Raw genomic sequence first — 144,179 nt, 5'->3', positions numbered from 1 at the left:
CAAGGATGATCTGCTGCTACCACAATGGGAGAGCGCCACCTCAACCGGTCATCCATGTTGGCCTGTTTTAGTAAAAAATGAGTGTTTGGTGGGTGAAGGGCCATAGCTAAAAAGATCTGAGCCTAGTCCCTTTCCACTGAAATATTGACTTACAATAATCAGTACTCCTAATAATCGGCTTTCTCTTTGGACGTAGGCATTGATAAAACATAATCCAGAGTTGCTGCTATTGTGACTTTAGTGGTGGTTAAGACTCAGCTGGAACTTGTCTGCAGTTAGTAAGCTCATTAATTACTAATGCTTTTAAGGTGTCTCGCAACAACTTGTTTGAGGTTTTGTGGCCACTCTTCAGTACTGTACACCTCAGAGCCTCTTTGTCTTATAGCAGCTAAAATGGTTTTGTTTTGCAGCAGTCACCAGACGTGGCAACTTAGATAAAACTCTGGCGCCGGGATCAGAGAAATCTGTTGAGAGAAATACTCCTGGTGTTGTAAGGCTGGGAGGGACCAGTAACCAACATTCAGTTCACTGGCCTTGGATCTCTCTGCCACAGTAAACAAAGCCTCCAACAGGGGTGCTCCCGAGGGAGCTAGAGACATCTAGACACTACAGGCAGGGCAGGCAACCCCCGAAATCAGCACTCTGTCAGCGGACCTTACCTAGGAATATATGATAACCTATGTCCCCAATGTAACAGACTTAGACTCATTAATTTTCCCTACACATGATTCTTCTATCCCTTTTATCCGAACCTATAATTAGCACTAAACCTATTAAATATGTCTCAAAGACTTAAATCTTTGGTCTGTTCACATGCCAGTTAGCCCATAATCTCAGCAAAGTTGTGGCCCAACCCCTACCCTCCAGTTCATTGGACTCACATGGGACAATGAACAAAATGATGATGATAGACACCCCCCATCCCAAAGAGTGAAGAGTATCTACAACTGCAAGCAAAACAGTTCCTTCCATCTGCCCCGTAAGATATAACCCCCCCCTCGGTGTGAAGCAGAGTGGGCATTACTATCCTCAAATCCTCGAGATTGAGGGATGAACAAACGTAAGGGGGGAATGCAAACATGGACCAAAGTAGACTTATTGTTGTTGTAGTAACGGAAGAACTTGTAACATTGATATAAAGACAGTGGTTACCAGAGGTTCTGAGAGGAGGTGGAGGGAAGATAGGGGAATATAGGGCATTTTTAGGGCATTGGAATTGCTCTGCATGATTACCTATAACAGATACAGGCCATTATAATTTTATCAAAACCCAGTGCAAAGTGTAAATCATAACATAAAGTATAGACCATAGCTAGTAGAATGCTTCAATATTTGTTCATCAGTTGTAATAAATGTACCATGCTAATATAAGATGTTATTAAGGGGAAGAAATGTGAGAGGGGGGAGAAGATGGGGTATATGGGAATCCCCTATATTTTCACTATAACTTTTCTGTAATTTAAAACCTCTTTAAAAAGTTACAAAGAAACCCAATTCACTGATCTTCCTGCAGACTGAGTTATATAAAATAGTAGTTCATGTTTTCCATCACAGGGTCTGCTAGGTCTCAGAGAAACTTCTCTTCCCCCACCCAAAATGAACCTTGAAACTCCCAGATCCCCAGGTATTTAGGGCCACCCTCTCTCCAGCATGGCAGCAAAGCCTCCAGAACAAGTACAGGAAAGATCCTGGGGGCTGAAGACGGGGCACTGCCTCATTCAAAGCACCTGAGTCCACCCAACCCTCTGGTCTCCACTGGATGTCCTTCCTTAGTAAGGAAACGCTGGCATAAATTACCCAAAAAATACATGAACCATGAAAATCTAACATCAAAACTGGCCCCATTATATGCGGTTATTTTTAGTTGCCTGTAAATACAGTATATGTATTTACAGCTCTTGATATTAAGAATTTCTTTTGAAGGGGATCATATTTGCATTTCTTATGTCTCTCACAGGGCAGACAAAATTAAATAGATATTAAATCGAACGAGGAGGACCTACAAAAGAGGCATTTATCAAAACATATCAGCATCTTATACCATTTTGATCTAATAAGATTTGTTCAACTTTAACCTTGTTTAGAAAGGAAACTATTAAAAATCTTTGTTTAAACCTACCAAGCAAGAAAACCAAACCATCACACAGAAGATTCCCCAGCTGGCCAGTTGTTTCAGACCCAAGACATTGTTTTGTTCATTCCTTTTATAAGAAATACTTGCTTGGAATGTCAGTTCCAAGTCAGAAGTAGCATCACGGTTCCTAAGGAGTAAATTTATACAGGATGGAAGGAAAAAAAACACACCAGCGAGATCAGCAACAATCCTTTGGACAATGATTTTGACCAATCATAATGAGCACTGAAAAATTGCATTTAAGATTAAAATACTTTCAAGCAGAATTTGAAATTAGAATTTTCTAACTCTCAAGTGGACTGATCAAGCACTTCAGTAAGGTCCGTTGCTCCGTGGTCTCCTGTCTTGGTTCTGCTGATTCTAGACCTGTGACTGCCACCTAGCGGCATACATTAAAATGACCTCAAGGGTCTTGGAATCTCTTGTCCAATGTTTAGGAAAACACCAGGGATAAATAAGCATTCTCTATGAGTGCTGACGTCAATTCAAATTCTCTTCCTTTTTCTCTTTTATTCTACCTTCGCTGATTCTGTATTTTGATTATTACAAAGTCACCCATTTACCCCCTTGAATATCAAATGTTTTCCTTCCCTTCTCCGTGTCACTTACCCAAGGAACCCCCAACAGCCACCTGCCAAACACCCTCCCCGTCTCTCGTCCCATTTCCTCCTTTTATCATGGTTGTTTTATGAATAAAATGAAGCATTCCCTCCCCCTTTGTCTCCACCCAACTGTTTTTACTCTTTCCCTTCTATTTCACGCAATAGGTTACAAGGGAAATTCCTGAAAAGAAAGCCTGGTAAGGGCAGCGGAAGAGCTGAGGACAGCTGCACACCCACTACTTAACTAAGGGCTTAATTAAATAAACACATCTATTCTTGCCAAGATTTCCAAGCCTCAAAATTAGCAATGCAGATAATAGCAGCTGTTTGTGGTGAAAATATATGGGAAAAATATTTTTCATCTTTTAAGGTAAAATACATATCTATCCTTGCGTCATGAAGCAAGACAAGCCAATATATAGTTTGACACAGAACTGAGCAAATAACAAGGACACAAAATGATGAGGCAGTGGGCGAAGAAGCCTAACACATATCAAGTTTAGCTGAGCCCTCTTGTTGATCGTGCCCTCTTTCCTGCCCTGCTCTGTGCCCAGCCGCTGTCACAGGGCCCCAGTTACATTCAACCAAGGGAGGGCACCGTCAGGAGACTGGAGGGTGGGGGAAAGACAGCAGTGGGAAGGGTGCTTCAGCCGCCGGCTCCCTCCAGGCTTTGAATGACTCTCCCTCTTTGACCCCTGTTGCTGCTGGGAGGCCTCTCCTCTCCTCGTGGCTTTGGCCTCACTAGGCTATTTCCTCCCCTTGCTTCTTTCCGACAGTTTCCTGCTCTTGCTACTCTGTGGGGGTTTCCTTATCCCCTCCATTTCCTTAACCCTACCCACAGCTCTGTGGGCATAAAATCCTCTTCTTCTAAACCACTGGAAGCTAATGTTTGTATTCTGCTGGGATCCTGATGCAGCCTCATTGTCTGTTTTCCTTTTTTAAACATTTTTATCCCCCTTCCCTTGCAGCGTTTTGCGTGCTGTCTGCTCTCTGTGTCCATTTGCTGCGGGCTCTTGTCTCCCTTCTTTTTGTTGGGTCACCTTGCTGAGTCAGCTCTCCACGGTGTCTGCGGGCTGGATGGCGCCCCGCAGCATGCAGACGAGCCTGCCTTCACAGGGAGGCCCTGGGGCGCGAACCTGGGTCCTCCCACATGGTAGACGGGAGCTCATCTGATTGAGCCACAGCCGTACCCTGTCTGTTTTCCTTTTGACCCAGTCTGCTTTTCCTCTCAAGGATCATACACCGTATGAAGTGGAAGCTATCATCTGCGCTCTGGGTGGGCTGCTTTGACTGGTTTCATTATATAACCAGGTGTGTGTACATCCTAATCTGCTGTCCGAGGAGTGACCTAAATTTTCCAAATTAAAAGTGGGTCTGGAAGGAAATTTTCTGACTTGCTGAATCACTTCTATGAAAAACTTTATACAAAAAATATAAATTATTTTGCAATTATTGGTACACTGAAAAAAAAATCTCATTTTTATTTTAAAAATTCCAACAAGTTAGGAGAATCCCTGGAAATCCTAGTTGTATGTTGCAATAAATTAGAAAGTGGGAGAAGATTATAACTAAAGACACAGAGGATAGGGTAAAGCAGCTGGGGTTTGACCAGGGAAACAGAAACGCTAAGAATGATATGGAACAAGGGATTTATTAAGGGGGTGGCCCTTACACAATATGGTGGGGCAGACCGTGCTCTGCTTTCGGTGTTGAGCCTGACATGGTTATAGAGGTCACTTACACCAGTAATCAGTTAAGAAGGCTAGGCATGGAAGACGGCAAGGACAAATTGGAACTGCGAGGACATCCATGAGGTCAACTGGAATCCATGAGGATAGTCTGTCTCTACCAAATCCTGTGAGAATTTTTCTTGTGGCTAATGCTAACTTGGTGCCATACACAGAAGTCTGGGAAGCACAGTTCCGACTTAGGCAAGTCGACACAGCACAAAGCCACCACAGTTACTTGTGTACAATTGAAGGCTATTTGAGGAAACGATGCCTTTAACAGCCAGAGTTAATTAGGAAGAAACATTTGAGAGAGTGAGCATGGCAGGAGTATCTAAGCAACGTGTTCACCATGAGTTCTGGAGCACTGGGAGGAGGGCGGGGCCCCCATGGGTGCCTCATGGGGAGACAAATGATGAGTCTCCATCCTTTCTACCATGAAGACACTATGGCGTCAGCCAAGTAGGACCACCTCTTCATTCCTCAGGTGGAATGCCTGGAAGAATTCAACCTGAGAGGAGATACTTGTGCTCTCGCATTGAAGACAGAGATTAGGGTCAGAGGGCAAAGGGTAGTTTTAATCATCTGTAAGATCTGTGTCATTGGAATCATCTCCAGGAAAGCTCCAGGAACTTTGTCAGAATCTCTGGAGAGCAGATGTAAAAATGAGTCAGAATCCGTAGTCTCTACAGGACACATCGCAAGGCTACTCCGCTGGCCTCCAGCAGAGGGCGGCCCAGGGCGGGCAGGGCCCCTTGAACTCCAGCTAAATGACTGGAATGGAGGGCTGGTTGGAGTGACTTCAGACCCAGTGATGTGCTATAGGACTATCTTTGGGTGTGCAATTTGAATTGTTCTGGGCCTTAGTGCAGAATAAGTTTCTTATTCTTAAGAATAAACTTAGTCAATTAAGTTTCTTATTTCATTTTGATTATCAAAATAAGATATGTTCATTATAGAGATCCGGAAGGATTATACCAACGTTCTCTCTATCCAGCCAGTTAAGTGACTGTCTCTTGTAACATACCCTCATCAACATTCGACAATAACAGATTTTTGAGCCTTGATGTGTGAAAAATGACAACTCTGATTAATTGGCATTTATTTCATGACTATTAGAGTTAAATAATTTTTATGTTTATTTTTTCTGTTCGTAATTTATCTTTTGTAAGTTATTTATGTCGCTTTCACTTATTAATTGAATTAAAATCTTTCTTATTGATGTGTTGACAGCTGATAGAGGAAGGAAATTAACCCTTTATATGTCATATAAAGTTTCAAGTTTGTATTGATCTAGGTTTCTTACTGATCCTTTAATTTTGTTTGTGATATTTTTGATGTATAAAAAATTCTACATTTTATATGATCAGGAAGATGTTCCCTTTGAGATTTCTTCCATGGCTAGACTATTTGGAAAACCCTTTTCCATACATAGATAAATAAACATACCCTTTTATTGTGTGTATATGCATGAGGTTTGACTTTTAAAAAAAAAAGATTTATTTATTTATTTACTTCTCTCTCCCCCCCACCCCGGTTGTCTGTTCTCTGTGTCTATTTGCTGCATCATCTTCTTTGTCTGCTTCTGTTGTTGTCAGTGGCATGGGAATCTGTGGTTTTTTTTTTTTTCGTTGCGTCATCTTGTTGTGTCAGCTCTCCGTGTGAGTGGCACCATTCCTGGGCAGGCTGCACTTTCTTTCGCGCTGGGCGGCTCTCCTTACGGGGTGCACTCCTTGCGCGTGGGGCTCCCCTACGCGGGGGACACCCCTGTGTGGGAGGGCACTCCTTGTGCGCATCAGCACTGCACATGGGCCAGCTCCACACGGATCAAAGAGACCCGGGGTTTCAACCGCAGACCTCGCATGTGGTAAACGGACGCCCTAACCACTGGACCAAGTCCACCGCCAGGGTGACTTTTTAATATATGTAGCTCTTCAATCTATCTCTGATTTTTCATGGTATGTGGTAATGGATAGAGGTCTAATTGAAATTTTTTTTTTCAAAATAGCTAATCAATTGTACTATTAACATTGCAAAAAAATCTATTTAGTCCCCTTTATTCATTATGAATGGTTTTGGGGCTATCTATTTTACATTATTTATTCCTCTGCCTATTCCTTGCCCCAATATAATATTTATTGTGCACCGTGTGCAGGGCATTGCACTAGATTCTGGGCAATAAAATGATCAGCAAAACAGACAATGTGGCACACTCAGGAAGATTTTAGTGTAGGAGTCACAACAGACATTCATCTAGTAATGATTCAAAAATATAATCTGTGACTGTGATATGAAAGGAACTGTGAGAATATAATTCTCTAACCTCATTTTTTTTAGGGGGGCAGTTCTTTTTGGAGGGGGAAGATTCCTAAGGAAATAGTCACAAATAAAAAAAAAATTTTTTAAAGAGATTTATACATAAGGATGTTCACCAAAGTGCTATTTATAATAGAAAGAATTAGAATATCTTAAATACCTAATGACAGGCTGTGGAAGAAAACTATTAAAAATCTAAACTATGAGTATGATATAAAAGGCAGTATGTTTGATCAAGGAGAAAGTGTTGGAAACAAGCCTGTATTTGCAGGTATGGTATATACATATAGGTAAATCAAATACCCCTATACATAGAAAAATATCTGAACACAGCAAGTCAAATTATTAGAGTGACTTTATTTGGGCAATGAGAGTATAGGCAGTTTCCCCCCTGCTTTAATCTATTTTCTAAATTTTCTTAATGAATGTTTCTTTTAAATGAAGATGTTCTTCTTGTCCTCCCAACTCCAAAAAAGTCCATGAAATAAACAACATACTGTAATCATGGATTAGGTTGTGGATTAAAGGTCATTTGCAAATGGGGAATATTTTAAAAACATATATCATTATATATAAATATTGCTAAATCTATAGACCTGAATGGAACCTAAATATTATTGGACCTAAATTATCACCAAATTCAGATATGAGTTTGCATTTCAAAAACCCCAAAATGCTGGCAGAATACAAGGCGATCAGATGCCTTGGAATAATTTCTAGGAAAGTTCTAACATTGATAAAGGACATTTCAGAAACCCAGTCATGCCGCTAAAATGACATCTTTGTTAATGGAGACCCCACAGGGCACCAAGATTTATAACCTCATACTGCTTGCTGGCTGAGAACTTCCATAGTGTGGGGTGCCCGTTTCCCAGCCTGGGAGCACTGCTGCTGAGTGTCCCTTCAAAGTGGTGTCATGTGTGTGCCTGTGGAGGCAGGAGTCCATGGCACACACGAGAGGGACCTACCCAACATGTTTAGACCAGGGCATCAGGAAAGTTGCAATTACAGAGAATGGAAGACATACAAAAATTCAAGCCCTAAAACCTTAGTAAGTTTTTCTTGTTAAAGTGATTCGTCAGGCTCCTGTCTGCTTCTCTCTGTGTTCACCTAAAACAGAAATTCACAAGATTTTATAAAAGCTCACTAAAACTAGTTTTGGTCTGTGGGTCTGTTTTCAAAGACAAAACATCACCTCCTCCACCCATAGCCTGTTGTCACTGCAAAAAAATATACTCATCAAAATGGAGAAGAATGACAGCATCATTTTGCATGGGACCAATAACTCCTTGTTAAAGAAACAATATACTATCTTCATCAACAAGACTGGGAGAGACAGCTCAACTATGAATGCTAAAGGAGATGCTCAAGGTCTATACTTTGAGCATCACTACCCAGGTTTCAGTCCTGAATTTGGCTGCTCTATCATTTAATATTCTAGCAAGAAAGAGCTGGCATAACTCAAACTGGGTCATTGGAGGAAAGTTTTATAAAGGGACAACAGATAGTGTGGTGGGTGAGTCACTTTACCACACCTAGAGGGATGAAAGGAAGGAGCATTCCAGAAGAGGGGGGGTGGGGGAGGAGAGAGAGAGAGAGAAGCAAGAACATGAGCTGTGTTGAGAGGGAAGCTTGAGAGGAGCTGGGACCCTGGGTAGAGGGATGTAGCCCACCTAGGTGACATCTCAGAGAGGTAGTCAGGGGAACAAATACCTCTACTGCTCTTTGCCCAAGCCCAACTGGGAAGCCAGAGAGCAAGGGGCCCTGGTGATGCAGCCAATTCTTGTAACACAGAGAAGTGTGGAGAGTGGTTTGAGGGTTAACCAGAGATAAACAGCTGTTTTCCTTTCCTAGCTGCTGAGATAAATTCTATACAATGGGTTGGCTTAAATAATGGGAATTTATTGACTCACAGTTTTGAGGTTAAAAGAAGCCCCAAATTGAGTCATCAGCATGGCAGTGCTTTCTCTCTGATGACAGTGGCTGTTCTGGGGCCGATGGCCATTGATCCTTGCCCTGTGGCTTTTCTGGGTTCCATGGATTTCCACTCTTTAGTGGTTTCTTTCAATGGTCAATTTCCTTTGCTCATAAAAGACTTCAGCCATATTGGGCTAACCACCCACATACAGTTTGGGCCACCTTAAATAAAAACATCTGCAAAGGTCCTATTTACAAATAGATTCACACCCAAAGGACCAGGAGTTGGAGCCTGAACATGTCTTTTGTGGGGCATATGGTCAATCCCCAATACAGGCCAATACTTTTAGAGATAAAGAACAGAAATTGGTAGGCTCTGTCTTCTGGGAAGTAATGACTACTTAAGCCATGACTCCTAAAAACGTAAAACAGGAAGGGAAAGACTCCGTAAATGTGAAAATTATGTGCTTGTCTATAAAAATCTGCTCTCGTCTGTTGACACACACGCACACACAGGCACATACAGCTAGTCCATACAAGTGACTCTGATAGAGAATCACATGGGACAGTGATTAATACACTCGGGAAACAGGCTGTCAGACAATGGGTGGCTACATCTAGGCTCATTTCCTTCCCCTGAATCATTTTCATGATAACCCAAGAGCTATTGGAAAACACAAAGGAGACTTTTCACTTAAACAGTTTATCATTGACTGCCTTAAAAATTATGCCAAAATGTAGTCATCCAAACTAACTCTAAGCTTTTTCTCTAATCTAGAATCACCCAAGTGAGCCAGGGGATCCTTGTAAAATCTTTCAAGTCCAGACACTTTAAAAAGTCAATAATACAAGGAAGTGGCTGTGGCTCAATCCGCTGGGCTCCCGTCTACCATATGGGCGAAGGCAGGCTCGCCCGCACACCGCGGAGCACTGCTCAGCCTGCGGGCACCTCGGAGAGCCAACTCAGCAAGGTGACACAACAACAACAAAAAAGGGAGACAAGTAAAGACACAGAAGAGCTCAGCGAATGGACACAGAGAGCAGAGAGCAAGCAAGCCGAAAGGGGGGCGGGGAAATTAAATAAATAAATACAGACACAGAAGAATGCACAGTGAAAGGACACGGAAAGCAGACAGCACGCAAAAAAAGCCATGGGGGCGGGGGAGTGGGGTGATGAATTAAAAAAAAAGTCAATAGTACCTTCTCAGGCATCTGCAATACCAGTCGGATAAAAATTCACACTAATGCCTTGAATTTCTTTTAGCACATTAAAGTTTTCAAAGAGTGTTAACAGGACATGGCTACCCAGTTGTATTCCTTTGCCATTTTAGGAGATAGCAACATCATCATCTAATTTCTCTAATCTATTGCTCAATACAAGTGCCCTGTTTATAGATAACACTGAGTAAATATTTTATAAGGTAAACTGACCTAAAATGAGGAAACTGACCTAAAATGGGAATTTTAGGTAAACTGACCTAAAATGGGAAAACTGGAAAACTGAGCAAGTGAAGCTTTAGTTTCTTCTCTATGATGAAAGAGCTTTAAAAAGAGAAGTGGGAACTACTGGTTTCCTGAGCTAGATCCATAAATAAAAATTCAATAAGAACTGTTGTTCTGTGGAGTATAGAATAGTGGGCTGTGGAGAGTGATTATGCCTGGGGTGGGGTAATGACTGGAAGGGGACAGGAAGAGGGTTTCTGGGGTGCTGATCATATTCTTTTCTTAATCTGGGGGCTGGTTATATAGATATATTTGGTTAGTGAAAATTTATTGAACTGTACACTTCTGAGTAATTTTCTGTATGTATATTAGATGTCAAAGAAGTTTATAGAAGAGCAAATCTTTATAGGCAATAATAGCGTCTGATGCAAATAGTCTGAAATTATGTTAATCTGCAAACATTAATTAAGAACCGAGGCTTTGGGTCAAATAGCTTGGTTTGGAATCTTGGTCCTGCCACTTACTAGCTGGGAGATCTTGGCTATTTTCCTTAACTTCTCTGAGATTTCATATTCTTATCCAAAAAATGGAACAAATAATGATACCAACATAATTGAGGTGTTGAGAAGATAGCCATGCAATGTGCTTAGCACTGGTCTGGCACATAGTCAGTTCTCAGTGCATGATGGCTAGGTATTGTCATTATTGCCATGGATACAAAATCTCAGCTGTAAAATTCAGGTATGCAAGAAATTCAACTTTATGTTTCTTTATCTGACCTTAATTTTTTTTAAGTCCTTATTCCTTTGGGTACCAGAAACTTAATTTCTCTCATTTCAAAGTTCTCATCCTTGCCCTAGGATGATGTGTAAATTTCAGGTGACTCATATACATGTCACCATGCTGCATCTGCTGAACTGTTCTTATTCCCATCTGATCTCGGGTGGTTGTACAAACAGCTGCCCACAGCCAGGCTTCTTGCATTCCCTTGGCTCCTCTTGGACCCTGGGGGACATGGAATTGTGGAACTGCTCCTGTTCCTTGCTGGGTGAGGCTGTCTCTGTAAAGCTGTTCCAAATCTGTCTGTCTAGTTGTGTACACACTTGCTACTCTGCCATCTTGAGGTCCACCAATACTCCATCGAAAAAGTGGTTTGTCATCTCCCCAGCCCTGCCCCTTGTCCATCCTGCTTCAACCAACAGAAGGAGAGGACATGGTGACCCTGTATTATTTAGCAGAATGACCAATCAATATAACAAAGAAACCCCCAAAATACAGAGAGAGGTTTATTTCTCTCTCATGAAATTGATTCACCTGTCTGGGTTGGTAGACAACTTGCTTCATGAGGTCATTCAGGGAACTGTTTTACTGTCCTACCCTTAAGGGCCTAGGCTATTTCTTCTCCATGGTCAAAGCCAGGTTCAGGCATATTTGTGGTCCAGATAATGGGTAGGAGAAAAGGAAAATATTTCCAGCAAGTCACTTCCTTTTAGCAGGTGAGGCAGAGACTGTGTGAACCATTTCTACCGGCAATCCTCTGATGAGACCTTGCCACATGACCACATTCTTTCCACCTAAGTTTAGTATTCTGCTTCTGGTGAATGCTTCCTCCTTCATCATGCTAATGTTCCCTACAGAAGTTACCTTCCATTTCAGCTGATGTTCTAGGGGAACATCCTCCTGGCTCACCCCTTAACTGGCTCTGAGAGGGACAACATAAGGGCGACTATGGATGTAGACCAAGAGGACTTGATCGCTGATCACAAATAAGATGGTGAAATAGAAAGAGGAATTAAAGATTTTTTTTTTAACTTTTGAGCCTGGGGTGGCTTAGAGGATAGTCATGACATGAATTGATATGGGAAATACTGGAAAATAAACAGATTTAACAAGAATATGAAAATAATAATGAAAATATTAACAATAGTTAGCATATATTATGTATTGCTAACTTTGAATATATTGCTCCAGTCAATCTTCCAAACATAAAACTATCTGTTGCTACATTCTGAGAATGGGTCCGTGGTTTTCACCTGACTGGCAAAGGGGCCCATGGAACAAAAAAGGTTAAGAACCCCTAATTTAAATGGTCAGAAGAATTCCAGTTTAATGTATCCATAAAATATAAATGGGGAGATGGTCTGCAAAAAGCTAGAAATCTAAGTTCTTTGCAGCACAATAACAATAGCAATTAAATTAGCATTTGTGCAATTTCTTGTTAAATTTATTTTATTAGACTGTGGATTCAATGACAGGTGGCTTTGCATCTGCTTTTTTCATCATATATCCTCAGATCCTTGCACAGTGCTCAGTAGATAGTACATAAAAGTTGTAGCTGTCGAATAAATGCATGTAAAAACTTTAGGAGATCAGAACTCTGTGAACACATCTGGCACTGGAAATTTTCTATTTTTTATATTTTGAGTTTCTATTCCCAAATGAAACTCCTCAATTATGTTTTAAAATATAACTCAACATTTACATTTACATAGGATCTTCTACTGTTTATTGTGTTCGGATTGTCCTAGTTTATTGTTTCTCAAAGGATAGTATGTAAGATGATTTTAGGAACTGTATGAGTTAAAATTTTAAAAAAATTTTAGTAGTTATGTGATTTCGTAATAGTACATTAAAAGGATAAAATGTATTAAACATATTATTTAAAGGAAAATATTAGGTAAATAGTAGTCTAGGTAATATACAAATATAACAAAATACGCAAAGATAGTACTTGGATGACTAAAGTTGGGTAAATACCATTAGGCAGATTTTCTACAGTAAGATGTGGCACTGGGGATGGGGATATTTTCAACTCTGTTTTACAGAAGGTGAAACTGAAGTTTAGAGATATTAACATGGTGCTCTTCCCACCTCACAAAGCTTCACGCAATTCATCCAACCTGTTTTAAACTCTGCTCTGCAGTTCTTCTTAAACATATAAATCTAAGTCAGGGGTTCATAACAAGGGATCAGTGAGCTTGACTTGAAATTCAAAAAAACATTTTTCTTGTGGGGATGTGTTGGTGAGGGTGTGATATATTTATTAAATAATACACAGTATAGTGTGGACTTAGCAAGAGGTCCGCGGTTTTTACCTGACTGGCAAAGGCATCTGTGGAACAAAAAAGGTTAAGAATCCCTGATCGAAGGGTTGTACACAGTCCTGCCTATTAACATATTTTACCTCCATTCTATCCCCCAAATCTGGAGACTTCGTAGTTCTCAAATGATGGCAGTGGAAAGCTTCACTGCAGAGGATGAGTCCAGAATTGTGACTTATTCAATGTTTCTTGAATCTCTCCACTTGCTGCTATGTAGGGCTATGGTTGCAAAATCTCATCTTTCTTTACCTGAACCTTGTAGATCTATAGCCTTTTGAGTGAAAGAGGCAAGTTGTTAGACCTAGAGATTCTTGAGGCTCATTTATGAGAGATGGACGGCCTCTTGTTTTCTATTGCTGCCATAACAAATTAGCACAAATTTAATCACTTAAAAATACCAATTTATTAACCCACAGCTCTGTGTGTTCGAAGCCCACATACAGCATGGTTCTGATGGGTCTACTGCTCAGGCTCACAAGGCTGAAATCAGCGTGTTGGCAGGGCTGTGCTCCTTTCTGGAGGCTCTGAAGATGAATCCACTTCCAAGCTCACTCGGTTGTTGGCAGAATTCAGTTCCATGTAGTTGTAGGACTGAAGTCCCTGTTTCCTAGCTGACTGTTCACTAAGGACCATCAGCTTCTAGAGCAGACCTGAACTCCTCAGTCTGCACAGCCAGAAATGGCAGGCCACGTCCCCTCAGGTTCTGCCTCATCTTTGCTTCCAGTAGAGAAAGTTCTCTGCTTTTCAGGGCTTGTGTGCTTAGGTTGGGCCCACCTGGATAATCCAGGATACACTTCTTATGTTAAAGCCAGCTGATTTGTTAAAGCCAGCTGACTAGTATATTAATTGCATTGTAAACTCCCTTCACAGCAGCAACTAGATTAGGGTTTGATCAAACAACCAGAACATGGGAATCTTGAGGATACATCTTTAGACTTCTGTCTAACCTTCTGCTACTGGGAGTATCTTAAACAGCAGGTCTGGATACAGAGACCTAAGATTAAAAAAGCTAATTAATTGCTCCATGGACACCCAACATTCAGTGGTGAACCATGGACAGGATAGCTTGAATAAATATTCCCCTTCTAAAAAGGGAAGGCATATGGGGTTACTGGTTCACAGCAATTCTGAAACCCCCTGGACAATTGTTGCTAGGTCTCTTTACTCTGGAAATAAGTAATGTCCATCTCCCGTGCCCACTTCTGAAGAAAGAAGACACTGGAAAATAATACATTTTTGGTGGCTGAGCAATTTTTGATGCCTATTTACTGCTTGCAGAAAGTTGGGGGACCAGCAGTCTTTTTATGGGACAAATAACCTCAGTTTCTTTTAGATCAGGCCATAATGACATTTTCCAATATAATAATAATAAGAAGAAAAAACTATGTGTGGGAAACAGACTTTGGCCCAGTGGTTAGGGCGTCCGTCTACCACATGGGGGGTCCGCGGTTCAAACCCCGGGCCTCCTTGACCCGTGTGGAGCTGGCCCAAGTGCAGCGCTGATGCGCGCAAGGAGTGCCCTGCCACGTAGGGGTGTCCCCCGGGGTGTCCCCCGCATAGGGGAGCCCCACGCGCAAGGAGTGCACCCGTAAGGAGAGCCACCCAGCGCGAAAGAAAGTGCAGCCTGCCCAGGAATGGCGCCGCCCACACTTCCCGTGCTGCTGACGACAACAGAAGCGGACAAAGAAACAAGACACAGCAAAAAGACACAGAAAACAGACAACCGGGGGAGGGGGGGTTAAATAAATAAATAAATAAAAATTAAAAAAAAAAAAAGAAAAAACTATGTGAATTTTCACTGTGGTTTTTCAAAAGCTACGGCCATCTATATTTGATTTAACTCTATTCCCTGGGCCACAAATTACACCCATAAATCTTTTTAAGCCGTGCTTCTCCCTCTAGACATAATGACTGCTAATTGGGGCATAACAGGCTGCTGTGGGAACATGCCCTTAAGCTTTTGCCTAACTGTGTGAATTGTTTAGGTGGGCATACTGCTTGAAGGCAGAGGATGAACTTGACCTCTCCAATGCTCTATTAGGGATAAAGCCCTTATGGAGGAAACTGCTGCCTTCCATTACGCTGTTCTGATCTTCTGCCCTAGGTGTAGATGTAGTCAACAATAATGATCACTTAGAGTAGATTGGGAGTTCCAGGGAGGTCCTGTATTTGCCAGCCATCAGAATCATTACTCATAATCCTTTGTCACAGGACAAAGCCACTTAGCCAGGTCCTGCCTTTACCTTCACCCTCTCTTCCAGGCTGCCATTTGCTTCTCTTCAGTTGACTTGGGAACCAAAGCCTGTGGGAGACCACTTGGGGAAGAGGCCTGTTGCCAAGTACATACCTTAATTACTACTGTCACCTGAACACAGTCATGAGCATTAAAGCAAGTGCATGAATCTCAGAGAGCATGAAAATCTGTGCAAGAGTTGGAAGGAGCCCCAGCCATTGCCCCTCAGTGTGTAAATCAGTCCAGAGTCTGCCACATACTTGGCAAAGGAACTAGTTTTCAGGGGCTGCCAATGCTGGCAGGCAATCAGTACATCGGAATGCCCTTTCCTGTTGGGAATGGCAAATGCTTCTACAGTTCACTTACACCAGTCTCCCCTGAATTGAGTCCATTAGGGACATCTCTATCATAAAGAACAGTTAAAATGTATAAAGTTGGTTCTGGGGATATGGATTAACTCCTTCAAAGTCGCATACCTATGCTTTGGGAGACGTTACCTGGTCAATGCTAATGATGACTCTTTAGGGTAGTTTAGGTTATAGCTCCAAGACTAGGTTCTATAACATGTTAAAAGCATAGATTACCAGGTGCAGTGCTAGAAGATGCTGCTTTTATAGATTTGGACAGAGTCCAAAGCATGGACTTTAAAAACCTCTTTAAGGATAACAAGTACTGTTAATTTGTAAATAAAAAAACACAAAAACTCCTGTATTTTAGTGACTTCACACAGTAAAGTATATTTCTTGCTCATATAACAGCTTGGCGAATGTGTTCTTGGGGATTCAGGGACTTAGATTCATTCTGTCTTGCAACAACAACAACAACAACAACAAAAGAGAACACAGAGTAAGCATGGCAATAGTAATGCAGGGAAAAACAACAACAACAACCACAACATTTTCCCTATGGATTGGGAAACAAAGGAAGAGGTAGAAGAGATAGAAATAATTAAAACATAAGGGAAACGGACTTTGGCCCAGTGGTTAGGGCGTCCGTCTACCATATGGGAGGTCCGCAGTTCAAACCCCGGGCCTCCTTGACCCGTGTGGAGTTGGCCAGGCGCAGTGCTGATGCGCGCAAGGAGTGCCCTGCCACGCAAGGGTGTCCCCTGCGTGGGGGAGCCCCACGCGCAAAGAGTGCGCCCATGAGGAAACCTGCCCAGCGTGAAAAGAAAGAGTAGCCTACCCAGAAATGGCGCTGCCCACACTTCCCGTGCCTCTGACAACAACGGAAGCGGACAAAGAAACAAGATGCAGCAAATAGACACCAAGAACAGACAACCAGGGGAGGGGGGGAAATTAAATAAATAAATAAATCTTTAAAAAAAAAAAACAAAAAAAAAACATAGAAGCTTGGAGGAGGGTCTCAGGCAAAGAAACTTGGACATCTGGGAAGGGATTGTTGCTCAGTTGCTTGATATCATCAAGCATAAGAGGAGGGTTCCCCCAAGAGCTGGTACTCAGACCTCTGAGAACAGGATGCTAGCTAGCTGTTGTCTCCCAGTGGGCACAATGTGACTAGCTCTGAGAGTTTTGGGAAAACTGCAAATTGGATTTAACTGCTACTACTGGCATGAGCTGTCTGCTGGGATGGAGAAGCAAGGCTGAGGGGATATTGGCAGGGACTGGAGGCAAACAGGAAAGCGCCAGGAGGCAAATAGGAAACAGCAAGTCTCTTCTTCCTTCTCAGACTTTCAATTTTCCTCTAGTGCCCCTATTGGCAGAACCTAAGAGGGAGCCAGCTGGCCAAACAGAAGCCTTGGCGCCAGCATTACAAAGCAGAGAACAGCAGAGAAGTTTTGAAGCTGAGAGGCAATAACTCAATAACTAGCACCAAGGTGTCCTGGGCTTAGGCACAGGGGGCAGCCATCACCACCCCATGCCGGAGCCCTTCCTTTTGTCCCTTCTCCAACTCTCCAACCTTCTCCCCCTATGCAGTGCTCCAGGCTGTTGGCCCATGTGACACATCAACAGTTTGCCTTGCTTTCTAGCTTCTTAGGAGATGGAACATAAGAGGTAAGCGAGGTTGAGGCATCACCTCCTCCCTGACTGTGATGGTATAATTTCATGTGTCAACCTGGCCAGGTTGGTCAAGCAAAGACTGGACTGATTATGACTGTGAGGACATTTCATGGACTTAAATTATCAGTACATTAATTGCACCTAAGGCTTATTACATCTCCAATCAACTAGGAGCTTACCTTCAACAATGAGAAGTCTCATCCAATCAGTTGAAGGTTTTAAAAGGAGCAGTGATGATTTCAGCAGTTAGAAGACAGAATTTCTATCTCTACCTCAGCCAGCCAGATTCTTCAGGGGGAATTCACCAAAATCTTCATCAGAGTTCTCAGCTTGCACCCTGCCCTATGGAATTCGCACTTACCAATCCTGAGAGTCATATGAACCAATTCCTATAATAAATCTTCAATACTGTAATATTTACACACATATATTCTACCCGTCTGTCAGTCCTGTTTCTCTCCGCCTAATATGCTATGGGTTTTTCTGTCCCTCTTCAGAGCTCGCTCTTATTGCCCCTTCAGGTCATGGAGGTGGCAACAGAAGCTTGCTATTTTTAACCCGAGAATAGTGCACTATCCTTTGTTTGTTCTCAATATCCTGCCTCATATCTTTGTAAAGAGCTCCTTTGTTAGATTCTCCTCACATTGTCCACTGTTTTATGGGTCACTGCCTGATACACAGTCTAGGCCTAAGAGAAAAAGGGGTGAGTTCCTTTACAGGGACCTGGAAAGGGCCATTGTGGGGAGACAGCCACCTAACAGAGCTGGGGCCATCTGATGAGTGTCATGGCCAATGGGGTGACTTGGCAGGGAGGCAGATGGTGGAATAAATACCTCAACACCATCTCCCACCTCCTGATTTCCTATCAGAGTTCTCCATTGGCCAAACCCAACAGGAAGCAGCAGACAAGGCTGCTGTTAGCGAGGTTCTTACAAGGCAGCCTCCCAGGCTACAGAGTAGGTTGAAAAAGGCTGGAGGGTGGAGCAGGAGGGATGAGCACTAGATATCCAGCTCTCAGAGCTCTGGGGGCATCTGACACGCAGATCTAATTGTACAGACCCCTTCTTCTGTATGATGAGCTTATTTTCAGTAATAATCAGAAATAATTATTTTAATCTTGGTTGATTCTTTCATCTTACAAGTGAGAACATTTTTCAATTTAGAATATAATAAAAAAATTAAGATAATTTACAATTTAGAAGGAATACATTTCAATGTAAACATATTCAAATTTTGTAAAACATTACATGAATGAACTTTATTTTGTATGCACCGAATGAAGGTATTTAGATTTTAAGCACAGATTTAACACTCCAACTATTCACTGCAATGACAGAATTGAAGTAACTTGTTTCTTCCTCTTTGCAATCATTGTGCTACCATGTTTTACTTTGCATTTACTGTTTAAATGGAGACCTGTGCCATATCACAGGATTTTGAAGAAAGTAACTCTACCCCAAGGAAGCCTGAATTGTTCCAAACTGAAACAACTTATACTTGAAACAATATGACAAATTGAGTGCATGTGTGTTGGGACTGACTGCTAACTAGAAGTCCTCTGGATGAACTTCTATGTTGAAAGCTGTGTTTCTTAGAACTAATTTGAAGCCTACTTATATATTATTAAAACTCAACAATAACCACGGTCTACTTATATATTATTAAAAGTCAATAATAGCAATAACAATAAGGTTGGAATTGAGACCAACAGAAACCATCTTTACTGACATTGTTGAGAATTCTTGGTGCATAGTAATAATAAAAAGCAGATACATTTGGGATGGGCATCACTGTGGCCTTTAAATACTTTCAGGTAATGCCTGAACCTATGGGGGTTGCTCCCACTGCCCCAGGCTTGTCCAAATCTTCATCTAGCCCATCATTTTTGCTTTACAGGTATTTTCTCTGCACTGTCACTTCTGCTTTTCCATAGTTTCTACTTCCTTGTAACTTTGGCTCACAAAATCTCTCAAGTTGCTCTTGCTGTCTTGACCTTACTCCTTGAGCTCCACTGCTTTCTTTTTCAATGTCCTGGAGCTACCTCATTCAAATTCCTACAAGAGTTTTTTTTTTCAAGATTTATTTTTTATTTATTTCTCTCCCCTTACACTCCCCCTCCTCCCCTCCCCCCCAGTTGTCTGCTCTCTGTGTCCATTCACTGTGGGTTCTTCTGTGACCGCTTCTATCCTTATCAGCGGCACTGGGAATCTGTGTTTCTTTTTGTTGCATTGTCTTGTTGTATCAGCTCTCTGTGTGTGCGGCACCATTCTTGGGCAGGCTGCACTTTCTTTTGCACTGGGCCGCTCTCCTTATGGTGCACATTCCTTGTGCATGGGGCTCCCCTACAGGGGAACACCCCGGCGAAGCACGGCACTCCTTGCGTGCTTCAGCGCTGTGCATGGGCCAGCTCCACATGGGTCAAGGAGGCCCGGGGTTTGAACCGCAGACCTCCCATGTGGTAGGCGGATGCCCTATCCATTGGGCCAAGTCTGCTTCCCAAGAGATATTTTATTTGATCAAATATTCTTTTGTTTTTCAAGAGTTAGTTTCTGTTTTGGAAATTAAGATCCTGGACACATTCTTTTATAAAAAAACTTTACTCAAGCAACTTGCATGGTAGGCAGCGCTAGGTAACAGACATAGAAAAATATAAAACATAGCCCCTAGAAAAACAGATAACAGGCCAAGAAAGAGTAAGTGGGGTGTCAAGAGAATCCATGTGACAGGCATCCAGTTGAAGGGCCTCACTAAATGGTAGTCCAAGGTAGTTGCATGACATCTGCAGTCATTGTTACCAAACAACCCTGGCTTCATACTTACACCATTGTCTTTTTAAAATTAAATTTTTATCTACACATACTCTATACCCATAAAGCAAAAACTCCCTCTTACCCCTCGCTCTATCCCCTGTTAACCTCTAATCTAATTTCTGTCTCTGTGAATTTGTTGCTTAAGATCACTCAAGGGACATCATACAACATATGCCCTTAATGTGCCTTGCCTATTTCATTCAGCATAGTGTTTTCAAGGTTCATCCACATTGTAGCACATCTCAGAACTTCATTCCTTCTTATGGCTGAATAATATTCCATTTTGTATATGTACCCACAGTTTGTTTACCCATTCATTTGTTTATGGACACTTAGGTTGTTTCCAGCTTTTGGCTGTTATGAATGATGCTTCTTTGAATATTGGTGCCTAAGTATCTGATATCCTGTTTTCATTTTCTTTGGATATATGCCTAGGATTGGAATTGCTGGGTGTGGTGGTTTGAGATGTATGTACTCTAAAAGAACATGGTCTTGAATTTAATTCATTCCTGTAGGTGTGAATCCTCTGTAAGTAGGCCCTTTTGATGAGGTTACTTCAGTTAACGTATGGCTCACCTCAATTAGTATGGGTCTTAATCCTATTACTGGAGTCCTTTATAAGACAAATGAAATTCACAGAGAGAAAGCCACAGGAAGAAAGAGACTAGACATCGACAGAACCTGGAAGGTAAGGGAGAGCCCAGGAGATGCTGCCATGTGCTTTGCACATGTGACAGAGGAGCCAAGGATTGCCTGCAGCCAGCCTAGAATGTCAGTCCTTGGGAAGAAAGCATTGCCTTGATGATGCCTTGATTTGGACATTATTCCAGCTCCATAACCATGAGTGAATAAATTCCCATTGTTTAACTTAACCCATTACATGGTGTTTGCTTGAGCAGCTTAGGAAACTAAAACACAAGGTCCTATGGTAATTGCATATTTAATTTTTTGAGGAGCCACCATATTGCTTTTCCACAACGGCAGGACCATTTAAATTCCCACCAATAGAACAGTAAAGTTCCAATTTCTCCTTATCCTCTCCAAAACTTTATTTTCTTTCTTTTTCAGTTATAGCCATCTTTGTGAGTATGACGTATTATCTCATTGTGGTTTTGATTTGTATTCCCTAATGTTAATGATGTTGAACATCTTTTCAATGCTTATTTGTATATCCTTTTTGGGGAAATGTATGTTTGAGTCCTTTGCCCATTTTTTAACCAGGTTAATTTCTCTTTTTGTTGTTGTATAGTACATCTCTTTATATATTCTGGATATTAAGCCATTCTCTTATATAGGGTTTGTAACTATTTTCTCCCATTCTGCAGGCTGTCTTTTCATTTTGATAATGCCCTTTGATGCACAGAAGATTTTAAGTTTGGTGAAGTCAAATTTATCTATTATTTCTTTTGTTGTTTGTATGTGTGGTGTTATATCTAACAATGCACTGCCAAATTCCAGTTCATAAAGATTTGTCTCTATGTTATCTTCTAAGAGTTTTATGATTTTAGCTCTTATGTATAGGTCCTTGTGGCAGTTTGATATTTATGAATTCCAAAAAAGATATTATGTTTGTAAACTGATCTTTCCCTCTGGGCATGATACTCTTTGATTGTATTAAATTCAAAGGTTTTATATTTACTTGATTATCTTAAGATTAGGGCTTTGATTCGATCATGTCACTAGGGCATGCAGGATTGAGTCCCTGCCCCCTTGGTGGGCTATATAAACACACACTCACTCAAGGAGAACAAAAGAAGATAAAGGGGAATAGGGAGCACTCCACAGACATGGCAGAGAAGAGAACTTGATCCTGGGGCCCCAGAGAGGAATGAATCATTTGCCTGATAGTTTGCAACTGAAGACACCAGAGCCCTGGCAACTGAGAAAGCCCAGAAGGAAACAAGCCTTCTAGCCTACAGCTGAGTCTGGAAGATGGGCCCATGGAGCCATAAGAGAGAAAGGAAGGCTGAACCCTTGCAGACATTGCCCACCGTCTTGCTTCAACACATGGCAACAGCTTTTGGTGAGAAAAATAACATTGAGTTGGATTGTTTAGGGCCTTGTAACTGTAAGCGTTTACCCCAAATAAATACTCTTTATAAAAACCAATAGAGTTCTAGTACTTTGTATTAGCACCTCTTTGGCTAATACAGTACTTGATCCATTTTGAGTTAATTTTGTATATTAATTGCATTAATTGTATATATTGTGTAAGATAGAGGTCCAACTTCATTCTTTTTGCATGTGGATATCTAGTTTTCCCAACACCATTTATTGAAGAGACTATTTTTCCCCATTGCATCTACTTGGCACCCTTGTTGAAAATCAGTTGGCCATAGATATGTGGGTCTTTTTCTGAACTTTCAATTCTATTCCACAGGTCTATTTGTCTATCCTATGCCAGTAGCATGCTGTCTGGATTACTATAGCTTTGTCATACATTTTGAAATAGGGACATGTGAGTCCTCCAATTTTATTATCCTTTCTCAAGATTGTTTTGGCTCTTTGGCACTCCTGGCCACTCTGTATGAATTTGAGGATCAGATTTTCAATTTCCACAAAAAAGGCTGCTGGAATTTTGATAGGGTTTGTGTTGAATATGCAGATCACTTTGGGTAGTTTTGGTACCTTAAAAATAGTAAGTTTTCTAGGCCATGAACATAGGATGTCTAGCCAACAGTGTTTTGCAGTTTTCAGGGTCTAAGTATTTCTCATCCTTAGCTAAATTTATTCCTAGATTTTAAAATTCTTGTAGATGCCATTGTAAATGGAATTGGTTTTTTAATTTCCTCTTTTGGATTGTTCATTGATAGTGTATAGAAACACAATTGATTTTTGTTTGTTGATCTTGTATCCTGCACTTTGCTGAATTCATTTAATAGCTCTACTAGTTTTCTTGTGAATTCCTTTGGATTTTTTATATATAAGATCATGTAATTTTCAAATGGAGATAGTTTTAATTCTTCCTTTCTAGTTTGTATACCTTTTAGTTCTTTTTCTTCCCTAATTGCTCTGGTTAGAACTTCTAGTATAATATTAAGAAGCAGTGGTGAAATCTTGTTCCTGATCTATTCGTGAAAGCTTTCAATCTTTCCCCATTGAGCATGATGCTAGTTGTGGGTTTTTATAAATGGTCTTTATTACCTTGAGAAAGCTCCCTTCTTTCCCTAGTTTTCTGAGTGTTTTTATCAAGAAAGGATACTGGGTTCTGTCAAATGCCTTTTCTGAATCTTTTGAGATTATCATGTAGTGTTTTACCTTTGTTCTATTTATGAGGTATAATATATTAATTGATTTTTGTATATCAAATCACGCTTTCATTCCTGAGATAAATCCTACTTGGTCATGAGGTATAATCTTTTTGATGCTTTTGGATTCAGTTTGCTAGTATGGTAATGATTTTCATATCTATATTCATAAGGGAAATGGGTTTGTAATTCCCTTTTCTTGTGATGTCTTTATCAGGCTTTAGTATCAGGGTAATGGTGGCCTCATAGAATGAATTAGGAAGTGTTTTCCTCCTCTTGAAGTCTTTAGAAGAGTTTGAGAAGGATTGGTGTTAACAATCTTTAAATGTTTAGTAAATTACCAGTGAAGCTATATGGTCCCAGACTTTGATGGAAAGTTTTTGATTATTCATTCAACAGCTATACTTGTTATAGGTTTATTTTAAATTTTTTAAAAAGCTTTTGTTTTCTTCCCCACTCCTACCCTGCTGTTTTTGTTGTCTGTGTCCATTCGCTACATGATCTTCTGTATCTATTTCTCTTTTTGTCTTCTCTTGTCTTTTTTCTCTAGGATTTACTGGGATTTGATCCCGGGAACCTCTGATGTGGAGAGAGGTTCCTTGTCAATTGTACCTCCTCAGGTCCTGGACTCTGCTGCACTTCACCTTGACTGTCCCCTTCATCTCTCTTTTGTTGCATCATCATCTTGCTGCATGACTCATTTGTGTGGGCACTGGTTTACTGTGCGGGCACTTGGCTTGCTGAGTGGGCACTCGGCTCGCCACACAGGCACTGGCTCACCACGTGAGCAATCACGCAGGCACTCAGCTCAATATGTGGGCACTTGGCTTACCACACAGGCACTGGCTAACCACATGAGCACTCATGCAGGCACTCGGCTCAACATGTGGGCACTCGGCTAGCCATGTGTGGGCACTCGGCTCACTGCATGGGCACTGGCTTGCCGCACGCGTACTGGCTCACCACACGGGCACTCATGTGGTCACTCGGCTCACCATGCAGGCACTTGACTTGCCATGTGGGCACTTGGCTCGCCACATGACTTTCATGGGGAACTGACTCATCACGTGGGCACTTGGCTTGCCGCACAGGCACCGACAGGGGTACTCAGCTCACCACGTGGGCAGTTGGCTCACCATGTAGGCACTCAGCTTTGCCGTGCCCACACTGGCTTGCTGCACAGGTATGCTTTCTCTTCTTTTTCACAAGGAAGCCCTAGGGATCAAACCCAGGTCCTCCCGTATGGTAGGCAGAGGCCTTATAACTTGAGCTACATCCTCTTCCCTGCTATAGGTTTATTGAGGTTTTTCTATTTCTTTTTTTTTTTTTTCTGGGGTGATTTTAAGTTTCAAATATAAATGAAAATGTGCTAGGGGACCCTTTTCACAATGAAAACATGTAACATCCCTGCATGATCATTCTATTGTAAACATGTGCTTTCATGAAGAAAGACCATGTTTTCCCATGAATTCTGAGATTCTTGGGAAGACAAAACTAATATGATCTGACCCTGACCATCCCTCCTCACCTTCTCCCTCCCACTGCCCTCTTTGCTGCTCATCACCTCCTTCTAAGAGCACTGACCTCCTTCCAAGTTCCTTGAATTCACTAAGATTTTTCTCATCTGAAGGCCTTTGCTTTTACAATTTTCCCTGCTTGGAACAATCTTCCTCCTTTCTGTCCTCGCCACCCTGACATCCCAATGGATAGGAACAATTGTCCTGTTGTTCTTTCCCATCTCTTCTTTCAGAGCACCAAGCATGCTCCTCATTCCTGTACTTATCTGCCTGACAGGCAGCCTAGTGTGCAAGTTAAGGGCATGAGTGTTAGAGCCACACAGCTTGGATTAAGCCCTTCTGACCTGTGTCATCCTGGGCAAGTTATTATAACATTTTGGTGCCTCAGTTTTCCTTATCTGTAAAATGGGGATAATAGTATTACCTATTCATGGGGTTGTGAAGAGGATTAAATGAATTAATATTTGCAAATTGCTGAGAACAGTGCCCTATGCAGAGTAGGGACTATGTGAGACTTAAATAAATAAAAGAAGTAATATACAGTTCCTCCATTATATTGTATGCTGTAAGGAGCTGTTGAGCATACCTTTTCTTTCACTATAGTGACTAGCACAGTGCTAGGTCATGGTATTTTGTTTGGTTTTTGGCACCTAGTGGGAATTAAAGATTTGCTGAATGAATGTATAAATAAATGAATATCAGAGTGATGTTCTAAATGTGCGGTAGGGGTAGAACAACTCAGTTACCAAAACTAGCACATTACAATATCATGGCCTTTCTGAAAATAATATTTAAGTAGAAGTCTCTGGCTCAACTGGGAATCAAATTTTGAACCTGCCTCTGAGGTCTGTTGGAGCTAAATCCTCCATGACAAAGTGTGACCTGCACAGATTACCATTCCTGAATTGTCCTTCTCTTTCTTCCCAGCTAATAACCAATAGCAATCCCCTCTTTTTGGAGTACTGCTAGGTCTTCAGACCACCTAGGGAATGGAAACAAGGCATGGCAGAGGCCAAGGCCCTCACTCCCACCCGTTTGGAAGGCTGCGGTGTTGAATAGGTGTTTGCTCACTGGCCGCATCACCTTAGTGGCAGCTGTTTCCACCAGTAGCCCAAGCTCCAGTCCCTCTCATGACTCAGGGTTGTTCCAGCTCTGAGGAGAATCTTCCAAACCCAAACAATAGCAGCTTTATGTGCCAGCTGTAATACGTTCCCTTGCAGAGGCAACCAAGGCTTTTAAATCATTTGAAAAGCACAGCCAAGTTGCACTGTGGGGCCTCACATCAGGCAACTGGCTGCTCTACTAATTCTTGTCCAGTGCTGGGTCCCAGAGGACCTATTAGAAACCCAGTAAAATCACCTCAGTCACCCGGCTGGCCTCCAGAGCCTAATATTCCCCTCCCTCCTGGAGCATTTGCAGAGCCCCTGAGCATTTCCTGTGGCCTCTGGGCTCCTGCAACAAACAAGTTAGTGTTCTACCTCCTTGTCTGCTGGGTACCACTTGCTTTTCTATTTCTGTTTGGCCAGTGGCCTTGGGAGTCCCCTTTCCTGCTCCAGCCCAGCTGGAAGGCTCTTTCTTAGCTTGTTTACAAGCTCCTGGTGGTCTATGAACTTGTCTGAAATGTCCTGAAAAGGAAACAACTTCTGCATCCAGAACTTGAGACCCACTGGAACCTGTCAGTGTCTCCTCAGGCAGTTCCTGCCCTGGTCTCCAGCATCCCTCTCACCCCCACATACACACACCCCTGGAAAATACCCTCCCAATTATAACTTTCCAGGGGTCCTGAAAAGAGGGAAAAGATTTTATTTTACCCCCAAAAGATTGTACTATACCATGGTAGCTACTTATGTGGGGGCTGTCACTTTCCACAAAGCTCTAAAAGAGATGGTTTAAGGGAAAATCCCAAGTTCAACCTTGCAAGGAGATATTTGCTATTTGCCTACTTATTTAAGAGATTGCGTGGCTTCACTGAGGTCTAATTGTGAGAATCAAGTCATTAGCTGGGGAGGAGGAGTGGCTTAAGATTTGCTTTGGCACAAATGCTTCTTATGATGCTATATTCCTGACCATTGGGACTAGCAGTCACTCAGAGCCAGGCAGCCAGCTCCTGGAATTCATTCCCGTTCAGCTGCTTTGGTCCCCTGTGTCCTCAGCAGTAGCATCCATTCTCCATGGGAAACTTGGCACTGAGAGAGAAGGAGCCTGGCTTGCTGGTTCCATGTCGGGTCTCAGATAGGAGCATGGGTGGTAGAACCCCAATTTTCAGACAAATCCCATTGAAGTTATCAACATGACCTTGCGTTTTCTCAAGGTTAATATGATGAAGCCAGCCTTAAACAGGTTAATAGCTTTTAGACTTGGAAGGGAGCTTGGAAATGATCCATTCATGGGTGCTGAGGCTTTCTTTAGTCACAGCAACCTCCCCTCAAATGAAATCTTAGTGAGAAGCCCATGGAACTGCCTGCGTGGGTCTTAAGGCTGCCATGACAAATGCCACAAATTTGGTGGCTTCAAACAACAGAATTGTTTCCCAGCTCTGGAGGGTAGAAGCCAGAGATCAGGGTGTGTCAGCAGAGCCACGTGCCTTCTGAAACTTGTAGGGGATAATACTACCTTGTCTCTTCCTAGCTACTGGTGGATTGCTGGCCATGCTTGGTGGTCCCTGGCTTGCACCTGTAATATTTCGATCTCTGCCTCCATTGTCACATGGCTGCCTTCTCTGTGTCTGTGTCTCTTCTTCCCTTCTTATAAGGACAGTTGTCATTGTATTAAGGGCCCCCACCCTACTCCAGGACCACCTCATTTTAACTTAATTAATTCCATCTGCAATGACGCTATTTCCAAGTCAAGTCATCTTCACAGGTACTGAGGGTTAGAACTTCACCATATCTTTTTGGGACACACAATTCAACCCATAACATTGTCCATGAAGGAGAGAAGGGTTGCAACCCTACAGACTCATCTCAGCCTCTTGGTTGTCCCTGAGGCTCTCGGTCTGAATGCTGAGAGCTCTCTAGAGCTGAAAGCATGGCCCAGAGAACCCAAATGACTCGACGAAGGTTGTGGTTACGTAGAGGCTGGAGCACACCTGGAACCCAGATATCTTAAAGTCAGGTTTATACACTTACATAAATGCTCTCTCAGTGCATAACCATATTATCCACATTTGTTTTAGACATAGTCCTATAGTAAAATGGTTTAATGCACATCACTAGTCTTTTTTTCATTAATGTCAGTAATTTCTCTTGGTTGGCTAAACTTCATCTTTTAGTGGTTATTTCAAAGAAAAGGTATAGCAGGTAATTCCCTGATTCTTTCACATTCAAAAGCATTTTCCTGTAGTCTTATTTTTAGGTCATTTTTTTCCTCCTGAAACTTGGAAGGCAAGACTTCTTGTCTTACAAGTTGTTATGGAGATATTTGAGGCCAGCTGGATTTCTTTTCCCAGCTGTAACTGCTAGATACTCAAGTAAGGCTATCTTGGGCCATCCAACTCCAGTCAAAGGACAGAAAGACTGCAGCCTCATGTGCAACCCCAGGTGATACCATCTGAAGAACTGCCCACCTGGACCCAGCCCAAAATGCTGACCCACAGAATCTTTAGCAAACAAAATGGTTCTTCTTATAAGCTACTATGTTGGTGATGTGGGCTATGGGTGGAAGGCAGTTCGTCCCTTTGTATCCTGACTTGTGATTATGGGACAGTGAGAGGCTGCAGTCCTGCCCTTGGTGACCATGGCAATGACTCCAGTCCTGGGAGTCAATTTTGCAATGCAAACTCTATATACATACCAGTTAGTCCAGGGAAACTCTGATAGTGGTGATGCTGAAGCTTAAGGGAACTTGGACTTGGCCTTGAATGGGAAATATAATATAGCCTGTGCATAAATTGAAAATCTTGTTCGAGGCTTGGGTTTGAAACAGAAAGCTCCCGAGTCCGGACGGCCGTCAATAAATCATTTTTCCTTCTCAAAATCATTCCTGAGTCCTGACCTTTCTATATGCAAATAATTGAACCTCTCTCAACTTCCACAACATTGGGAGTAGTTTGTTACACAGCAATTGATATCTGATACAAAGAGCTAGCAGGGATTCCTCTTGGATCATAGTGCAGTTTCTTAACATTCAGGGTTATTGGGGCGGGTGAGTAGTTTAGGCTTTGTTTCTTTCCAGTCAACCCAATCAGCAGCCATGAGGCTGTTCACAGCGCAATGCAGAAACTCTCCCACTTCACCCTGTTTTATCAACAGATTGCTGCCTGCAAATACCGTGAGCCTGCCTGAATCCTCTCCAGAACCACATTCTCAACTTCTGGGCTCTGCTGACTTTGGTACCCACTGTCTCTTGCAGCACCTCCCCGCACGATGGTTTTACTTGAAGTAAATTTGGTAGTTTTTCTACAAATACTGTAGCTGGGGTCATAGATATTTCCTAGTTTCATCAGAGATGGAGTTACATTTCTGTTTCTTGATTTTTATTTTTATTTTAGTGGTTTCCTATAGGAGAAGGAGGTAGTTCCATCATTACTCTGACATTTAAGAATATTGGAGCAATAAAATTTTAAAAACAAATTTGGGGGGGCTAATATAGGACAGTCCACTTTTTATTTGTTAGATAAGGATAGAAAAAAAGAGAAACTATTGTTTATTGTCACCTTCAAAAAGAAAGCATCATCACACCTAAATAATGCAAGCACAATAAACTCAGGAAAAGGATAATTCTTAAGAGGGAATTGATAGACATCTTAACATTTATATTTATGGGAAAGACTAATATTTGGAGATGCAGAAAAATACAAATTAAAATTAGATTTTACAACATTTCCTTCGGTAACCTGCAAACAAGAAAGTCAGACTATAAACTGTAAATAAATATTAATATTTATGTTTAGGGATAAACTATTCACTCTCCCCTCCCACGCAAAGTAAAATAGTGGTAATTATTTGGATGCCTTACCAGGTGGTCTCACTTCCTTATCTTAAAATAGTCAACCTCACCTCCTCGGGTTCAAACCATTTCTGACTTCAGGCTCCAGATAAACTCTGTTGTTTTTGGGGGGCATCCAACATAGTGGGGAGTCACTTTGAAGGTAAGGAAAGGCTCACGCTGCAGAGTGAAGTTCACCGGCACCCCACCGTCTTTCTGCGTCCGCTCTCCCTCCAGCGCTGACTGGCACCATCCGCAGCCTTGCTGCTCTGACATACTGGCTAAGCTTCGGTCAGGTCACAGACTCTCAGAGCTTTACCTCAGAATCCAGTCAAGCCACCAGAGTGCTCTGGAGGTCGCGTCCCATCCCTCTCTAGCGCTGAATCGCTCCCGAGTAAATGCTTGTGTCATAATGAATGAGCGGCTCGTCCCGGGATCCCCTCGTCTCCCTGGCCCTGTCCTGAGACCCAGAGCTGGCTGCACCAAGCTCCCCTGGGCATCCCCCGCAGGGTCTGGTTACTGAAGGCCTGTCATACAGGGCTGGTGTGTGGATTTAAATTTAGAACAAGAGAAGCTCCCGGGGGTGGGTAGACACTGATAGGAGCAATTAAGGAGACTTTTCAACATCTTTTCAGACAAAAGGCCTGAAGAGTCATTTAGAAACCCAAGGAGAAGGGCTGGGGGTGGGGAGGGGGGTAGAAGAATAGCAGGTGGGGGGTGGGGGTGGGGCTGGCTTTGTAAAGACTCTGCCATTTCTTGGGGGCCCTGGGAAACTCTGACCTATCCTGTGTGGGCTTGGAACTCCATCAACCCGGCCCCCCCGCCCCAACCAAGTCCAGAGGAAGTAAGCCTTCTCCCTCTGGGGGGGCCTCCAGACTGTCCTGGCCAGTGGCTCACCAGGAAGGGCAATATAGACTAAAAAAAATGTTTGCACCCAAGAGTGCAAACAGTGAATTCTCCTTGTGGGAAAATGGGTCAGGCTCCTTTTTGGAGCTCCTCCAAAGAGCCCAGCGCGGGGCGTGGGGGAAGCCGCTGCTTTTGCTTCTGCAACCATTTCTTGCTGGTTCTCTTCCCTATTCGAAATCAGACACCGTGCAAACCGATGCTTGCAACAGCGCCACAGGAAAAGTGGGCTTTGAAGGCTCTGCTTCAATTCTGGCCCTGTCAGAATTACTCTGTAATGGTGAGCAACCACGAAATCTCCTCAAATATTAAATTTCCTCACCTCTTCTGCAAGGCAGCCTTGACATGCAAGTGAATCAACCCAGTTAAGGAAATATAAATAGTAACCATGGGATAACCCGACTGCTGATTACACCTTTCCTCCTCTCAAATGAACTACCCTTAATTACCGCAGTAAAAAGGGGATGTGCAGGGAAGGAAAGAAAAAGGCAAAAAAGTGACAGTACCATTCTAAGATCCTTTACAAAGTTTCAACTACTGTAAGAAACCACTCCTTAATTTCAACTACTGTTAAAAATATAGAGGAAAACAAAGAAGACTGGGAGGAAATATATTAGCTATTAGGCAGTAATGGTTATTCCTGAGTGAGAGGATTGCAAAGTTTGTTTTCTACCTTTATAATAAAATTTTAAAAAGAAACCCTCCCCCTCCGCTGCCAGTGCCAAGTGTGCCAACCATACTTAAATTCACAGTATCAGGGAGCCTGCGTCTGGGCACTGGGAGTCCTGGAACCTCAATGTCATAGGCAGTCAGGGAAGGAGGAGAAAACTCAGAGAAAGATCAAACGATGGCAGGAAGACGGGTCAGAGAGGCAGGGAGCTCAGACAAGGAGGACCTCAAGGGACAGACGCTAGTGGGCTCTGATTGACCTTGGGGAACCCAGGAAGGGTGTGGAGGTGGGAGAGGAGAGGGGAGCGTCGAAGCAGTCTCTGGAAGACAAACTGACGGCCCCAAGCTCTAATCTTTGTATGGAAGTGAAGGGCTAGTGGCAGGGCAACAGGCAGGAACTGTTCCTTCCACCAGCCAGGGTTCATGACGGGCATACCGTACCTAGGAGTGGGCCTAAGGCATAATTTCAGGTCCCACCCAGTCCGAGGCTGTGGTGCTGATGTTCTTTCTGTGACTCCCATGATCAACTCAGAAAACAGGTAAAAGCTCAGCATGTAAATGCACGGCCTTCCCTCCAGTGTGGGGCATGACTCCTGGGGATGCGTCTCCCTGGCATCAAGGGATTACTACCAAGCCCCAACCAGCAAGGCATGGGGAGAAAGACCTTGACCCAAAGGGGGAAATATTAAATACAAATGAGGTTTTATGGCTAAGAGATTTCAAAGTGAGGCAGGAGGACATTCCAGAGGTCATGCTTATGCTTGTCTCAGCAGGATCTCATTGACTGCCACAGTAAACAATGCCTCAAACAGCAGGGCTCCTGAGGGCTCTAGGGACATCCAGACACTATAGGCAGGGCAGGCAAGCTCAGGAATTCGTCACCCTGTCAGTGTGCATTACTTTGGAATTTATTTTTCACAGTGTACTAGAGACTCATTTATAGTTTCCTTGCACGTGCTCTTCTGCCCCTTTTATTTGGACCTGTAATTTGCGCTGTATTTGTTAAATATATGTCCCAGAGACGTAAATCTTTGGTCTGTTTATATGCCAGTTGAATCCTGAATCTCAGCAGAGTTGAAACACCTACTTTCCAGTTCATTGGACTCACCCAGGACAACTAACAAGGAGGTGATGATGGACAACACCCATCCCAAGGAACAGAGGGTGTCTGCAAATGCAAGCAAGATAGTTTATCCATCTGCCACATGGGATCTAAGTCCCCTCTCAATTAGAAACAGAGCAAGCATAACTATCCCCAAATCCTCAAGATTGGGGAATGGACAATGGACTTAAGTATTATTCTAGTAATGGAATAAATGTTATCGCTGATATAAAGTCAGTGGCCACCAGAAGTTCTGAGGGGACGGAGAGGGAAGAATAGGTGTTATAGGGGCATTTTTGGGACATTGGAATCGTCCTGCATGACATTACAATGACAGATACAGGCCATTACATGTTTTGTTATAACCTACAAAATTGTGCAGGATAGAGTGTAAACTATAATGTAACCAATAGTCCATGGTAAGTAGCAATGCTTCAATATGTGTTTATCAATTTTAACAAATGTACCATACTAATGAAAGACGTTGTTAATATGTAAAAGTGTGGGAGGGGGTGGAGGTGGGGCATATGGGAATCTTCTATATTTTTTATGTAACATTTATGTAATCTACAGCTTCTTTAGGAAAAAAAAGGAAAACAGGGAAGCTGAGCCTGCAGGTTGAGGACAATGATCCCAAGAACTCTGAGGAGCTGATGACAGCAAATTTCCTAGTTTCAGATGATGCCCATTTGATATAGAGGAGAGTAGTGAGATCATGGTTCAGAGATCTCCTCCCCGAGAACGGGGCGGGAGGGGCCTTGTGGGCCAGATTAACTCAACATGAAGCTCCAGTTATCGCACTTGGGGTGGTTCCTTCTGTGTGTCCAGCTTAGATAATGTGTGTGTGTTTTGGGGGAAGGGGTGGTGTTTGAAGGAAAACCTGTGACTTGTGACAACTTAAAAGAGTACAAATTTCTCAAAAGTAAAAAGGCAAAGAAATTTATCAACAGTAAGGAACTATGAATGATTAAGAAATGAAATTTCTTCTTTTTTTAAAGATTTATTTTACTTATTTCTCTGCCCCCCCCCCCATTGTCTGCTCTCTGTGTCCATTTGCTGTATGTTCTTCTGTGTCTGCTTGCATTCTTGTCAGACATCACTGGAAATCTGTGTCTCTTTTCATTGCATCATCTTGCTGCGTCAGCTCTCAGTGTGTGCGGCACCACTCCTGGGCAGGCTGCGCTTTTTTCACACGGGGCGGCTCTCCTTGCGGGGCGCACTCCTTGTGCATGGGACACCCCTACACAGGGGACACCCTTCTGTGGCATGGCACTCTTTGTGCACAGCAGCACTGCACGTGGGCCAGCTCACCACATGGGCCAGGAGACACTGGATATTGAACCCTGGACCTTCTATATGGTAGGTGGACGCTCTAGCAGTTGAGCCACATCTGCTTCCCGAAATTTCTTTTTTAAAAGACTTTCTATTAGAGGGAAAAAACGCATGTCCATTATAAAAGTGAAAAAATATGGTATAGAGAAACATAAAGATGAAAATATCATCCCAACTCTGGAACCCAGAAAGTCCACAGTTAACATTTTGGAATTTTTCTTTCAGTCTATTTTCTATTAAAAAGAAAAAGAAAAGTAAAGAAAAATCAACACATTATTGAGAGCACTTAAATTTCTGCTAAATTTATATAAACTATGTATGCATTACTTAATACCTATTTCCCAAGTCTTAAAGAACTCTGTAAAACATTTTTGTTGGCGGCCAAATTTTCATTGAATGAATATATCAAAGTTTTATTGTTTTTTCTTCTGCCTGCCCTTCTACATACTCTTTCCAGGTAGGTGAATTTGTTCCCACAAGAAGGTCTGAACTGCATCTCATGTAGGGACAGTCCTATTACACTAGTCCCTTATCTTGTTTGTGCTCATGGAAATAGGACAGTGCCACCTACTGGACTAGGTGTCTTCGGCTTATCTTTTATTTTCTGGTTCCTGAACTCGGGAATAACCTCATTGTTCAGATGTCAAACGGCATCACAGGAATCCCAACTGTTAACCTCTGAGAATCTGGAAGAATGAAATATCCAAACATCATCTGGATTAGGCATTTGATGGTCATTTCTCGAGGGACAGAAGACTTTTAACAAATTGTAGCAGCTTGATATGGTTATGAATTCCAAAAATAGATATTGGATTATGTTTGTAATCTGGTCTGTACCTGGGCATGATTAAGTTATGTTTAGGGCTTTGACTGGGCCACGTCATTAAGGCATTGAGTCCCCACCCCTTGGTGGGTGGGAACTCACAGATAAAAGGCATGGCAAAAGACAGAGTTGAGGGTTTTCTAAATATTGGAGTTTTGGTGTTGGAGTTGATGCTGAAGTGTTAAGCTGGAGCCCTGGGGAAAGAGACAGAATCGTTTGCCTGATAGTCTACAGGTGACCTTGTAGAGAGAGGCAAAGCCTAGGGAGCCTCATAGACTCCAGCTGACCTTATGGAGAAAACAGGGGAGCTGAGCCCAGAGGAACCCAGGAAGTCTGAACCCTCACAGACAGCAGCAGCCGTCTTGCTCCAACTCGTGAAAATAGACTTTGGTGAGGCAAGTAACTTATCCTTTATGGCCTGGTATCTGTAAGCTCCTACCCCAAATAAGTACCCTTTATAAAAACCAACCAATTTCTAGTATTTTGCATCAGCACCCCTTTGGCTGACGAATACATAAATCAAGCTTCTTTGGGAAGCAGATGTGCCTCAAGTGATTGAGCTCCTACCTACCATATGGGAGGTCTGGGTTCAGTTCCCAGTGCCTAAAGAAGACGAGTAAGACAGCAAGCTGACATGAAGGATTGGTGCTGTGAGCTGATGCAACAAGAGCCACATGGAGGAAAAACATAATGAGAGACACATCAAAGCAGGGAGCAGAGATGGCTCGAGCAATTAGGTGCTTCCCTCCCACATGGGAGGTCTCAGGTTTAGTTCTGGTGCCTCCTGAAAAAAGACGTCCATTGCACGACAAACAGATATAGCAAAGGCAAACAATGGGGGTGCGGGGTGAGGAAAATAAATAAAAATAAATATATTTTTTAAAAAGCTTCTTTGTCAATACATTATTCTTCAGCTGGTCAGACTTTGGGGGATTTTGAGGGGCCTGAGTTTTTCTGAATAGGACACCATATTTCTTAAAAATCTACAACTTCATTTAAAGCATCTTGAAGAAATACAAAATGGACCAAATACTAGTGGCTTCGCTTAACCCAAAAGCCTTCCTCCAAGAAGGAGATTTTGGATCTGGCAGGAACCTTGCTCAGCTTAACAGTTGCACCCTAAATTGAGCCAACAAATGAAAGGGGGGGGGCAGGTACAGATAGATCTCTTGTCTTTAGCAGTGGCCTATTAGCAGGTTGATGGGTTATTTAGTCTTCAGGTAAAGCCCAGCAACTGGTAACTAACAGAGTGGGAAACTCGGCCACTTAGAAAATAACTGGACTATATCCAATATAGTATAAATTATAACTGTTTTCAAAGCTATAAACTAAACAAACTTTCAAGTATTTTTACACTTTTCAAGTAAAAAGTGCTGTCAAAATGTATACTCAAATGTAGTAACACACTCAAATGCATGAATTTATGCTGCCTGGTTAGCTAGCATAAATTTTGATTTTGATGATAGATTGAAACATGCTCTGCCCCAGTTAATGAATACCCTAAGTCTGTAAGGGGGAAGAAAAGAGAACTGAATAAAGAAAAAGACCGTTAGTATTTGCAAATACTTAGTTGTATCAGTCAGGATTTTTGTGATACAGTACAACCAAAATAAGATATTCAAATAAGACTTGTTTCACTAGTTCATAATAATCCAATATGCATAATGATCCAATATGCGATACGCTAAAACAGATATTTATACTTGCTTTTTATATTAGAGTTTTGGGAAAAATAGGCTGTTGCTAATAAATAATTATAAACCCACTTAGTTCAACCCCATTTTGCAGATGAGGAAACTGAGTCCCAGAGCAGTGATGAACCCCCTCAACTTCACACAACAGATTAGTAGCAAAAGCCCAGAACTTGAACCTAAGTTTTAGTTCTTTTTTCCTTGCAAATTGTCCTTTTTATTTTCCTCCTAAATGTAATCTATTTTATATTTGTCCTCATGCTGGCAAATTAATTGTGTATCAACATTCAATCATATAACATGAATTGTCTTTTGTTTGAGAGCACAATGTTAGAGAACATTAAAATTAATGTTATTAGATGTTTTTTTGAATTAACCCATAGAGACTCAAAGGACAAGGACTGTAAACAAAGTCACAGTCTCCTTACATGCCTGGGAGAGAGGTTTATAGTTGCAGTAAAAGGACAGGTCCATTGTGTGGCCTTTGAGGTCCTGAGAGGAAACACCTGTGTGTGTGTGTGTGTGTGTGTGTTTTACCAGTCATTATGCTGAAAGCCCTTTTGCAATTTCTGAGTTGCACATGATGTTGCTTTGGTTTCTTGTCAGATTCTCTCTGGAAGCAATTTTTTAATAAAAATTATAGAAATTGTGGATTTACAGAGCAATCCTGAAAAAAATGTAAGATTATCATACATCACCCTATCATTAATACCTTGCATCGGTGTGGAACATTTGTTACAATTGATGATAGCAGAGTTTTATAATTGTACTGTTAACTATAGTCCATGGTTTAACTTAGGGTTCATTGTTTGTACTGTGCACTTCCATGGTTGTTTCTTAAAAAAATTTTTTTTCCATTACCATATGTTTTAGTTTCCTAAGCTGCTCAAAGAAATACCATGAAGTGGGTTGGGTTAGACAAGGGGAATTTGTTTGGTCACAGTTCTGAGGCTGGGAAAATGTTCAAAACAAGGCATCATCAAAGTGATACTTTTATCCTGAAGACCAGCTGCTGGTGATCCGAGCTCCTCGGTCACATGGCAAGGCACGTGGTGGCATCTGCTGTTTTCTCCCTTCTCTTCTCGGTTTTGTTACTTTCAGCTTCTTGCTTCTGCAGCTTTTTCTCATACCTGAATTCATTCCGTTTGTGGAGGATGCCAGGAATAGGATTAAAACCCACCTGGATTGGGGTGGGTCATACCTTAACTGTAGAAGCTTCATGAAAAGTTCCTATTTACAATGGGTTCATGCCCACAGGAAAGGAGCAAATTTGAGAATGTTTTTCTGGGATACATACAGCTTCAAACCACCACACCATACATACAACTTAACTTTTCTCCTTTTAACCACATTCAGATATGTATTTCAGTGCTCTGGCCACAACTTGAAGGACATTATAAGAAGAGGTACCTAATCCTCTCCTGGCAAAAATTTGCACCCTTCTCCTCTCTCTTGGATGCCATGGTGCCTGCTCTTTCCTTCCTGCAGAATCATCCATAGGCTACGACTATAGATGTGGAAACAGAGGGTGTGAGATGCTGGGTGGGTTTTTTTTCAGCTCACAGAGGTAATCAGTATGAAGACAGGGCTTAGGGCAGTGGTCTGGACTCCTTCAGGCAGTATCCATCTCGAAATGGGCCTCAAACAGATGATCAAATGTGACTTTTTTCAGAAGTGAAGTAAGTCGACTTTAGACAACCTACAAGGGTCCTCTTAGTTCCCAAATGGGCTAAACCTGAGTTTCGGTAGGAACCAACTACATGCTTGTAATTGAGAGGTGCCTGTAAGTTGGACTTTCCTTTGTGTTCTGCCACCATTGGTTTGATGGGTTATTGTTGTGGCTCGGCTACCCTGTGGACCCCCATCCTTTCCCCTTAATGACCTCTGGCCCTGCCCATATCACAGGATCCTAAACTTGAAAGGGGACAGTAGAAGTTGTTTTGGAAACTCTTTACCTTATAGAGGGTCAGTGACCATATTCAACCAGTTATTAGTAGAACTTCAGAATCAGAACTCATGTCTCCCCAATCCTGTATTTCTTCTTCACTTTCCATCTTAGTGTGACCAGGCCTAAGCCACAGTGAAACTCCTTGTTCTTATGGTTACACTCTTGTATCAGATTGTGCTCTCAATTTCTCTGACCTTTTTCCTTCCACTTCTGTGATGGTAAACAACTGTGAAGTTACGGAACACAGACCATGCAGAACATCCCCACTTCTGACACAATGGCAAGTTTGGGGACTTCTCCAAATGACCCTTAGATTGATAATTCACTAGAAGAGCTCACAGAACTCACTGAAAGCTGTTATATTCACGGTTATGATTTATTACACTGAGAGGGTACAGATGAAAGTCAGCCAAGGGAAGAGCACATAGTGCAGAGTCCAGAAAAGTTCCAAAGGTGGAACTTCTGGTGTCATCTCCCTGTAGGGTCATGGACAGTGTGACTTTCCTGGTAATGATATGTGGCAATACGCATGGAGCATTGCCAACCCAGGGAGCTCACCTGAACTTTGGTGTCCAGTGTCTTCATTTGTGCTTCATCAGTTAGGCACAGTTGGTTGTCTGTATGACTGATCTCAGTTTCCAGCCCCTCCTGAGATGAAGTTGATATAGCATGACCCAAGGTCCCCATCCTACATCATTACTGTGTTACTCTCTGGTTGGCCCAAGGCCCCCAGGCAAAGACCCTGTCACAGGCATGTCATTCTAAAGGTTTAGAGATCAACTGCCAGAAGCCAAGGACAAGGACCAGACTTCTCGCTGGGTAAGGTTAATTTCTTTACCACAAAACTCCCCACCAGGTTCAGTCCTTCCTTGGCTCTTACTTGACTGACTGCCCTGACCTCCCACCTCATCTTACAGTTGCCAGCCAGTCCTATTTGGGGGTCACTGACTGCAATCCTAAGTTGTGGTTATGAGGGGCATCTGTGCACAAGCAGAAAAAACCCACAGGCTCATTGCGGGGATGAAGAAAAGAAACCAATGTGCATTGGTGCCATCCTGCTACTTCCCTGCTCCTAGATTTGGTGTTCGAGTCTTTCATAACTTGGTCCCCATCTTTCTCCATTTACCTCACTAGATTCTCTTCTTCTTTGCTCCTCACTGAATGTTATTGGAAAAAGCCTTGCTCTTTTCCACCTTCAGTTCTTTGCTTCAATCTGTTCTTTAAACATGGAAGGATATTCTTCCACATATCTGAAAGCCAAATTTATTCTTTTACCTCTAGACTCACCTTCTCTTAGGGTTTAAGAAGAAAGCATTTATTATTTATCTGACTGACCCTAAAAGCCCACTCTGATGACTCATGCTTCCCTGTACTCTGATGAAATATCAGACATTTCCCATAATTTTTCTGGTTAATTTAAAATAACCCAAAGTCCAGCCTAGTCTAATAATCATATAACTCTTCTTCTAAAAGCATAATAATTAGCTCATCAATTTGAAGTGTCTCCCTTGCCCTACCTCATTTTGGCTGGGACACTTGGAATGGGGGAAGGGTGTGCCTGACTTTTCATTTTTATTAACGCTCATCCCCTTCCAGAGCTGTGTACATTGGCAGTAAGGAGATATAGTGGGACAAGAAAGATCTTTTGGGAATGGGCAGTTGAACGTGGCTTTGGTGCTCTTTGGGCATGGCAGATGTCCAATTTCTTACGATTCTTGCAGATTCCCCAGGGGGACCTTTGCCTGAAGACCCCTGAAGCAGCCATACCTTTCCTGGCTGGCTGCTTTGACATTCCTTCAGGCCCTGGGCTTTGGTTTTGGACCCAGTTGTTAGGGTCATGGTCCCTCTCCCAGGCACTCTTCTTGGAGGGGCTCTGTTTTGTGGGAAGGAAGGAGTTTCCAAGAAGTGCACACATTTTTTCTGTCATGGGTGGTGGTACAGCTTGCTCTCAACTCAACCATTTCTCTCTCTTTGGTGATTCCCAACCAGACCCCAATGATAGATGTCTCAGGTGGGTATAACAGAGGCCCTCTGTATTCTAAACCTCCAAGGACATGTGTGACGGACATACCCTCTTGTGGCCTTCCCTCTCAATTCTCCATGTAAATACTCAACCTAGACTCTTCAGCCTCACCTCTTTCATATCCTTAAGATGAGTGAAAAGGCCATGATGGCGACCTCCAGGGCAAGCCCAGGGTGAATGTTCTCAGCCTTGCTCTAGAAGGGGATGGGGAATACTTGGCACTTACTGGTTTGTTTTCACCTTTGGGGGCCTCTGATGAAACACCAAGATCACAGGACCCATTACATTTAACTTCCTATGTAGCATAAGCCTTCATCTTGGAACTGTGGAGCACACAGTGTGGCCCTTCTCATAATTATGGACCTGTGTTATCAGTCTTTTGAAAACATAAGCTCCTGTGGATCAGAGATTAGTCCTATAATCATAAGCATGGTTTATATTTATGTGTTTGTTCAACATATGGTAAATTTCAGTGGAAATTTGCTAAGGTGAGTTGAGGCAGTGTGTGAAAGGTTTCATTTTATCACTTTTGCAGAGGCCATGGGGTCAGTTACCTTTCAAAATGTGCAGTCTGTGGTATTGACACTTGTGATGATAAACTTCATGCGCAACTTGGCTAGGTTATGATTTTCAGTTGTTTGTTCAACTACATGTTAATGTGAGGGTATTTTGAGATGGGACTTGAATCTGTAATCAATTGATTTTCATCTACAATTAATAAAGGAGCATTATGGGGAGTCTTATCATCCAATCACTTGGAAGTCTTAATAGCCAGAACTGAGGACTTCAGTGGTTAGAAGAGGAATTTGGACTGAAATTCAATTCAGCATTTGTTCTTGCTGGAATTTCCAACCAGCCAGCTTCCCCTAGGAAATTCAGACTATGGACTTTCATAGAGTTTCTAGTTTGCACCTGCCCTATGGAGGTTGGACTTGCTAGCTCCCATTTTTGTATGATCCAATTCCAACCCCATCCCTCCAATTAACAGGCAAGAATTGTTATATAACTTTTGTGGAGTGGGCAATGAGGGCTTGTGCAATAAACATTGTGCTAATAGTCCAGGCTTATGTTCTAGTGTCCCCAAATATCCATTATCCATTTCTTTAGAAATATAACATCTAATTTTTAGCTGTCACACGGCACCCAAGAATAAAGATTTCATTTTCCAGCCTCCCTTGCTTATAGGACCCTGTGACTTAATTCTGCCCCGATTTGCAACTTCCTTCTTCTCACTAGCAGGAATGTGGGTATGATGGTCCGAACTCAAGGACACAGTTTGAGCTAAAAGGTGGACGATGTTGGCAGAGCATCAAAATAGAAGTTTCCTGGGTCCTTGTTAATTGATGAGGTTTCATGCCATTTCTAGACTGTTTCTTTCCAGGCTTAATTAATTTATATGAAAGGATACAGTGTATTAGTCGGTGAAAGGGGTGCTGATACAAGCACCAGATATCTGTTGGCATTCATAAAGGGTTTTTATTTGGGGTAGAAGCTTCCAGTCACAAGACCATAAAGAGTAAGTTACTTCCCTCACTAAGGTCTGTTGCCCTGTGTTGGAGCAAGATGGCTGCCGGTCTCTGCGAGGGTTCAGCCTTCCTCTTCCTCCTAAGGCTCCGTGGTCCCAGCTTCTTCCAATCTCAGGTGTAGGCTAGCATAAGACTTGTCTCTCTCCCCAGGGCTTCTTTCTTTCCAGACTTTCTCAGCTGTTCAGGGCTCTGGTCTCTTCAGCTACAAACTATCAGGCTTGGCTCTCTCCCTGGGGTTTTAGCATCCAAAACTGAACTCTGTTCTCTTTCTCTGTATATTTACTTCCCTGTCTTTGAGTATCTATTTATATAGCCCACAAAGAGGACCCAAATGGGGCATCAAGTTGTCCTAATGACAGGTCAAATAAAAGCCCTAATCTTGATTTAGTAAAGTAAAAGCCCTAATCTTGATTTAGTGAAGTAAAAGTGAAACCTCTGAATTTAATTAAATCTGATATATCCAGAGGAACAGACCACTTTACAAACATAATCCAATATCTATTTTTGGAATTCATAAACAATACTAAACTGCCACACTCAGAAAGCTAAATATAGAGTCACTGTCAGATCTAGCAATCCTCCTACTAGGAACATATTCAGAAGAACTGAAAGCAAGGACATGAACAGATATTTACACACCAATGTCTGTAGCAGCATTATTCACCATTGTTAAAAGATGGAAGCAATCTAAATGCCCATCACTGCTGAAGAGATAAATAAAATGTGGTATAAACCTACAATGGAATATTAGTCAGCTGTAAAAAGAAATGAACTGGGGAAGCACATGACAACGTGGATAAACCTTGAGGATATTATATTGAGTGAAATAAACCAGATACAAAAGGACAAATATTGCATGGTCTCACTAAATACGAACTAAATATGATGGGTAAACTTATGGAGTTGAACTATTGAAACAGGTTAGTAGGAGACAATGTGAGTTAAGAAGGAGGAGCAATATGTGGCAATGGATAGAGTTGATGGTAGTGTATTATAATGAGTATATAACTGTTGATTTATAAATGTGATTGTGATTGAAAGGGGTAGTCTAGGGAGGTTAATGTTAATTAAAAGACAACTAGAGGATAATCTAGGGATTGCATCACACAGTAATTTGAGTGGTAGATGAGCATTGTGGTTAATAATAGAAAAACAAGAATATTCTTCTACTATAAGATATAAAGAATATGGTCTTGTTTGTAGCCATTAGTTCCTTAGCACATATTAATTTTCTCAGTGATCTCACAGAAGTTCAAGGACCCTTCCCACGGTTCTGAGAAGGTGAGGGACAAGTAGGCTTTGATGGGGAGAAAAGTAGTGATATGGATGGGGGTAGAACAGCGAAGCAGCCCTAGCAAGTGGAGGAGACTCTGGAGGCTGATGCTTGTTCTGAGCAGCCTGAGAATCACACACATGAAAGGCAAGCTCTGAGTGATGATGAGGCTGTCACTGGTATTAGGGTAAAGAAAAGGGCACTATGGAGACAAACACTGTGACAAATGTCCCCAAACAAACTCCTGGTACATTCCCCTCTTCCCCCTTGAGTGCCAGTTCTGAATGAAACTGCCTTTAGTCTTTGAGCACTCAATGAAAACATTGTCTGTTGTCTTTAAAAGAACAAACAGAGGGCGCTGTTGACCAAGAAAACTACACTACGGTACTGCTAAAACTTCCTTTTCCAGTTGGGTCTTTCCTTCCCCACCCCAATCTATGGAGGCAATCCCAGACTCTTTCAGCTTCTGAACAGCTGTGGCTGAGATGTTTGTTTATAGTAAGTGTCTCTCCTGAACAGATGAGGTATGGATAGGGTAATTTAACTATTTAGTTGGGTCCAAAGACACACATTTTTGGCACCATTAGTTTGTGACACAGAGTGAGTGTGGTTCTCTTTTCTAGGAGGCCAAATATGCAAACACTTTCAAGGATGTACAGGGAATTAAAAGGATGTATGAGAAGTAAAACAGGGAAGGCTGCACATTCTAAGATAGGGTTCTCTTTCTCCCTCTCTCTTTGGCGCATGTGTTTACACATGTGCACACACACACAGTGGATTTTTAGGTTGGTTTAAATGGACGGGGACTTTGGTTTACCATGCATCACCAGACCCTGGCAAACACACTGACAAATGCCTACCACATAGTAGGTGCCTATAAACATCTTTGAATCATAACTGATATGTACAATATCAAAATATATTGAACAATGAGAGATCCAATCAAATGGCCATTTTGTTTACACAGCACTAAATAATGTTTAAGAATTTTAACTAATTAAAAAAAAAATTTGGCTACCTGAATTGTTTAAAGATCATATAAATATAGGAATTAAGTCAATAAATATATTGGCTAAACTGTCTGTTTTACCTCGGCTTTCCTGAAAACCTGCCCTTCTCCCTATACAACTTACTTCCTTATACACTCAGGACTCTTGGAGGTCGGTTTACGGGAGTCTTGTCTAGCTGAGCCCAAAGCCGCCTTTCTCCCAGGGCTGCAGGTGGGAACACCCTTGCAGGGTCCTGCCCACTGAGGTAGCTTGATCTGCTTCCTAGATTCCTCCTGGTGTCTCCCCTCCAGGGTGGATCCCAAAGAAGCAGCAGAGTGAACCACCCAATATCTACCCCCCACCTCCCCTGCCTGGAGACCCTCACTTCTTTTTGTTATATGGCTCGGAATTGCAGAGGTGACCACCAGTCACTTAGCGTGTCCAGATCTGGGTTTCCTCCCCGTGAAATGAGATGGTGCCCCAGGAACTCTGTGCTCCCTTTCAGCTCCAGCTCTCTGCCTCCTAGACTCATGCCTCCTGGGGAAAACCAAGAACTTTCAGCTACCCTGCTTAATGTGGGGCAATGGTTCTCAAAGTGTGGCCCTGACTAGCAGTCAAAATCACCTGGTATCACCCCAGCGTGGGACATGACTTCCGGGGATGAGCCTCCCTGGCACCAAGGGATTACTAACAAGTACCAGCTGATGATGTAACTAGAAAATGACCTTGAATAAAAGGGTCAACTCAGACCAACAGAATATCTCAGCCTACATATAATATCAGGAGTTAAAAATGCTTTTTGATCTGAATAAAAGGGGGAAATGGAAAGGACAAATGAGTTTATATGACTATGAGTCTCCAAAAAAGAGCTGGGAGGTTATCAGAGGGGTCGCCCTTATGCACACCTCAGCAGAGTCCCAGAGACAGATAAAGTAGATACAACCCCAGGTATTGGTTCTGCTGAGGGCTACAGAAACCCACAGGTTCTATAGTCATGGCAGATGGAGTTCAGTGCATGTCAGTTGGCCCTACCTTGGAGTTTGTCTTTCTGTGTGATGGACCTGGACTCAGATGTGATCTTTGTTCACAAGCCTCTCCTGTCATTTTACCAGACCTGTGGTTGGTGCTGGGGTTTAGTATATACCCAGGAGACCTGAATCGCTGGACTGTCCATGTGATAGCCAGGCCCTGAACCTCAACAGACTTGCCACTCGTACACTCTGATTTATTGGACTTACCCACTCAGCTAACATGGAAGTGATGAAGGTCAACCACCACACCAGGGAGCCAAGAGTGCCTACAACTGAAAGCAGGAGAATTACATCTATCATCCATGTGGAATCTAAGCCCCCTCTTGATATAGATGTGGAGTGGACACAACCATTTCAGGGTTCACAGGATGGAGGAATAGAGTATGGATTAGAGTGGACTTATTGATATTCTATTCATGAACTATTGTGATTAGTAATCAAAGAAAATGTAGCATTGATGTGGAGAAAGTGGCCATGATAGCTGCTGAGGGTAGGGAGTGGGAAGAAGAGATGTGATGTGGGGGCGTTTTCAGGACTTGGAGTTGTCCTGGGTGGTGCTGCAGGGACAGTTACTGGACATTGTATGTCCTCCCATGGCCCACTGGGTGGACTGGGGGAGAGTGTAAACTATAATGTGGACCATTGATCATGTGGTGCAGCAGTGTTCAGAGATGTATTCACCAAGTGTAATAAATGTCCCATGATGATGGAGGAGGTTGTTGTTATGGGAGGAGTGGGGTGAGGGGGATGGGGGGTATATGGGGACCTCATATTTTTTTAATGTAACATTAAAAATAAATAAATAAATAAAGACAAAAAAGAAAAAAACACCCTGGTTTGAGAAATGCAAATTCTTGGGCTCCACCCTAGGCCCACGCATCAGAGATTCTAGGGACAGGGTCCTTCATCTGCAATTTAGGAAGCTGGTAAGATGGCAGCACTGGTGTAGCACACATGGGCAGTTGTCTGGGGCCAATCAACAGAGGAGTCTGCGAAGCTTGGGTCACTGAGGCCCCGGGGAGTGAGGAGGGAGGGGCTAGAGGGTGGGAAACACTGGGGCTTTGGAAGGGGCAGCACAAGTGGTGAAGAGATGGGAGGCAGTGACCAAAACCGCAAGCTCTAGATCTCACAGCTTCAATGGCTCAATCACTGAGTATCTGTGTGACCTTGAGCAAGAGACTTAAACTCTCTGTGTCTCAGGTTCCTTATCCATATGGACTAATACGAGTAACGGAAACGAACACTGTCAGCACCTGCACCATCCCTGTGCCTTAATCACTTCAGTGCACTCCTACTGGTGTACAAAATCCTAGCTTTCTTGCCCCTTTGGGGAGTAAATCAGAGGGATGTGTTACACACTGGGTCTCCGTTTCCTCAGCAGGAATAAGCTCCTGTTGCCACAGTGGTAACGGGTTGGATAATGCACCATTTATCAGCTCCCTCCCTTCCCCCATCTCACTTCCCCAGGCCCCTGCGCATGCTTCCTAAGATAGCCGTCCAAATAAATACCTTGTGCTTGAATTTTCGTCGCAGGGTCTTCCCCTGGGAAAGCCAAACTAACCCCAGGATTTATTTCCTAGGGTTGATGTGAGTATCAATGGCTCTAATGCTGAGAGCTGAGCTTGGCATGTAAAAAATGCCCAGTAAATCAGTCACAATTTTTATTACCTGAGTGCTGAGTTTGGCGTCAGAAGCTGGACTCCAATCTTGCTTTGCCACATGCCAGCTATTGGGAACATGAATAAGGTAGTTAACCTCTCTTGCTGCACCTTAGTTTCACTCCTCACAGGCTTGTTTTGAGAATAAAATGCCCGCACTTTGTAAACTGTAAAAGGCCATACCAAAGTGAAAGATAAGAAGAACCAAAATCTGAAAAAACAAGAGCAGATAAACTCTGGTTATTTGAAATTTACCCTGAACTCAAGCGAGGGAGGTACCCTCTTTTCCTTGGGTCAGTGCCACGGACTTGGTCATCCACCCACAGAGGCAGAGCCACCTTAGATCTAGCTGGAACCGTCCCATGCCCACGCCCGAACCAGAGAGCTGTTGGCTGACCCAGGAGCGCTGGCTGGGAGGCTGGTGGGAGTGTTTCTAAGGCTTGTTAATGGCACAAAGCAGTCTTAAGCACCTCTGAAAACCAGGGCTTTTTAGCTAACTGATGCTGAACATTTGGGGACAGAGAGCTTAGAAGTTACTAGGCTTCTTGTTTTGAGCTATTTTAAAAAATGATGCCAAAGCGGGGGTACAAATGCAGTGCCATCATTTAAATATTTACTTTAAAAAATTAAATCCATATGACACAGAAAAGTGCTGGGCAACATAACTGTGCTATTTACATCATAATCAGCTACTCAAAAATCACTATTAATTCATCGTGCATAATAGGTGGAGTGGTCCCAAGCGAGATTAGGATAGAGTCTTCTCCCTTGAACCCCATGAGTTTACGTGGAGGAATACTTACGGAGACGATGTCAGAAGTCTAAATCCTAGGCCTTCATCTTCAACCCACATAGGGAAGGACATTTTAAAAGTGGAAGTGTAGGAAGGGTTTTTTGGTGACCATGTCCAATGTTGTGTAATGGGGAGAGACTTGGAACAGAGAATTTAATTGGAGACAGTGGCAGCCATCTGGAATGAAGACAAGAAAAATTGAAATAAAGCCACAAAAATGACAATGAAGGGGTGTAAAGGACTAACAGGTATATTTTGAAGGAGGTCTCATATTTTTGCTTCTTTGTTCACCTATCTGAAGAAGCAGAAACACAAGTAACATTAACAAGGACTTAATGTTGTTACATAAGTGAATAGCCTGTGTGATGGTTGAGCTAATGTGTCAACTCAGTCAGGTAATTGTACCCAATTGTTTGGTCAAGCAAGCCCTGGGTTAATGTAATACAAGGACATTTATGGACGTTAGTCACCAGTGACTTTACTGCATAGATAGCTGATTACAGCTACATGAATCTGGGAGATTGTCAAATGGGTGCTGCTTCATCCAATCAGTTGAATGCCTTAAAAGGGGAAGCGATTCCAGCATTCAGAGAGAATTTCCCAGCTCTTCTTTGGACAGCCAACATCTCCCAGAAACTCATCAAGGACCTTCATTGGACTTTCATCGGAGCCCCTGCTTTGCAGCCTGTCTGTGGAACCTGGACTTGTGCATCCCCATGGTCATGTGACAGCATCTTATAAAATCTCTTAGACTATTGACAGATACCTTGTGTTGATTCTGTTTCTCTATGGAACCCTGACTAATACAGCCTGTTTCCTAGGAAAGGTACATGGAAATATAGTGTTCAAGGTACATGATGCATGCAACTCAACTGTTCAGAAAAGAGATAGAAAAATAGATATACAGACACAGATAGATAGATAAAATGATATTGCAAAAGCAGCAAAATGTGAAAATCAGTGTATCTGAGTATATCGGGATGCATATGTTGGAGCTTCTCCGTATGGGTTTTTTTTTTTTAAAGATTTATTTATTTATTTAATTCCCCCCCCCCCCCCCCCCCCCGGTTGTCTGTTTTCGGTGTCTATTTGCTGCGTCTTGTTTCTTTGTCCGCTTCTGTTGTCGTCAGCGGGATGGGAAGTGTGAACAGCGCCATTCCTGGGCAGGCTGCACTTTCTTTTGCGCTGGGCGGCTCTCCTTATGGGGCGCACTCCTTGCTCGTGGGGCTCCCCTACGCGGGGGACACCCCTGCGTGGCAGGGGACACCCCTGCGTGTCAGGGCACTCCTTGCACGCATCAGCACTGCTCATGGGCCAGCTCCACACGGGTCAAGGAGGCCCGGGGTTTGAACCGTGGACCTCCCATGTGGTAGACGGACGCCCTAACCACTGGGCCAAGTCCGTTTCTCTCCGTATGGGTTTTGTATTATTTGTGGCCTTGGGTACTGAAAACAAAACATCTCTACTTCCCTGCTTGGCTCAGAGGAAATGAAGCCACCTGACTTCCCTGGTTCAAATGGATAACAGGTGGTGCATCTCACTTGTGTCTAAGAAGGAATGAAGTCTAGAGATTCTGTTTTCCAGACATAAGATGAGCTCTTTGGATTCTTGTGTGATCCTGGAGGAGGGAGGAGCACCTCAACCTAGGACTGAGGTTGCATTTCCCATCACCTTTAAAGGAGATCACCAACATATGGCTGAAGTTGCATCTCCCACCACCTTTAAATAAATAAAGAATCGATACTGAATTTCACCTGGTGCTGTGGGACTAAATTCGTATCTGAAATATTAACAAGACCCTACCACTTTGTAATAGTAACTTCATTTACTGAGAACTCTAGAACTGAACTAAGGGCTTTATAAGCTTTGCCTCATTCCCTATAGAAACTTGTGCAACTTGGAAAGTCCTTTTTAAGAAAAAGACCACATGGCTATAAATGCAGAATCACGCATGAGCGTGAATATTTATAATGAGAGGAGAAAGCACAACAAATTACTAAATTCTAAAAACCAGCTAATAGATTCCTGTGGCTGCTGAAACAAATCACCACAAACTTGGTGGCTTAAAACAGCAGATATTTGTTTTATTATCTTCTAGAGGCCAGAAGTCCAAAATCAGGGTGTTGGCAGGGTCATGGTCCCTCCCGGAGCTGGAAGTGGAATGGGGGTAGAATTCCTTCCTGGCTTCTTCCAGCTTCTGACGGCTGCCCCTTGCTTGTGGCCCCTTACTCGGCCTCAGTGCTCACAACCCTCAACACTGATAAACACCACAAACATCATACATGTCAGGAAAGTAACAATATATTTTTTTAATTAATTAGATGTCTGACATACCTCTGAAAAGTTTTTCCTATAATTTTTGACTGCATAGTTGGATATTCTTTGATTGTCTCTTCATAGCACCATAATTTTATAATTTCTTTTTCTATAGAGATAATAAAAAATGTTTCCTCTGCAGTGGGAAAATAGCTTGAATTTGAACATGGGGGCCTGGCTTGAAGTTAAAATGTTTCCCTAACACGAATAAGAAGTGTGACCTTAGGAACACTGGGCCTTGACTAGTTGGAACACTGTCTTGTCAGCACAAAAATTGTTTGCACGAGGAGGTGTTTGAACTTTGCATGGCCTGTTCCCTATTATTGTAAATGTTACAGCTCTAATAAGAAACAGCCTTGAAAGTAAAGATAGATAACTACTGCTTTGTAATTTCTAATAAATTCGATGTGGAAACTAGGGTCGAGGCTCTCAGTTCCAGAGGCTGTGAGTCCCTGATCCTATCTTTATTTACTCTCTTGTGTCTTTCTTTCTGTCCTTTTATTTCTTTTTTTTTTTTTAAGATTTATTTATTTCTCTCCCCTACCTCCCCCCTATCCTGGTTGTCTGTTCTCTGTGTCTATTTGCTGCATCTTCTTTTTTGTCCATTTCTCTTGTCAGCAGCACGTGAATCTGTGCTTTTTTTTGTTGCGTCATCTTGTTGTGTCAGCTCTCCGTGTGTATGGCACCATTCCTGGACAGGCTGCACTTTCTTTCGCGCTGGATGACTCTCGTTATGGGGTGCACTCCTTGCACGTGGGGCTCCCCTACGTGGGGGACACCCCTGCATGGCATGGCACTCCTTGCGCACATCAGCACTGTGCATGGGCCAGCTGCACACGGGTCAAGGAGGCCCTGGGTTTGAAACGTGGACCTCCCATATGGTAGACGGATGCCCTAACCACTGGGCCAAGTCCGCCACCATCCTTTTATTTCTTAAGTTCTGCATCGCCTTCCCTTCCAGCCAACCTATTACTGAGTTCGTCTCAGCACTCTACCATGATTGATTTAAATATATTATCATTGATAGATGGAATGCATAAAATACGTAATTCCACATATTCATTTACTGTACTACATTCATTCTTACAAACACAGGAATTCTATAGTTCTGTTTTATATGATTCCTGTCAAAAAAAGAGAAATGTAGGCATTTGTAATTGTAAATGATACATTATTGAGTATATTGAGTATATGCCAGAAGAGAGCCTCCATTTTAACTATGCATCAGAGTACTAAATCCTCCAACTGAAATTTTAGACATCGGATAACTGGGATAATATCCTATAGACTAGCTTCCAGCTCTGAACATTTCAAACCTGGTGTGGCAGTTTGGCATTGTTTATGGATTCCAAAAATAGATATTGGATTATGTTTGTAAACTGGTCTGTCCCTATTATATTAGATTATATTGGATTCAGAGGTTTCATTTTTACTTGATTAAATAATGATTAGGACTTTGACTAGGCCCCATCAGTAGGATGTTGCATCCCCACCCTCTTGGTGGGCAGGGACTTACAGAGAAACAGTACCACAGAGAAGGGAGGTTGGGGTTTTGAGCTGGAGCCTGGGAAGTAAGCACACAGAGAGGCAGAGTAGCTGAGCCTGGAGAGAATCAAGCCCTGAGGAAAGACACAGAGCTGGTCGCCTGATAGTCTATAGCTGGCCTTGTGGAAAGAGCAGGGCAGCTGAGTCCAGAAAGAAATAAGCCCTGGGAAGAGAGGAGCCTGGAAGCCTGAACTCTGGGCAGACATTGGCAGCCATCTTGCTTCAACATATGGCAACAGACTTTGGTGAGGGAAGTAATTTATGCTTTTTGGCCTGGTAACTGTAAGCTTCTACCCCAAATAAATACCCTTTTAAAAAGCCAACAGATCTCTGTTATTTTGCATCACACCCCTTTGGTTGACTAATATACCTGGTTTATTGTGTTGTTAAAATTTTCTGGAGGGATGGGTGTGTATAATAAAATTCAGAAAACCTAAGTGGAATCCTCCTAGAGTAGGACCAGAAAAGAAGGCTGCGATGTAGGAAAGTCTTAGGTGGACTAGCCCTGCCTCTCCATGAAGGACAAAGCAAGGACCCTTTATTCATTTTTTTTTAAAGATTTATTTTATTTATTTCTTTCCCCTTCCCTCACCCCCTGCCCCAGTTGACTGCTTTCTGTGTCCATTTGCTGCGTGTTCTTCTTTTTGTCCACTTCTGTTGTTGTCAGTGGCATGGGAATCTGTGTCTCTTTTTGTTGTGTCATCTTGCTGTGTCAGCTCTCTCTGTGTGCAGTGCCATTCCTGGAAGGGCTGCACTTTCTTTCGCACTGGGCGGCTCTCCTTATGGGGTGCACTCCTTGCGCGTGGGGCTCCCCTATGCAGAGGACACCCCTGCATGGCACGGCACTCCTTGCGTGCATCAGCACTGCGTATGGGCCAGTCTACATGGGTCAAGGAGGCCTGGGGCTTGAATCGCAGACCTCCCATGTGGTAGATGGACGCACAATCCACTGGGCCAAGTCCACTTCCCCCTTTATTCTTGAAGATGTCAAGGGGCATGCTCTTAATAATCTTCCTAACTTTTGCCACCCATTCCAAAGACTTACAATGCTTTCAGTCTAGAAACTCTTCTTCATATCCCTATCTTCCCTGCTTTACTTTAATCCTACTTTCTTGTGTTTACAGATTTTGGAACGGTGTTGCTAACCCTTAAATCCTTCCATCTGCCAAGATGAGACCAGGACAGGGAGAGACTGGTATCTGGGGCTGAGCTACTGGCAACCAGGGCTCCAGCTGCAGAATGACTTCATTTACATTGCTATTCAGTAGCAAACTGGCTCGGCTCAATGGAAAGTCTTTCATTTCTAACAAGCAAGCCAGTATGTGACTTTTTTCCCCCCTTACTCTGCAGGGTAAATTGAACCTTGCTGATGTCCCTATAATATCAGGAGAATAAGATTCACAGATGAGCTGCTGAGAGTGGCTTGGCTCAGCTACTGGGCTAGCTAGTTATCATGTGGCCTGTGGCAAGTCAGAGGGAGCAGCTGTGATTCACATTTGGAACTGATTTCATGGCTCTGGTCTGCATTCCAGAAAGCCCATTCCTATAGACCTTCCCTAATAAACTGCAATGAGTGCCTCCCTCATAAGTTGGAATGGAGGGACTTCAATAAGAGCTTGTCCTAGGAGAGTTGTGGGGAGCTCAGCACTCTTTGATCAAGGTACTAGCTGTCTGGAGGCGCTTGCTGGGGAAACAATATGTGGAAAGAACTGAGCTACATGCTGAGAGATGAAGACCTGACCTTTCAGGACCCAGCTGAGGCAACCAGACAAAGAGAAAAACTGATATACAAAAATTGGTCTCTGGTGACGCCATAGTCCTCACCCCAGTAAGTAGGGACAGACAGATGCTGGGGTTGTATACTTAGTGGTAGGCCCATTTTACAAAGCTACTGTCAAAAAAACTTTCAAGCCAACCAATCAGCTACTACTTCTTTGCACAGCTGTGTGGTCAGACCAAGCCCAGGCTTCAGAATCCATGTAGTCCACAAGTTTAGCCAGCATCAACGGGATACATTTTTCACCCTTTGTAACTGTTCCACAGTTCTTGGGTATTCCGTTCCCCTTCTTTTCAGTCTTTTATCTCTTTGCTTTTAAGTTTGGAAAATTTCTAATGACATACCCTGAAGCTTTTCCATTCTTTCCTTGGTTGGGTCTAGTCTACTGATGAGCCCATCCAAAGCATTCTTCATTTCTGTTTCAGTGATTTTGATTTTCAGCATGTCCTTTTGATACTTTCTTAGAGTTTCCATTTCTGTATATCTTACCCATCTGCTCTTGCATGTTGTCCACTTTTTCCAATAGAATCTTTAGCATATTATTCATAGTTATTTTAAATTCCTGGGCTGATAATTCCAAAATCTTTGCCATATCGGAGTGTGGTTCTATTGCTTGTTCTGCCCCACCACATTGTGCATTTTGCCTTTCAGCCTACACTGTGTTTTTCGTTGAAAGATGGGTATAATGTACTGGGAAAAAGGAGTGGAGTAAATAGGCCTTTAGTGTGAGGTTTTACGTTTCCCTGGCTAGGAGTTAGGCTGTGCTTATTGTTTGCTGTTGCTCTAAGTGTCAGAGGCTAAAATTTCCTCTGGTGACCTTGTTTTTGACCCTCCTGTTTTCTTTGGGTTTTCCCAGATACTTATTCTTAAGTATGATGTCTGCTTTGCAATTCTTTCAGCAGTAACCCCTGTTATTATACAGGAGCTCCACTTGTGTGGTGATAAGAGGTTGGGGGAGAGCAAAGTGTTCTATAATCCTATGATTAGGTCTCAGTCTTTTAGGGAACCGCTGTCCCTTGGCTATGACCTTCACAAGTGCTTCTTAGCATTCTTTTTTTCTCCTCAGGGAAACACAAAAGCTAGACAGGGATGAAGTTGGGCATTTCCCTTCTTGGTATTGGTTAGGCGATGGTCAAATTGGCAGTGCACTAATTGTGGTTTAAGTGTTTCTACCAATACTGGCTCCAGCAGGGATCTTCTGTTCCAGGTAGCTCTGATTCTCTGTATGTGCCTCTTTCCAGTTTTTTGGGACAGTGGCTTGCCCTGTGACCTCAGTTATCTGATAGATCTAAGAAGAGTTATTGGGTTTTTTGGTTTGTTCAGGTTTTTTTTTTTTTTCTCATTGTTAGGGCAGTAATGACAACTTCCAACCTTTTTTCCTATCAAAGGGAAAAGTAGAAGTCAGATCAAGAGCATATGTTTCAGGATGTTGATTCCTACATTAGTTTGCTAGTCTGCTATGACAAATACCCCATAATGGGCTGGCTTAAACAACGAGAATTTATTGGCTCACGGTTTTGAAGCTAGAAGAGGTGAAAAATCAAAATATTAGCAAGGGTAGCTCTCTCCTGGAGTCGTTAGAGTTCTTGGGCTGGTTGTCAGCAATCCTTGGGGTTTCTTGGCTTATATTTCTGCCTGTCACATGGCAATCACTCTCTTCTTGTGTCTACTCTTCCAATTTCTACTGACTTCCAGCTTTGTCCTGTTATGGCCGTCTCCAGTTTATTCTCTCTGTAAGGCCTCCAGTAATATGGATTAAACCCATATTGGGTTGGGCCACAACTTAACTAAAAATATCATCTTAAAGAGGTCTTATTTACAGTTTGCACACACCATGACTTGGATTAAGATGAAGAACATGGCCAGTCAAGTAACATGACTCCAGGGAGCTGAGCTACCACAGAATCTTTGAATGACTAGCAAAAACTGGCAGAGCTATCTTATTCAAAACTCTGGAAGACAGTTAACAGGTTGCAGTAAATGGTTGAGGGCTGAATCAAGAAAATGCAGATTTAAAAACTGTAGAAATTCATGGCACCCTTGTTGGCCTTCCTATCCCCTTTCTCACCCCACTGCTTGGCACGGTATGGAGCCAGTCTTTGTTCCCTTGTGAGTCCCTGTTCCAGAAGGACCATTGTAATTCCTATGCACATACGGGGATGCCTGTATTAGCGCCGATCTATCAAGTGGCAGCCTAAAACACTGAACCAGAACACTTGTCACTGTTTGCCCTTCCAGAACTTGCCCTGCATGCTGAAGCAGCTTGAGGAGTGAAAAATCTGTGTAAGAAACGATTAAGTCAAAGCCAGCTGAGGCAAGCATTATTGGCTTTAAGACATACAATAGAGCATCCTTGGGAAGGGGAGAATTTTTAAAAAGGGATAGAGGGGACATACATATTCCTGTAAACAGAAGAATTAATAAGGCCACAAGTGGGCGGAAAGTCAGGACAAGAGGCAGACTCAGAAAATACAGTGAGTCTCTTAAATCCAAAGACAAAAGTAGGTTGAAAATGGAAAGATGGAAAATAATGTACCACACAAATAGTAACTAAAAGAGAGCTGGGGTAGCTATGCTAAAAGGAGATAACATAGTCTTTAAAAAAACTGTTACAAGGGACAAAGATGGCCACTATATACTGATAAAGGGGTCAATTCAACAAGATGACATAATAATTATAAATCTATATGCATTTACTGGAAAAGCCCTAAAATATATGAAGGAAATATTGATAGATTTGAAGGGAGAAATAGACGGTTCTACATGAATAGTAAGGGACTTCAATACACTACTCAAAATAATGGATAGAATATCTAAACAGATGATAATAAGGAAATAGAAGACTTGAACCATGCTCTAAACCAATTAGATTTAGCAGGCATCTATGAACACTTCATCGAAGAGCAGTGGAACTAAAACTTCTCTATGCACATGGCTTATTCTCCAAGATAGACCATATGTTAGGTCACAAAAAAGTTTCAATAAATTTTAAAATGTTGAAAATATACAATATATCTTCTCTGATTACAAAGGGAGAACTGAAAATTTTACAAATAAGTGGAAATTAAATAACACTCTCTTAAGCAACCAATGGGTCAAAGAAGAAAATACAAGAGAAATGAGGAAATATCTTGAGGTGAATGAGAATGAAAACACAACAAATCAAAACTTGTAGGACACAGCAAAGGCATGCTGAGAGGGAAATTTATACCTTTAAATCCTTATATTAAAAAAAGTATGTAGATCTCAAATCAGAGACATGAACTTACAACTGGAGGATCTAGAAAAAAGATAAGTAAACTAAATTCAAAAAAGGAGAAGGAAGGAAATAACAAGATTAGTGCAGATATAAATGGAACAGAGAATAAAGAAACAATAGAGAGAAGCAACAAAGCCAAAAGTTGATCCTTTGAAAAAAATCAATAAAATTGACAAAACTTTAGTTTGACTGACAAATTAAAAAGGAGAGAGGATGCAAAAAACTAAAATCAGAAATGAAAGGGGGGATATTACTATTGATCACATAAAAAGGAAAAGGGTTATAAGAAGATACTATGAATAACTAACTGTATGTCAACAAATTAGATAACCTACATGAAATAGACAAATTCCTAGAAACACAGAAACTGCCTACCTTGATTCTTCTAAAGAGGAAATCAAGAAAAATTCCATTTGCAGTAACAACTAAAAGAACCAAATATCTAGGAATAAATTTAACCAAGAATGTAAAGGACTTGTACACAGAAAACTGTTACTTAAAAGAAATAAAAAAAGAGTTAAATAAAAGCAGGCCATTCCATTTTCATAGATTGGAAAACTAAATATTGTTAAGATGTCAAGTCTACTATATGCAATTTAGAGATTGAACACAGTCACAATCAAAATCCTAACAGCCTTCTTTGCAGAAATGGAAAGGCCAAATATCAAATTTATATGGAAGAGTAAGGGACTTCAAATAGTCAAAGTCACCTTGAAAAAAAAAAGAACAAAGTTGGAAGACACACTCTTAAACTTAAAACTTATTACAAAACCTTGTAATAAAAACAGCATGGTTCAAGTATTGACATATAAACCAATGGAACTGAATGGTGAATTCAGAAATCAACCCTCATGTTTTTGGCCAGCTGATATTTAACAAGGGTGACAAGTCCACTCAATTGATAAAGAAGAGTCTCTTTAATAAATGGTGCTGAGAAAACTGGGTGTTCATATGCAAAGGATTAAAGGTAGACCCTTACCACACACCATATAGAAAATCAACCCAAAATGGATTGAAGACCTAAATATAAGAACTAGAACTATAAAATTACTAGAAGAAAACATAGGGAAGAATCTTCAGGACCTTGTATTAAGACTTTACACCCAAACCACAAGTAACAGAAGAAAAAATAGAAAAATGGGACCTCATCAAAATTATAAACTTCAGTGCATCAAAGGAATTTATCATGAAAATAAAAAGACAACCTACTTAATGAGAGAAAATATCTGGAAACCACATATCCAATAAGGGTTTAATATCCAGATTATATTAGATTGGTGCAAATATAATTGTGGTTTTGCATTATTGAAATTTGCCATTTGATATTGGCATATATTCTTAAATAACTGTGGTTATGTTATACATCATTTTAATGTGCATTTCTCACTTTATGTTTTTTTGCTAATGACTTATTACCTGCTTTTATTTTATATCTATTTTAGACTGTGGAAATGATATTAGACAAAAAGCAAATTTGAGCGATTTTCTGAGTTCAAAATGGGTCGTAAAGCAGCAGAGACAACTTGCAACATCAACAATGCATTTGAAGAACTGCTAACAAATGAACAATGCAATGGTGGTTCAAGAAGTTTTGCAAAGGAGACAAGAACCTTAAAGATGAGGAGCATAGTGGTCGGCCATCGTAAGTTGACAATGACCAATTGAGAGCAATCATCGAAGCTGATCCACTTAAACTACATGAGAAGTTGCCAAAGAACTCGATGTCAAATATTGTATAGTTGTTCAGCATTTGAAGCAAATTGGAAAGCTGAAAAGGCTTGATAAATGGGTGCTTTATGAGCTGACAGAAAATTTTAAAAATCATTTTGAAGTCTTTTCTTATTCTATGCAACAACAATAATAACAATGAACCATTTCTCGATCAGATTGTGATGTGCAACAAAAAGTGTATTTTATACAACCAGCAATGACCACCTCAGTGATTGGACAGAGAAAAAACTCCAAAGCCCTTCCCAAAGCAAAACTTGGGAAGCAGATGTGGCTCAAGTGATAAGGCCTCTGCCTACCATCTGGGTTCAATCCCTGAGGCCCCCTGGTGAAAAAGAAGAAGAGAAAGCATGTCCACATGGCAAGCCAAGTGCCCATGTGGTGAGCCGAGTGCCCACATGAGTGCCCACACAGCAAGCCAGTGCCCATGTGAGTGCCTGTGTGGTGAGCCGGGTGCCCATGAGAGTGCCATCCTGGTGAGCCGTGCAGCAAGCCAGCGCCCACACAGTGAGCCGAGTACTCATTCAGCAAGCCTCGTACCCACGTGGTGAGCCAGTGCCTGTGCATGTGAATCACGCAGCAATATGAGGATGTAACAAAAGAGAGGCGAAGGGGACAGTCAAAAGGAAGCACAGCAGAGACCAGGAACTAGGGTGGCACCATTGGAGATCCCCAGGGTCGAATCCTGTGAATCCTAGAGGAGAAAGATGAGAAGAAAAGACAAAAAGAGAAACAGATACAGAAGATCACCAAGTGAATGGACATAGACAGCAAAAACAGCAGGGTAGGGAAGAAAAAAAAAGCCAAAAAGTTGCCCTCCAAAAAGTTTATAGTCAATGTTTGACAGTCTGCTGACAGTCTGATCCACTACAGCTTTCTGAATCCCAGCGAAACCATGACATCTGACAAGTATGCTCAGCAAATCAATGGCAAACTGATGGTATGCACCGAAAATTGCAGTGCCTACAGCCAGCATCGGTCAACAGAATGCACCCAATTCTTCTCCACAACAACATCTGACTGTACGTTGCACAACCAACACTTCAAAAGTTGAACAAATTGGACTATGAAATTTTGGCTCATCTTCCATATCCACCTGACCTCTCACCAAACAACTACTTCAAATATCTCTACAACTTTTTGCAGGGAAAACACTTCCACAACCAGCAGGGTGCAGAAAATGCTTTCCAAGAGTTCATCAAATCCCAAAGCATGGATTTTTATGCTACAGGAATAAGCAAACTTATTTCTTGTTGGCAAAAATGTGTTGACTGTAATGATCTCTATTTTGATAAATAAAGATGTGTTTGAGCCTAGTTATGATGATTTAAAATTCATGGTCCGAAACTGAAATTCCTTTTGCACTAATCTAATAAAAGGAAATCTCACAATTCAACAACAAAAAAGACAAACAACCCAATTAAAAAATGGACACAACATTTGAATAGACATTTCTCCAAAGAAGACATATAAATGACCAAAAAGCAAACAAAAAGACACTCACCATAATCATCTATTAGGGAAATGCAAATTAAAAAAACTAGATACCATTTCACATTCACTAAAAGAGCTATGAAAAATGGAAGTTTACAGGTGTTGGAGAGGATATGGAAAAATAGAAACATTCTTTGTTGGTAGGAATGTAAAATGGTACAGCTGCTGTGGAGGACAATTTGGCAGTTCCTCAAAAAATTAATTACAGAGTTACCATATAATCTGGCAATCCGACTTCTATGTATATACCCGAAAGAATTGAAAGCAGGGATTTAAGCAGGTATTTGCACACATTCATAGCAACATTATTCACAATTGCCAAAAGATGGAAGCAACCCAAGTGTTCATTAACCAATGAATGGATAAATAATATGTGGTATATACATATAATGGAATATTATTCAACCATTAGAAGGAATGACATTCTGATTCATGTGAGAACATGGTTGAACCTTGAAGCTATCATGTTTAATGAAATAAAGCAGACATAAGGTACAAATATTGTATGAGAACACTGATATGAAATAATTAGTGTAATCAAATTTAGAGTCAGAAATTAGAATACAGGTTACCAGAGGCAGGGCTGGAGTTAGGGAATAGAGAGTTAATTCTTAACTGGTAAAGAATTTCTATTTAGTATGATGGGAAATTTTGGCAATGAATGGTGGTGATGATTGCACAATATTGTGAATATAATGAACACCACCACGTTATATACTTGAATATGGTTAAATGGGGAAATTTTAGGTTGTATATATGTTACCAGAATAAAAGTTAAAAAAAACACATTGGACTTTACAATACAGTGAACCTAATGTAAACTAATGATTATATTATTCTTATAATAATGCTATTTTATAAAATGTAACAAAGATATCATACTAATGCCACATGTTACTAATAGAGGAAACTGTGTGTGAAAGGGATAATATGGAAACTCTATTTTCTGCATGATTTCTGTAAACATCCAACTTCTCTAATTTAAAAAAAAAAGTTGTACGAAGATTAAGATCATGTCCAACTTGGGGAATATAAATCAATCTACCACAGGGTCCCTTAAGAAAGTGGAACTTGCAAATTATATCTCTGTGATCGCAATTCTTGTTGCAGGTGATATGGATGTCAATGAGTAGCACTCCCTTTCATAGAGTTAGCCTACCTTTTGCTGATTCCATGCTGACTTTTCACCCTTATTTAGCAATTACGGAACTCAGCCATGTATATTTATAGGTGGGCATCACAAGAAAGCCAATATCTGTGCTTTGCATTAAGTATATTTTAGTTTCCATTGCTACAGAAGCATTTGATTGTCATCATTGCCAGAATTCTTAATCGTGGAGACAAAGTCCACTAACTTTTAAAGAATTAAATAAGAAAATGTATAGAAACTGACAAATGTCCCACATCGATATCTTAAAAATGTGTATGTATACATTTATAATTACAAATATATTTGTGATTAGACATTTGTTAATTAATACCTGTCTACCCACTAAAGCATAAACTTCTTGCATGCTGGCTAATGGAAAATAAGAATGACTTTCTGACCAAATGAACATGTGAAAAATTTCCACCAACCAGATATGTTATATTTCCATCTCTTTACCTTGCCTTAGCTATAAATGCACAGCCTCTCTTTAAAAATCTGCCTTTTCCTTCAATCTAGATGATGCAATGCTTTGGAAATATTTTGGGTTTTGTTATTTACTTCATAAGGGACCGATGGTTGCAGCACGGTACTCAGAAAACCGTCATTGCGTCCATTTCCACTGGCTGCTCGTGGCAGATGACTGAACGTGACAGGGAAACTAGGCAGGCCCACTCTCGGGTTGGCTGACTTTAGTTTGAAGAATCCTTATCTTTAGAACTTACTGCAGTCTAAAACTCTCCTTCCCACCTGTTCCTCCTTCCCTCTATTGTTCTGAACCAGAGAGATCCTTTGCCTAACTTCCAGGGTGAAACACCTGAAGCAGCAAACTCAAACTGAAGAAGCCTGTAGCAGTAAGCAGAAATGGCTGCTGGGTATGCTCAGGCAGTGAAAGCCTGAGTCTCCTGAGCCTCCCCTGTCCCTAGGGGGCACAAGACCACCTGAGTGTTGCCAGTGTTCCCTTAGAGTACATCTTAGTAGTAAACTTCTTGTATTAACTTCCTCCCAAGAACCTAGCTGCCCCCCAGGAAAAAAGAGGCAGAAAGGCAGGATTCCTGATGTTGAAGTAATTCGTACTTAAAAGGATTGTATTATTATTAAATTAACCTTACATATCTTGTATTGGCAATATCGTTTCCACTTCCAAGTAGAATGGCAGCTCGAGATACAAATTTCATATAGGTGTGGAAAAATTATGTGTGAAGTTTTACACATCAGTTTTCTGATGTGTAAAGCTTTACATGGTAGCTTTACATGGTAGATACACAGCTTTACATGGTAGATACACAGACATACGTACGCATGTTTATTATGTAAGTTCCTTCCTCAGTTGATACTTAATATAGTGGGAACATCTTATCATGTTAATAAAGTGGTTCTCGTATTTAATGGGTTGGTACTATTCTGTTGAATAGCTGTACATCATTTACTCAAACACAACCTTTCCTTGCTGGCTGCCAGCTGGAGACCTCTCTTGCTTGTTAATTTCACTCTTCTTTAAGTCCATGCACATTCCTTGTCACATTGCTCCTTCAGTCTTCAAACCAGCAATAGTGCCTTAAATCCTTCTCTTCGAAGATCTCTGATTTCCCCTTCCACCTCCTGCCAGCTTAAGAGTTGTCTTAAGGACCATAGCCTAAAGCACATTGCAAAGTCCCTTTTCTTTTCATGCAACAGAACATCTTCACAGATTTCAGGAATTCAGCGTGGAGATCATTTCATTCTATGTGGCACTGTTTTAGTTTCCTTGGCTGCTCAAGTAAATACCATGCACTTGATTGATTTAAACAATGGGATTTTTTTTGTTATTAGTTCAAGATTTGGAGGCTAGAAAAAAGTCCAAACCAAGGCATCATTAAGGGGATGCTTTCTTCCCAAAGACTGGCATTCTGGGTTGTCTGCTGGTAATCCTTGGTCCCGGGCTGCCGTGGCGAGGCATATGGCAGCCTCTCCTGGTTTCTCCCTGCTCTTCTGGGTTGTGTTTTCTTTTTCTTTTATTTTGTTCTTCTGGGTTTTATTGACCTTTCTTCTCGTGGTTTTCTATCTGTCTGAATTTCATTCTGCTTACAATGGACTTCAGTAGTAGGATTAAGAGCCCTCCTGATTGAATTGGGCCACACCTTAAATGAAATAACTTCATCAAAAGGTCCTACTTACAATGAGTTCACACTCACAGGCATGGATTGAGTTTCAGGACATGTTTTTTGGAGTACATAGCTCCACGCTATCACAGGCACATTGGTGCTTGATAAATGTCTTGGTCTTCTGGTTATTCAGTTTCATGCTGGTTCTTACTTTAACTGTAGATAACATTGCAGTAAGTCTGTATGTTTTGGTCTATCTGGGTCATATCTTAATTGACCCAGATTCCTTCTATCCAGTGATTAACTCTTGAGGATAGAATATGGGTAATAGCTTTAATTCTCACTTTGAAAATGACACTTACTTATTCCTGTGTACCAGAATGTAGAATTGAGGGCCAAGGGAATAGTGCATCTGCAAAGAGCTTGCATTGGTTAGGACTAGCTTTGACTCCAGGTGACAGAAAATTCAGAGTAATCTTTAGAGAGGTAAAGAGACTTAAACAAGATTTAAATTTATTTCTGTAATAAAAATGAAGTTCAGAGTTATGTGCTCCAAATCTGGTTTGGTAGTTGCACAATAGTCACTGACTTAGGATCTGTGTACTTAATTGCTTCACTTTCCCCATGTTGTTGTCACGTCATGGTATAAGACATCTGCTGGTGCTCCAGCCATCACATCAACATTCCAGACAGCAGAAAGGAGAAAGGATAAAGACATCACACATAAGACTTCCTTTTATATCCTATTGGCCACAACTTAATTATAAGGCCACCGTAAGAACAAGGCAAGCTGGAAAATAAGATTTTTATTCTAGGTGGCTGGTATATCTAGGGTGTGCTCTTATTACTAAAGAAGTAGGGTAGAGAAGAGGTTGGGAGAAAACTAGCCATCTGTCATAAATCTAAATTTAAAATTATTTTCAGTTTTTCTTCTGAGTCATTCTGGTTGACATATGAAATTCTCCTACTTTATTTGATCTCCCTAACTTAAAAGTTTTGATTCCTGGTAAGCTGCATATATGCCTAAGAAGGCATGAAGGAACTGCAGTGTTCATTATTATCCAATATTCATTATGAAAATCTCTGAACAGGGAAATAAAGATTACTAATGACTGTATATAAAATTCACCCCCACCTGTTTCTTCTTACTAGCCTAATGCTAGCCTCTGTTACTGCCCAGTTCCTGACAACCTAGTCCTTCAGCCTCTCCCAGAGTTTTTGGTAATACATCAGAAGACAAATGCCATGCAAATTGATTGCAAATATTGCAATAGCTCCAGGGTTTCACAAAGCCTTGAAATTATATTAGGGAACCGCTTGAATTGCCACAAGTCTTTGACAAATGAAGACATATGATGAGTGAAGCTAGTTTGCAATTAAAGGAGGGAAAATTGTTAAGCACTTCAAAAAGAAATCGTTTGATTGTTAAAGCATTAGGAGAAGCACTTGGGGAAATTTGTGGAAATCCTCTTTTGAACTGTTTTGTTGCAAAAACATAAAGTGAAGGTTATTGTATTATGCAGTATTTTTAGAAAAATACACCAAAAGTCAAACTCCAACATTAATCATTATTTATTCATTTAAAGAATAACACAGTCACAATTATAACCTAAATTTAGTTACACCGGAGATAATGTGAACTTAACTTTCATACTACATTTTTAAGATAAAATCTTAAATCATTTAACATCATCTACTATGAAAATTTGGTCCCAGTTTTAAGTGGAATCACTTTACGTGACATTTTTTCCAGTACAATTGGCTAATGAATATTCTGAATATTTTGCTCTAAATATATGCTATTTTTTAAGGCTCAACGAGAAAATAATTAGTCACTTTCACTTTAGCTTGCAATGGAAAGTATGTGGACTAAGGGATAGAGAGAGACTATGAGGGGTGGGAGGAGATGGGAAGAGATCATCCAACCACTGCCTGTGATGGGAGAAGTCAGGGTGGAGAGAGTGACGGGGCTGGTTTGCTGTGGTTCAAGGGGACAGACTTTCACTTCTCTGGTCAGAGACTGCGCTAGGTGCAACATAGGATACAGGCAGATACCCAGGGTCTCTCTGGGAAGGGAGACACATACATGCTGAGAATTTCAACCTGATGTAGCAAGCGCAGCAATAGTTCTTGACGTAAGGTCTCTGAGAAGAGGGTTCACGTCTTGTGTCACTTTGGGGTTCCCAGTGCCTCAGTGAGTGTCTGGGGTATTGGAGGTGCTCAGGAAGGATCAGCGAATTTCTTGCATGAATGGAGACTGCAAAAAGGGACCTCTTTACCAGAATGCAGGATGTGAGGTGAAGGCAGTGAACACAGGCAGATCAATAGTTCATGGAATGGGAAGCAGTTAAGAAGGGAAGCTTAGGTTTTAGACAGAGCAGATCCCGCTGGCACTGTGGAGGATTATAGCTATCTGCAGGGCCAGGCTGGGGACATCAGAAAGGCCGCCATCAGTCACAGGAACAGAACAGGCAAGAACACATTCCTTCACTCAGCTGCTATTTATGGACATTTAAGGTATGATAGGCATTGATGGATAAAATTCTACCAGAAGCTATTTATTCTTTTGAGTTTTAAAAAAATCTCCCCGTCCTTTCCTCTTCCAAAATGTAACCACCATGGGAAAGGTACTCTCAGTCTCTGGCTTATCAGTGAACATAACGGCTCTTTCCTCTCAAATTGAGGAAGGGGCTTCATGGAGACACCGGAACTTTGTGGGACAGGGAGGGAAGAAGCAAGAGTTTTGATAACTATGAAGTTAGAGGGAACCCAGTCCTCCGCCAGACTGTTCTCACTTCAGACACCAACTGCCTGCCGGGCCAGGATTGCTAGAAGGACTCACAGAATTCCCTGAAAACGGCTATGCTCCTGCTACTGTTTATTGCGGATAAAGGATACAGATTAAAATCAGTCAAGGGAACAAGTGCCTAGGGCACAATTTATCAAATGTGGAGTCTGTTTTCCTTCTCCTGTGGAATCAGGAAGACGTTACTTTGATGGAATCTGTGTTTGACAACATGCCAACCAGGGAAGCTCACCCGAGACTCAGTGTCCAGAGTTTTTACTGGGCCTCCATCCCATAGGCAAATAAAGACATTCTTATCAGGCATGGCATCCTGGGGACCTAGAGACCACCTTGTAGTAAATGAGGGCAAAGTCAGACCTCTCTTTGGGTAAAGTTAATTCTTTACTACACTGAAATTTTCTTCTGAAGTGATAAAAGCGTCCAACAAAAGACAATGCAAATGTGAAGGAGCACATTGTTTTATCATTTTGCTCAAGGCCAGTCCCACAGGGCCAGATAGTGAGGTCATTTAAATTAGGAAGCATCTTCTTGAGAGCCGTCTGTGGGAAAGCAAGCATAAATAGTCACAATCTACACTTGAATCATGTCTTGAAACACGTATTATTTAATGGTATGGCAAACCTTCCAATCAGGCATTGAGGAAGGTGGCCACTTTCCATCATGTAATAATACCCCTCAGAGTTGCTCCTTGTTCTGGGAATGATGGAGGGACCAGAGCCCAGAGGCTGTGGTGGTTGTGGTCGATGTGGCACGTGTGGAGTTCAGGCTGGAGCCTGTCGAGACATGTTCCTGGCTCTTCTTGAGCGGTAGCTGACTACTTGGAGGGAGGGAGGCCTGCTGGCCTCTCCAGCTTCCCCTTTGCTCTCTAGAACCTAGTCCAACTTTACCTAACTTTTCATGGGACTGTAATTCTTTGTTCTTCTGTTGACCTCCTCCTCTTGACCATGTGCCCTGGGAGGCAGGGACTATGTTCTAGTCACCTTGTATTTTCAGAGTCTAGCACTATGATTCCCTTGTGAAGGAGATGGGTAGAATGGGCGTCTTGGAGGAGGCATCGTTGGGTACCTTTATGGCCATCTTGCTGAAGACTAGATCATTTATTTATGATTTCAGTCATTCAAAGTAAATTTATTGAAAACCTGCTTTGTGCTGGGTGCAGTGTTAGAAACAAAATATATAACATGGGGCTCCTGACTTAAATGAACTTGTGGATCTGATGTGGGCTATGAGTGGGAGGCTCTTTGTCTCTTCAAAGATAACCTAAGCTCTCTGACTTGTGGGTGTGATGGTAAGAGGCTGCAGTCCTGCCCTAGGTAACAATGGCAAGGACTCCAGTCCCAAGAAACAATTTAACAATGCAAGGTCTATAAACTGGAAGTATTTAGGAGAAATGCAAACCAAATATGCTAAAAGTTTATCTAGAATGTATGAAGTCCTTGCTAAAAGCTTACCTAAAATGTGGAAGATATATATGCTAATTCAAGCCTATTGAGAACTGAAACAAAGGGACCATTTGGCCTTTCCTCTCCATATAAAAGGGATTCAAAAATCTTGTTCGGGGCTTGGGATTGAACCAGAAAGCTCCCGAGTTTGGCTGGCCGTCAATAAACCATTTTTCCTTCTCAAAATCATTCCTGAGTCCTGGCCTCTCTATATGCAAATAATTGAACCTCCCCCAAATTCTACAACATTTTTGGCGACTCCGCCGGGACAGCAAACGAAGACCAGAGACGGTAGCATTTTGCTGCCCCTTCCAAATCCCTGAGGAAGCCGGGAGGACTCGGGTGAACCTCAAATCTGGGTGCCCCTGAATTAAATTTGATCCAGAAAAGATGTGGGCTCCACCAGAATCTTCCCTACAAAAATCGAGGGTAATGGAAGGTCTGAAGGGAAGGATTCTGGGAACGAAAAAGAACTCTGAACATGGAAGAAAGTAAGACTCCCCGGGTGAGCATAGTCTGGGAAGCTCTAGCTTTAATTGCTAGGAAGGGGAGGCTGATCACCTCCTGAGAGAACCCTAGTAGCCCCAGAAAATTGGGAGGAAGCCGTTCTCTCTAGGCCTAGGAAAAGGAGAAAAACCATGGAAAAGCTCTGGTGTTTTAGGTTTGTCTAACTGCATGTTAAAAGCTGGTACTGGTCTCACATCCACTGAAGGAGTGGAGGCTTAATTTTAATAGGAAGGGTTGTTTATAGGTTTGAGTCCTAACGTCCTGGAAATTGGTCTGGATTAAAAAAAAAAAAATTGGTTACAAGAAAATGGATCGGCTTTTTAGTGGAGCTTGGTCTGGGTGTAAAGTTAAACAGTGAAAAGATAATAACTGAAATAGCTGAGTGAATTTAGCCTGAAACTATTTAAGTGCAACCTTTCCCTTGTTTATGGTTACTTCAAGCCTAACCTCACTCCTTGCCTTTGCCTATGGTTATTTCATAATAGCTTCTGCCCCTACAGGCCAGAGAAGAGCTGGGACATCACTGTCTCCTGTCCTGGTATTAGTAACCCTTTCTCTCATGAATTCAAGTGTAAACTAAATAAATTGCTGCCTGATAGAATAAGGTTAAATGACCACTGGAGTTTTATTATCTCCAAAATCAAAAAGGGGGGTGGAGGGGGAGAAGTCTCCTGCCCTGACGGTCAGTGTTCCTAAGAGTGGCAATTCATGAGAGAAACCAGTCTGTCTCCCTGAGGCTTCAAATAGCCTCAGTAAATATATATAAAATTAATCTGGTTGTTTACCCAAAATTCTGCTAATTTCAAAGTAAAATATAAAGTTCTAAAACAAAATGGTGTGAAAGCATTGAGAACATTTTGGTTATTACAATCCATTAATTAAGAAAGAAAATTTTTGTGTAAAACTGCATGGTCATAGTGTAAAACTGCACAGTCATAGTGCAAATTAAGAAAAGTTTCAGGAGTCTTTGAAATGTTTTGCAGTCACACTTGTTTTGTAAAGATTAGAAGTTTAAAGTAACTGAAGTTATGTTTGTGTGTCAAACTATTTATATCTGCCTAGTTGCTCAAATTGTTGAGGTTAAATATGCAGTTATATAAGTAATATATATTTCTGGACCCCAAATTAAGCTAAACAGTATATAAAATAATGCAAATTGGGAAGCAGACTTGGCCCAGTGGTTAGGGCATCCGTCTACCACATGGGAGGTTTGCGGTTCAAACCCCAGGCCTCCCTGACCCGTGTGAAGCTGGCCCACGTGCAGTGCTGATGCATGCAAGGAGTGCCGTGCCACATAGGGGTGTCCCTGCGTAGGGGAGCCCCACGCACAAAGAGTGTGCCCCATACGGAGAGCCACCCAATGCAAAAGAAAGTTCAGCCTGCCCAGGAATGGTGCCACACACACAGAGAACTGACACAACAAATGATGCAACAAAAAGAAACACAGATTCCTGTGCCACTGACAACAACAGAAGCAGACAAAGAAGAACATGCAGCGGGGGAAGGGGAGAGAAATAAATAAAATAAATCTTTAAAAAATCAAATAAAATAATGCAAATTATAAGTAATATCAATGAGTTGTGTTTCTGTGTCTAACTCTTTGTGTCTGCCCATTTGCTCAGTGTATGTCTTCATACATCAGGATAATATCAAATTAACAAATGAAAATTCTTAAAAGAGCTCTATTCAAATTGTTAAAAATTAAATATGCAGTTATATATGTAAATATTTTTAAAGCCCAAATTAAACTAAGCAGGATGAAAAGTCATATAGAAATCTGATTATAGAAACAATTGGGAAAGGGCCTCCTCTTTGCAAGAGCTTTAAAGGCAAGACTAGGTGTGGCAGATTAAACTTATCTACTAGGCTAGGGAATTAAGAATCAGTTTGCCCAGTCATTTCCCACTTTAAACCTTTTGTCAGCCATAAAATGTAAAAAAAAACAAAGATTAGGCTAGTTTTCACATAAAAAAAATGTTGATTGGTGTAACCTGACAACCTGCTGCCTCAGTCTTCCACTCCCAGGTTGGACAGCAGTGGAGGAGACCAGCTTAGGCCAGTCTATGGGCAGTGGAAGGATGCCCAAGAAGGAGCTAAGTCGGTGCCATTTCAGCACTAAATTCTATTCCTTATTTGACAAAGGGGAACAGGTAAAAACTAAAATGGTTGGAATGTGATAGAGGAAGCAGTTAAATCACAAACTTTTGCGTGGGAAAGTTAGATCTTCTCAGATAAGCTGTAACTTCTGAAGTATCCAATCTATGGAGAAACAGAGGAAGAGCTTGCGTACTAGGCTAGGGGTATAAATTGTGTCATTTTTCTTTGTTCGGGGCACCAGCCATATCTGACTCTGCGCCCCTTCTTGCAAGACTGAGAATAAATTATTTTCTTCTTCTCCACAATCTGGTGAGCCTTATTTTCTTCCAGAAGATTTCTTTCCAACAAAATAAAGGTAATTAGTGGCTCTATTAACAAATTTCAGTAAGTAAAGAAAAGTCCATAAAAACTATGGAGAAATCTTTCCTGGATTATGATTAAACAAATTAAGTAATTGTGTAATGTGTTTTAAAACCTGGTAGTGTTGTAGAATTTGAGAGAGGTTCAATTATTTGCGTATAGAGAGGCCAGGACTCAGGAATGATTTTGAGAAGGAAAAATGGTTTATTGACGGCCAGCCAAACTCAGGAGCTTTCTGTTTCATTCCCGAGCCCCGAACAAGATTTTTGAATCCCTTTTATACAAAGAGGAAAGGCCAAATGGTCCCTTTGTTTCAGTTCTCAATAGGCTTGAATTAGCATATATATCTTCCACATCTTAGGTAAGCTTTTAGCATGGACTTCAGACATTCTAGATAAGCTTTTAGCATATTTTGTTTGCATTTCCCTAAATACTTAAAGTTTATAGACCTTGCATTGTTAAACTATTTCCTGGGATTGGAGTCCTTGCCATTGTTACCTAGGGCAGGACTGCAGCCTCTTACCTTCACACCCACAAGTCAGAGAGCTTAGGTTTATCTCTGAAGAGACAAAGAGCCTCCCACCCATAGCCCACATCAATTCCAAGAGGCCAACATCACCCTCGATACCAAATGCAGTTAAAAATAACAAAAGAAAAGTGAACTACAGGCCAATATCCCTTATGAATATAGATGCAAAAATCCTCAGCAAAATACTAGCAAACCAAATCTGATAGCACATGAAAATAATTATATACCACAATCAAGTGGGATTTATCCCAGGAATGCAAGTATGGTTCAACATATGAAAATCAATAAATATAACACCACTCTTTAACAGAACACAGGGAAACCACCACATTATCATCTCAATTAATGCATAAAAGGCATTTGACCAAATCCCACACCCTTTCTCTTAGAAAACTGGAAAGAAAGCAAAGTTCCTTAATATGGTAAAGGACATAAATGAAAAACCCACACCTAACATGACACTCAATGAAAGCTTTTCTTCTTCTAAGATCAGGAACTATACTAGGATGCCCACTGTCACTGTTGTTATTCAACATTATATTGAAAGATCTAGCTAGAGCAATTAGGCACAAAAAAAGAAATAAAAATAATCCAATGTAGAAAGGTAGTAGTGAAATTTCCCCTATTTGCAAATGACATGATTCTGTATACAGAAAATCCTGAAAACTCTACCTCAGAGTTACTGGAACTTATAAATAATTTCAGCATGTTGGCAGGGTACAAGATCAACATGCAAAACTGTAGTGTTTCTATATATTAATAATGAACAATCAAAAGAAGAAGTCAAGAAAAAAATTCCATTTATAATAGCAAGTACAAGAATCAATTATTTAGGAGTAAATTTAACCAAGAATATGAAGGACATGTACACAGAAAATGACAAAACATTGCTAAAAGAAGTCAAGGAAGACCTAAATAAATGGAAGGGACATTCCAGGTACATGGATTAGAAGAATAAATATTTTTATGTCAATTCTACCCAAAGAGATTTACAGATTCAACACAATCCCAATCAAAATTCTATCAGCCTTCTTTACAGAAATGGAAAAGCCAATCTTCAAAATTGTATGGAAGGATAAGGGACTGCAAATAGCTAAAGCCATCTTGAAAAAGAACATAGTTGGAGGACACATGTCCCAATCTTAAACTTATTTCAAAGCCACTATAATCATAATAGCATGTTACCAGCACAAGGGCAGGTACATAAACCAATGAAATCAAATTCAGAGTTCAGAAATCTACCCTCACATTTATGGCTGTTTTAGTTTGCTAAAGGCTGCCAAGGCAATATACTAGAAATGAGTTGACTTTTACAATGCAGATTTATTAGTTTAAAAACTTACCGTTTTGAGGCCAAATCAAGGCTTCATCAGAAGATGCTTTTTCTTCCTGAAGACTGGCTGTAGTGATCCTGGAATCTTCTCTCACATAGCAAGGCACGTGGAGGCATTTGCTAGAGATCTTTTTCCTCCTCTGGTTTCCACAGCTTCCTGCTTCATGCCTTTCTCCCTGCTTCTGTGTTCCATTGATTTCAGTTTCTAGCTTCTAGGCTTTTTCTCTCAGGCTCTGGGGGTTTCTCTCTTTCTCTCTGGTCGCCTATCCACATATTTATCCTCTCTCTAAAGGACTCCAGTAAGAGGATTACGATCCACCTTAGGACATACCCAACTGATAGAATCTAATCAAAGGCCCTTACCTGAAGTGATCTAATCAAAAGGTCCCACCTACCATAAGTCCATAAACAGGACTGGATTAGCTCTAAAGACATGATCTTTTCTGTGGTATATAGAGTCTCAAACTACCACAATGGCTAACTGATTTTTGACAAGGTTACAAATATCACTCAATTGGGAAAGAATAGTCTCTTTGAGACACGGTGCTGAGAAAACTGATCTCCATATGCAAAAAAATGAAAGTGGACTCCTACCTCACACCATATAAAAATCAACTCAAAATGGACCAAAGACCTAAATATAAGAATCAGAGCTATAAACTATAAACCTCCTAAAAGAAAACATATGGAAGCATCTTCAGGACTTTGTGTTAGGCAATGGTTGCCTAGAATTTACACCCAAAGTATAAGCAAAAAAAAATGAAAAAAAATTAGATAAATAGAACTTCATCAATATTATAGACATCTGGACATCAAAGACTATCATGAATGTAAAAAATAACCTCAAATAGGAGAAAATATTTGGAAACAACCTATTTGATAAGGATTTAATATCCAGAAAATCAAGAGATCCCACACTTCAACAATAAAAAGACAAATAACCCAATTAAAAATGAGAAAACAGTTGAATAGATATTTTCCAAAAAGACAAATAAATTGCCAAAAAGCACATGAATGCTCAACGTCATTAACTATTAGGGAAATACAAATCAAAATCATGATGAGGTACCATTTCACACCCACTAGAACTGCTATTTAAAAGTACATAAAATTACAAGCATTAGAGAGGATATAGAGAAATAGGAAAACTCATTGTTGGTGGGAATATAAACAGTGCAGCTCCTGTGGGAGGCAGTTTCATGATTCCTTAGAAAATTAAGTTCGGAATTATCACATGACCCAGCAATCCCACTTCTAGCTATATAGCAAAAAGAATTAAAAGTAGGACTTTAAACAGCTATTTGCACATCCATATTCAGAGTGACATTCATAATTACCAAAAGATGAAAGGAACCCAGGTGTCCATCAGCCAATGAATGAATAAATAAAATGTGGTATATACATGCAATAAAATGTTATTCAGTTGTTAAAAGGATGAAGTCCTGATATAGGTGACAACATGAATGAACCTTGAAGATATCATGTTGAATGAAATAAGTCAGACACAAAAGGACAAATATTGTATGAGGTCACTGATAGGAAATAATTTGAATATGCAAATTCATTGGTTCAGAAACTAGGATTCAGGTTACCAGGGACCAGGTTGGGGGTAAGGAATGGGGAGTTAATGCTTAATTGGTACAGAGTTTCTGTTTGGGATGATGGAATAATTTTGGTAATGGATCATGAGATGGTAGCACAACATTGTGAATTAATTAACAGCAGTGAGTTACATATTAGAATGAGGTTAAAGGGGGGAAATTTTAGGAAGTATATATGTTAGTAGAATAAAAACTAAAAAAACACACACAAATAGGACTGTCAACACAGTGAACCCTAGTGTAAATGACAAAGTACAGTTAATAGTAAAATTATAAAAATATTCTTTTATGAATTGTAATACAAATGCACCACGATAATGCAAGTCATTAATAATAAGGTTGTATATGGGAACTCTGAATTTCATGGATGATTTTTCTGAAACCTACAACTTCTGTAATAAGAAAATGAAAAAAATTAATAAGTAAATATCTGCAACTCAAAATCAGAAATAAAAACAGTGAACCAGAACTACAGTGTGAATACTGGTTATAAATATATGTTTTGGGCAAGACCATGAGTATGAACAACATATGTAAGCAGCTGTAAAGAGAAAGTAAAAGAGGACATAGAATGATGAATGTTTAAAATTGCACTTTATTGATTCTGAATTCATTCAATCAACATTTCTCCAGTCCCCAGTGTGTTGCCTATTGTGAGACCATAAAATATTCACTTGGAACTCATCCAAACCTTGCATAATTTTCTCTGGTAAACTAATCATATTTTTCCTGAACATGTGTAAAATGATACATTTCATTGTAAAATTGATGGATGTTGCTCCTCAATTGGAGAAGAGAGGGCTTTGGAATTCTGGTGACAATTACCAGGTCAGGTGATATATCCCCAGAGTAGCCTGTTATCTAGAACTTCAGCTTTTTGAATAGAGGGACCAGATTTTGAAGGGTGGATATCAGGAGATAATGAACCCTGTTTCCACAAGGCTGAGCAGCTGTTACCCAGCTGCTGTGTGTTTCAGAGCTGAAGACAGATGTATGCAGATTTCTCAGGCAATATTGAAAAATATGTGATTCTCATGGGCATAATTGCCAGACCATTACATCTATCCCTGGAGCTTCTATTTATTGGTAAAACCCACAGTTGTTTTAGAACACAGATGCTAGCCACTCAGCACCAGTAGGGGTATGGGTCATTCACAATGATTAAACTATAGCCTTATACTCCATATTGTGAATTGGAAATCCTACAGCAGGGAATGTGAGTCTGATTAGGGTGACAGTCTACACCAACACTGCCTCCACCCCCAAGCCTGAGCCCATAGACAGAACACGTGTTACAATACTCTGGTCAATTTAGAGTCAATCCTTCATGTGTCAGTACTGAGAGGTGAATTCAATGTTCCATACAGGAGCCACCTTTGGCATGGAATTCCTCTTCTTTTGCCACTGTGTTGGCTGCCTAATATCCACTTCTCTTTCAACGTGGGAAGAAATCCCCACCGTGTTCTTTCAAGTCCAACCATCTGCTACAGAAGTTGAAGTATGGAGATTTCCCCTTCTCTTTATGCTCTGGTAGTCAAGGCATAGGCACGTGGTTTAGAATCAGTCAACCAGATACTCTCAACCAGAACTTAAATTTGGAAAAAGTGACAAAGAACAAGGGTCAGTTAAGCTATAGTCGTGGTGGCTGCAGAGGTGTCCAAGGTCCAACTGCAGCAATAGTGACAATTCAGTGCAACTGTTCCCACTAAAAGATAAATGCTTAACTTCCTGTGTGGGCTCTCTATACTGTCTTTCCCACATGTTTTTCAGATTTGGGCCTCTAGGTAGCAGTCAATTCTCTGAGCATCTCATATCTTTCCAAACACATCCCTTTTCTGCCTAATATACCTTGCAATGTCTTCTGTTACTTGCATCCAAATTTCTAATTGATACACATGCTTTTTGATCTACATATGTTGGGGGCCAGAGATAATGGTATGAGTAGGAAGAGGCAGAGGAGATGATAAAAATATCATGAAGAGGGAGCAGATGCAACTCAGTGGTTGAGTGCCCATCTCCCACATATGAGGTCCCAGGTTCAATCCCCTGTACCTCCTTTAAAAATATATCATGAAGATATAAAGTTAAAAACAAGAAAAATAGGAAGATTATGAAGAAGATAGCAAATGAAAATTCTCTGACAACTTCTTCCTTAATTCAGTCAAGAAGACTCTTGATAGATTAGATCTAGAATGACTATATATTTGTGAATTATGACCTTTGGGCCTCCAATTGTTTTCATAAATTAACTTTTAATGCAATTCAGCCATGCTCATTCATTTATGAACCACCTATGGCTGCTTTTGCGGAGTTGGGTAGTTGAGACAGAGATCATATGGCCCACAAAGTCTAAAACATTTACTATCTGGCCTTTTAAAGATAAGTTTTCCAGAGCTAGTTCTTCCCTTACCCACCAGACTCCTTCTGCTTGTCACTCTGTCTCATCAGGAAATGAAGGTGGTGGGATTTGAGTTTGGATTAGAAGCTTGAGTGAGATATAGCCAAGCAAAACCACTAATTAGTCTCCCCTCGGTACCTAAGTGGAAAGCAGCATTCATGTACTAGATAAATAATATGTCATTCATTTTGATGCACAAAGATCCCTGGTCTAGAAGTCAACAGACCCATGCTTTAGTTCTGGCAGGGCCGCAAGCTAACTCTATTACCTTAGGCATGTTACTTCAACTTTCTGGGCCATTATTTCCTCAAATATAATGGGGCAGAGAATTGGTTTAAATGGGCTGCAGCTGTGCCTTGCTTGTCTTAAAATCATGGCGTGGCCTTATTGCATTAAAAAAAAAAACAGTGAACTGTCCACTGATAAAATCCTAGCTATGTGCATAAAACTGGCCAATTTTGTACCAAAGCCCATCCTAAATGGGGCCAGCCAGGGATGTCGTCATGGAACACAACTATTTGGGTTTGTGGGAAGACATACAGACAAATGAGGCAAATGGCTCTGAAAGATAAGAGGCCCATGTCATACCAGCAGACAGGAACTAATAGGACTGAGAAGGAATGTGTAGGCTCATTAGGGACCCAGTTGGGTGGGTTCCTGGTTCAGAATCCAAGAATGGCTTTCCTGCCCAGTTTAAGGCCTGGAAGAGAGAAATGTATGTATGATGCCAATCCAGACTTACTTGCTCTGTGGTTCGGGTGGAGTGTCTGGAATCAGCATTACTCATGTGGAAACATTTTGCTCTTTAATACCTCCAGAAGGTCCTGGAACAGGCTGTGGCAAACCATGAAAGCAGGCAAGACAGAGCTGCTCTATTATATGCTGAATCAAATGATTACTTTTCAAGACAGATGAAAGGTTTATATGAGTTATGCATAAGTCTGTAAAGCTTTATTCCTTTGGGAGGTTTATGTCTCAATGTTTGCATGCAAAAGAAATCTGTCCTCAAGTTTTCAAATGCATGTTTAAGATATAAAAGCAGTTAATGAAATATCTTTTAAAATTATACACTTCCCAAACTAGTTACTGAACACCAACACTCTGAAGTACTTGAAGCTGACTTACTGGAGGGAAAATTTCTCCTAGTCAGTTACAAAAAGAAAAAGTTTATTTTTATTGATCTGAAAACTTTTACTAGATTTAGGGTTTCAAATGTTATTTTCAATTGCTTTATCCCTAGTAAGACGTGTAAGAAAGTTTGTTTTGACCTGATGGCCTCTTTCTAACAGTTTCCTCCAGCTACACCCCCCCCCCTTTTTTTTTATACCCCTTTTTAGAATCTTTGAATTATAATAATGGCTAACATTTTGTATTAGTCTGCAAAAGGGGTGCTGATGCAAAATAGCAGAAATCTGCTGGTATTTATTTTGGGGTAGCGGCTTACAGTTACCAGGCCATAAGCATAAGTTACTTCTCTCACCAAAGTCTATTTCCATATGTTGGAGCAAGATGGCTGCTGATATCTGCAAGGGTTCAGACTTCCTGGGTTCCTCTAGGCTCAGGTCCTCTGGTTTCTCCACAAGGTCAGCTACAGACTATGAGGCTCTCTAGGCTTTGCCTCTCTCCACAAGGTCAGCTGTAGACTATCAGATGAACGACTCTGTCTCTCTTGCTGGGGTTTCTGCCATGTTTAAGGAGCCATTTCTATTCCTCTGTGTTCTCCTGGTTCAGGTCCTCTCTTCCTGGGGCTTGCTTCTCTTTCCTCTGTGTGCTAACGTCCTGGGGCTCCAGCTTAAGACTTTAGCGTCAAACTCCAACATCAGAAACCCTCATCTCTGTCCTTTGCCATGACACCCTCATGGTGTGGCCCAATCAAAGCCCTAATCATAAGTTAATTATGCCCAGGTTCAGACCAGTTTACAAACACAATCCAATACCTATATTTGGAATTCATAACTATGTCAAACTGCTACACATTTGATGGTTAGTGGGTGCCAAGCACTGTGCTGGAAAAAGAATACTAAAGTCTAGTCTCTTTTAATCCTTACAACAACCCTATAAGATAGGTACTATTAGCCTCATTTTACTTAAAAAAACAACAAAAAAACACCTGTGATTAAGGTAACACAGCTAGAAAGTTGAGGAACTAGCGCTCAGACTCAGGTGATTCTGAAACCTAAGTCCATATCCATCCACCCATCTATCCATTCATTGGCAGATATTTATTGGTGTCTACCATGTGCCTGGTAATAAAAATGCAATAGTGGGAAGCAGACTTGGCTCAATGGATAGAGCGTCCCCTAACACATGGGAGGTCCACAGTTCAAACCCAGGGCCTCCTTGACCCGTGTGGAGCTGGCCCACATGCAGTGCTGATGTGCGCAAGGTGTGCCCTGCCATGCAGGGGTGTCCCCCGTGTAGGGGAGCCACATGCTCAATGGGTGTACCCCATAAGGAGAGCCACCAAGCGCTAAAGAAAGTCCAGCCAGCCCAGGAGTGGCGCTGTGTACATGGAGAGCTGACGCAGCAAGATGATGCAACAAAAAGAGACACAGATTCCCGGTGCCGCTGACGAGAATAGAAACAGACACAGAAGAACACACAGTGAATGGACACAGAGTGCAGACAACTGGGGGGGGCGGGGATTAAAAAAATGCAAGTGAGAAAATGAAAAACCTTGTCACAGATCATAGAGTCTAGTGAGGAGGGCAACATTAATAAAATGATACAACAGATAAATATAAATTTTAATTTGAGAAGTACTATAAGAAAGAGATGATTAGTGCTCTGAGAACATATGAGAGAGAGCTGTTCCAGTTAAAGATGTGTACTAGGTGGGATAGGTTACAAACTACCTCTGTAAACAAATTAATCCTGAAAGCTCGGTGGTGTAACACAAAAAAGTGCATTACTAACTCATAGTGCCTATTTTACAAGGGCCAGGAGAGTGTGCTGCTCAACCCAGGACTCCGAGATTCACACGGACAGAGGCTGTGCCATCACAGCTCTACTATCTGCAACACGTGGCCTCCAAAGTCATTGTGGGAGGGCAAGAAAAGCAGGGTGGTCTCCTCGGATGTTTTTCAAGGCCACACTCAGAAGTGGCTTACCTCACCCACATCCATTAGCCAGAATCCAGTCACCTGACCTGGCTTAACTGCAAAGGAGCCTGGAAAATGTCTGGGAAGAGAACAATGAAATGGAAACCCAGGGTGTGGTTTTTGCAGTGAGATGGCATGGAAGGCTTCCCTGGGGAAAGAAGGACTGAATTGATATGTCACTGTTAACTAGTAGAGAAGTTCCTGTAGAGGGAACTGTTAGGTACACTGCTCCTTAGGAAGTATTTGGGGGCACCCAGAGGCTTTGGGTGAAGAATTTGCAGCTCTCTAAATCTCCTCAATTCCTTTATAATAGTTTTACCTAATCAGCCCATAATTAATCTATTAAATTGGTTTTTATTTTTATTCTACTACTAGAGAGTAAAAACATAAGGAAGACAGTAGGGAAGTCATCTCAAAAGTTTAAGCAATAGAAAATGTATTATCTCATAGAGCAAGATGGTCAAGCAGTTGAATGGCTAGAAGACTGGGTGATTTAGTAGCTCATGATCCCATCAATGACCACGTCCTTTCTATCTTTCTGCTGCCAACTTCAGGGTTGGCTGTAGAGTTACACTTCATATGTAAGCATGACAATATTAAGTGGAAGAAGAAACAGAAAAGGATTTCTCCTTTTTGTATAACCATTTTTAAGAGTAAGGAATCCTCATGTTGTGGAATTTAAGAGAAGTTCAATTATTTGAGTATAGAGAGGCCAGGACTCAGGAATGATTTTGAGAAGGAAAAATGGTTTATTGACGGCCGGCCGGACTCGGGAGCTTTCAGTTTGAATCCCGAGCCCGGAACAAGATTTTCAAGCGTCTTTTATACAGAGAGGAAAGGCCAAATGGTCCCTTTGTTTCAGTTCTCAATAGGCTTCAATTAGCATATATCTCTTCCACATCTTAGGTAAGCTTTTAGCATGGACTCCAGACCTTCTAGATAAGCTTTTAGCTATTTACTTTTTGCATTTCCCCTAAATACGTAAAGTTTATAGCCCTTGCATTGTTAAACATTTCCTGGGACTGGAGCCGCTTCCACTGTCCCTAAGGGCGGGACTGCAGCCTCTTACCGTTCCACACCCACAAGCCAAACAACTTAGTTATCTCTGAAGAGACAAAGAGCCTTCCACCCATAGCCCACATCATTCATACCAGTACTTTCATACCAGTATTGTCTCCAGAACTGTGAGACAATAAATAACTGCTGTTTTAAGCTGTGCAGTTTATGGTAATTGGTTATGGCAGCCCTAGGAAATTAAGATAGACCCCAAACAAACAGTGTAGGCCATAGTGATAATGCTAAGTGCTAGAAGAATAGTTTCAGAAATGTAGCATAACAGTTAGTTAACCAGTTGTAGTGTTATCTGAACAAGTCTGGCAAAATGTCATGAAAATGACTGCAATAAGAGGGTATCACATTGCTAAAGGCTTACCAATACAAAGTACCAGAAATGGTTGACTTTTATGGTGGGAATTTTATTCAAGGTAAAACTTTAGAGTTCTAAGGCTGTGAAATGTCAAATCAAGGCATCAGCAGAGATGCTTTCGCACCAAAGTCAGCTACTAGTGATCCTGGGGTCCTGCTATGTGGTGAAATAAGATGGTTGCTGATCTCTGCTGAGGTCCCTGCCTTACCCTCTGGGCTCACCATCTCCCGGAGCCCAGCTGTGCATGATGAAGCATAGTGCGTGTCTCTTTCCAGGACTCTCTCAGTCTCAGCTGCTCATCTCTCTTGAGGTCAGCTGCGGGCTATCAGGCATATGGCTCACCTCTTCAGCCTTGAGCTGCTCCATGGGCCCAGCCTCTTGGGGCTTCATGCTTCAGCTTTGGCTGCTAGTGTAGTGGAGAAATTCGGATAGGCGCGGTTTCGAAGGCCAGGACACGAGAGAATACTGAGAAGGAAGTTGGTTTATTTCGACCGGCCGGGCTCGGCGGACTCTTGTCCTAACAAAAACCGAGCCCCGAACAGCCTTTTCCAGACCCTTTTATACAGAGGATATAGGATTAGGAAGACTAACAGTGATGGTAAACAGACCTTTGGTTAGGTTCTTCAGATCTTAGTATCAGATAGGTTATTTCCTCCAGGTGAGTTACATATTCTCCACATCCAAGCCAGTTTGGATTAGCATAGCTCCACATTGTCTGGAGGCAGCCCTGAATACACATTCAGTCTCACATCCCTTCTGAACATTCAAAGACTGTAGGGCCTTTATTACTTATTTGGCCATCTTGGAGACTAGGTACTCTTGGAAATAATTTTGATTTTAATGCACAGGCTATATCACTAGCAATCCTTAAGTCCTCTCACATGGCTGAGTCAAAATGGCAGCTTCCTTTCTCTGTCTCTTCTTCTATGTCCCCGTTTATATAAGGCCCAGCTAGAGGGTGGAAACCTCATCTCTGTCACACTTCACTGACAGTCCAATTAAAGGGCCCCACACCTACAGGAACGGATTAGTTAAAAAACATAATCTTTTTCTTTTTGGGGATTCATAAAAGACTTTCAAACTGTCACAGAGGGCTTTTCAGGCAAGGGAACAATGGCTAGGAGATTGGAATACATAGGAAGTATTACTGGGCAATGGAAGGAACTGTCTGACTGGAACCAGGTAGTTATAGAAGCCTAAGGAAGGCAGAGCTTGGAGATCAAGCTCCATGATCTCCACAGGTCCATCTCAAAGTATTTATCTCATCCTCTCTGGAATATTTCAGAATGAGAAAGTTATCTTTCAGATTCCCAAGTGATACTCTTTGTGGTTATCCAAGTGCATCCATCTCTTCTGGGATATTTTTCATTTTTTACAATGATAACTCTGATAACAGAAACATCCCATTTTGAGGAATTAGCTTGGAATTTAGGATCTTGCTTTAGTCCAGAAAGTCTCTGAGGAAACAATACTTGTCTCACCTTCATCATGTGAATGCTGTTTGCCTTGTCAAATGAGCAGGAGGCAGGCATGACATAGCCCTTGTTGTGAATCCAGGTTCTTGGGTTTAGGACTGCTTCTGCTTCTTTGGGATCAGTCAAGGTCATTCAATTTCCCTTTTGAGCAAAATGGAGTTGGGCAGGCTGGTGTTGGGCAAGGTCATTATATTAGTGTACAATAGATAATTAGCAAGTAAACCCTCTGAGAAAGCCAAAAAAGCTGTGAAAACCCCTATTCCAATCCAGGTGTTTTGGGTGCAATTTCCAGGGGAAATAAGAAAGCTTATGTGTAAGTAACTGCATTGTCCTTTGCCTGAAAAAAAAATGTTAGGAAAAATGGAGATGATCTGGATAAAATTTACAAAAGGAGAGTTCAGACAAACCAATCTGGGCAATGTATCTCAAGTGTTGCTCCAGGGAGTAGGGACCCTGGTCCAGAACTTAAGTATCTGTTCCATGTGGCAGGAATATCCCTAGAGTTGAGATTGATGGATTAAGTTATCAGAGCTGTGCTGTTATCTCTCAGCTCCAAACCTACCCTTTAGAACTCTGTCCTATGGTAATAGGCCTGAGACTACAAATTACATTTCTCTTTTGTCAGCTAATAGGGGTGCTAGAAGAAGGTGGGAAGGTGAGAGAAAGGAGAAGACACTTGCTCTTTTCTTTTACTTGCTGTTTTTATCAATATCCTGGGAGCTAAGGCCCTTTACCTTGGGAACAATAGTTGGTTTCAGGTTAGCTTCTCTCTACATTCCCAGAATGAGCCTCATTTCATCCTGACTACAGTAGCAGCAATAACTTCTAAATTCTGAGAGCACCACCCTCTTCCCTTTGTTCTCCCAGCCTTAGGGGATGGTTGCTTCCTGCAGTCACTATCTCTGGTGTTTGACTCATTCCTTATATTATATTCTCTTTTGAAATACCAGGTGTGGTTTCTGCTTTCCTGTTTGGGACCTGACACAAATGCTTGATGACACCAGATATTATCATCATCCAAGGAGCTCCATATGTATACATAAAATCAAACTTTCTGATTAGAATTTGGCTGCTCATGTAGATTTGCCTACAGTGGAAATGTGTTGTTCAGCAAACATGTATAATCCATCTACTTGAGTTTTATTTTTCATTATAAATTAACACATTTGAATTTTGATTTTTATACACCGACCTCTGAAAGCCTTATTTTGGCCATGGAAGAGAGATCCATTGCTGGGACTCTGACTGTAAGTTTTCAGCTTTTGTCTAATGAAGTTCAGACCCTAAACCATGTAATTCTACCAAGATTAGGACATCCTCACTGGCCACCCAGCTTCTTGCATGCCCCTCCTAATTTTGCCCTTTAGTGGTGGCCAACACAAACCTATTATTCTGCCAACAGCAATAGCTAATATCTAGAGGTGATTCACCCTTTCTGAACACACTGTATCTTCTACCAACCAAACTTCTCTAGAAAGGATGTGGAAAAGTCTTCAGCTTTAAGAGATAGATGACCAATATAGTTAAACCACCTTGTCTCAGGGAGTATTTGTATTTTAGTAAATCTTAGAATTCACTGAGCTGAGTACAGGGAATATTTTTCAGTGGGAAGCGGTAGGGGAGAAATGGATCACACTCCTACTGCTCCTGAAAGTTATGCGAATAGATGCCTTCTTTAGCTACTCTTTAAGTTGGCGGTGATATAAAGATATGTTCAATCCAGCACAGTTCTTGACTGTCCCTTGCCAGACCATATTCAATCTCCTTTTGGCCCAGACCATGGTGGAGCATCCTGTGGGAGACCACAGGGCATCTACACAGTTCATAACAGCCCTCTTTGTAAAGCTAAACAAACATTTGCTTCTGGCTTGCAAAGCTGATTCACAGAGCTGGGATTTTACAAGTATATTCATTTGCATCTGCACCACTGCCCACAGTTGTGACTGTGCCAACATCCTTGCTAAGTCCTTGGGTCCAGGGCAAGGAAGATGGCAGTGGCGTTTCCAGTGCATTTTAGGGGCCTGATGTCCCCAGGCATCCTCTGTGAGCTTGCACAGCCAGAGACAGTTCAGCAGAATGGGGGCTCTGTCACCTCCTGGGAGTTTGCCTGAGGTAGGTTCTTTCGAGGTGCTTTCAATAGTCAACCCACAGGCAGAAAATTATGCCTGCCTCATACTCACATTTTTAAAAATTGGATACAAGGGACATCGCTGGAGCACGAATGAAATTATAACCCCAAATATGATTTAATAATAAGCTTAGGTTAAAATGAGTTTAATGGAGGAGTGGAGGGAAGGAAAAATTGACATGTACTGAGAGACTGGAAGTCTCTCCTTTAGCCCAGGTCTGCCACTTACCAACCATGACTTGAGCCATTGGCTAAATCTCTTCAGATTGCCAGCTCCTCCCCTACAAAATGATGGAGTCTGGGGCTTTATAATTTTCCTACCTGTCCTCTGACCCCAGATTTTTGTGGGTAGGCCTCCTGCCAGCTGTCGAGTTGACCACCTTTTCTCTGGCATCAGCCTATTTTCAATCTTCCTCTGCCCTACAGGAAGGCAGGAAGCATGATCTCTGTGGACAGACTCGGAGACAAACCTGACTCCTCCTTTCCAATTGTGTGACATCAGGAAAGTCACTTTACCTCTCGGAGTCTCAGTTTCCTTTCCATAAAATGGGAATAATGGTTTTGCTGAGAGAAGTCAGTGAGCTAAAGCAAAGTGCCCAACAAATTATAAATTATTTTTTCCCTTGAGTCAAGGAGAGGATGGGTCATTGTTTCTTAACACTGGCTGCATATTAGAATCACCTGGGGGAATGAAAAAAAATTTGGTCTCAAGACCCCACCAGAGATTCTGACTCAGTTGGCCTGGGATAGGATCCAGGAACCAGTATTTTTAGAAGCTCCTTGGTTTATTTTAATATGCAGACAGGATTATTAGGAAATACTAGACTAGGTAAAAGGATTAAAAACACATATGAGAAAGCTTAATGCAGTTGAAAGTCAGAAGAGACTTGAAATGTAGTTACCAAGCCAGCTGGTCCAGGCTGTGGGAGATGCCTGGTAGTGAAAGCCAAGTAGACAGCTCCTAGAAAACTTGAGTTGGATGACCTAGTTTTCAGAGCCATTTCTTGCCTTGTGGTCTCCCTGTAAGTTTCTTTTCGAGGCCTACCTAATGCCCCTGCATCTCCAGTCTCCCTGACTAGCCTTGGCTCCCTCTACAGTGCTCCACCCAGTTGTATGCCCACCAGGTCTAGATGCTATCCTTCTGCAGCCCCCAGTTCCAGGTCTGTTAGAGAAAACTCTGTTAAGAGTTAATGTTGGATAACAGTTTAATGTGCTACCCTTGTGTTTAACTTTCCTAGGCTGCTCAAAGCAAATACCATGAAATGGGTCAGGTTAAACAGTGGGAATTTATTTGCTCCTGCTTTTGAGGCCTAGAAAAGGTCCAGATCAAGGCATCATCTTCCTGAAGACCGGCTGCGATCTTTGGCTCCTGTCACTTGGCAAGACACATGGTGGTGGCTACTGGTCTCTGTCTTCTCTTCTTGGGCTCATTGATTTTAGCTTCTTGCTTCAGTGGCTTTCTCTCCCTCTATTTGACTTTCATTTTCTTATAAAGGAGTCCAATAATAGGATTAAGACCCAGACTGGTTGAGGTGGGGCTCACCTTAACTGAAATAACTTCATCAAAAGGTCCTACTGACAATGGATTCATACCTACAGGAATGGATTAGATTTAAGACCATGTTTTTCAGGGGGTACATACAACTTCAAACCACCACACCTTCCTGGAGGTATCTGCCTTTTTAACAATGCTAATTGTGGAACTCAAAAAGTCCTCCAGTGATATTTCAGACCCCCAAGGGTAGGCTTGTGGAATAGGGATGGTGGTGCCTCGTAGGTGGAAACTGCCTGCTTTGACTAGGCATGACTGCCAAGGTCCCTCCATTTGTGAAATGAGAATTTTTATTTTACAGAATAACTCACTCCACCCCTCACTCATTCCCCAAAGCCTTTTTACATATAAACACAGACTTCAGACCCAGCTGCTCCATGGAAAGTACCTTTTGATTTTTCAGGCCTCTTTGCTGAATGAGGAGGCAACTGTGAGCAACCCCTCTTCTTTCCTCTGGCTATTCAGTGTCTTTGCCATCAGGCTTGGCTCCCCCAAGCCTTGTTTTTCCTATGGCGCCACCTTTGTCCACTTAGCATCTGACACCATTAATCCTCTTTAAGTGCCCAGGGTCTCATCAGTCCTTGGCACATGTGAGACAGCCAGTGACTTTTTGTTAAGTGAGTGATTAAGTAATATTAAATGAAAGAATACGTAAATAGAAGTAATGTTTTTTATGACAAAGATAAATAAATTCTCTTAATTTGTTATCATAAGGAGGTTAGGAATGCACATTTGCTCTTTGGCTGACGTAATAAAAATATAACAACTAAGATAAAGGAAATGATAATTCTCCCAATCTTAATGTATTTGGAATAGTGTGTTCACTTGGCACTTTTCATTTCCTCAATTTTAATCATGAATATGTCAAAAGGAAGAGTAGCCGGAGACAAACAACCATCTCTTAACACATAGCAGGATGTTGCATCTCCATCTGACAGTAAGTGACCTGGTTAACTTTCAATTAACTTTGGCTTTTGGAAACTCAAAGTAAAAAGGCAATCAAGCCTAAGATGAGGAAACACTTTGGCTGAACCCAAAAATTTTGCATCTGAATTCAGCTCAGTGTTCCATGATCTCTCAACTGCCTTCTGCTGCTAGTGTCCAGAGGGGAAATTAATTCGTTTAAGGAAATCAAAGTGGGGAAGTACCAGCTACACATTCAGGCACAGCAGCGCAGGCGCTCTCTTGATTGTGCTGAATGGGTTCCGGCTCCCGGTTCAAACGGAATCTATGCAGTTAAGCACGAATTTCCTGGCAAGCCCAAGGGTAGGTTTTTCCAAAAGGCATTTTAGACCGTGAATTCCTTGTCTAATCCCGAAAGCCAACCACAGGACACACGCTCTCTGTTCCCATCTGGTCGTGACTGCTTTCTTCACACTTTAACAGAAACATGCCAAGGTGTGACATTTATGAACCCCACCAACTGGGAGCTGTGCACACAAATCTGTTTGGCCTGTGGTGTGGGAAAGTGATGAATGGGAGCTGTTCTGCCTGGGGAGGAGGGATGCTGTCACTCTGGCGTGCCTGCAGCCTTATTTATTACACACCAAAGTATAAAAACCACTCAGCTCTGGCCCTGGCATTTGCTGGAGGAGATCTCAGCTCCGCTAGCCCCGACAGTCTTCTCCAGGAGGCTCTATGGCTCTGATGAGAATCATGCTCTGGAGGCATCTCGTCTGTTGGCAACTGCTGGCTTTGTTTTTCCTCCCATTTTGCCTGTGTCAAGATGAATACATGGAGGTGAGCAGAAGAGCTAATAAAGTGGTGGCAAGAATAGTGCAAAGCCACCAACAGACCGGCCGTAGCGATTCCAAGAGGGAGAAAGTGAGAGAGCGGAGCCATCCTAAAACTGGGACTGTGGATAATAACACTTCTACAGACCTAAAACCCCTGAGACCAGATGAGCTACCGCACCCCGGGGTAGATGACCTAGTCCAGATCACCCCGTTCTGGGGCCAGGTACTCAGAATTCTCTTTTAAGGCTTACTGTGAAAGTTTAATGAGATTTTGTTGTTGTTGTTGTTGTTGTTATTTTGGCTAAGATTCTTAGGACCAGAGTTTTCAAGATGTTTGCTAGGCTGCTTATGGGTCTCTGGGTTTCTCTGGGTTGCTGGGGGGCCTGCTGAACTCTATTAGATAGAAAATCAGCAGTGGTGGCTATGCTGTACCAAGATAAGGAGGTTCTATCTGTTGCCCCATTAGAAAGGGGAACATGGGCAGCCTGCTCGTGCTAGGCTGTACTTGATTTCTTTTCTTGTGGTGCAGAAAGGATGACTGCTGACTCATGCAGATAATCCCTGTAGATAATCCTTTGCTGATCATCAGAGAGTTGGGCTTGCTTAGCCCTTCCCAGCAGGGAGAAGCTGCCCTTTGAATTTGTCAAAAGCAATCACACTTAACACTGTGAGTTGATTGTCACAGTTCATGCCAGTCTCATTTGTTATTTGATTTATAATATTCTAGGTGGCTAAACTTCTATGCTTAAGCTATTTTAAAAAAAGAGTCAATGAGTTCAAAGAAAAGACAAAGGACTATGTATTCTTAAAATGCAAACCATATTGTATGATTTGGTGCCTGATAATCTCAGACAACTTGATTTATTTCTTGGGGTTTAAGTTCAGCTTCTAAGGAAACATCATTAGCTCTTGTGGGGTAGTATGGAAGTGAGTTAAAGTTTCAGTGCAGTGAATTGCAAATTGAAGAAATAAAATTTAATTTAAAACATTAAGTATAGGAAGAAACAGATTTTTACTTACCTTCTAGGTGTCTAGCATGCTGAAAACAGGGAGGGGCAAGAAAAATTACTTTGGATTAGGATCTTTTAACAAATCAGTTATATTGCAAGAATTGACTGTTTTTTTAATGCACTAAATAGGCCCTGAAAAAGTTTATGTAGCTGAAATCTAAACTCCTCTATCACAGATTGAGAAGTCTGAGTTGAGAGTGGTTATATAATCAGACTAACATCATACAGAGTTAGCTGCATTTTAGGGACTAGAACCTGGAACTTCTAACTCAATTACATGTCACAGCTGCGGGGCTGTGTCCAGAGAAGAAAAGATGACCTCTAAGTATGATCCTATTTTTTGAAAGCTGTGTTTAGAGATTCTCCTATCATCTGACAATCTTTTGGCTAAAGGGAGATTAGTGCTAATTCATCTTTTTCTTAGTGGAGACATTTTCACCTTGGTCCAGGTGTCCACGTGGATTTTCCATTTCAATAGATGGAATCTTCCCTGCCTCTTTCCTGGCCATGACAGTGTGAGGCTCCGGGCTGCAGAAAGCAGATGTAGGTTTCCATTGGTTAGTATTTTCCAGCAAGCCACACCCAACTAGGCCACTGAAATCCAAATCACACTTCTGCTTCACCACAGCTTCTAGTCCTGGGTTCCTGAAGCTTTTCCAAACAGATCCTTAACCAAAGGTACTATTTGAGATTTAATCACCGATTTGCTGCAGGTTTTCAATACAATTCCTTTACCAATGGATATGGAGAACCAAACTGAAATTGGGGTTGTGCTATAGTCTTCCTTTTCCTCCCACTTTTCTCCCTTCTTCTTTTATTTTAATTCTCCTTTTTATATATATATATCATTCTTTCATTCACCAATCATTTCCTGGGCTTCTACTATGTGCCAAGCTTCAGGATGGGGACTGAGGATGTAAAGATAAGACTATCCAAGCTCCCTTCGCCAAATGTTTCTGAAGGACTCTGGTGGGGATGAATTAAAAAATCATTTATAAGTAACAAATAATTTAATAGATAATTAAATATGATCTGATGAAAAAGGTCAGTGCACAAAAGACAGTTGGCATAGTGTCAGAATGGTAGCGTCAGCTGAGTTGGAACTTAAAAGATGGGACCAAAAGGATGGAGCATCCATAGCAAATACAAAACTATGTGCCAGAGCAAAGAACCCAGGAAAGAGTTGGGAGTGGCTGGAGCTCTTCATATCTCCATGAAGGAAGACATGGAGATGGACCATCCAAAGATTTTCGTGGCAGACTTGGGAGAATTCTGTTGGCTGGTTTAAAGAGCTTGGACCTTATTTTGCCAGCAAAAATTTTGTTCATTTGTTTGTTCATAGCAGGACAGTGAGGTGATGGGGCTTGTGTTTTAGAAAGATAACTCCAGCCTCAGGTTTCCCAAAGCATTAGAGTGGGCAGAGAGTTGAGCTGGGCAGATCTTTACTCTCTTCTCAGCATCTTCTTCTCTACAGCCTCTTTGTCATTCACAATATCAGTCTCCTTCTGGACATCCCTTTCTCTTTCCTTTCTCCTTCCACTTCCCTTCTTCTTTCTCTTCCCACTTCTTTGGGTCAAGAAGGAACTATGGACTCTTGTTTCTAGAAATCGATAATAGTAGAGTTCAATTCTGAGCAGCTGCCCCTAGACCTCCATCTACAAATGGAGGGAACTTGTTTTGGAGACAGTCTCCTCCTCCCATGCTGCCATTTGTATGTCCTTGGTGTACAAATTTGACCTGATTTTGGGAACGGGGTTGATAAACTAAATAGGTTGACATATAGTGAGTGGCTAATATGTAATTTCTCTTTTACCTAGGAGAAAAATTTGAATTAACACATCCTTTCCACTTGTTCTAAGAATTCATCAAAAGACTGATAATTATTGTTCCATTTAACTGAATTTTGAAAGACAAAAAGGGAGAAAGCTAGTATGAAATGCCATAGGAGGGTTCTCAGGAGGTGCTCAACTCTCTAGCCGTTTGGGGGCAGCCCTGTACTCCTAAAGTACTTCCAAGTGGTTTGAATAGACACCCTGAGTCCTAGTTAACTACTATACAAAGCAACTCCATCTCTGCGAGATAACCCTTCACGCCCAGACACTAGACTTCAAAGAAACAAAATCTTTCTAAATGATTATATTCTTTGGAAGAGACCTCAGTATCTTTGTTTGTATCTTAGGGCAGGAAAGAAAATTTGTGACCTTCTTATCCATTCCACTAATCTAATAGACATGAAAAAATGCTGTCTCGGAGACATTGAGTTTATTAAGGTCACAAGGAATTGAGACAGGAATCTTTGTTCCAGTTCAATGACTTTCTGACTTTCTCAACCAGCATAATATTTCAATTATATTCCATAAACAAACAGTTCTACTTCAAGATTTTCCCTCCTTCCCCTCCTTTCTCCTTCCCTAAAATCCATTCTTGGCAGAGCCCTGGATTTCTTGGGCTTAGAAAGCTGTGTTTCACATTAGCAAAATCATACCCGGAAAGTATGGAATACTCACTTCTCAGATGACATTTTTGGACTATAAGGTGGGGCGGTGCCATGGCATTTTTGACTTTCCAAGTGTCCTGAAATCCTTCATCTCAGACCAATTGCTTTACCTGATTTTCTTTTCCTTTACCAATTTGACAGAGGTTTTCAAGACTCCCATTGCTGCACAGAGTTAGTCCTGATGGGCTGAAGACTAGACAAGGAGTTACCTCTAAATCGTTAGCTCCTAATCACTCAAAACTTGGGCTCTGACCTGTCACAAGAGAATACTTGGACTACAAACACTGTTCTGCTCTTCCTGAGGAGTTTGGTGGAAACCTTTAGGAAAAAGAGATGAGAAAGTAAGGAAAAAGTCCAAGCATATTTTTGTTAAAAGAAGTAAGATCTAAATGTGCAGCAATGTGAAATCTTGTTCCAGTTTTCTGCTTGGATTTCTAGTAATGGAGAAAACTTGAATTTTTGAATTCTTTTTCTCTCTCTCTCACTTCCTTCTTCTAATGAATCCCTTAGTAACAATACACCTCTTTTTAAAAGCCATTAAATTATAATCGGTGTCTAGCAAAGTTTCTGCAAATATTTTGTATGATGTAATTAAAAGGCAAGTTGCTAATTGAGAGTCCAAATTTTATTAACAGCTCATCAATTCTTCTGCCAAACAACTTCAACTAGACCCCAAGCTCACTGTCTCTTGACAGTAAGCAACATTTTTAGAAATTTATCTTTGTATGAATAAGCTCTTAACTCCGTGTTATATTTGTGTATAATTAGTTCCCATTAAGTATTCGTTAACAATTGGTTCAGTCAATATGATAATCATTTTAAATTTTGAAATGGAATATGAAACAAAACATGTCAAATACCTATTATTATGAAGAAGTTAAAATCGCCTCAAAATATAGGTCATCCATATAAATTTGTAGGACTAACAAACACTATTTCCATAAATTTCCCAAGGCAATTTAAGTACATTCTAAGTATTTACAAAGCAAGCATTAAAGCTCAGAGTTTCTAGGAATTCTTAACTGGTATTATGAATATAGTTAATGTTTATTAATTTGATGGTCATCTACTCACCCTGGCTATAGAAAGGGCTACTTGTGGTTGAGAAAAGAGGAAATGCTTCCAAGTCCACTTCTAAAGAGGTTTCCTCCTTTGCTGTCATCAGTCCAGGAAGTACTAGTACACCCTTTCCCCGTTGTTTTCCAAAGAGCATGTTCTACTGGCTCTCATTTCCTTTTCCTTTACTTACCCGACTCACCCAAGCATCCTCAGCTACACAACCCCATCCCACCCCATCTTTTCTGACAAAGCTTTAGGTTGTTTGAAATTTAACCAACATTCACCCAGTGGCTTAATTCCCATGGGTACCTTTCTCTGAAGCTTCTCTTTGTATCTTTTTAAAGTCTCCACCAACGGGAGGACTGCCCCCAGACTGCAGCAAGTGCTGCCATGGAGACTATGGCTTCCGAGGCTTCCAGGGCCCCCCCGGACCTCCAGGACCCCCTGGCATTCCAGGTAAGGATGAGAGATATGGGCTGTCACTAGTCTCGTGGCAGACTGTGCCAAAACAGGAGCCAAGGGCAAACAGATAACTAGGGATGACTTGTGTGTGATCTAAAGGGTATGCATGGAGAATTCACAAACAGAGAGCTGAATAAGGAGCTGGTTTATTAAGGCGGTTTGAGTAGAACAGTGTAAGTGGTATAGTGTTTATTCTCTATACCATTTTCAGATTCATACCGACTCTAGGCACTCCTGGATAGCAGATTCACAGGCTGGGAGTCTCTTCACTCACCCTGAGCAAGGAACCACAAAATTTTAGTTGGAACAGGCTAAGTTCCACTGTTTTGGCTACAGGCTGTTTTATGCCTCCACCATATCTGATTTCCAGGGGACTTTTGAAATGAGAGGATAGATGAGGGGGCCAGAGGGGAGCTTATTGGTCTGGGGTTGCAGAATTTTATCTGGTTCTAGGGCCAGCTAAGGTTCTTTCACCCACCCCCAACCTCGGGGTTCCTCCACGTTTAACTCTCTCCAGCTCTCTCTCAGCTGAAACGCCTATCTTCCCTGGACTCACAGAAACATTTTCCTGCTCCAGCACTGCGTTGTGGCCCTGGGAATGCGATTGGGCTCTATCAGGGCTCTCCAGGCTCACCTCACAGCCATCTCTACTGCTCAGGTGCCAGGCAGCAGGGAGCTTTGGGAACTTGCTGCCATCCTGGGTCTGCTGAGGAAAGGGCACCCAGCCCAGCCCAATACCCTTTCCCATCCTAAAACCCCCAAATGTACCTGGAGATTTTGTTGTCTTCCTCTTCCTCAAGTCAAGCCCTGGGGGTAAGACTTTTTCAGGGTTCAGCAGGCTATTTGCTCTTCTTATCCTCATGGATGTTAATCATTGTTAAATGAGGTTTAATTTTTATACTTTTGAAAGGCTTCCACACAAAACCAAATTTAAAATGAGAAAACCTGTTGGGCTTTAAAAATGTGATTATTGGCTTGGAACCCATGCCATTGAAAATCAAGGGCGGCAGTCAAAGGGGAGGGAGAACGAGGGAGGGGACATTCAGACTCTTCTGAAGTCTTCTCAGGTCTGACCTCTTCTGAAGTTACAGGACATGCTGACTGGATTAAATGCTTCCCAGAAGAAAACAACGTTGCCATTGAGCATATTAAACTATAAAAAATAATCAAAGTCTATCCATCAGGAAGGATTGCTTACTAGGTTTAATATCTGGTCAAAGGTAGGATGCAAAATAAATAAACAAGCAAAGTACCTGAAATAAATAAAGCAAATATAAAACATAAAGAAAGAGGTGTATTGGCAACTATCTCTTAGTGGCAAAGGGAAGAGTTGAAACTAAGAGCAAATAGTGCTTTCAGAATTCATTTACTTTTTCCACAGTTATGAAAGCATTTAATATACTTTGTTGAAACCCTAAAAATATAGAAAAGTGTACTGAATGACACAAAAATCATTCATGGTTCATCATTCAGAACAAAAGCACTTAATATTTTTATCTAGTATATTCCAGTATTTTCCCCTATGGATATAAATATATATATATATAGTTTACAAACAAAAATAGTTTCATGCTCTCCCTATTGAATCATAACCTTTTTATCTAAAAGTTATCATGAATAGCTCTACATATCATCAAATGTTTTTCTTCAATTCTTTTTTTTAATGATTATATAACATCATTAACTAGGATGTACCGTATTATTTTATTTAGCCCTCCCAGATTGGTGGACATTTAGATGGTTTCTAATCTTTGTTATTGTGAATGATACTGTGATAAGCAGTCATCGAAACCATTTTTCATCCAAACTTGTCATGATATCTAATTTTCAGAGCCTCGTGTACCATTTAAATTAGATCCCCTTCAAAAAGGTGGCTGTATTGAGGGTTGTTTCAAGTCGTCCCATTTTCTTCAGAATTCATTTGGGGCACTTTTGTTTTTTTAAATGAAAGGGGCTATATTTGTCTAGAAACAGATGGTGAGTATAAGTGACTAGGCTTTTGCAAGTGATGACGTTCTGGTTGTTTAAGGAAACCATGGGAACAACGGCAATAACGGAGCCACTGGCCATGAAGGGGCCAAAGGTGAGAAGGGAGACAAAGGCGACCTGGGACCGCGAGGGGAACGGGGACAGCACGGCCCCAAAGGAGAGAAAGGCTACCCTGGGATTCCACCGGAACTGCAGGTAAATCTCCCTCTGCACAGCTCCAGGTGACTTATAAACCCTGCAGCTCAAAGGCACCAGGCACAGAAGGCTTGAGTGCTTCCCCCTGCTCTCACCAATCTTAAAAAAGTCTGGCGGTCAATTAGTTCATCACAGGATACTTGCAAGAGAACTGTGCTTTCAAACAGTAGAAGTTTTTGACATCATGCTTAGGGACAAGAATACTTCATGAAGAGTGAAAGGTGAAAGCCAACAATATTGTACGACCAAACACAAGTCAACCCTGAAGATAGTTAATCTTCCATTTTCCAAATGAGAAATTATGTTAAATAACAAGGTTCCAACAACTTGAATGTATCAACTGTTAGATATGTGAGTGGATGGGTCACCTGTCTACTTATATTTTAGTTACTAATTTTGTTACATTTACAGGTTAAATTACACATATGAATATCACAATGTAAATATTGTTTTCTATTAAACTCAGATTTTGTGGCACAATTCTAACTTAAACTTTTTTCAATCAGTGTCTTCATTATCCCTAGAGACCTTTTAGTTTTGAGTCCTACAATCACAATTTCCCAAACTAGATAATATTCATTTCTGTTTAATGTTTTTCCAACTGTATTTACAAGGCTGTAACTGGACATTTTATTCCAATATCAAGTACTCATTTATTTACTCTTTAAAGTTTTCTTTAGTGATTTTTAAAACTCTTGTTCTTGACAATATCTAAACTTGCAAATGTGAGAAAAGTCACCAAGAAAAATGACTAAATCTGGGTTAATTTTTTTTCTGATATTTAAAAAATGATTCTGCCAAGAAACTTCCATCAACCTTAAAACCAACATTTTGTATTAAGATTGTTTCTGGTTAATATTTCTTCCCCAAACAGTAACTTGCAGTTAAAATAAAGTAATTGAGGGGGTGGGTGTGGCTCAAGTGGTTGAGCACCTGCTTCCTATATGGGAGGTACTGGGCTTGGTTCTGGTGCCTCCTAAAAACAAAGACAAAAGCCAACTCAGGAGTCATTGTGGCTTAGTGGATGAGCACCAGCTTTTCACTTACAAGGTCCCACTACCACAAAAAAATAAAAAATTAAAAAAGTAATTGAGGGAGCATCCTGTACTGTAAGAGACTTTTAAAGAACATGAATTAAAGTTGGCTCTTGTCTTGAAAGATAAATCGGGGGAAAACTTTGCCTTTTATTTGGGCATATACAGTGGTAGTTTGACCTTGCACAAGTTCTTTTATTTTTCTGGGCCTTGGTTTTTTCAAGTGTAAAGTAAGAGATTGGGTGTTAGTCTAACTGGAACAGTTGGTTTAATAGAGAACCTCCTGGGAAACTATTAAGTTTGCTCCATCAACCAGTATACACTAAAACCACAATAAAATCATTCAGGGAAACTACTTTCACATACTGTAAAGGAGGCATGACAGAAAGGGGGAGACTGGTCTTGGGCAGATTGAGAAGGTAGGTGATTTCCAGGCTCCTTCACGCCTATGTGTGACCCGCTTCCCTGGTATGACCCTATTTCCCAGCCTCCTGCATCTCCTGCCTTCATGCTCTCTTTCTGACTGTACCTCTCCATTATACATTGATTCTGCCAGTCATTATCCCCAAAGTCCCCCAGAATTTCAGCTTTTTAAAAATCTCTCTCCTCCCTCTTCTCCCACCCTTCTAAAACTCCCATTCTTTGAAAATAGATAATCCCAGCAAATGAAAGAATTGCTTGATCTAATTCACACTCAGTTGCAATGACTCATTAGGACAGGGGATTGGCATTGACTTTCAAAGGTGACTCCTCAGTGGTGGTTTCTCTCCAATGTGGTTGGCAAAAGCATTTCTTGACAGGTAGAATTGTCCTAAGGCCCTTTTAATTATTATTAACATTTTGCATCTTGAATTCTGACCCTGTCTTTGGTTGTCAGCAGCAGTAACAATAGTAGGAATAGGATAGTAGAAGAAGGAGGAGGAGAAAAGGGGGATGGTCGTTTTAGCTTCCTAGACTGTTGAAAGCAGATACCATCAAATGGGTTGGCTTAAGAGTGCGGATTTATTAGCTTATGGTTTTGAGGCTGAGAAAATTGTCCAAATCAATTCATCAAGACGATGCTTTCTTCCTGAAGCCTGGCAAGGCATATAGCAGCATCTGCTGGTCCCTCCCTTCAATCTCAGGTTTCAGGCTTCCTTCTTTTCAGCTTCTTGCTTCTGTGGCTTTCTCTTTCTTTTTCTCTGTATTCATTTCATGTCAAAAGGATGCCAGTAAGAGGGTTAAGACCCATTCTGAAGGATGTGGATAGCACCATAACTGAAGTAGCCTCATCAAAAGGTCCTACTTACAGTGGGTTCACATTTGCGGGAATACATTAATTTTAAGAACATGCTTTTCTGGGGTACATACAGTTTCTAAACATCACAAGGAGCAATGGTCATTAGTATCCCGTTCTCCACTTAAGTGAGGTAGAATGTTTTTTTTTTAATGAGGTAGAATTTTGAGGATCAAATCCTAATTGACTTCTCAAATGACAGCGTTAGAAGAGTAGAGCTGGGACTCAATCTCAGATCCTTGAACCCAAGGACACAGTTTTATTCCAAAATTGACAGGGCCTCTCAGTTGCCACGATGGGTGAATTTCTTAAATTAATTCTCTTCACTGATCTTTTACTGACTGAGCAGAAATTTTCAAAATTCTATAAAATATCATACACAAAATATTTGTAAACCATCCCAGCCATGGGTTTTGGCTTTAAATGGCTTCTCTGATTCTCCTAAACATAGATTTACTGTTCCAACATGGCATTTTTTTATACAATATCATATCCAGAAAGTTTTGTTTTTCTAATATTCAAATAGATTGGTAGTTTTATTAAACTATTTTCTATATTTTAGATTACTGTGGATATTCACATAACTTTTCATATTAAAAAATCAGAAAACAGCTGGGGGAAAAAAAAGTAAAATCTGTCCAGAGACAACTGCTATTAACATATAGTTACATATCTTTTCAGATATATACATACTTGTTTTATAAGACTTCTTATATAGAATAGCCAGGTGCAGCGAGGATAATTGTCACCAGAGACGTATGAAAGAAAAATTGACTGGTACTCACATATCCTATAGCAAAGAGCAGCAGGCCTCACAGGGTCACATGAGGAAAGATGTCAGGAACACAGGCTCAGCTAAGCAGGTGGGGAGCCAAAGGTCGCAGTGGATCCGAGAACTATGCCTTTATAGTGCTACGTGGTTGGAGCTATGACAGCTGGTCAGGAAAGAGTGGGGACTGAAGAGTTTTTATTTGCCTTTCAAAGGGCATAGACTCAGGTCAGACAAGAGGGGGAGAAGCTGTTTATCTTTTATAAAAAGGTGATCGGGGTAGTCACTGAGGGACCCAAAGATAGGGTCCCTTATGCTGAAGCTTCATGAAAATGTACAAGTCCCTTATGTTATGAACGACCTTAGAGATGCTGAAGCAGCCTGAAAGAGTGGAAAGTCCCTATTTGATCTTAAGTCACTGCATCTATATGCAGACATTATTTTTAATAACAATGAGACCATCTAGTAAATAGTAATTTTTTTATTGTTTTTTAAACTTCTAAACTTTTTATTTTGAAATACTTTCAAACTTACAGGACACTTACAAAAATAATACACACCCCACACAGAGAACTCCAATATACCCCTCCCCAGATATAAAAATTTTAACATTTTGCAACACTTGCAGTATCATTCTATCTATATATTAATCTATTTGTCAACCCATTTTCTTAACACTTGATTGTAGGTTGCATACATCATGCTCCTTGAACACTTAGTACTTCCATATGCATTTCCTAAGAACAAAGATATTCTCTTTAAGTGTAATCATCAAGTTCAAATAATTTAACATTGATATAAAACTTACAGTCTATATTCCAATTTTTTATATGTCCCAATAATGTCCTTTTGAACCTTTTCTTTTCTGTTAGATCCCATCCAGGATCATGTATTGTCTTTAATTGTCATTGTCTCCTTAGTTCCTCCTTCTGTTTTATTGTGACAACATATATACAACATAAACTTTCCCATCTAAACCAGTCCCAAGCATCCCATTCAGTGGGGTTAATCACATTCACTATTTTATGGTGCCCTCATTGACTTCCGTTACTAAAACTTTCCCATCTCCTGAAACAAAACTCCTACACTCATTTTGCCTTAACTTTGCATTTCCCCTGATACCTGATAGAAATTAAATATACTATAATTTCTATATCTATGAGCTTACTTATTCTCTAATGTTTTTTTGTAGTTACCATGGGGCTTATATTTAACCTCTTACATCTATAACATCTTATTTTCTTTGATACAACTTAACTTCAATAATATACACAAATGATGTTCCTATACCCCTCTCTCCCCCTCAGCCTTTATGTAGTTCTTGTAACAAATTAAATGTTTTACATTATGAGTCCAAAACCACTGGTTTATCAGTACATTTTATACAATTGCCTTTTAGATCCCGTATGAAGTAAAAAGTAGAGTTACAAACTAAAAAGACAACAATACTGGCATTTATAGTCCCTCTTTCACTTACCAGAGATCTTTGTTTCTTCACATAGCTTCAATCAGTTGTCTATTGTCCTTTCCTTTCACCCTGCCGAACTCTCTTTAGCATCTCTTGTAGGGCTTGTGTAGTGGTGAAAAACTCTAATAGGATTTCTTTATCTGGGGATATCTTAATCTTTCCCTTTGTATTAATCAGTCAAAGGGGTGCTGATGCAAAGTACCAGAACTCTGTTGGTTTTTCTAAAGGATATTTATTTGGGGTAAAAACTTACAGTGACAAGGCCCTAAAGAGTCCAACTCAAGGTTGCTGTCTCATCAAAGTCAATTGCCATGTGTTGAAGCAAGATGGCAGGCGATCTCTGCCTAGTCCCTCAGCTGCTCAGCTGCTCTGTTTTCTTTGGCTGCAAACTATCAGACAGATGGCTCGTCTCTTCCTTGGGGCTTTAGCTATTTGAGCTTTCTCCTTTCTGTCACATGGCAGGACCAAAATGACCAAGTTCTCTCCTCTTCTGTGTGTCTTCCTGAGCAAGTGTGCATTTATATTAGCCCACAAAAGGGGTGGGGACTCAACCTTGAATCACTCCCTACTGATGTGGTCAAATCAGAGCCCTAATCTTGACAGATAATTTAATCAACACATGGCAGCTAACTCTAATGCATTCAAAAGGTGCCACACCCAGAAGAACAGATTTGTTTACAAACATAATCTTTCTCTTTTTGGGGGATTCAAAAATAACATCAAACTGCCACACCTTTTATTTATTTTTTTCATTTTTTAAAAATTTATAATTAATTTTTTATCAAAATATATCACTCACACATAAACAACAAATGTATAATAGTTGTGAACTTACAAATAAACACATATAACATCAAACAAACATATATAACATCTCACCCAACTACCAATAACCCTCACCGTTTTTAAACCTTTTTAACTAATGATTAAAGAGCATTGTCAAAATATTACTACTAAACAAAGTACTTTCCCCCAACCACTCTGATTATTATTACCTCTATATTATTTATATATGATCATACATACACAATTAAGTGTATAGTAAAAGTTGTAAACTTACAAAGCAAACTTGCATAACATCATACAGGGGTCCCATACATCAACCCTCCACCAACACCTTGCTTTGTATGAGACTTTTGTTACAAACTATGAAAGAACAAGATAAGATAGTTCTTATCTTGCATTTGGTGTGTTTTTCCCCCAACCCACCCTATTATTATTTTTTAAATATATATTTTTATGACAGAAGTTGTAAACTTATAAAACAATCATGCATGTGTGCAGAATTCTCAAACAACACCCCTCCAACTGGTGTGTCATTTGCTACAGATAAAATAAAATCATCTGATTATTACCATGTCCATAGTGTGCATTTGGCTCACGTTTTCCATTCTGCCGCAGTATCAACACAGTACATCTTTTGCATAGATGCAAGAATATTATATTATTACTACTAACTACAGTCCATAGGTCACTCCAGCTGTATTTTTCCCACGCTTTTCCACATTCCCAACACCCTGCAGTAGTGATATATATTTGTTCTAGCTAACAAGGGACACTCTTACATCTGTACCATCAACCACAATTCTTACCCACCTCTTGCACACCCTTGATTTTGAAAGGCAGTTGTGCCAGAGATAGAATTCTTGGTTGTCAGTTTTTTGCTTTCAGCAGTATAAATTTGTCTTCTGACTGTCTTCTTGAGTCCCTAGTTTCTAATGAGAAACTGGCTTAATCTTATTCAGGTTCCCATGTATGTGACATGTTTCTTCTCTCTTGGAGCTTTCAGAATTTTCTCTGTATCTTTGGTGTTCAACAGTTTGATTATGACCTGGCACAATGTGGATCTATTTGAGTTTATCCTGTTTCATATCCTTTATTAAATTTGGGAAGTTCTATCCATTATTTCTTTGAATATCCTTTCTGCCCCATTCTTTTATTCTTCTCTTCCTGGGACTCTCACAATGAGTAAATGTTTTGCTTGAAGTTATCTCGTAGGGTCCTTAGGCTCTATTCACTTTTCTTCATTCTTTTCTCTTTCTTCCCCTCAGACTGGGAGATTTCACTTGTCTTATGTTCAAGTTCACTGATCCTTTCTTCTGCCAGTTCCATTATGCTATTGGACTTCTCTAGGGAATTTTTAATTTCTGTTACTGTGGTCTTCAGCTCTGTTTGTTCCTTTTCATAATCTCAATTTCTCTATTGATATTCTCTTTGTGTTCATCTATCATTTTCCTGATTTCCTTCAGTTCTTCAGTTCTTTAGCTCTTTGAGAATCTGTAGGACCATTTTTGAAAGTCTTTGTCTCATATTTTCCAGGTCTAACCTTCGTCATTGATGATTTCTAATGCTTTAAACAATTTTCCTTAGCCCAGGCCACACTTCCTGTTTTTTTGTATGTTTTATAATATTTTGTTGAAACCTAGGCATTATGATATTTTAATGATGTGCTCTTACTGGAATTTAGATTCTGAAGTTTCTCTTCCTTAAGCTTATATCCAGCTGGTATTATGATGGGCTTTCTTTGAATGTCAGGTGCTAACAAAAAAACAAAGCCAAAGGAAGATGAAGAAAAGAAATAAAGAAAGAAAAAAAGGAAGGAAGGAAGAAAGAAAAGAAGGAAGGTAGAAAGAAAGAAAGAAAAAAGAAAAAGAAAATACTTTCCTATTCTTTGCAGATTGCTCTGTTAAGTACTCTTCTTTGGGGGCTTATCCATACAATGAGTTTAGAGAATATCTTGTAGGAGCCTCCCTGATCCTTTTTGTGCATGTGTCTTGGTTGCCCTAGGAATTCCCCCATTTACATAGTCCTGTGTGTTCTCTCTTCCCTAGGAAACAGTTTCCTCACAGTCTTGGACACTGAATTATATGTTTGAGAGCCAGCAATCCCTTGCCCCAGGCAGGATAACTTAACTCCTCTCCCAGTGTTTTGTAGGAACACTCTGTATACCGACTTTTCAAAGCAGGGCACGTTCTGGGGCAGTGAAGCCCTCAGGCCACCATCAGATAGATTAGGCCAGACATACATGTTCTCAGTGGACCAGGGATCTATGGTAGCACTAGCTGGCTCCGTGCTGACTGGGTGAAAAGTAGGTAAGTGGCCATCCAGGGCACTAGGCCAACCTACCTCTTTTAAGTAGACTTTTTCTTGAATGGTATTTTTCCCTCATATTTCAGTCCTTCAACTGTTTTCTGGGGCCTGAAAAAGATGTTCTACCAGTTGTTGCTGATTATTTAAACCTTCTGTGAAGGCCAGAGCCATCTTGTTTGGGGTGGGGTCAGTATTTTCTATTTTGTTACTTTATTTCATGATGACAATATGTCCTGAATATATCTTAAAGTAAATAAATACAATCCTATGTCTTAAAATAAACATAATTCTATATCTTAAAAGGAATGTATCTTTTTCTGAATATAACATTAATACATGCTCATTTTAAAATTATATATGTAATGAAGAAAGGAAAAATTTCCCATGAGACACCTGCCAACTGAGACCTGCCATTAATAATTTTGTAAGTGTTTTTGTAGATATTTTTCTAAGTTTACCCACAGAACTTCCCTCTACCCCTCATTAACTTAACAAAGTTTGATATCAGGCCATAATGAGCTTGTGCTTCCTACTTTTAAATTAAACAATATATTAAATACATTTCCCATGTACTATATGTAAGTATAGATCAGCATCAAGTATTCTCAAGGTGTCTTCAAGAATTTATTCTATTTAAAAATTAGTATCATTTAGGGAAAAATAATGCAGGGTTAGCAAATTTAAAATGTTGTTTTATTGTAGGAAAATCCTTTAATGTGCTAATGCGCATTGAATAATTACAAGAGGAAGATTTCAACCAAACTTTTCTAGTATTATTTGGTAACAGATTTTTTTTCTTCTTCTGCTTTTTTTTTTTTTTTTTTGAGGTCCAGTGTCAGAAATTGAGCCCCAGACTTCGTATGTGGGAAGCTGATGCTAAACACTGAGCCCCATTGGCTCTCTTGAGTTGTTTTTGTGTTTGTTTTGCTTGTTTTTTGTTTTTTAGGAGGCACTGGTGGGAACCCAGTGGGAAGCAGGCACTCAACCACTTGAGCCACATTCGTTCAAATTTTAATATTTCAAAAAATATTTTAAAAGTCTAATGTTCCATGAAGCACTCATTGAGAAATGTTGATATACATTATCATTTTAATGGCTGCATAGTGTAAAAATGTTAGAAATGACCTTAATTTATTTAACTCTTTCTCTATAGGTCAATGTTCCAGTTACTGCCAATCTTGCTGTTATAAATCATGTTACAATAAATTTATTTGTGTAAAGACTTTATTTCTTTAAGATAAAATCCAAAAGTATGAGAGGTTTTTCTGGTTAAAGTTTATGGACACTAAAATTTTGGTAAAAATTATTAAATTGCCTTCAGAAAGTTTATACAAATGTATATTCCCACCAATGGGTCAAAGACTGGGTGTTAGTCTTTTTTTTAATTTATATTTATATGATGGATGAAATGTCACATGGTAACAATTGGAATAAAATTTATTTATGTGAGATTCCTGTCCATATTCTTTGTCCATTTTTCTCTTGAAATATTTGTTTTCCATATTGGGATATAGCAGTTATATATGCAAGTAAGGATATTAGAACTTCATCTGATGTTGCAAACATTTTTTCTGCTTTAAATTTGTTTTTTGTTTTTTTTTTTTAAAGATTTATTTATTTATTTATTTATTTAATTCCCCTCCCCCGGTTGTCTGTTCTCTGTGTCTTTTTGCTGCGTCTTGTTTCTTTGTCCGCTTCTGTTGTCGTCAGCGGCACGGGAAGTGTGGGCGGCGCCATTCCTTGGCAGGCTGCTCCCTCCTTCGCGCTGGGCGGCTCTCCTTATGGGTGCACTCCTTGCGCGTGGGGTTCCCCTACGCGGGGGACACCCCTGTGTGGCACGGCACTCCTTGCACGCATCAGCACTGCACATGGGCCAGCTCCACACGGGTCAAGGAGGCCCGGGGCTTGAACCGCGGACCTCCCATATGGTAGACGGACGCCCTAACCACTGGGCCAAAGTCCGTTTCCCCTGCTTTAAATTTGTTTAAGAAATTTTTTTAACAAGAAAAATTTTAATTTTTAATAAAATGTAATGTATCAATATTTCATTTGTGGTATTAGAAGGAAGGCAAAATACTTAAATATAAAAAAAAGAAAACATTAAAACAGAAGAAAATGAAAATGGAGATGAAATTTCTATAACTTGATGTAGAGGAAGCCTTTCTAAGAATGACATCAAAAGAAGGGATATTAATTGTGTACACTTAACCTTCCATCCAAGATTGTAAATTTTGAACATTGGGTTCCACATCTTTTAAAATTTTGTTTCTCTGTTTGATATCTTCTATCTCATAGATTTTTCAATGTTTGTTTTTTGAGTCATTCTAATTGCCTATTAATTAACTACCAACTCTTTCTTTAGATTGCATTTATGGCTTCTCTTGCAACTCACTTCAGCAACCAGAACAGTGGGATTATCTTCAGTAGTGTTGAGACCAATATTGGAAACTTCTTTGATGTCATGACTGGAAGATTCGGGGCTCCTGTGTCAGGTGAGATGTACAAATAAAGGAATGACTAAGTTAATCAATATATCAAGGAAGGAAGGAAGGAAGGAAGGGAGGGAGGAAGAGAGGAAGGGAGGGAAAGAAGGAGAGGAGGGAGGGAGGGAGGAAGGAAGGAAGGAAGGAAGGGAGGAAGGAAGGGAGGAAGGGAGGAAGGAAGGAAGGAAGGAAATCTAATTGGATTTAAGTCAAGAAATAGGCAGGGCTGTTCTTTCTGGAGGCTCTAGAAGAAAATCTGTTCTTTGTCTTTTTCACATTTTAGAGGTTGCTAACATTCCTTAATTTATGGCCGTATTATTCCAGTCTCTGCTTCTTTTATTCCTTTACTTTCTCCTCTGACTCTGACTTGTGTGTCTTTTTTTTTTAAGAAGGTACTAGGGATTGAACCCAGGACCTCAAACATAGGAAGCAGGCACTCAACCACTGAGCTATATCTGCTCCCCAATGAGAGCTAGTTTTTTATTTGTTTGTTTTGTTTTGTTTTGTTTTTAGGAGGTACCAGGGATCAAACCTGTCACCTTGCACATGGGCGCCCAACACTTGTGTTGCATTCACTCCCCTTCATCTCTCTTATAAGGAGGGTTGTGATTACATTGGGCCCACCTGGATAACCCTGTGTCTCTGTCTCATGATCCCTAATCACACCAGCAAAGGCCTTTTTGCCATATAAGGTACTATTCATGTTTTCTGGGGATTGGGACATGGAACATATTCATACTACAACATGGAACATATTCATACTACAACATATTCATACTACAACCTATGTTTGAGGTCCTGTGTGCTGGCACCACATGATGCTTCAGGCACAATTTGCATTTTTCCCTGCCCGAGCTCTGCAATTACCCATTTTTCCAAAGAGCCCTGGTTCATTTTATCCAATAATGGTATTTAGAAACCAAGATGTGGGTGCTAGGTGAACTCATTGCTACTGGGATATCACTGCATCTAGATCTTGTCAAAGATCTTGCACTAGGAAATATAAGTATGCATATTAACCCATGCATACAAACATATTTATATTTCTTTCTGTATCTGTCTATATGTACATACTGTATATATATTTTTAAATCATGAATTCATACTGATACATCTGATTCCAATCTAGCACCACAAAGTTAATTCTAGCATTCTCCATTGGTTATTTTAACTTCTTTCTTTGAACACAAAGAATCTGGCTTCATAATCTATAATATATATACCTATTTGATCAACCACAGTATACAAATAAACCAGTACAGAATTGCTAACCCATATCACATGAGGAAAAAATTAACTAGGATTCAAAGATTTTATACAGTTCTTTTTATCTTTAGCCTTACAGTAGTCAGTCAAATACTGTCTGCATGCTCTTCCCCGTGTTCTTCAGTGTAGTTACATCATTCATCTGTAATACACTTCAATTTATTTGTAAAAATCTCACCTAGAGCTTCCCCCATGTTCAGGTTGATTTTTTAAATATTTGTGTGCAGTAAAATTCATTCTTTGTGTTGTAAATTTCTTTGGGCTTTGACAAGTGCATAGAGTTATAGAAATAATATATCCACTGTATCAAGAGAATAATTCCATCAACTCCAAAATTCCCTTGTGCTATCCCTGTAGTTCACTCCTGCCAACCCCAACCCCTAACAATTATGCACTTTTCCACCCTTCTATTTCCAGAATGCCATATAAATGGAATCATACTATATATAGCTTTCTGGGTCTGGCTTCTTTCACTTAGCAACATATATTTGAGATTCATCCATGTCCTTGTATGAATCAATGATGTCTTCCTTTTTATTGCTAAATAATATTCCATCGAATGGATGTTTCACAGTTTATCCATTCTTGGTTTAAAGGATTTTTAGGCTATTGGAGAATTGACTATAATTGCATGATGTCTCTCTTTAGCTTTGATAGTATTTCTGAAGTCTACTTTGTTTAATATATTATAGCTACTCCAGCTTTCTTTTGATTAGTGCTTGCATGGCATATTTTTCCATACTTTTACTTTTAACATATGTTTTTATGTTTGAAATTATTTTCTTGTAGACAAGAAATCTCATATTTTCTGTCTCTTAACCAGCGTATTTAGATCATTCACATTTAATGTGATTATTATTATTATTTTTAAAATCTGACCACCTCTCTCCATCTCCAACATTATTACACTGGTCCAAACAAGAGAAATATATTTTCTTTTTTTGTTTTCTTTTATTTATTTATTTCTCTCTCCTTCCCCCCATTGTCTGCTCTCTGTGTCTATTCACTGTGTGTTCTTCTGTGTGTGCTTGCATTATCTGGCGGCACTAGGAAACTGCATCTCTTTTTTTGTTATTGTTGTGTCATTTTGCTGCATCAGCTCTCTGTGTGTACAGTGCCAGTCCTGGTAGACTGTGCTTTTTTCATACAGGGTGACTCTCCTTGCGAGGCGCATTACTTGTGTGGGGGGCACCCTTACAAGGGGGCGCCCCTGCATGGCACAGCACTCCTTGTGTGCAGCAACATTGCACGTGGGTCAGCTTACCACATAGGTCAGGAGGCCCTGGGGATTGAACTCTTGACCCTCCATATGGTAAATGGACGCTCTATCAGTTGAACCACGTCTGCTTCCATAATGTGATTATTAACATGCTCAATTTAAATTCTATCCTTTTCTGTTTTCTATTTGTTTTACCTATTATTGCTTATCTTTTTTCTTTTTTTCTGCCTTCTCTTGAGTCATTAGGCATTTTTCATTATTCCATTTTATCTCCTTTATTCACTTATATTTAAATCTCTTTCCTAAATCTTTCTTAGTCATTGCCTTCGAGTTTAGAATATCAACTTTTAATTAGTCAGAATCTAACTTCAAATAATATTAGGTCACTCAAAATATAGTGTATGACCTTACAACACTATATTCCTAACTTTTTCCTCTTATCTTTTGTACTGTTGTCATAAGTTAAATTTTACGTATGCTATAAATACACATTAAATTGCTACCATTTTTGCTTTAGACACTAAGTTATCTTTGAAAATAGTGCTCCTCAACCAGGGATTATTTTTGCCCCAAGGGACTTTTGGCAATGTCTCAAAGCATTTTTGTTGTCATGACTGGGTAAGTAGTGCTATTAGCATTTTATGGTTAGGGATCAGGAATGTTGCTAAACATTTAAAAATGCACAGAAGCCCCTCTCATACAAACATAATAAAGAATTATCCATTCCAAAATGTCAAGAATATCATGGTTGAGAAATTTTTAAAATATATTTTACCTTTTCTAGTGTTCTACCTTTCTTTGTGGAGATGTCAATTTCTATCAGATTCGATGTTCCTTCTGCCTGAAGAACTTTCTTTAATCTTTCTTTAATAAACCTGATGACAATAAATTATTTCAGTTTTCTTAGCCAGGGAAATCTTTATTTATTCTTTATTTTTGAAAGATATTTTCATGGAGTATAGAATCCTTGGTTGACATGATTTTTTGTTTTTGTTTTTTTGTTTCAGTACTTTAAAGATGTTACTTCATTGTCTTCTAGTTTGCATGGTTCTTAAAAGATGCCTGATGTAATTCTTACCTTTGTTCCAACACCTCTTCTCTCTGGTTACCTTCGAATTTTTTCTGTCTTTTGTCTTTAGCATTTTGAATATGATATGCCTAGGTTGTGTTTTCTGGGAGAGGAGGGAGGTGATTGCATTTGGTGGTTTCTGAGCTTCTTGGATCTCCAGCATCTGGCATTAAATTTTGGAAATTGTTTTACCATTATTTTTTCAAATATTTTGTCTGCCCCAATATCACACTCTTCTACTTTTGGGATTCTAATTATACATAAGCAATATTATTTGATATTATCATATATGGATTGGGTACTCTTTTCTTCCCTTTGTGTTTCAATTTGGGTAATTTCTAGAGCTCTATCTTCAAGTGCACTGGTTATTTCCTCAACTGGATCAAGTTTACAGTTATACCCATCAAAGCAATTTTTCACCTGTGTTACTGTAAGCCTTCATTTGTACTCTAAAGAAGAGTTGATATTCATGAATATTCCACAGGCACTTGAAAAGAAGCTTTCAGTGTATTCTCACTGTCAGATCTTCTTTATTTATTATATTACTTTAGGTCTTCTATATCTGTGCCCATTGTTTTGATTTACACTTGATCTGGCTTAGACAGAGAGCTTAATTAAAATATTTTACTGCTAGAGTTTTCCTGCCTACTTTGCCTTTTTGTCTCCTATAAATTCTGCTTAATTAAAGATGTTGCTCTGCTTTTTTTGGCATGTAATTAATAGCAACTATTATATATTCATTATGAGTTGGACCCTTTAGCATTACTATAATATCCATTCTTTGTCTCATTTAATGTTTTTCTGTAGGGTAAATATACTTTTGATATTATGATAATGATCCCCTGTTTTCCTATTGTTTACCTCCTCTACTTTGTTATATTTGTTGTATTTCCTACTACCTTTGTTTTAGATATGTCTCTTGTATATTGTTGCAATTGAGTTTTTCTTTGGAGTTTAATGTCATAGTCTGTGTCTTTTAATAGATGAGTTAAGTGTACAGTTATTGTTATGATAGATATACTTAACTTGCCATGTTATTTCATGCTTTCTGTTTTTATAATTATTTTTAATTCTTTTCCTTAGTTTTTGTTGTTTTTGTTATTTTTTTCCCCTGATATGTGGGAAGGTTTGTATATTTGTTCATCTTTATCATTATATACTATCCTTAGACTTCACTTCTTTAGAAGTATCTATTCCTCTTCCTCTGCCTTCTCCTTTCTCCCCTTCACTACCTAATTTCAGGCAAGAGTGTTTTATTTCTTGGTGTTTAACTTTCTGTTTTATGAATGACTTAAGTAATTTTTTAATCACTTGATTTGCAACTTTAAATAACAGAGTTTGACTTCCAGCTATTACAAAGAGCCATTCAATGAGATTTTTCTGTGCTCCATCTTCTCTTTCCCTTCTCTTTACAATTTTTGGTGGTTGAATCATTTATACATTGTCAGGGTATGTGGCAATTATATTCTACTTTGCCAATATTATCCCTACCTATGGTTTAGACTTATCTTGCAGTTAAATATGTTCAGTGGTCATTATTAGTCATTTTAACAAATTTCCCAGACATCTCTTGATTAGATAAACTTCACCTTCTAGTTATTTTCTCAAAAAGGTTTATGACACCAATATTTTCTAAGATTTTATGCATTCTAAATTCTTTGCCAGTTACCCAGGATATATATAAAAACCTTGACCTACATTTTCTATGTCAACTTTTGGAATTGTGGCTTGGAAAACTGTAATAATTTTGACATTTTCCTCTGGTAATTGAATTAATATTTTTGCTTGAGTCCCCAAAGAATTCTTTCCTTATCTTCAAAGTCCAATGACTTTTCCTGGATAAAACTTGATCATTCTAGATCAATTTTTCTTGCTATACAGCATATTCTTTTTGGCCAGGACAGCTTCCTTTAATTATATTCTTAAAATTTAAATATAAGTGGAACCGTTTGTTTCACTGTTGTTTTTCTCCTTAGTGTACCAGGGGGGAATGGCAGTGGGGTGGTCAGGCAGTAAGGGGGTAGATACATTGTCTATAGAATGTTTTTGAAGTATAATAAAACCAGTTAAAAATCAGTGGACTTTTATTATCATCCTATGCCAGCAATTCTAAATAAGGTCAGTGATAAAATACTTCTCCCTGGAGTGCACCACTCCCCGCACATGCGTCTTCCTCACTTTAGTACACCACTGGTTAACTTCTTTGAAGACTCCATTTGCTTTTAACTTTCTTAACCTTTTCTGTATCTATCATTTTCTCTAACTTTTTGCTGTTCTTTGTTTCCATTTCATGTTGTTTGTCTTTCAAATTTCTGTCCTCCATATCCCTAATCATGTCTTCTTGGGGTTTATTTACCCTTTTGCTTCTTCTAATATCCTTTGTCTTATATCTATAATGTTTCATTTTTCTTTTTCTATGTTTTACATTAGTCATAATGCTCTAGTTTTCAGTTCCCCCTATTGTTTGGCCATTTCTTCCATGAGTCCTTGCATTCTGTTATAATGTTCTTTATAGAGGTATTTGTTTCATTAATACATTTGAACTCATGATGGAATATTTGGTTATGTTTTTCATCTGCTGCATGGCAACATTTCTTCTTGGTCACTGTTCTTCAGCTGTTCTTTTCTATTTTATTCAGTTAACTTACAGTTGAATGAGTTGGATTTCCCCAAACCAGCCATATGCAGCAGTTTCTTGGGGAGGAAGAGGCACCAAAGCAATATGCCAGGATCAGTAACTCAATAGCCCTCCCTGCTGCCAGGGGACTGATTGATTCTTTTCAGTATGGTGCCTCTGCATTTCCTGTGTGGCCACACTTTTGTCTCCTAGTTTTGCATAAAATGGATAATTTTTCTGTTTTTGTTAATTCTCCCTGTTTCCCTAAATGGTCTCCAGAAGTGGGAAAAAAAGGAAAATTCTGATAGATGCAATGGCCATGTCAGAATTGTTACATACTTTTTTTGTAATTAGAGAAGTTCTGAGTGTACAAAACAATCATGCATGAAATAAAAGAATGCTTTTAATGTGTTCCTTTTTCTACCCAGTTACAGTCAGAAGTGAATTGATGTATGAAGAGCTAAAAGAAATCTTTTGTCACAATTTAATAGGCGTTAAACATCTTTCTGTGATTTTCTGCTCTGATGGTTTGTTATAATTTTCCTATAACTGTAATGTTATATACTCTCTGTGTCATAAGATTATTTAAGTGCCTAGATACACCTAGTCAATGGTCCTATTGTTTTCGATTGCTTTATAATTGAAGTCCAAGATATAGTTAGTTTTTAAAAATTCTCTTGGGTACATTAGTCCAACATAGTGACCATCACTTGGCTCCCACAGTTTACTGTTTAACCCTCAGACATTAGGTTGCATAAATGACCATTTTTTACTTTTCAACTTTGGGAGTGATGGAACAGAGAAAGCTGATTTTGAATTACAGTAAAACAAAGACCTAAAAACTGTAATGCAAGTATGTTGCCTCTAGTACCTTCCCTTGAAAAGGAATGCCATGTGTGGCTATACCACATATTCACTCTATATTTCCAACTCTAGACTTTTCATTTATTCAGCATGTGGTTTCTTAGACTGTTATTTCTAAAATGTTTCTGCAATCATTTTCATACTACTCATCTTTTCAGGAAAATATTATCTTCTCCTGTCACTTTGGTCCCAGCTTTATCTTCTTGAAGAATTGAAAATTGTCCTTTTTAGGGGGGAAGGAGTATCTAAAATGAAGTTTTGTAAAACGTAAAAATCCTCAACAAGTATAAACCACTTTCTTTGAGTCCTGTAATCTGTGGACCCTTCTCCATGCATATGAATGGACATGACTGATTTTTATACCACTTTCTTTACTCCTAGTGCATTGAATATGCATGCATGGCACCTAATGAAGTATAATATTTCCTTTATTCATTTGGTTCAACTTGACTCAGAAACAGATGGATCAACATGACATCATCACAGCTTCTATCTTACTTGATTGCACCTTTGGAAAAGAGCATAGATTTGCCCACTACATTTTAAATATTTCTGGGTTTTTCTCTTGCAAGGCTATTAGTTTAAAAACATAACATGGAAACCAATAAGCATTTGATGACTCACACTCACCTTTCCAAAATGCAGTCCCAATTCCAAGATCATTTGGAGTCTGGAAGTTGTCCTTTTCAGCTCGTCTCTCTTGTATTGGACTATTCTTAAACAGTCAGTAGAAGTATCTTCTATGCTGATATTTATAGTGTATCAGGTCATATTAAATTGCTTTCAATTTAAAAGAGCCCAAAGCTCTTACAGAAAAATTCATATCTCTTAAAATATGTGGAAATGAAGAACATCTAGACCTGAGTCTAGGTTTGATCTTTTTTATGATTATGTTTTTCTTTTTTTATCTTTCTTTTTAATTTTTTAAAATTTTTAAATAAGTTTTAGCTTGCATATATAAATGTTACATCAAAATTATAGGGAATTCCCATACCCCCTTCCCCCACCTTCCTACACCAACATCTTTCACTAGTGTGGCGCATTTACTACAATTGATGAATACACATTGAAGCATTGGTCCTAACCATGGACTATAGTTTACATTAGAGTTTACACTTTGCCCCTCACAATTTTATAGGTTTTGACAATAATGTATAATGGCCTGTATCTGTCATTGCAATGACATGCAGGAAAATTCCAATGTCCCAAATATGCCCCCATGTCATACCTATTCTTCCCTCTCCCTCCCTTCAGAATCTCTGGTGTCCACTTCTTTTATATCAATGATACAAGTTCTTCCATTGCTACAATAATAAATCTATAATAGAATAATAATAAGTTTAGTTTAGTCCATTTTTCATTCCCCAATCGTGAGGATTTTGGGATGGTGAGGCCCACACTGTTTCTGATTGAGAGGGGGCTTAGATCCCATGGGGCAGATGGATGGAACTGTCTTGCTTGCAGTTGTAGATACTTTCTGTTTTTGGGAATGGACACTGTCCATCATCATTGTTTTGTTAGTTGTCCCAGGTGAGTTCAATGAACTGGAGAGTAGGTGCTGCAACTCTGCTGAGATTCAGGGCTCAGCCAGCATATGAACAGAATGAAGATTAAGTTCCTGAGACATTTAATTAACAAATATAGTGCTAATTATAGGTTCAAATAAAAAGGGCAGAAGAGCCAAGTGTAGGGAAATTATAAATAAGTCTTACTCTGATACACTGGGGAGCTTATATTCCAAAGTAAGACCTACTGACAGCATGCTGAATTCCTGAGACAGTGTCTGGATGTCTGTTTGAGGCACTGTTTACTGTGGCAGTCAATGAGATCTTGCTGAGACATGCATAAGCATAACCTCTGGAATAACCTCCTGACACACTTTGAAATCTCTTAGCTATAAAAACTCATTTGTATTTAATATTTCCACCTTTTGGCCAAGGTCTTTTTCCAGATGCATCACTAGTTGGCATTTGGTAATAATCCCTTGGTGCCAGTGAGGCTTATCTCTGGGAATCGTGTCCCACACTTGAAAGAAGGTGGTGAGTTTATATGCTGACTTTGGCTTAGATAGAGGACACATTTGAGCAATAGGGAAGCTTTCAGGAGATAACTCTTAAGCAATATTTAATACTAGGATAAGTTTCAATTTCACAAGAAAAGGCTCATGAGTACAATCATCAATATCAAGGGCTGGCATAATGGTCTGTTCTCCTTTGTTAGGCACTGCCCATGTGCTCAGGGGATTCTTGCTGCTCTATTAGAGAATGCAGAAGGACTCCCCAGGATGGGAATTCAATATTCTGTTGGTTATTATGTGGGTCTCCACCCACCAAGACAACACTCCATGAATACTTGAACATATTCTTATGCCTTAGAGGCATGCCTCAGGTACACCCCCCTCACACATTCCCCCCATCACCAACACCCCAAAACAGTGATCATCCCTGCCACAGAGGTGACCCTTCTGCAATCCAAAAATTCACCCAAAACAAAGCCAGAAAAAGAGCCATATAAAATTAATGTGAAGATAAAATAATAACAATAAATAACAAATAAAATACAAAAATAAAAAATAAAAAATAAATGTGTCTTTCATTACTGTTAAATCTGTTCTCTCATGTACAGTGACAATTTCTTCCATATGTTCCCCCATGTCTTTTTTTTTTCCTCTTTATCTTCAAAGAAGCTTTAGGTTACACAAAGTTCACAAATATGAAGAATTCCCATATACCCAATGCTAGGTTGGATCTTACGGTTTAGTGTACATAATTTCACCAGTTTGTAATGAATAAAATGAGAAATTACAGGAGTTATTTTTTTAGATCTAGTAAACATTTATTCTGCAATCCAGAACCTCCTCATCTTTGACTAACACCTATGGCAAGTATATTCATCCATTGTAATGTTACACTTGGCTCATTTTCTAAGGCCACAAAAGGCCAACTGCCCATCTCAAGCAGGGCTTTGTATAATACTTTGTTGATATATAATACTTTGTATAATATTTTGTTGATCCTGCTGCAATGCTGATTATAGTTAACCTGTACTAGAAATAACATATACTTTTCATTAAGCTCTTTGTCAGAAGAAGAGGCAAGATGATAGGGCCAAAATTGAGTGTTTTAGCTTGCTAAAGGTTGTTGTATTAGTCAGCCAAAGGGGTATTGATAAAAAATACCAGAAATTGGTTGGTTTTTATAAAGGGTATTTATTTGGGGTAGGAGCTTAGATACCAGGCTATAAAGCATAAGTTACTTCCCTCACCAAAGTCTATTTTCACATGTTGGAGCAAGATGGGTGCCAACATCTGTGAGGGTTCAGGCTTCCTGGGTTCCTCCCTTCCAGGGTCTTGCTTCTCTCTGGGTTCAAAGTTCCTCCCTTCCCAGGGCTTACTTCTTCATGGGCCCAGGGTTTCTCTTTTCCTGGGGTTGGCTTCTCTTTCCTTTGTGTGCTTATTTTTCGGGGCTCCAGGTTAAGGCTTCAGCATCAAACTCCAACATCAAAACTCCAACATCAGAAACCCTCAGCTCTGTTCTTTGCCATGTCTTTTATCCGTGAGGCCCCACCTCTTGGTGGGTGGGGACTCAATGCCCTAATCATAACTCAATCATGTCCAGGTATGGATCAGATTATAAACATAATCCAATATTTCTTTTTGGAATTCATCAATAATATAAAACTGCTACAGTTGTCAATGCAAATTACCAGAAATGGGTTGGCTTTTATAATGGGAATTTATTAGGGTAAAATCTTACAATCCTGGCACTGTAGGAAGGTCCAAATCAAGGCATCATTAGAGATACTGTCTTACCAAAGGTCAGCTGCTAACAATCCTGGACTCCTGCTATGTGGCATGGCAAAATGGCTGCTGGTCGCTGCCTCCTCCTCCAGGCTCACTTTCTCCCTGAGCTCAGTTGTGGGCAATAAGGCATATGGTTCACCCTTCTAGCCTCTCTCTCTCAGCCCCGTAGGGTTTCTCAGTCTTACTGTGGCTGCAGGTCATCCTGGAGTCCTCTCTCACATGGCAGGGTAAAATGGCAGCTTTCTTTCTCTATGTGTCTCTGTATGTTTTTCCCATTTATAAAGGACTCCAGCAAGAGGGCTGAGACCTACCCTGGGTCATGCTCACTGAAGTACTCTAATCAAAGGCCCCCAACTGAATCCATCCCAATTAAAGAGTCCCACATAAATAGGTTTACGTGCACAGGAATGGGTTTGCTTAAGAACATAATTTTCTGGGGTCCACAAAAGACTCAAACCAGCATAATAAGATAGACTCCTTTCCTTAAGAACTTTGTAATCTTGTGGGGAGCACAAATAAACATTGAGAAAATCTCAAGAAATTGTAAAGAATTTTGAAGTTAAGAGAAGATAAAGATAAAGGTCAAGAGGAAGCTACATGCTGTATAGAATATCAAACAAAAGAAAGGTTGCAGTGATTTGGCACATCTCCCTGCTATCTCTGAGTCCTCAATGTACACTCTGTTAATATAAATATGGAAAAAAATCTCCTTTTTCAGGTGTGTATTTCTTCACCTTCAGCATGATGAAACATGAGGATGTAGAGGAAGTGTATGTGTACCTCATGCACAATGGCAATACAGTCTTCAGTATGTACAGGTGGGTGGCCTTTTCTATTACACATGCCATCCAGGCCATTGTTTGCTCAAAGGATGCCCAATGCCAGGGATCAACAGAGTCTGGCATGATCTCTGTCCTCAGTGAGTGCTCCCATATACCAATATATGGCCAGATTACAACTGCTATTTGGAAAGAAATAAATTTGATGAATTTGAGCTTCAATAGGTTGACACAGGGCCCTCATCTAGTTACTAGAAACACTTCCCATTACCATGCATTGCATTCTTTTCTTAACTCTTCCACCCCACCTTCTTTTTCTGCTCTTTCTTCTGCTTTCCTCCTTTCTATACCCTTTTTTCCTAAATCTAAACCCTGTTGATGGTCTTCTTTATTGCCCCCACAGGCCAGCAGATTGAAAGAAATGGTCCTATTTAGGCTGTGCTTCTCCTGCTGATCACAGAAACTTGGCCCTATGGCTCCTTAGGGGAAAATTCTTTTAGAAAGGAATATTGCAATTCATTCTGATGTAAGCCTAGGATGTGCACCAAGCCAAAACCTTTCCTATAATTATATGAGCTGTAAGTTATCTATGAAAAACGTGGTCACTGTTATCGTTTTTCCTGTTATTTTTAATGACTTCTGAAGATTGCCATATTTTCTTCTGGAGCCTGGAAGAATGACTTTGAAATGTTAAGGGAAAAAGATGAGTTATGGAAATATAACTGCTGCAAAAAAATGATTCAGATTATACTGTCACAAATATAAAAGAACTTGATTTTTCTTGACCATTTTAGGACAAAATTTCTTGGAGGAGAGGAGTGTGGGGGTTTTGGGAGAAGGAATCTTCACCTAGTTCTTGAGGGACCCAGGCTGGTTGCACTGGTTTCTAAATTCTCTCTGGTCATTGTCTTTGCCAGAGTCAGGAGGAAGAAAGAGCAACGAGCTTGTGGAAATTCTTTTGCTTAAGGAATTCCATTCAGAGAACTTCACTATGCCCTCCTCCTTCTTCCCCCAGTGGAAAGGAGGCAAGGGAATGTAGTCTAGGTCCTATGGAAAAAGGGAAAGAGGATTCTTTGCATAGCTAGCTTCTTTGCCACTATGTTATCAAATATTGGTTGAAACTTTTCCCCACTCTTAGAATACCTGTGCCCCCATCTTACCTCCACAAGATCCTGTCTAAACCCCAGTCATTGCATCCATCCTAGAATGAAATAAATTCCTTGACTATTTTTTTCTTTGTCTACAGATTCTGTTCTCTGAAAGAGTCTCCCTTGTCCATTTCTCTCCATGGCCACATCCAAAAGCTGAGTAGATCCTCCTTGGGGCTCGTTCATAGCCTGCTTCCTTCTATGCACATTTGAAAGTTTAAGAGTATCTACTTGAACATCTCTAGCCTGTTTTAGGACAAATGCAGGTTTTTTGACAATACTCTTTCCTCAAAAACTTAGTAGGCTTTTGCTCCTTTTACTTCAGGTCAGCTACATATGTTAGCAAGCCACACCTGATGTTCTTTTCTTGACAGATAGGTTTTTCAGTGTATTTCTTTGCTCTCTTGTCCCCATGGCTCTTCCTCTCTCAACTTAGTATGGCTACCATCAGGACTTCTAAAACAATAGTTTAGGTGCAAAGGCAAAAATTTTTAAGCCCATCTGATGCTGCCACAGGCTATTTCTATTTGGTTGAATGAGAAGTCTTAATGGGAAGATAGCTTTATCTCTGTCTTCTAGGTAGAAAAATACTTGGTTTTTCTTTATTTTAAAGATTTACCCCCCCTCCCCCCCCGTTGTTGTCCATTCACTGTGTGTTCTTCTGTGACCGATTCTATCCTTATCAGTGGCACCGGGAATCTGTTTCTTTTCGTTTGGTCATCTTGTTGTGTCAGCTCTCCGTGTGTGTGGCGCCATTCCTGGGCAGGTTGCATCTTCTTTCACGCTGGGCGGTTTTCCTTACGGGGCGCACTCCTTGTGTGTGGGGCTCCCCTATGTGGGGGACACCCCTGCATGGCAGGGCACTCCTTGCGCGCATCAGCACTGCGCATGGGCCAACTCCACACGGGTCAAGGAGGCCCAGGGTTTGAACCGTGGACCTCTCGTGTGGTAGACGGATGCCCTAACCACTGGGCCAAGTCCACCTCCCGTATTTGGTTTTTCAAACCCAGTTAAACCCCAACTTTCTAGATTCTACCTGTATCTTCTTCTGTAAATCTATCAATTCTTTTCTATGCGCATCTTTTTTAGGAAAATCTTTTTAAAAAATAGCAAACAGCATTTCATCTTTTTGTCCAGTCTCTTCCCTTATTTAGAGTACAGTTTTAGTAGGTAGTTCTACCTTGCAAATTAGCATATGCTTTACAAGATATTTTGCCACAGCGTATCCTGGAGCTCCAGCTTTCTAGCCCACAATATCTGTTTTTCTCAGCACTCCCTGCTTGGTCATGAGCTGATACAATGTATTTTAGTTTGATTATGGCAGCACCCTTCTTCAGTACCAAATTTGAGATTAGTTAGTATGCTAATTTTCCCGAGCTTCTATCACAAATACCACAAACTGATTGTGGCTGAACAAGAGGAATTTGTCTCATGGGTTAGAGGCATTGACAAGACCATGCTCTGTCCTGGAGTTGGTAGCATTCCGGGGTTGGCTTGCAGCAGTCCGTTGGGCTCCTTGGCTTGAATCCCTGCCTCACACCACATGGTGATGTCCTCTCTTTTCTTCTTGCTCTTCTGGTTTCTACTTTCTTCTGGCTCTTCCCTATAGCCTCCTTTCCAACTCTGGCTCCTACTTTCTGCTGACAAGGCCTCCAGTAATCCCAATTAATATCCACCCTCATTCAGTGGCGCCACACCTTAACTGGAAATAACATCTTGAAGAGATCCAATTTGTAACAAGTTCACATGCATAGGAATGTAGTTTGAGATTAAGAACATGTCTAAATCAGAATACATAATTCAATCTGCCACGATTAGGGTATGCTAAACTGCTGTAATGTAGACCCAAAATGAAATGACCCCAAGATAAAAGAAATTTCTTTCTTTCTCATAGAACAGTTCAGAGTAAATATGACAGTCTTTGAGAACCCAGGCTTCAATGTGTGATTTCCACTGTCATTACCATTCCAGAAAGTCATAATGGGGAAGCAGCATGGAAGCATGTTCATGAGAGTTATATTGAGAGTTTTATTGGCCAGGTCTAGAAGTGGTACATTTCTGACTACATGCAATTTAGGGAATGTAACCACAGGACTGTACTTAAATGCGTGAAGGTCTGGGATAGAAGGGAAGGACAGATTTTAGTAAAGAGCCAACCATCTCCTGTGAAAACTAAGTAGCTGATACCCTTTTTTCTTTTCAGCTACGAAACAAAGGGGAAATCCGATACATCTAGCAACCATGCAGTGCTGAAGCTGGCCAAAGGAGATGAGGTTTGGCTGAGAATGGGCAATGGTGCTCTCCACGGGGACCACCAACGCTTCTCTACCTTTGCAGGCTTCCTTCTCTTTGAAACTAAGTAAATATGTGAATAAACCAGCTCCACCTTGGGGAAGCCTTGTAACTGAGATGGTATTGCTATGATCTGAGGCACATTGGAGTTGAGGTTTCTATATGCCGTATTTTAAAAATATATCTATATGTTACATTGCTAATTGTGCTGCGGGACACCAATAACGTTGGATATCTCAGGTGCTCAGAAGAATATAACCACCGAATGGTGTTCCCAAGCAACCTTGACTAATATACCCTGCACCTTTATCACTCTTCCCTAAGCACCTAAAAAATAATCTCCCTTTGAGGCAGGTTGGAAATAGTTGCTCCCATCAAAGCAGCCATTTGCAAAGTCTTTGGCTACTTTTTTCTCATTTTGGAACCAGCTTATAGGAATCCCTGAAGTTTTGAGTTCATGGTTCTTTATAACATTTCAGAGAACAGGCGCAGTGATTATGATGGGTCTGGGACAAAGAGAGGGGCACTTGCTAGGACCTAGGTATACAGAAAAATGTAGAAAGCCTGGACTAGGAAGTAACACTTTGATCCAGTGAGTCAATACTCATGAATAAAGTATAAATATTTGCTAGTAATTCAGATAGTTTTTATGTAGCAAAAATATTTACAAGGCCCACAAATATTTGACTCTTCCTTCCAATGAGGACACTATTGTAATCCAATCTTGTCTTCTAAGATTTGGAAATAGAATTTTCTCATGCTCCAGACTTGGATTTATCAGATCTGGCTTCTCAGATTGACTCTAGTGGTATTTCTTAATTTCTCTGTTGGCTCTGCCCTGCAGAATCATTTAGGTGACCTTAGGTCTACGAGGAATAGATAGTTATCCTCTTCATTTCATTTGATTCAGAAATTACCCCCAATAAATTTATATTTTACATGCACTGACATGTCATATTGAATGAACTTTAATTATATGTTGTCAAACTAACAGAAAATGTAAGGGTATGCCATTTAAGAGACACATAAAATCTCAGAATCCTTTATTTAATCAAAATGATATGACTTCCTTTATTATCATGTATGCTCAGTATTCACAGAGCAGCTATTATGAACCAGGTATTGTAGGAAGTGCTGTTTCACTTTTGCCTATGTCTGTGCCCCCACCAATAAAATCTATTCTCAAAGGATTAAGATTTGCTGCCAAAACAATATTCCCAAAAATGGGCCATAAGTTCTGAGGATGGTACCTGAAGAGAAGTTGATAGTTTATTTTAAACAAAGAAAGCATTATTGGGATATGTGTTTACCCTTATATAAAATCATATTTAGAATGTACTTTAGGGCTGCCTACCTGAAAATTATTGTATAGGAAATTCCCATAGAAGTAATGAGTCCTTAATTTATTTTCTATTACAATATCAATTTCCACATAGGCTTCCTAACTATGCATTTACTTGTATTGATTTCTGCCTACAGTAGAAGGCAAAGAGAACTAATTAGGGTTGCCCTATCAATTAACTTAGAGTTTTCCATCTCAGCTCAGCCTTTGGCCCCTTTTCTCTGATCCACAAATATTTTTAAACCCTTCCTGAAACCACATGCAATGCTATCTTAAAGCGATATTAGCTGTACTGTGCTTGATCAGTATCTTATATCTGTGATTTTGTATATGTTTTTCCCCTGGGACTGTGGGGGTGTGGGTTGGGGGTTACTATTCCCAAATGTTGTATGTATTTTGTAGACAAGTTTTGCTAATAGATATTTGAATGTTGCATTTTGCCCAAAGGAATTTCATATTTGAAGAATATACAGTACTAACAAATTGACTTAGACAAACATTTTGGCATGCCTTTTCACAAAACTGTAGCAAGAAAAATGTAATTAGCAATATATGGAAATAAACACATCTTTGTTAAATTTACTGTTTTAAGTGTTATTAAGGTTTAATAGTCATAAAATTGTAAGTCACTATGGTTTGTTAATATAAAGTTAAAATCAATTCATGCCAGTATGGGAAGAGCCATACACATTGGAAACATGGGCACAGGGCAGGGTTACCTACCTCTAGAAAACCTCCACTTTTCAGTTATCCATTGTTATAACTTCAGCTCTTTTTGTCTTTAAGATATTGATGTATCAAGGGTCTCATACCAAAATCTGAATCTCTCTAAGAGGAAGGGTCTTTGTCGTACATCTGAAGTCTTTCCATATTGATGCCTAAATTCCAGTTTTCCCCTTAGTAGAGACACTCAAGGTTTGGTTGTAGGCAGGTGGAAAGCATCTCAGGCTTGTAAATAACAAGTCCCAAGTGTGAGAAAAAGTGATTAGCAAGGGAGATAGGAGAAGCCTAAGATAAATATCAATGTGTTCACAATTTTACCTAGGACCAGAATTAAACATAAAACACTGAGTTCACAAGTCTTCCTAAAACTGTATTGCTACAAAGGAGACAGTAGGTCATGGGAAATTGAAATGTTTTGTCTAAGCAACCACCTTTTTAATTCTAAATTCAAAATGAAGTCCATGCCCCAGTGGGTTCTGGCTTGCTGCTAGAATGCACAACGGTGCAGAGCTCCCTCACATAAAGAATGGGTTGAGTTACATTCCAGTGTAGAAAATCCTTTGGACAACAAAGCAATTATATTGAAGGAATTTTTTTTCAGCATTTTGTGAATAAAAGCTAGAGTAAAAAATATTCAAACAAGTAATGGAATATGCAAATATAAATTCCAAAAGATGTGGCTAGTATTATTAAGTATGTCCTTTGTGCAAGGTTCTGTGCTTATCCACGGGTTACTATGGTAATTAAGGTACAAGTTTTACCTTCCATGATTTTTCTCCTTAATGGAATAAGAAAAAACAGAGCCAAGGGGCTAGGGACTCATAGGAGAGAGAAACCTTATCCAGCTTGGGGGAGAAAGGGTGTGTGTGTGTGCAAACCTTGTGGAAAAGATGGTATCTGATGGCTAGATATGGCTTGCTGCTTTGTTATGGTTAGAGTGTTATTTTGCTTAATGTCTTTTTTTTTCTTTTCTGATTGTAAACATTGTAGAAATTTTATAAAATACATAGAAGTACTAACAAAAAATAAAAATCATCCCACCAAACATTAAATATTATTATCCCTTTGAAGTATTTATTTCAGGGTTTTTCTGCAAATGTTTGTAGTTTTTAATTTTAAATATAGGAATAAAACCAATATTTGACATTACACTTTACATATATTTTTGCATCTTTCTTTAGTTTGACCTAACAGATTAGAAGCATTCTTGAATGTAGTTAAGGATCATTTGAAAAAGATAATTGTAATGCTGCATAATTTATTTAACATTTTCCACTTGAGCATATTTTTACTTTTTCCATTTTTTTTCTATTACAAATAATTTGCCATAGAAACTCTTACTTTTCAAATACTTACATGTGCATAAAATTATTTCCTTTGATTAAATTTCTAGAAGTAGAATTATTTATTAAAAAGGTCTAGACATTTTTAAGATTGTCAATTAACATCAGATAAAAAACAAATCCAGACTTAAGTAAAGAGATTTTATTCAAAAGGATTACAATAAGCTATTACAATAGGGAGAATGTTCTGACCTTGAGATCTGCAAGCATCTCAAAGGTCAGCCAGAAACGGGCTTTTTTTTAATAGGCAGAAAAAGGTAAATAAGGCTAGAAAAGAACAGAATGTGGGGTGTGGGATGAGCAAGTGGCGTGACAGACAGGTGACCAGGGAATGTTTCTCTCTGAGGTCAGCTGATTCTCAGCAGGCACCATCAAGGAGGTGTTCCACTTGTTCCACCTTCCAGTCCTCCAGGGTGGGTCAAAGTTCAAGCGCTGGAGGAAGGAGAACCCTGACAAAAGTTTGGTCAAGTAAAATTAGTGGGACATTTTGTTCAGACTGGGCAGTGGGGATGGTTCAGCTAATAATTTATGAGACAGAATAGGAATTTGGAGAGTTTGTGCCTGGTCTTATTGAAAGAAACATCAGGTCCTGTACAAATCTTATCTAAGTCATAAGAGGAAGGGAAGTTCTTTGTGTTTCCTGGAACACAAGAGGGTGACAGAATTTCCTAAGCTAGGCTGTTTCATAGGAGCACAGGGCTTAGGTAACCTTTAACATTATCAATAAATAAATTGCAGAGTTGTCCTCCAAAAAAATTGTACCTCTATTAGCAATATTTGAGAATGCCTAAAATATTGAATATAGGTAGGATTTGCCTCCTGAGGATTGGGGAGATACTGTTCCATTCAGGGTAAGACAATATGGAAAAAGGCATAGAGGTAAGAAGAGTGCAAGCTATGTGTAGACAACCACATATGGTATAGTTTGCCTGGTATAGTTCATGGAGGTAAAGTAGGTAAGGGTAGAAGGGGGATAGGAGAAATGCCATAGGTCTTCATGCTAAAGTGAGGAATGCACTTACATCAGCAGCTAAAGAGTCACTGGTAAATAATTTTGATCAATGGTTCAGCATAAACAGAGCTATGTTTTAGGAAAAGCAATCTGTTGTAAAATCACACCAACAGTAGGGTTTTGTCTCCCTCACAGAGCTGCAACCAAAATGTTGGTCAGGGCTGGGATCTCATCTGAGAAGATTAACTGGGGAAAGATCTGCTTCCAAGCTCACTCAGGCAGTTGGCAGAGTTCAGTACCTTGAGAGTTGTTGGACTGAGGGCCTTGGTTTTTTGCTGGCTGTTGTCTAGGGGTTGCCCTTAATTCCTTGTCAGGTGGACCTCTCCAAATGGCTGCTTATTTCATAAAATCCTGCAAGTTGAGAAGGCAGTACAGAGAGTCAGCTAGCAAGACAAGGGTTACAATTTCTTGCAGCTTAACCACAGATGTGACATTCCATCACCTTGGTTAGGAGTAAGTCATTAGGCCAGCTCACACTCAAGAGGAGGGAATTATTCAAGGGCTTGCATAGCAGGGGGTGGAAATTACTGGTGTCACCTTAAAGTCAGCCCACTGCAGTGTATCCTCTAGTCCCCAATGATTCATGTCCCTCCTATATACAACTTTGACCCCTTCCCAAGGTCCTCCAAAGTCTCATCCTATTATATAGCATCTGTTAAAATTCCAAAATCTAATCATCTAGATCAGATCCAGATGTGGATTGGGCTTCTTAGGTATGTTCCTTAGTACAACAAGTTGAGTACAGTGTGTCTCAATCTGTTGATCTGTGATGTTAAAGAGAAGAATGTATTGCCCCTTTCCTCCACCCTTCACACACAATGGTGGGTCAGGGAAAGAATAAGAGCTATAGACATTGCTATTCAAAAAGGGGTCAAATGGGGGAGGTTCAGGGTTCCTCTCTTCCTGGGGCTCCAGCTTAAGGCTTCAGCATCAAACTCCAACATCAAAAATGCTCAACTCTGTTTTTTACCATGCCTTTTGTCTGTGAGTCCCCATCCCTTGGAGGGGACAATACCCTAATCATAACTCAGTCATGCCCAGGTACAGATCAGATTACAAACATAATCCAATATCTGTTTTTGGAATTCATAACCATATCAAACTGCTACAAACGTGATAACATTTTCATAAAAAAATAATCCATAATGTCATCTAACACCCAGTGTTTTCATATCTCTAATTGTCTCATAATATATTTTTATAGAATGTTTTGAATCAAGATTAAAAACAACATTTTGCATTAAATTGGATTTCTCTAGCTCTTAAGTTTTTCAAAATCTGTATCAATTTCTTCCTTATTCATTTATTTATTTATTTGATTTCCAATATTGTGACTGTGGATTTTGCTGGTTATATCTTATGGTATTACGTGGCATCTTCCTTTATCACCTATATTTCCTATAAAAGGATAGAGAGATATAAATGCTTGGTTAGATTTAGGTTCAGTAATTTTACAGGAACAGTTCATGGGTGGTATTGTCTATTGTATCATAACAGGAGTACATAATGTCTTATTGTCTCTTTTTGTGATATTAAAATTGATCAGTGGGTTCTGGTTATCTCATCCAGATTCATAAATTATAAAGCCTTTTCCCTGATGATTTTAGCACCTACTGATGATTTTCTAAATCATTACTTCACTGTGAGTTGCAAAACAGGGAATTATTAAAGAAAGACATTCTTTCATTAACTATTTGGTTATCCTGAAATACAGTTCCTATGGAAAGGCAAAATAAATGGTTATTTTTCCCTTTATTTACTAATTTTAGAATAACAAGTTGGTATCTTAGCAATCTCTAAAGGTGACTAATGAGGAATTTTAAAAGTGTTATTCAGAATGTGTGATTTTTCAAATATATAATGTGTTTCAATCCACTGCAGTTATAATTCTAATTTAATCATTCCACTTTTGTCAGTGGGAGCCCATTCAAGTTAGTGTCTCTGTCCTTTTGACTCAGCCTTAGGATGGTGCAAATCCTCAGAAAAGCGCAGTAGTCCAGTAGGGCAGAAGTGAATGGAGAGTCTCTTAGACTCTGTATCCTAACTAGACTTGCAAGTGACTCCAACAACCCAGACTAAATTGCATCCACCAATGACCTGAATTCCAGCTTTCCTGGCAATTCTGTAAACCACCTGACTTACTTCTACTAAATTATTTTTGTATTTTAGCCAAGAATCCACACTGATCTAAGAGGAAGGAGTAGAAATGAGACCAATTAACATAAGATGGAGTGAAAAAGCAAGTTCAGAACAATGAGTATAATATAACATCATTTATGTAAATTCAAAACCACAAAATAATACTATATTTTGTTTTATCAAAATATTGTTTATAAATAGGATAGACATAACTATAGATAGATACAGTGGACTGTAGGCCATACATCAAAATCATGGGAATGCTTGTCCCTGGAATGATGGGGTGATGTAAGTAAAGAAGTGCAAGTGGGGTGGGAATTAAAGGAGACTTTAGCTATAGCTGGAGTTAAAAGCAGCTGGTCTATGATCAGTTTACTCCCTTTAGTACCAGGATTCCTGTGGAAGAAAAAGAAAAAGGTGATTGGTATAATCTCCATATCAACTGTACGTTAGGTAAAAAATTAATGATATTTGCCAGGAGAAAGGACCTGAGAAGTCACGTAAGATTCTCCAGAACTCTGCTTTGTCTGAGCCTCAGTATCTTTGAAATTATTAGTAAAGTTTGATGCTGGGTGAGATCCCTGACTCATGTGACTCTGACTTGACAGTCCGCTTTGATTATTAGCTCAAACTATACATCTACATTTTTTTTTAGAAACAAAAAAAAGACTGGATGCAAGCAGCACAAAATATAATGATATAATGTGTCAATCTGGAGTCTGCTATACCATTCTTTGTAATTTCTCTGTCAAGTTTCTAGAAATAAAATAAAACAAGGGAAGCAGACTTGGCCCAGTGGTTAGGGCATCCGTCTACCACATGGGAGGTCCGCAGTTCAAACCCCAGGCCTTCTTGACCTGTGTGGAACTGGCCCATGTGCAGTGCTGATGCCCAGAAGGAGTGCAATGCCACACAGGGGTGTCCCCATGTAGGGGAGCCCTACAAGCAAGGAGTGCATCCCATAAGGAGAGCCGCCCAGCACGAAAGTACAAGATGACATAACAAAAAGAAACACAGATTCCCATGCCACTGACAACAACAGAAGCAGAGAAAGAAGACGACGCAGCAAATAGACACAGAGAAGAGACAACCATGCGGGGTGGGGTGAGGGGAGAGGAATAAATAAATAAGTCTTTAAAAAAAATAAAATAAAACAAAAGGGGAGGGGGTAAAGAATCTTATGACTCAACTAAGAACATGGGATACCGTCCAGGACAAGAAGGAAATTCAGAGGGGAGGCAAAACGGTGTCAGGATCAGGTGGGAGGCAGCTCTCTTCTGCAAAGCCACCAGACTTCTTAAATAACTAAACTGATGGAGACTAGCTCAAGCTTGCCCAAAAGATCTATTTCTTTTTTTGTTTTAAAGATTTATTTATTTATTTCTCTCTTGTTATTGTCCGCGGCACGGGAATCTATGTCTCTTTTTGTTGCATCATTTTGCTGTATCAGCTCTCTGTGTGTGCGGCGCCATTCCTAACAGGCTGCACTTTTCTTTGGCGCTGGGCGGCTCTCCTTACCGGGCACACTCCTTGCGCGTGGGGCTCCCCTATGCGGGGGACACCCCTGCGTGACACAGCACTCCTTGCACACATCAGCACTCCTTGTACACATCAGCACTCCTTGTGCACATCAGCACTGCGCATGGGCCAGCTGCACATGGGTCAAGGAGGCCTGGGGTTTGAACCGCTGACCTCCCATGTGTTAGATGGACGCCCTAACCACAGGACCAAGTCCGCTGCCCAAAAGATCTTGATTACAAGATTGTGAAGTCTTGCCTACACGTTTACCGCCACCCTCAAAATACATAAACCCACGCTCCCATCAAAGAATTAGAGGAGAGGTTTCTCTTGTACCACTGCTGGTTCTATTAAATTCCAAGAGCTGTCAAAAATTATGTCCCGCTCCCTCCTTATAGACTATACAAAGAAGTGAAAACCTAACTTGTAAAAGTAGTAGGGCTATCTATGTTAATGTTACTGTATTTTAAAAAACTATTGTGCATTAAAGTTATACAGTACCAGAAACTAATTATCCGCAGAAGTGGTGGTAACCAATCTAAATTATTTTCAGTGTCTTTCACTTGGCTCTGATGAACACTGCCCCCCAGTGATCCTCTCATACTAACGTCGTGTCCCTCGTGTGGCTAGACCCAGGACACAACACATACGATGCCCACCCAAGAATTTTAAAGAAGCCACGTAACCCACGAAGTTTGTAACTCAAAACTGGACACATTCAGTGGGGAACTCAAACCGTTTCTGGAAGAAATCATCCGGTAGCTAAGGAGCAGTGGCGGTGAAGGAGACAATCTGCAGCCTACCGAAGAAAATTAGTTTGCACTGTTCTTAACGTATTTACGTACTTATTTCTTTAGGGCCGGACAGAACTAGGGGCTCAAACAGCGCAAAGGCAGGGCATCGCAACGGCGAGAATAAAAGCGTCTAGAAAGGACAGTTACAGGGATAAGCTCCGATGATCAACGCCGCGCTAGTTTAGGACTCGGCGGAGCCTGACAAAAAGCAGAGAAGCAGCGGCGCCGGCTGCCTGTCAGCGACTCCAAGAGGTCGGACGCGGAATCGCGCCACTGCGCAGGCTCCGCGACCATGCGCAGGCGCACGAGGAAGGCCACGCGCTCTTGGGCGGTGCGCTCGGTCGAGGGGCGGGGCTGGCGGCCGGCGGCGCAGGACTTTAGGCCAGGCCGGGTGGTGCAGTGGTTGTCTCGCGTCTGAAGGGCTACGCCGTGCGATGGCGCTGCGGGGAATCTCGGTGGTGGAGCTGGCCGGCCTGGCCCCGGCGCCGTTTTGCGGCATGGTCCTAGCGGACTTCGGGGCGCGGGTGATGCGCGTGGACCGTCCCGGCGGGTCCGGCCATGTGAGTTACTTGGACCGAGGCAAGCGCTCGCTGGCTCTGGACCTGAAGCGGCCGCAGGGAGTCGCGGTGCTGCGACGCCTGGTCGCCAAGGTGGACGTCCTCTTGGAGCCCTTCCGCCACGGTGAGCCCCGGCTTCCTCCTCCACGGCTGGCCCGACACGGGGCCGGACTGGGGAAAGGTTCCTGTAGAAGGGAGGGAGCCTGACAGTGTAACTGAGGCTGCGCCCGCCACACCTTTGCCCTTTTGCCTTTGCTGTCCCAGCCTTTGCAGATCTTACTGTTGCATTTGATATTGTTGATCACTCGCCCATTAAGACGGTCTTCCACTCTTGGATTCGAAAATGCTACTGCTGTCCTGATTCTTCTTAATGTTTCTCTGATTTCACAAGTGTCTCTTCTCCTGATTGACCTATAATTCCCTTCCTTAACTACTTGAGGGTAATTGTGAGGCCTATGAGAATCTAGTGGAAACCGTAGAATCTTTCCCCGGAAAATTGCATATAGTCACAGTCATTTTGCTACTGTTTCAGAGGTTGTTGTACCTTGTAAAGCCATCCACGGACCAGGCCATCACTCCCTGCCTTAAATGCCTTTGTTCCCAAGTTCCAGCCTCAGCCCATTTTACTTGTTCTATTCTTTGCTCCCAGGAGCCATGTCCATTTCCGTTGTTTTCACTTTTTATGGGCAGATTATACCCAAAGCTGTAACTGCCTCCTGCTTTCAGAACTGCAGCCTGCTGGAATACACAAGCCTGGGATATTGCCATTGGGCTGTTCAGCTTCTACCAGTCCCAAACTGAGTTCATCAACTTGCCTTCCAAAAATGGAGTATCCTCATTCTGTATTTAATCTCAGTGAATGGAGCCAACATCCATCCAGTTGTCTGAATCAGAAACCTGTACTTCATCCTTCATCCTTGACACCAATCTGCCTTTCACCACACCCCCCTTTTATTAATCACTGATAAAGTCATTCTTCCTTACCATGACTCAGGATCCTTTCCACGCGGTTCTAACAACTGTGACATTGGTCTAACAGCCTTTTTAAAATTGGTTTTGGTCTAGTACCACTCCATCCCATTCTCAGATACCTGACTGAGTAATACTGTCAAGTACAAATGCAAAATGTTGCCTGCTATATAGCAGGAAGTAAGTAAATGTCTGGGGAATGAATTGAATGTCCTGTAGGTGCCAGCAGTATTTGAATGTGTTAATTCATTTACTCCTCAAAACCATAATTGAGGATTATTATAATGATAACAATTAGGATTACATCCTAATTTAATGATCTCCCACTTACAGATAAATGGGAATCTCAGCTTGGTTAAATAATTTGTTCAAGGTGACGCAATTAGGAGGAAGGTAGAGCTGTGAATACCAAACACAGAGCCGTCAGGCAAGGGAGTTGGTGGATGACTGGAGTTCTATTGGTGGGATTTATCCTAGCCTTTGAGAGACTAAGAATAAGTTTATTATATAAATTTATTATTCTTATTTCCAGGAGACTTCAGATAACAGTTACCTGGGTTTTGTGCAATAACACATTGGTCACTAAGAGCTCACAGATGCTTTTAGCTAATCTTCTTTCCACGAGTGTTTACTTAGTCCTTATGCAAAGGTCCTGAGCTAGATACTCCAGGAGTCTGTGGAAACAGTTGAAGCATGAATCTTGCTAGAGGAGCTTTGGAGCTGATGGGGTGATAGTATATATACATTCACAAGTACAGTCTGAGGCAGAAAGTGGTAGACACTGATGCAGGTGTAGAAAGAGAAAAGGAATAGCAGCTCCTAAAAGTGGATTGTTGACCCAAGACAGACCTAGGATAACTGTTCCAAGAAAACAGACCATTTAAAATAAGTGAATAGGGAGAGGATTAGAAAGAGTAAACAGATTGACTAATGGGTTAAGAAGCTGGCACAGGGTACTGAGTAGGCTTGGATATGTCTGAAAGAAATAGGAAGGTTTCAGAAGGAAATGGTATCTAGAGGTAGAATGTTCCAGAAATAATTACTTTTCTATTTTGGTCCATAATCACTGGAAGCATGCTGGAAGCCTACAACAAATGTTATTAATACTACTTGTAAGAAACCTGCTTTATGTTTGTTACAAAGAAGGGGTTACATTCATCTTCTATTCATGTTCTTTAAAAAATAAAGTTAAATTTCTCTTAAGGTGTCATGGAGAAACTGCAGCTTGGCCCAGAGATTCTGCAGCAAGACAATCCAAAGCTCATCTATGTCAGGTTGAGTGGATTTGGCCAGTCAGGAAGATACTCTAAAGTATCAGGTCATGATATCAACTTTTTGGCTTTGTCAGGTATGTTCGGAATAAAAAACAAACTTTTTTTCCCATAAACTTTTTATTTGTTCCCAGTCAGGATCTATAGTTACATTAATTAAGAAAATATTTTTTAAAGCTGAAGAGTTAAATATTTGTCATTATCAATAAGCAAAGCATGATGGTTTAAAAACCATTTATTCTTAGAATAATCATTCTTAACCTTTTTTTTACCCCCTTGCCATAATATATTTGAGGGACAACATACTCTTACTAGTAACATTTACTTACTTATTTATGGGTCAATTCTTGGGTCAGCCACTGCTAGGAAAAAAGACACTCCTGTGGTGCCTTATTTGAGAATTTTATTGCTTATGAGTCATCATTTCAGATCTCTGTGAATACTGGAAAAATTCCCCAGTTTTCATGTCCTAATATCAAATTTTTAGAGTTTTTGCCTGTGAGAATATAGCCTGATTCTAGAATTCTAAGAACTGTATGTGTTGACTTAATGGAAGTCTTCAGTTTTCTGAGTACACATTTAAAAGTTGAGGAAAATAGGGAATGTAGAATTGGCTTTTCACATCTATTTTAAAATTTGATCCCTTTCTTTTCTAGTTTGTGATTATTTTCTTGCATGTTTTTCTATTAAGAATGGGAGTCCACTGTACTGTTTTAAAGCAATAAACTAAATTCACTTTTCCCAAAACTCATTGAGTTAAAACTTAGAAATAGAATTTGGAAAATGCCAGATGGATTAAAGTTTTAGAGAGAATATAAGACAAAAAAAAAAAAAAAAGGAGCCCTGGCTTGAGGGAAATCTTCTTTATAAGTGTGCTGAATAGGTTCAGATTAGGAAAAACATTATTAGTTTTCTCTAAGGTCAGCAACTGGGGAGTTGGTTATTTCTCTAAGATGTTCATGTATTTATTAAATTTACATTTAGTATATCCTTGTTGTTGCTTTTTGATGGCGTAGGTGTTCTGTCTAGACTCGGCAGGAGTGGTGAGAATCCACAGGCACCGCTGAATCTCCTGGCTGACTTTGCAGGTGGTGGCCTCATGTGTGCATTAGGTATTATGATGGCTCTTTTTGAACGCACCCGCTCAGGCCAAGGCCAGGTCATTGATGCAAACATGGTAAGTGTTAATTCGGGAAAATGATGAACCGCTGCTTGTTTCTAAATACAGCATATGGCTGCTTTAAATCTTTTTCTGAACAAGGCAAGATAAATGAGAAGTGAAGTTTGGACCTAAGTTAACAAGGATACCGTTTACTTTAAAATAGCCTCATATCATTTACACTAGTTAAAATGGTCATATTTTGATCACTTGTTCATGGAGTCAGTTATCTCACCTTTTCGTGACTCACCTGATTCCTTTCTTGCATTCCAATAATTTCCCCCAAGCTTTCTCTTGTATTTGGAAAATAGTTTTCAGCCAGTCTTCATTCAAAACTGGCTTCAGGAAGTCTCCTTCAGCAGGTCAAGAAGATTCATTCCTAAGGATGCTAAAGGGAAACAGACCTGCTGCATTTTGTAGGTGAGACATATCATAATGCTTCAGTTTTTTTTCACTGTCATATACCAAGCATCACTTATCCTAGGCACTATCCCTTTATAATCTCTTTTAATCCTCAAAACATCTACTCCATTTGAAATACATTATTATTTTGAAGTGGAGGAGACAGAAACATAGAAATTTACCCTGTGTTTTGGAGCTAGTTGGTAAAAGAGCCCAATTTGAACTCCTTTCTTTTTTTTACACTTACATTCCAGAAGATCTTTGAAAGTAGGATGCAGAATGAGTTTGAGGGAAAGAAGACTACAGGCAGAGTCCAGTTACTAGGTTGTTGCTAAGAGACAATGGCAAGTACTAAGTAAGGTGGGACTGGATTTAAAATGTATGAATGTAAAATTCCCAGGATTTGGTAATGGATGGGTGGTGAGGGAAGCGGTGCAGGCTCCAGTGTTGTTGGCTTGGCTGACCTGGTGGACAGTGTTGCTGGGTCCTGGTTGAGGACTGCTGCAGGATGAGGCAATGTGGCCCCGGGGTCAAGAGCACAGACTCTGGTGGCCGACTTCCTCAATCCCAGCTCTGCCATTTATCAGCTGTATGATCTGGAGCAAGTTGTACCTCTAGAATGGGAATAATAATAGTATCATATCATTGTCATAATAATTAAATGAATTGATTTCATGTAAAACTGTGCCTGGCATAGAGTAGGCAGGCTTTAAGATGTTTGCCATTATTATGATTATATTGGAAGAAAAGGAATTCCGTTTTGGTCATTTCAAGTTTGGAATGCCTTGGAGATTTCCAGGTGGAACACTTGAGGTTAGGGACTATGGAGTTTGGATATATAAAACCATGCAAGACTGTGTGGCCCCCTGGGGAAGTGAGAAGAGCTAAGGATGGACATTCTAGGTCTGAGAGGGCAGAAGAGAAGCAAGGACTAAAGAGAGCTAAATGGGGAGCTCAGAAGGAGTATTAGCATGGAAACCAAGGAAAGAGCAGCTTCAAGAGGGTTAAATGTCAAGGACTAAAGAGAGCTAAATGGGGAGCTCAGAAGGAGTATTATCATGGAAACCAAGAAAAGAGCAGCTTCAAGAGGGTTAAATGTCAAGGAAGACCTCAAGTAGTTTAAAGACTAAAAAGTAGGATATTGGATTGGGTCATTGGTAACCTTTATGAAACAATTTTCTTACCAGAATCTCCTCACCAAAGCCTTCTTGGTTTGCCTGCTCCCTTCTCCTTCTCACAAGTTCATCACTCCCAGCTCTGTTCTGTTTCTGTGCCTTGTGATAATGTCATCAGGGTGCATACCACATTGTACTTTGTGTCTGAAGTGTTCTGGGTAGGAAGAGTGTGTGACTTACCTTTCTATCCCCCGGCTCTTGGCTCAGTCCCGGCACAGTTCCAGCATGCAGTAGCAGCAGCTACTTTGCAGGTGCTTTACCTAGGTATTCCCTCTGTTGATCCACACAGTTCCCTGAGTGAGGTATGTTTACCCCCATTTGAAGACTTTCAGGTTTCAGAGTTACCTGCTTTCCTCAAAGGCAGAGGACTGGAAAGGGGCGAAGCACTGAACGCAGGCCCTCTGACATGAAATTCCAGATACCTTATTCGTTATTCTTATAGGTCAGTCGTGTTCAATTTTTTTAGCAGCAGAATCCGTTGGTAGAAAAGCGTTGACAGCAGACCTGGGTGGATCTAGGCCTGTCTGTGAAGACCTGGAATCTTTCTCTTCAGAGGCTGTTTCTTTGGGAACTGTAGAGCTAGGATAACTGGGGAATGTGCGGTCCATTTGCTGTATTTACCCCTGATCCCTGGGACCCCACCTGACCACACCTGACTGTGAGTTGGTATTGGGAATGGAATCTCCTACCTCACAAAAGTCATGTACTTAAACCTTAATTTGCCTTCCCGTGGGTGTGAACCTATTTGTAAATAGGACCTTTTACAGATTTTATTGGTTAAGGTGTGGCCAGATTGAATCAGGTTGAGTCTTAAGCCCAATGACAGCAGAAGGCCTTATGAAGAAAGGAAATTCAGACCCAGTCAGAGAAGGGCACAAGAAGAAGCCAGCGAGGGGAGAGAGCTATCGCTGTGAGATGGAGGACTTCCCATCACCACAGCACTGCTGATGCCAGTAGGAGGGCGACCTTGCCGACCTCTTGACTTTAGACTTCCCCTCTTCACGACCGTGAGACAATAAATGCTTGTTTAAGTGAACCCACTGTGTGGATATTGTTATAGCAACCTGGAAAATGAAGACAGTTGGTATGCAGACCCTTGACCTACACGATGAGAACTGTATAAAAGGCTGGTGGGAGGTGGAGGCTGCAGTTTCCCTGTGTCACGGGGACCCAGACCATCTTAGCTCAGGTCTAAGTAAGGTGGGTGCCACAGGTCTGTGGCAGCATACACGGCATGTGGATGAGAGGGGAAAAGAAGCAGGTGCCTGCATGGCCACCACCAGGCCAGGCCTTGTGCCACGGTGATGGTGATGTAACTGCTGTCTCTTTGGTCCTTTATCTTCCTAGGAGGCTAAGTAAAGGCAAGCTTAGATCAGAGCCTGTTTGTGTCTGGGTGAGCCCACTAAGACCCATAACAATTCCTATTAGTGCCTCCTTTTTTCAACAGTGTCAGTAGGAGAGCCAGTATTTTTAAAGAGATTGAAGGGGTGTTTTATTAACATAATGTTATTTTTTAAGTTTCCATTAATATTTATATATTATACTGTTGGACCAATGAAGCTGTTTTAATAAACACAGACATTTGAAATTTGGGCTGTAGGTGATAGTCTAGTCACTTTCACTCTTCAGTTTATTACTAGACTTTGTTTTGGACCCAATGTTAGGAAAATTCTGAGTCATAAAGATTAGTTAGAAATGCCTATCATTTTAAGCAGTTTGCCTTAAAACTTTAGATTTACATTCAATGAGTCATGACACAAAGGAGCAGAAATATTTTGTTTTAAGGTTGTCTCACTGTAGTGTCTAAAAACCTCTCACTTCTTTGACCTGCATATATGAAAGCCAGATAAATAATATTCAGAACCTCAGTTTCAAAGCTACCGATAGTGCCATATGGCATCCCAACCTTTGAGTTCACTTGTTACTGTCCACAGAGCAGTGCACCCACATATATATATATATATATATATATATATATATATATATATATATAAACACTTCCATATGCACTTATACAAACTCCCCTTTTTGATGAAGACAAATGTCACAGCCATAAATTCACCCGTGCATGAAATTTCAAGTTAAGCTGAACTGAGATATATTCACAAGACTTATCTTATGTTTGTTTCACAGCCAGCAACTCTTGAGATATTCCTGCTCGCAGCTGGAATGGGACCCCTCTGTTGGTGTCCTCTGAGACAAGGATGTTTAGATGACCTTCTGCTGGGATGCAGGAATCATTAGGATCATAAAATCTATATGGATAGGGAAATGGAATTGTGCCAGTGGCCTGTGCGTGTTCCCTTTGCATTTGAACTTGGTGATAATTGTATCTGTAGGTGTGAATCCATTCCAGTTACGTCTGGGTGAAGAGGGAAGGAACTAGTTTGTCTTGATTCAGAATTCACCTGCCAACCATATGGTTATGTTTGTTTTGTAACTTTCTAGTGATTAAATATAAGATATTAAATACTCAAACTATAGTTTTCTAGGACTTGGAGTCAAGCTAGAATAAACTAAATTTAACTGTAATAGTACTTAACTTAAAATGTGATTTGCTTCATATGTCTGTGTATATGTATTTAATTGGTATTGTGTTCAAAAGATGGACTTGTAAACAACTTCTTTATGTTTATTTTTGACTATCTAGGGAGTTTTTAACATACATAAAAGTAGATAGAATAGTATAATGAACTTCCTTTACCCTCCCTAGCGTCAAAAAATTATGAACATTTTGTCAGTCTTAATTGAATAACAAGTAGATCCTTCTAAATCTTATATTTTCTGAACTAAACAGTGCGGCCAGTTGTTATTCTACCTTAAATCTAATATAAGACACTTTCTAGAAATACCAAAGATGTGTAATTAGATGTACATCTTCTGTTCTAAGATAGAATGATATATTCAAAGAAGCATTTTTGCATAAATATAAAAAACCAGAAGTTGGTCATGCTGTTAAAATTGAATTATATGGAATTTATTATATTCTTCTTCAAAGGTGGAAGGAACAGCATATTTAAGTTCTTTTATATGGAAAATACAAAATACAGGACTGTGGACTCAACCTCGAGGACAGAACTTATTAGATGGTGGGGCCCCTTTCTACACAACTTACAAGACTAAAGACGGGGAGTTCCTGGCTGTTGGAGCCCTAGAACCCCAGTTCTATGCACTGCTGCTCAAAGGTAACTCAACTTTCACATGCTTCCCTCCCTGCCCTTTGCCTGTGGATGTTCTTTAGCCTCTAGTTTGGGACCTTTTGAAATTCATTTATCTTTTTCTTCTATATCCACTTTCTAAGTAATCTAATTATATAGCCACTTTTATATTGTGGGACTTTTCTCCCTTTCTCTAAATTAACAAGTAATTTTACTAGTCTGTAAATTAATTAAATAAAAAAAATAATTAGCCCTTTTTGTGGAATGGTCAACATTTTTATTACATTTCATGCTTGGCAGTGTTAGATGTTTAACCTACCCTTACGTGCCCCTACTTCTTCTTCCCTAGAAATTCCCTGCTGGTTCTACTAGTTCCTTTTCCTCGGTAGTGTCTCTTATGGCACTTCAGTTTCAGCCATCTCCAAAGCTTATAGAGATTTTGGTGAATAAGGTTTTTGTTGGAATGGGTTACTATCACTTGATGCTGCTGCAATTTACCTGTCTGGTAGATTCTTGTCTTACTGGCATGTTGCCATAAACTAGCAGATAAATATGGGATATATTCTTCCCTGATTAACTAATTGGACTGGGATTATTTTATTCTTTTGTAATAATGTAAAAGGTTTGAATTTAAATCCACTATAGAAAATTTAGTATCTAAGAAGTTTAAAAGTATTCTCTGAAGTAGTGTGGCAAGCTGGTCACAGGGCATTTTTCTTATCTAAGAAGTTTAAAAGTATTCTCTGAAGTAGTGTAGCAAGCTGGTCACAGGGCATTTATCTATCTACTTTTAAGTTTAGTTTAGTTGGATGGCTTTTCAGATGTAATAAGTAGAATCATTGTTTCTGCAAACATCAGAAACCACTTTATAATACCTGATTAACTTCATCAGTGTAAATGTAGTTGGAAAACTGGAGGAACAGAATGATGTTTTTAGATCATATAGGGCATCTTTCTTTCCAGAAATTTAAACTAAAATTGGAAATTCTTAATTCAAAACTCTGAACTGAAGAATGCTGTACTTTGGGCTGGGTGGTGGGAGCAAGATGTCTTGGGTGTAGGCAACAAGAGGGTACATTGTCTATAGAGAATTTAAATATAATAACATTAACTATCTGATAGCTTTTTATCGCTATGCATCAGCAATTCTAAATGACAATGATAAAATGCACTCCTCCCTAAAAAAATTTTTTGTTGATCTGAACTCTAAACAATGGCTACAGCTTCTTCTGAGTTCTTATAACGTTTATGTAAGTTTTATTAGCAATTCTTATTACTTATCTTTTAGTAAGCATTGTGCTTGCTCTATGTAGAAGTTAATTCAGAGTACTCCCAGTTATACAATCTAGGCCCAACACACATAGTTCATTTCCGGATTAAGAGTTTAATATTATTTGAACTCATTTTGGACACAGTTTGCATTTAAACAATAGATCCCCTCCCCCAAAATCATTTTTATAGTGATTGCAAAGATGAAGAAACAGAACTGGAGTTATTTCATTTGTGGCCTATATGATACTTGAAAGTTTTATTGTGTTTAAAATTTAAAATAGCGAAACAGAATGCAAAGTGTAAGATTATAGCTCACATGTGAAATATTTTACTGACTCTTAAATATCTTTAAATTTGAAATTTCTTTTTTTGATAACTGTTTTAAAAGTAAAGAATGGAATAAGAAAATAAAAATTATATCAGTGAGTGGTATGACTTAATAGTTATATAAATTGTACCTTTTCCTTGAAAACAAACTATAATGTGATTGTTCAAGGTTTTCAGATGATAGCCTGTGAAGCCAAATCTAGCCTGCCTCCTGTTTCTGTGAATAAAGTTTTACTGGAACACAGCTGCACCTATTTGTTTACAGATTGTCTGTGGCTGCTTTTACACTTCAAGCGCAGAGCACCATATGGCCTGCAAAGCCTAAAATATTTACTGATTTGCCCATAACAGAAAATGTTTGCTGATACCTGTTGTTATCCATTACTGTGAGGGATCAACACGTAGGTATAAGTTTTTTCCTCTGTTTTCACAAACTACATTTATACAATTTAAAAAGTATTGGTCTAGTCCTCTTTTTTCTCTCTCTCTGGTTGTGTTGTTGTCTTTTTGGTGCATCGCTTTACTGCGCTCCACACTGTGCCGGTCTGGGATGTCTTTTTTCCTTTTTCACAAGGAGGTCCTGGGGATTGAACGCAGGTCCTCCATATGTTAAACGGGAGCTCAACTGCTTGAGCCACAGCCACATCCCCAACTCCTCTTTTCTTTATTGTACTGTAATATTTATTTCATTTTTTATTTTTTAAATTATTCTTAAGACATGATTATATGAAACTCAATGAAGGAAAAATTTCAGTTTGCTTTTCTGGCCATTTTTTTCTTTTTGAATTTACAAACATTTAAATTTCTATTTAATATTTTTCAAAAGTTAATTTTTTTTTTATTAGAGCAGTTGTGGGTTTACAGAAAAAATCATGCAGAAAATACAGGTTTCCTATATACTCCCCTCTCTACACACAGTTTTCTTTAACATTTTGTATTAGTGTGGTACCTCTGTTATGACTAATGAGACAGTATTATTATAATAATACTATCAACTATAGCCCATAGTTTACATTAAGGTTCACTCTTTGTGTCGTAAAGTTCTATGTTTTTTTCCCTAGTATGTGTGACCTAAAATTTTTCATTTTATCCACTTTCAAATATACATCTCAGTGGTATTAATTACATTTTCAAAGTTGTGCCTCCATCCAGTATATCAACTCTGATCTGTATAATCTCAAGTCTAAAGTTTGTTAGAGAGAGGATTTATTGGCTCCAATCTTAGTATTAGGATTCTGATCACATTTTGATAAAAGGCATGCCAGATTGTTTCCGACAGTAGCTATGATCTACATCACCACTTCTGGATAACTGCTTATTTTGTGTGCTTTTCTTTTTTAAATATTTATTTATTTATTTCTCTCCCCATCCCACCCCAGTTGTCTGTTCTCTGTGTCTATTTGCTGCAGTCTTCTTTGTCCGCTTCTGTTGTTATCAGTGGCACGGGAATCTGTGTTTCTTTTTGTTGCGTCATCTTGTTGTGTCAGCTCTCCATGTATGTGGTACCATTCCTGGGCAGGCTGCACTCTCTTTCGCGCTGGGCAGCTCTCCTTATGGTGTGAACTCCTCGTGCGTGGGGCTCCCCTATGCGGGGGGGCACCCCTGCGTGGCAAGGCATTCCTTGCGTGCATCAGCACTGCACATGGGCCAGCTCCACACGGGTCAAGGAGGCCCAGGGTTTGAACCATGGACCTCCTGTGTGGTAGATGGATGCCATAACCACTGGGCCAAGTCCGCCGCCTGTGTGCTTTTCAATCACAGAATTTGGGGCAGTCAGGAAAGAGAGAGCAAAATGAAAGATCTCTTTATAAATATTTCCTTGTAGATTATGGCAACAAATCTGAAACTGTGGCTCCATATCTTTCCAGGTATTTGTATGGGACAAACAGCTACAGAAAAGCATTTACTTATATATCCCATAGGTTGCCATTTACAAAAATCCAGAACAGTGTAAGTTTTTGTTTCCGTGTATCCTTCAATACCTTAAGAAGAACCTGCAGTGCCTGTTGCCTTCTTACCTTCTATAGGGACCTTTGCATCTTTAGAGTAGTTTGTAATTTGCTTTTGAGCTTCACCAAGACAGGGAAGATGAGGATGATAAAAGTGTTAACTTGGGCCAGACTTAGACAGAATATTGTGCATAAGGAGCACACTATTATTATCATTCCACTCTTACTCACATGCCTCATACATGAAGCAAGAAAAGTGATATTTCACCAATCCCAGTTAAGTGGCCTGTTTGGTAATTCAATCAGCACTGGAGTTAGAAGGGACTGAAAGGGAAGCACAGGTGAAGGAAGCACAAATCTGCTGCCAGGTTGTAGGCCAGAGACATCATCCTCCCCATTAAAGCCCCAGGTGGCTGCTTCATCCCCTCTGCCCTGTGGTGTTGATGGGCCCTTCAAGGCCCCCTCTTGCTTGACAGAAAAGTCTGCATGCCCACTGTTGGCTGGCTGGCTGATGACTTTCTGTCCTTGTGCTACAGGTATGGTTTGCATGCATCTTTGGCTACCAACAAGTCCTTTCTTCCTGGTTAAAGGCAGTTTTGTAAGAGGTTATTTAGTTAAACATCACTGTCCTCTTTTATCTCTTATTTTACCAAAATAAAGAGAAGTGAATATTCTTTATAAAATTATGATCCTGAATTTAAGCATTTGTCTTTAGGCTTTTTCCTTGAAACTGAGCTAGTCATGTGTAAATTGTTTGTATTTTATTTTTTTGTAGGGTTTAGGCATATCATAAAATATGGAGTTGTTTTAATTCAATGTGACAGATAATAACATCATGAGGAAATTTCATTTTCAGAGCCTACTCAGAAGGAAGAAATCAATTTCAGGAAACTAGACCATTGAAGATAGACTACTTTTGGTGAAATGAAATGTAAATAATAAGATTTTGGCAGTGAAGGGTCTGCCTGCCCTCTCTAGCCTTTGGCTTCAACTTCAGGCTGACCTTGATTTTCTTCCCTTAACCCATTTGAAAAACCCTTACACAGTAAACATCCTATTTGAGACAATGTGACCAGCCTAAAACTCAATTTCATTAATTAGAACCTCTGTACCCAAAGCATAATAATTTAAGAAGTTGTATTTTTCCCTCAGGACTTGGGCTAAATTCTCACGAACTTCCTAATCAACACAGCGTGACTGATTGGCCAGAAATGAAGAAGACATTTGCAGAAGTATTTGCAAAGAAGACAAAGGCAGAGTGGTGTCAGATCTTTGATGGTACAGATGCATGCGTGACCCCTGTTCTGTCTTTGGAAGAGGCTCCCCACCATGATCATAACAGAGAACGGGGCTCATTTATCACCGATGGGGGGCAGGGTGTGAGTCCCCGCCCTGCCCCGTTGCTCTCAAGAACCCCAGCCATTCCGTCTTCCGAGAGGGATCCTTTTGTAGGAGAACACACTGAAGAGATACTTAGAGAATTTGGGGTCAGCCAGAAAGAGATTGATCAGCTTCACGCAGATAAAATTATTGAGAGTAATAAGCCAAGAGCTAATCTCTGATGTCCAGTCCCTCAGCTCAAGTGTGTTTGAAGATTGCCTTTACAGTATAGAATAGTACATAAGATGGTATGCTTGGAAATGTGAAAAAACGGTATCATGGTGGAACACCTGTCCTAATCAAGAAATAATTGAAGACTTTGATTACACAATAATCATTGAATTCTGAAAATGGTTAACGTCAGGGCTTTTGATTCAGGAATGCTTTCAATTAATGCTGATTTCTGACAGTTCTCATGCCTTTCATTTTATCTAATGGAGTGTATTTGTTGATGCTAAAATATTTAAATGCATATATTTTAAATGAATTAATGCATTTTATTAAATAAAGCTTTTATTTTTTTCTAGTGTTTACTTGTATTTATAAGTTGTAAAAAACTCTCAACGTTTTTAAACATCTTGTGACTTGAAGTATTTCTGGCTCGTCCAAAGCAGATGTCCTTTAGATAGAATCATCTGACCCTTTTAATTTAACAAGGAAATGATTCAGTCATTGTCTGTGAATTAGGATTAAAAAAAATGTTCTTGAGGTTTCCTCCAGATAACCCCCACCTCTCCTAGACTGCTCTTCCCTGTGCCCTGCTTCTCTTTGTAGCTGCCTATTAGCATCAGCCAAGTATAGGTCTTTATGTCAGTAAGTTGCACCAAGTTATTTTAGATCCTCCTCTTTTACCCTTGCCTTCCATTCCACCTTCCATTCCGCTCAGGTCTCTCTTCCCCTAGGAGTCCCACAGCTCACCTCCCGCTTCATTCTTGCCACTGCCCAAATGTCACCTTTCAGAGTCCTTTCCTGACCCCTGTCCAAAATAGCAGCCACCTCAGCACTTGCTATACCTCCACCCCACTTTATTTTTTTTTACACTGCACATCACTTTTGACTTAACTCCAGCCCAACCCCTCCTCCCCCCAACATACTAAAATGGAAGCTTTAGGAGGGCAGGGACTTTGAGGTTTTATTCAATGCTAAATCCTCCATTCATAGACTAGTGCCTCGGGCATAGTGAAAACTTAGTAGATATTTAGTAAATGAATGAATCTCAGAAGCAAAGTGCTGTGGGTTCCTGAACTGCTCCTCCTCGGCCTAAGTCCCATTGCTGCTTTCATTCAGGACTTTACTATCTCTTCCCTGGACGACTGCTTACCTTCTCTACCTGTCTTTTGGCTTTTGGTATCACTGCTTTAATTTTTTTCCACTGTGACCTCTACCCATAATCTTTTGGACACCAAACTGGTCTCTTTAGTTCCTCAGTGGTACTCCCATTTGCCTGGAGAATTAAAACATAAACTCCTTTACAAAGCATATCAACACTTTATTTATAATGGCACGTCTCCCTAGCTGTTCAGTCCCATCCCATCCCACCCCTTCCCTGTTCCTCGGCTTCCCCAACACTTTATACTGGACTGTCTGAAGTTTCTAAATAGGCTGTGGTCTTTTGCTTTCATTCCTTTCCATACACTGCATCATTTTCTAGGACTAGCAATACCCCTGACCCCCTTAGCTCCAGCTTATCAATGTAGTAACTCA

The 144,179-nt window shown here is 40.4% G+C and overlaps 2 protein-coding genes and 2 long non-coding RNA genes across 7 annotated transcripts; 2 read left to right on the top strand and 2 right to left on the bottom strand.

Annotated features, from left to right (window-relative positions):
* Window positions 1-33,656: 33,656 nt before the first annotated feature.
* Window positions 33,657-93,527, bottom strand: LOC131280488 (uncharacterized). 3 transcript variants are annotated; one of them, XR_011645559.1, is made up of 7 exons: window positions 93,394-93,503; window positions 89,047-89,135; window positions 88,618-88,636; window positions 47,767-47,933; window positions 46,974-47,174; window positions 45,513-45,577; window positions 33,657-34,234 (listed from the first exon to the last, which is right to left on the bottom strand). It is a non-coding gene; the product is annotated as an uncharacterized lncRNA (long non-coding RNA). The 3 variants fall into 3 exon arrangements; XR_009188099.2 differs by lacking the exons at window positions 33,657-34,234; window positions 45,513-45,577; window positions 46,974-47,174; window positions 47,767-47,933 and adding an exon at window positions 81,170-87,577 and having other exon boundaries at window positions 89,047-90,207; window positions 93,394-93,527; XR_009188098.2 differs by lacking the exons at window positions 33,657-34,234; window positions 45,513-45,577; window positions 46,974-47,174; window positions 47,767-47,933 and adding an exon at window positions 81,170-87,577 and having other exon boundaries at window positions 93,394-93,461.
* On the top strand, window positions 87,487-121,909 carry C1QTNF3 (C1q and TNF related 3). Of its 2 annotated transcripts, none has more exons than XM_058307646.2 (6): window positions 87,487-87,601; window positions 92,508-92,619; window positions 94,655-94,809; window positions 104,809-104,938; window positions 116,485-116,584; window positions 119,897-121,909. In XM_058307646.2, the coding sequence occupies exons 1-6, from the start codon at window positions 87,500-87,502 to the stop codon at window positions 120,054-120,056; spliced, it is 759 nt and encodes a 252-aa protein (XP_058163629.1). In that variant the 5' UTR covers window positions 87,487-87,499; the 3' UTR covers window positions 120,057-121,909. The 2 variants fall into 2 exon arrangements, with proteins under 2 accessions (XP_058163629.1, XP_058163627.1); XM_058307644.2 differs by having other exon boundaries at window positions 87,500-87,820.
* Window positions 121,910-123,520: 1,611 nt separating this feature from the next.
* Window positions 123,521-129,159, bottom strand: LOC131280484 (uncharacterized). Its single transcript, XR_009188097.1, has 2 exons — window positions 128,908-129,159; window positions 123,521-126,940 (listed from the first exon to the last, which is right to left on the bottom strand). It is a non-coding gene; the product is annotated as an uncharacterized lncRNA (long non-coding RNA).
* A 131-nt stretch (window positions 129,160-129,290) lies between these two features.
* AMACR (alpha-methylacyl-CoA racemase) lies at window positions 129,291-143,004 on the top strand. The gene is made up of 5 exons (XM_004447766.5): window positions 129,291-129,537; window positions 131,587-131,730; window positions 132,670-132,830; window positions 137,388-137,574; window positions 142,248-143,004. The coding sequence occupies exons 1-5, from the start codon at window positions 129,291-129,293 to the stop codon at window positions 142,655-142,657; spliced, it is 1,149 nt and encodes a 382-aa protein (XP_004447823.1). The 3' UTR covers window positions 142,658-143,004.
* The last annotated feature ends 1,175 nt before the right edge of the window (window positions 143,005-144,179 follow it).

The sequence above is a fragment of the Dasypus novemcinctus genome, chromosome 2 (genome assembly GCF_030445035.2).
Source record: "Dasypus novemcinctus isolate mDasNov1 chromosome 2, mDasNov1.1.hap2, whole genome shotgun sequence".
NCBI lineage: Eukaryota > Metazoa > Chordata > Mammalia > Cingulata > Dasypodidae > Dasypus > Dasypus novemcinctus.
This window is presented reverse-complemented; position numbering and strand designations above follow the sequence as displayed.

Coding starts and splice junctions, on each gene's coding strand:
- AMACR (XM_004447766.5), top strand. CDS start 129,291: ATGGCGCTGCGGGGAATCTCGGTGGTGGAGCTGGCCGGCCTGGCCCCG. Junction 129,538..131,586: donor CTTGGAGCCCTTCCGCCACG/GTGAGCCCCGGC, acceptor ATTTCTCTTAAG/GTGTCATGGAGAAACTGCAG. Junction 137,575..142,247: donor CTATGCACTGCTGCTCAAAG/GTAACTCAACTT, acceptor TTTTTCCCTCAG/GACTTGGGCTAAATTCTCAC.
- C1QTNF3 (XM_058307644.2), top strand. CDS start 87,500: ATGGCTCTGATGAGAATCATGCTCTGGAGGCATCTCGTCTGTTGGCAA. Junction 87,821..92,507: donor TCACCCCGTTCTGGGGCCAG/GTACTCAGAATT, acceptor ATCTTTTTAAAG/TCTCCACCAACGGGAGGACT. Junction 92,620..94,654: donor AGGACCCCCTGGCATTCCAG/GTAAGGATGAGA, acceptor TGGTTGTTTAAG/GAAACCATGGGAACAACGGC.